Raw genomic sequence first — 144,179 nt, 5'->3', positions numbered from 1 at the left:
CAGTGTTCCCCTTTCGAAATAAGCTGAATTCCATTCCGTAGCAAACATGAAGAATAACATATTCTTTAATGTAGAATACATATATCGTAATGTAATGTCACTTTAACAAACCATATCCGGTCATATCCGGCGATATCCGTGTGGTAAAATAGTAAACATGATGCCTTCGACTTGTAACACGAAGTGAAATGTCCCGTAACAAATTTTGAAGGGACAACGATCATTCACTCAGCAATGGATACAAAACCAAAATTGCAATAGTGCATGTATGAGGACATTAAAAATAGTAAAATGGCTTAAACATTATCATTTAGACAATTCCCCATGACAGTGACTCATAGCAATAATAATGTAATTTAACTGTGAAAGTGTTGTCTTAACCGTGAGAAGAATAAATGATAATTATTTTACTTTAGTTTAGTCACACTGAGTATGAATGGGCGATCTGTACTTACTTTCTTAGAAGAAGAAAAACTTCTTATCCAAGATCGCAATGAAACTCTGTATCCTGGATAACCACTCCAGGTAAACTACGTTACCATCATCAGATCTTCGTACAGGTTACTGTAAAAATCTTGTACCAGATGCACAAAAAATCTTTCCATCAGTTCTCTAGATGCACAACAAATTAAGTTAATGTTGTGTTGGCACGTCAAATGTGAAAGTTGAAAGTACTGTTGTTGTTGTTGTGGTCTTCAGTCCTGAGACTGGTTTGATGCAGCTCTCCATGCTACCCTATCCTGTGCAAGTTTCTTCATCTCCCAGTACCTACTGCAACCTACATCCTTCTGAATCTGCTTAGTGTATTCATCTCTTGGTCTCCCTCTACGATTTTTACCCTCCACGCTGCCATCAAATGCTAAATTTGTGATCCCTTGATGCCTCCGAACATGCCCTACCAACCAGTCCCTTCTTCTAGTCAAGTTGTGCCAAGATCTCCTCTTGTCCCCAATTCTATTCAATACCTCCTCATTAGTTATGTGATCTACCCATCTAATCTTCAGCATTCTTCTGTAGTACCACATTTCGAAAGCTTCTATTCTATTCCTGTCCAAACTATTTATCGTCCATGTTTCACTTCCATACATGGCTACACTCCATACAAATACTTTCAGAAACGACTTCCTTACAATGAAATCTATACTCGATGTTAACAAATTTCTCTTCTTCAGAAACGCTTTCCTTGCCATTGCCAATCTACATTTTATATCCTCTCTACTTCGACCATCATCAGTTATTTTACTCCCTAAATAGCCAAACTCCTTTACTAATGTAAGTGACTCATTTCCTAATCTGATTCCCTCAGCATCACCCGATTTAATTCGACTACATTCCATTATCCTCGTTTTGCTTTTGTTGATGTTCATCTAATATCCTCTTTTCAAGACACTGTCCATTCCGTTCAAGTGCTCTTCCAAGTCCTATGCTGTCTCTGACAGAATTACAATGTCATTGGCGAACCTCAAAGTTTTTATATCTTCCCCATGGATTTTAATACCTACTCCGAATTTTTCTTTTGTTTCCTTTACTGCTTGCTCAATATACAGAGTGAATAACATTGGGGAGACGCTGCAAACCTGTCTCACTCCCTTCCCAACCACTGCTTCCCTTTCATGCCCCTCAACTCTTATAACTGCCATCTGGTTTCTGTACAAATTGTAAATAGCCTTTCGCTCCCTGTATTTTACCCCTGCCACCTTTAGAATTTGAAAGAGAGTGTTCCAGTCAACATTGTCAAAAGCTTTCTCTAAGTCTACAAATGCTAGAAACATAGGTTTGCCTTTCCTTAATCTTTCTTCTAAGATAAGTCGTAGTGTCAGTATTGCATCATGTGTTCCAATATTTCTACGGAATCCAAACTGATGTTCCCCTATGTCAGCTTCTACCAGATTTACCATTCGTCTGTAAAGAATTCACGTTAGTATTTTGCAGCTGTGATTTATTTAACTGTCAACACCTGCTTTCTTCGGGAATGGAATTATTATATTCTTCTTGAAGTCAGAGGGTACTTCGCCTGTCTCATACATCTTGCTCACCAGATGGTAGAGTTTTGTCAGGATTTGCTCTCGCAAGGCCGTCAGTAGTTCTAATGGAATGTTGTCTACTCCCGGGGCCTTGTTTCGTCTCAGGTCTTTCAGTGCTCTGTCAAACTATTCACGCAGTATCGTATCTCCCATTTCATCTTCGTCTACATTCTCTTCCCTTTCTATAATATTGCCCTCAAGAACATCGCCCTTATATAGAACCTCTATATACTCCTTCCACCTTTCTACTTTCCCTTCTTTTGTTAGGACTGGGTTTCCATCTGAGCTCTTGATATTCATACAAGTGGTTCACTATTTTCCAAAGGTCTCTTTAATTTTCCTGTAGGCAGTATCTATCATATCCCTAGTGAGATAAGCCTCTACATCCTTACATTTGTCCTCTAGCCATCCCTGTTTACCCATTTTTCACTTCCTATCGATCTCATCTTTGAGACGTTTGTATTCCTTTTTGCCTCCTTCATTTAGTGCATTTTTATGTTTCCTCCTTTCATGAATTAAATTCTATATTTCTTCTGTTACCCAAGGATTTCTACTAGCCCTCACCCTTTTACCTACTTGATCCTCTGCTGCCTTCACTACTTCATCCCTCACAGCTATCCATTCTTCTTCTACTGTACATCTTTCCAGCACTGCTGTCAATTGTTCCCTTATGCTCTCCCTGAAACTCTGTACAACCTCTGGTTTAGTCAGTTTATCAAGGTCCCATCTCCTTACATTCCCACCTTTCTGCAGTTTCTTCAATTTTAATCTGCAGTTCATAACCAATAGATTGTGGTCGGAGTCCACATCACTCCCTGGAAATGCCTTACAATTAAAAACCTGGTTCCTAAATCTCTGTCTTACCATTATATAATCTATCTGATACCTATTAGTATCTCCAGGATTCTTCCATGTATACAACCTTCTTTTATGATTCTTGAACCAAGTGTTAGCTATGATTAAGTTACGCTCTGTGCAAAATTCTACCAGACGGCTTCCTCTTTCATTTCTTACCCCCAATCCATATTCACGTACTATGTTTCCTTTTCTTCCTTTTCCTACACTCGAATTCCAGTTACCCATGACTATTAAATTTTCGTCTCCCTTCACTATCTGAATAATTTCTTTTATCTCATCATACATTTCATCAATTTATTCATCATCTGCAGAGCTAGTTGGCATATAAACTTGTACTACTGTAGTAGGCGGGGGCTTCGTGTCTATGTTGGCCTCAATAATGCGTTTACTATGCTGTTTGTAGTAGCTTACCCGCACTCCCATTTTTTATTCATTATTAAACCTACTCCTGCATTACCCCTATTTGATTTTGTATTTATAACCCTTTATTCAGCTGACCAAAAGTCTTGTTCCTCCTGCGACCGAACTTCACTAATTCCCACTATATCTAACTTTAACCTATCCATTTCCCTTTTTAAATTTTCTAACCTACCTGCTCGATTAATGGATCTGACATTCCACGCTCCGATCCGTAGAACGCCAGTTTTGTTTCTCTTGAAAGTACTAGTGTACATAGTACATTGAAAGTACTATGTACACAAATCGCCACAACATTGCATCCATTCGAGCACACGTCTTTCCTATTAGGGCGCCACAAGACTGACTTGAAGATATAATGATGTTGACATAGTTTACCGAAACCAGTTATCCACAATACAGTGTTTTATTGCGATCTGAGCTAAGAAGTTTTTGTTGTCCTAAGGAATTATATTACCATTAACCCGAGTGTGTACGAAATGATAGGAGTACATTTGGTAATATTTGTTAAACCATCTGTTACTTACTTAGTTACTTGTATGACATGGAGAATTTGGGAATGTAATAACTTGAACGGATCAACCAAAATATTTCGTTTTTGGTCTCATAAGACTTACTTCTCTTCAGAAGACTTGCGCGTTGACTTCCTTAAATGAACGCTCAACCTCATTTAGCAAAAAACAACTTAGCAACGTCTTATAACAATGGAGCACAGTGTGTGGGGGTACAGATAGAAGAGGTGGCCTAATGTGGGATTCTCGATAAACTTACTTTACGTACCTCTCATTAAGAATTATAATTTACGTACCTGTAATAAATCGTATGGTACGTCCAGTATCTGCACTGCACAATACAATTAGAACATCACTTTTTCTAAACCCTGTAGTTGTCTCCCACTGAAACATATGAAATTAAAATTTAGCTCAAGGGTGCTACCTTCCTACGTAGTGCAGCAGAAGCCTGGAGCTCTGTGACGTCACCCTCGAGGCCGGCGACGCTTTGGGCAGCAAGGTGTCCACACAAGGGGGAAACAAGTCCAGAGCTCAGTAGCTCATCTGAGGTGTACGGTGTGTTAATGATGTTGCACTAGCGTCAAATTCCACCACAGTTCTGCACAATGCCAACCCGGAGGTGCCGCAAGACGGGAAGGTCGCCACACCCCATGTTACCAACATTTCACACCTTCTTTAGACACCTCCGCTATACTGGTCAGAACGGTGACGTCAAGCACTTAAATCATGTGGTTTTCTTGTCGGTAGCTAAGAAAAAAGTTTCAGACACACGGCCGTTCGGAACTAACACGAAATGGGATTGGAGGGAAGCATTGAGGGAATCAGTGAAACCACTCATTTCTTGGGGCGTTGATTCCGACACATTTTGCGGTCGAAAACGACAGTTCTCAGTATGGTGAGAAATAGGAGACGTTCTGGACAACCTTTGGACATTGCTGACAATACTGGACGAGTCCTTTTCGAAGTCCCCCCCGTCGCAGATTCGAGTCCTCGCTCGGGCATGGGTGTGTGTGTTGTCCTTAGCATAAGTCAGTTTAAGTTGTATTAATTAGTGTGTAAGCCTAGGGACCGATGACCCCAGCATTTTGGTCCCATATAACCTTCCCAGAAACTTGCAAATATTTTTTTCCCTTTTCTACGGTAATAGCGTAATAATGAACCCCACGAACATGACTCTGTACGTGGCTGCGCCCCTTTCGAGAACCGTGCGACCGCAGTTTTCGCTCTGCTATACATTGTGGAACCAACAAGGACCGTTCAGAACCTTTTGATGCATTCTGAACGCGATCTGATTCACGAAAAGGTTGTTATACCTTTCCAGTCTTCCTGTTTCGCATCCCGGTGTGGCGTGGTCATAGGGGTTGGGAGGGGGATGGAGGGGTTGATAATGGCACAAGTGAATAAAAGAGCGAAGAGTCCCTCTAAGACCTGCCAGCTCGGTGAGACCCTTGGTGACACCTTTGATGATCACTTTGAAGGCGTATCTGTACAGAGGCAACCTGTGATGGAGTCCTAGGTGCTTGGAGACTGGCATCCCATTCCGAACGATCATGCCTATTAGCAGGCTGTAGAGTAGCACCTTCGTCCGCCTACAAGAGCCTGTGACTTCATCACAGGTTGTCTCTGTGCAGGCATTGCACTGAAGTGTTCAGCCAAGGTGGGTGGTTGGCGGGAGGGTGTTGCCACACGGGGTACTCTTAAAGGAATACATGTGCCAGAGTCGCACCCCTGTGATCACGCAGGGTGGTGCGAACCAGGGAGTTCGCATACGCACGCTTCCCTGCTTCACATGACGTTCAAATCTCGTTCGTAGGATTTTGAACGGTCCTCCACACCCTGTACACCAAAGCGGTGGGGGTTGCCTGCCCAAGATGTCCATAGCGGAGGGCTGAATAATCTTGTTCCTCGTCACACTGCGAACTGCGTTTTCCAACTCGAAATATGTGGTAATTAGCGACTCAAGGACGTGATGTCCTTAGGTTAGTTAGGTTTAAGTTGTTCTAAGTTCTAGGAGACTGATGACCTCAGAATTTAAGTCCCATAGTGGTCAGACTCGTTTGAACAATTTTTTTGTGTTTGAAATATTTTCCTCGGTCTCGCGTAAGAAAACCGTGTGATTTAGACACCGGCTGTCTCGGTTGTCACCTCCACCTCGGAGGCGTCGAAAGGTCGAATGAAACGTAGGTAAGAGTTAGTCATCCAAGACGGCGAAGGGCAGAATTGTGGTGAAATTTCATGGCAATGTGACTTCATTAACACACCTTATAGTCTTATACCTCACATGAACTTCTGAACTGTGGCCTTTCTTTAGTATCTGTTGACACCTTATTGTCTGAAGCGTCGCAGAGCCCGAGGATTAAGTCGCAGGCCTGTCCACCGATACGGGGGGAAGTTTTAACCATCACTTCACCGAATTTGAAGCTTGTACGTTGCAGTGAGACACAATTATGGAGCTTCGTAAAAGTATTCATTTAACTATGTTGCGGTGTGTAGCTACTGAGCCAACAACATGAAGAAATTACGCCACTTATTGTTAAAAAGATGAAGACACATTTTGCTGGATTGTCGAAGAGAACAAAAAGAGAATATTTGTTTTGTAGATAAAACTGCATTTTCTTGCTGCAACTTCATTTATTTCTCCCATAACAACTACACTGAATTATCTGAAAAAAGATGAAAGAAACCGCAAGATGGTACACAGTGACACACATAATCATCAAAATTTTCAAAGCACAGGGAATAAACATAGCATACACAGACAATTCTATACAAAAACAGAACCCACAACTGACAAAAAACAGACATATGCCAGAAAGCAGGTGCATATCAACTACATTGTAAGACTTGTGAAGGCAGATACATAGGACAAACAGGTAGAACATTTGATGCCAGATACAAATAACACATAAGAGCTGGGAAATATGGGGCAAACCTCTCCACATTTCAACAACACGTAATAGTACCTAACTACAAACTAACCACTAGAGAAGAAGACATGAAAATAATTAGAGTCAACAATAAAAAAACACCTCCTACCCCTGCACGAAAATTACCACATATTGCAAACCAAAGCAGAAAGGTAACCCCTGTTGAATCATCAAGAACACTCTCCTGCTCCAGCGCCAAGTTGAGTAGTTTATTGTCACTCATTTGGTATTGTGCGACGGTGGGGGTGTTCCCGGACTAGGACTAGTATTTAGTGATTCTGGGGAAGTAATTTACTAAGTGTTTCTATTATTGCAAGGTACTTGTGGGTGTGTGATGAAAGCTTTTGGGCAAACTGAGCATTTGGGTAAACTGAGCTTTGAGTTACCCGATTCTCTAAAAAAACAAGAGTTTAAGTGTCATTATCATTTTATTAGTGTTTTAGTTCCTAGTACTTTATTTACTGAACTTGATTTATGTGTAACAACCTTGCAGCTAATTAGTGAAGCATCACTGTTTGGTTCGAGTTTTACATGTGGGTAGCGTTTGACAAGCTTCGCCATGTCTTGTCTATGTGGTAGCAGAATAACATTGTCTTATGACACCAAAGTGTCGACATTTGCCTTTCTCGCCCTTGTTGTTAGTAAAAGGATAATTTGGCATGATTGTGTACCCCATATTGGTAGGTGGTTAATTGACTTTGGGTACCAGCGTTGTATGTACTTGTGCCTAATGTCTTGCCATGGAGTAGGCCTGGAGCTTACTGTTGTAGTGGAGATGTATGTGTTTTAATGTCTTTTATTTTGCATATGGAGAAATTATATTCAAGTCCTTGTGGGATTAGCCCAAAGTTATGATGCTAGTCACATAGGCAGAGCAGAGTGATGCCACAGGTTTATTTCATCAAATAACTGCTGTTAATCGGGCCACCATTGTATTGCATAGCTGATATGTTCTTCTAATACCAATTGTAATTTTAAGTATAATGCAAATGCCCTTATACACTGTCATATTAATTTAAAAATCTCAACAATTTGTATGTATGTGGTAAGAATCTTGGTAACCATTAGTGGCTTTTGATAGAACGGTTATTATCAAACAGAAATTTAGTTTAGGGTAGTAAATGACCCTCGAAATGTGCACCTTTCCATATGTTTTCCTTAAAGGAATACTGATTCTTGTCGTGAGTCTCAAGTAAATATTTGAACCGGTGTTATACCATTCGTAAAAGCAAAACATCAAAGGGTATTGACTATGTGGAACTCAGGTAGTTCTCTTCTTTCACATGACGTCGAATGTAGTAGGTATAGTGCCCTGCTCCTTCTGGCTAGTTTCAATTTAAGTCAGTGTTTCAGGGATGGTTGCTTAAACCAAGAGGAAGATTAACGAGATGCATAGAGTGAGGCCATATAGAGTTTTTCTCAGGGTCCTTAGCCTTTAGGTTCAATGAAGGGGTAGCTCATTTCGAAACAGAGCTCTGAAGCTCTGACTTCGTCCCACAAATGCGAGAATTATTTGTGCTTTCATCCACGTAGAGGGAGTTGACAAATCGTAATAAAATCTTACCAAGTTTTGGCTAAGGAAAGTAGTTTTTACATCTCCTCTCTGCCGATGGCTATTTCCTGCACCATGAATCAGTATTTGCGTTATGTGATTCAGGCTGTGTAACAGGGTTCGCAATATGTTCACATGCACATGGGCCTCCCAGAGTAACTGAGAAGATTGTTTAGCAATGATACAGAAATTGAAAGCCACGCTGCAATGTCATTGCCTGATAACATCACATGATCGACACGATATGACATTTTAAATGATTTGACACCTTGTCAAGAGCAGAGGTTGGGAACTTCAATAATGGAGCAAAATGCGTTGGTAAAACTATGAAAATTGGTGAAAAATGTGGAAAACTGATTAAAACACGACAAAAATTATGGATGGATAAAGAAGCTTACATGCTCGCCTGGGTGAATGAAACTTATTCCATTGTTCCGTCGGTAGCATTGACACCATACATTGACATGTATGGTGCACACTATACAAGTTCTATGGGTTTATGTCCAGCGGAATATCCATAGTTCCACATGTGTTTATGTACAGCTAGTAAACAAAACGAAGGACGCAGTGTCCAAATATATGGAGGTCCGGAGAACTACCTCCCATGACACCAAAACAGCGATCATATACCCGGGCGCAATATGCACCACCAATATGAGAAATCAATGCTCAGAGACTTTTCGACAATTGGAACACCAATACATCTGTTGCCCCATCACTGTGGAGGATGAGATTAAATGTGGAGATCATCATCTTGGACAGCTGTCAGGAAATGCTCCACATTGCCGCAGCCTCTTCCAGGTTCCATATGTTACGATGTCCTCCACATTTTTCCCAACAAGGAACACCACCTCTGTCTTTTGTCTCAACCATCCTGTGTGTTGTGGGAACAGCACACTTTTCAGTATGCGACGTCCAGCTTTCTTTGTGAGCCAAAGGATCTAAACATGTCGGTTTACCATCTGCCACAGACCTTGAAGCTATGATGGAAAAACAAAACTTACAGCTGTGTACAATGCTGTAGTCATACACTGCTTGTATCTCTTATGGCAGAGAAACAATCTATTAAACAGCTTATGAAAGAACAACATAGGAACTACCTCTTGATGGTGTGTGGGATATAATCCTCCTACACTATTGGCGACACTGATCTCTACAAGTGACTTCGAACACGGGCCACCTGCTCCAATGGACCATACCACTACATGTATTTAAGAGGATCACCGTGTGTGCTTGTTGTCAGCATGCAGTTGGTATATGTTTTTAATATATCGAAAGAGAGGGCCACATTAATATTTTACGAATCTCTTTACTGTCTGACTTTAGTGAAGATTTTATACATTATTAGATTTTTTTCTGTTGGGTGGTACAAAATAACGAGGAAGGGAATTGTTTGTGTGACAGACATGAATGCACCATGAAGATGCAGATCTCCTGCAGTTTGCAGTACCTCTATGTAGACTGGAAATGGAGCGCTATTCAGTTGCAAATTCCTTGGTCTTCTTCTAGGTCCTGAGTAGTGTGTAGTGTTCCTAATTTTCCTGATAAGAAATGCCACATAACTGTACATATTCTCTTTTCTCCTACCTAGTGTTGCAGAAGAGAGCTTCGTTTGGCACTGACCTTACCCAATGTACGTGGTTGGTGGAGATTTGACTCATGTTCCTATCTCCACCAAATGGTCAAAACACGGTCATGTCACACTAACTCGGTTCATCTTGTTTCTCCATGGAATGCAGAAGGCAGTACATATAGCGCTCTCTGACTTCCACTCAATTCCAACTTAAATTCTAATGATCAAATGGACAAAGCTGCAGGGAGATTGGGTCAGAGACTGAGGAACAGTCAGAAGATGCAGAGAAATGTCTGAAACTACACTGCAGTTTTGCTGTACGTGAACGTTTGCAAAGAATTCCGAAAAAGATGACTCTCTCCCAGACATGAGAGTGCCACAAATATCATTCACCTGTGGCGGTAAGCTTTGAAAGAGATCTCCATAGGATCCAACGCAAGTGTGTGGCTGAATTCAGAGACTTGTTACCAAATCTCAGACAGCATTTCTACCACAAACACTATAGTTCTGAAAAGCCAATGTACTGATCGTAGGATGTTGTACACTTCTTTTGACTTTAATCTGGCGTTTCTTTTTTCAAGTGATTCTCCACATAGCACACCATATACTGTATGTGATCATTCTTAACCAACCACCATCATCCCTTGCCTATAACCTGTGGATATGTGGCGGTATCTCTCTTACAATAACTACATGGTGACGAGATGAAATGTGTTATAAATACTGTTTGTTATCGTGAGAAATATCTAGCAGATGTTGGCCTCTTTGACCGAGCGGTTCTAGGCGCTTCAGTCCGGAAACGTGCTGCTGCTATGGTCGCAGGTTCGAGTCCTGCCTCCGGCATGGTTGTGTTTTTGTCCTTAGATTAGTTAGGTTTAAGTATAGGTTTAAGTAGTTCTACGTCTAGGGAACTAATGACCTCAGATGTTAAGTACATAGTCCTCAGAGCATTTGAACCATCTGCCAGCAGCTTGAGGAAGTTTTAGATATTGGCTTTACACGACGAATTACTTTATGAATATAGTGAGAAGGGTAATTTTACTTCAAGCTTACACCACTGGCGACATGCACCTTTACTTTCGGTCTGTTAATACACACTCCAGAAATCACTGTCTATATTCAGTTTCACTGCACTAGAGTGGAAGACCACTTGATTCGGAAGCAATACCATAACTCGATTTATAAAGTACGTCCTGTTTTTAGCAGGGATATCACCAGTGATACATCTGTGTACCTGTAGAATCATGACTGCTTCTTGTGCAAAGTGACAGTAACATTGTCGGTGAGGTTGTGTTTTTGAATCTGGTGGCTTGTAAGACGATTACATCTCTCTTCTTATGACAAACTAGTACCACTCATAAAAAAAGCAAATGGGGTATGTGCAACCATCATGGATTTTGTGCCATCAGCATTGAGTTAATGGTGAAGTATTATACTTAGTTGGGGATGTGTGATAGATTCGGTGTGATCAGCAGGCTTATAAAGTTTGTGTTGGACGGTAAGGTTACTGTGATCAGTGTTCTGACAAGTACAAAGAAAATTATTATTTCCGGTCAGAAGAGAAGTATGGATTTGACATGGAAAATTGCGATTTCAAACAACCAACAGACATAGTAAGGAAGAAAGATTTTACATAGGTTGTTATGGACAATCCTAAGACATATATTTACATCAGTAGTCGTCAGGATGAGGTATTTCTAATACTTTGCTTGTTGCCTAATGTCATCAGATTGGCTCTGGAATCGTATTATTTCATTGTAATTATACTGATAAATATGCAATGTATTTTCTAGGACTACTATTCATGCCATGTGGGTGTGTGGAAGAGGTAGACAGTGACCAGGACATTTCCAGCTTAGGACTGTCGTGAGTAGCAGGTACCAAAAAAAAAAAATTCCAACTGGCTGGCTAGTCAGCTATTTTCTGCAGCTTTGGGAACAAGTCCCTGTGGAAAGCTTGGGCTGTTGAATAGCAAACTAATAATCAGCCTTCGTGATTCTGTGTGTTGTGAGTATTCTCTGATTTTTATGTGGATAGTTGAGAGAATTCAATATGACAGGTCTTTGCACTGGATGAATTTTCGCTCCATGTAAATTGGTTGGTTGACTGCTTGGTGACAGTCGCCCTGGCCTCCAAGAATTTTGTATGGGATGAGTGGTGTTGATGCCAGGGGATGGGTGTGTAGCTGCCAGCATGGCCAATCCAGGTGCAGAGCTCTCCCAGCCGGTGCATGTGCATCTGCCTGGCAGTCAGTGGGTTATAACACTCCTGTCTGCTACTACTGTACCATAACGTCAATGCTAGAAACAGGTTGTGACATAAAACTATTTCGTAAAAGCAACTATGGCACAAAGCAACAGAGCAGTGCTACCCTCTGAGAGAAATTTTGTTAAGTTGACCGTGTTGTTCCTAACGGAGGTGGCTTATCGGAAAAGAAAGTCAGAATTAGGTAAATATTTGAATAGTAACAAACAAAATTTTGCCTAGCTATACTGTTTATAGAATAAGGGAAACGGTCGCCAGCCTAATTAGGCAAGAAAAAGATTAACGTTCTCGTTTATGAAAGTGGGTATAAATAACTATAGTGGACAAACGCAACCTAGACTTAGACACACGCGAGTGCATTGAACTCTGACACACATATGTTTTAAGATTGAAGCTAACAACTGGAGCAGCACAAAAACTATTTGCAAAATTATAACACGTACAGAAAAACACTATCACTTTCAGGGCTTACACAAACTGAGTGGTATTTATACTGTTAATATGCACACAAGAGAGACAAACACTTAGTAATCATGAACATATAATTTCCTACTTTTACTACCGTGAGACATAAAATTAACATTAATGTAAGATACTGACCCACTTTCTGAGATTAACAACAGGCAGTGATGTGATCATTTACCAAGCAAAACTCTATAAGCCTCAGTTTTGAGAGATTTTAATTTGGAGTTGGCAACAATACATTAATAAGCAGTTTTACTAGTAAAATTATTTCAGCAAGCATCATTAACTTTAACTCACTCTCTTGCCACATTAACTTTAACTTTCTCTTTACTATGTTCAAAGGCCATCAATTAGAAAACTGGGTATTAATGTACTTTCAATAAGGACACTCGGTAATCACTTTAGTTCAAACGGAGAGGACCCTGAGAGGTGTTATGATGAGGAGAAAAATCAAGGTTGGTACATTAATTCAGATATAAATTACCTTGTATTTGAGCACAATAACACATCCATTAAGCTGATCCTTCACTGTACATCATTATAGTGTTACGTTACAGTGTTTGCGCAATATGGTGGCAACTGCATGATGGTAGGTGGAATTGCAGGCAGAATTGCTCGACCCTCTCATTTCTTGGTGGCGATGATAGATACAAATTCCAGAATAGTTCCAACTATTTATCCATCCATCCGAGGCCTTAGAAAGAAGCAAGAAAAGCCTCTCTCGGAATCAGCACAATATGCATCCTTTACATAGCGGTACTTGGACTCGTAGCTCATCTCCGACTGCTGGCTCGTCCCCGACTGACTCTTGTTCCACCTTTTCTACCTAGGCCAACCACAATTTGCGCGCGCTACACAGTTGCGTTCCCGAGGGGAACCACTACACCTCTTATACACAGAATACTAAGAGCCCTAAGTGAGGATCAGCAGTTTACATAACAGTAAACAATCATTTTAAAGAAAACAGGACATCTGCACATATAGATATTTCTACCAAAAATTATTCACACAAAACTGCAATTATATACAGTAAGCTTTGTTCCCTCCAAATGGTACAAAGCACTTAAACGAGAGATATGCTACACAGCATACAATCAAATCATGACATCAAAGTTTGTATAAAGAAAGGAGTTTACAATTTTATGTTATCGATTCAAACAAACACATTTACAAAAGCTCAATGATGTAACATTAAATGAAACAAAGACAAAAGAGATCAGTAGAGCATTAGAGCCATGGTGTTACAGGGTGTCATGCCCTTTGCAAATCCTGATTGTGTGTGTGTGATCAGATGAAATGAACCAGTGATATATGATCTCTGGCCTGGGGCGCTACATGTTGGGACATGAGCATGCAGGATGTATGAGGGTTCCAGTGTCTCCAACATCTAACCTTGACAGGTACTACTACGGAATAGAATGTGGGTTAGGTGAGTGGTGCCTCCTACTTCTCAATACAGTCCAGTGGACTCAGTCTTGCAGTGATGTTTGTAGTTGTTACTATCCAATCACGTAATATAAACTTCCTCATCCTCCTATTCCTTCTCCTCCTCCTCATTCTGCATCCTAGGGTGAAGGTGATAACTAACTTAGAGATTACATAGTGCTTCAAAAACCCAATCACGTCACATTTCTGAATGATCAATTTATTGTTTCCAGTAGTGGTATTGTGACCACACTCTAGTCTACCCCCGGCCCCATCTCATGCAATCTGATGAAGGTCATAGTGCAGTTAATTTGAAATTTGAAATTTTTTTCCACGTCCTACATAAATGACATCCTGCCAAATGACATCACTGTGCCAGTATATACCAACAGGAGTCAAAGAAAAAAATGCTGAGAGGGGAAACAGTAAGGATTGGAAACTTGTCAGTTGCAGGATAGAATCGCTCTAAATATGTCCGTCTTCATATCAATTAATAGGATACAAGGAAAAGTGTCCTCACACAAAAGGTATCAATTTAATTTATTAGTCACAGAGTGAGCGAATATTTCCAAGACATCCACAGATGGATAATTACCAGGTATCCACTACTTTGCTCTTTACAAAGGATTGGTCAGTGTGGCACACAACATATGCTTCCTGGACAGGAAGTGCACACCTGCCAGAGAGAGAGACAGAGAGAGAGAGAGAGAGAGAGAGGGAGAGAGAGAGAGAGAAGTGGGGGAAAAGGTGTTTCACAGGAATTTCCCGGTTATCAATTTCAAAGAGTTGCCACCACCTGTATCAGTGTTGCTGTTACCCGATGCTTTGTCGGCCTGGAAGTAACCGGAGAGGTAAGTGAGCCATGTGGCTCAATGACTGATATTCCCACCACCGGTATTGGTCATATTTCCGGTGGTGTGCACAGAGCGTATGGTGGCGCCACCTGCCGGGCTGATCATGGAGCGAGGGCTAAGCTCTAGCCAGTAGCGAAGATTTTGCTGTGGGATGCCTAGCAGTAACGTTGTTTGGGAAGTCTGGCGGACAGTACAGGCGCCATGTGAGGCAGCAGGAAGAGCACATCTAAATGGGGCTGTTTACGGGGGTGACGGCGGCGTAGCAAATATCGCCGGCGTGGAAGCAGTCATGTTACGTTGGTGTATTTCGCTTCCTGCATGTCTCCTGGCTCCGGGATCTGTGGCGGCTGGCTTCGTCAAACAAGCAAGAGTGTAAGGGCCTTGCTTGTGCTGTAAATTGTTGCGTGGATCGACTACTGGTTCAATGCTGTTGATTTTATTTTTTTGGCTGGCCATTGCTACTCCTACAAAGTCTGTCCCCAAATGTGTTAACTTCAACTTGTTTAGTAAGCAAGGTTCTAGTGAGAGCTGTATGTGATGTGATTATTAACATTTACTAGTGCCTGGAGTGCTAATACATTCTGTTTGTAGATTGCTACTGTCAGTGTTAACCGCCACTGTCTAAGTGCCGCATACGTTATTGTATTTATATCACACGACAGAGTTAAGCTAGCCAATTGCTATAGATATACATGGATAAAATTTTCCCTGGATTTATTTTGCTGTGAATTGCAGTGACATTACTGTTACATTTCTATTTGAAGTAATAGTGTGTCTGAGAGACATGTTTCTAATTCAAAATGAATAGTTTCATAAATTCTTATGAGTTACTGAGAAGCCAGTTGTTATTGTGTGTATGAATAGTTTGAAACTGATTCTGTTAATGAAAGTACAAGAATCCCTTCAATGACAGTATGTGGATATTGTAATTAATTCTGATTTAATCACAAATTTAAGTGTAGCTATTTGCTGTAAGTCACTTTACGTTTTGTGTCGGGGGGACGAACTCGATATACCGTTAACCTACACACTAGTTACTTGCATTCTGATTTCGTTTTATCGGGACTTCAGCAGTTTGGCTTGGTAGTGGGTGCTAGGTCCTGGGTTGTGTCTTGCTTGTGCTGTTGTGTATTTTATGCCCGTTTCCCCGCCCATGCCGGCTGGCCATTTATCTAGTTGACTCACGGCTTAATGTACAATTGACCTTATGCACATAATATTATAGATTTGTACTTCTTAGCTGATGTTCATTAATAAGTTGATTAATTCTACAGATGATGAGCTGTAATGAATTATTGTGTTTCCAACTGCTTAAGGCAGATGTCAGTTTGTTGTAGATACCCATTAGTTCTGGGACTTTTTATGCCTATTCGTGACCATTGCTGCCCCGGTTTGTGAACATTTCAGGACCCAGTTACTTCTTCTGTGTGCTTTTTCAAGCGTATTTGCAACATCAGTGCTTATTTTAGGCTTTAGAGCCACGACCGATCTATATTTGGAGTAGACGTCAGCTATTGTTAATAAATATTTATACCTCGAACTTTATTTGGAATGTGCACTCACGTCAACAAAATCAGTCTGCTGAAATTTGTCACTTTCTTTCGTGATGCGTTTTCTTTTCGTATAAGTTCTGTGTGCTGCATATGCAGTTCTTCAACTATCTGATCTTGCATGCTGATTGCAATGAGTGAAACAGTTAGTGAAATCAGCAACAACAGCAAGGTCTGGTCGGAATGATGCATCAACAATAAAATATTTCTTTATGTAGTATGTTACAAGGTGAAAAAATCAACGAAATAAAAATGCTCTAGAAATAATTTTTATTATAAACGCATCACTACATATTGACAGTTCATTGTGTGTTTAGCAACAAGAGCATTTAATTCGTTGATGTTAAATGGGAAATCTTGCAAGCGACAATAGCGCCACTAGTGATCCAACAATTGTTCAGCTGATAATCAATAAAAATTTTCAGTCTTAGCCCAGGAAGAAAGGAGTAGCCCTTGTCAATATTGTACGTTCATATTCCAGCAACAAGTCCTTAGCCCACTTCACTTACTCCAAACCATTCATGACAACACTTAACCCTGATGCATGAACCATCGAGCGCAGTCGCCAATGACATATCAGCTGAGAAATACTGTCATGACAATGATTTTACATTAACCATTTTGCTGCCCATAGTAGGGCGTGCTGCAGTGTAGAATGAATGCACCAGAATCAACTACACTATGCGCAGCACCTGAGAACGAAACTGATTTCGAATAAACCTATTTTCTATAGTATGGAATCGTGGCCAATCAAAGAGCACAGTGTACATGTTCCTATATTTAAAAAAAAATCATAAGAATAAACAGTCTTACGGTACGAAAAAAATACAAAAATAGCCTATGAATTACGAGTATGTCGTCTTCTTCCTGCAATGTGCAAACAACTGCTTTGAGGACAGAACTGAGATGCAGATACTCCTGCGACAGAAAAATTGACGAGTAATGCGTCACCAGCACATATTACTATTGTTACTCACTTCTAGAAATCAGTGGTTTCTGATGAAGCTGCGATGGTTCCCCGAATGCTGACAACGCACTGCAACTTGAGTAAACAGTGAAGAAACCGCACCTTGGACGCCGACTGCTTCAAGAACATAGAAGTTTCTTTACTGCTACTAGTACTAACCCTTTTTTTTTAATTTGCTACCGGACTACACATAACTTTAAGAGATGCGGAATCGTTTTCTCTGAAATTAAATCATAGATCGTGGAGATAATGAAAGCCATTCGGGAGCTATGAAGTAGGCTCTAGAAAGAGACACATCAGAAACAACAGACTGCGCCAAATAACGATGCTCGGCTCAATAGTGGTACCTGATTTAGAGTTAGGTATGTCAATGTTCCTATCATCACGGTTCGCATCCATCAAAGAGGATGAACTGAAGTATCTGAACAATAGAAAAGTGGAAGGGTCAATGGTGCTGAAATCACCGGCTTGAGTGAAAGTGACTGTACAAAGTACTTGCACATGTAGGAAAAATGAAAATTAGAGAGATTCAGTTTATTAGAAAAAATGTATTGTTCCTCCACAACACCAACTTCAGTATATTTCCTGTTTCAAATAACAGCACTAAATCTCCCGTATATGTTGTGGCTTGTTAGTAAATTTCTTTAAGGTGACATTTGTGTAACAAATTTGTGCATAACCAGACAGTATGTTGTTGTATTTCTTGTGAACAGTGATGGTACTTGCATTTCAATTCTCGAATCAATGGCAGACGATTTCATTGTTTCTGTATCTTGACGTGAACAGTCGACTAAATGTACACTGCGCTTGTGGAACTCTGAACGACTAGTGAATGTATGTTTTCTTACTCCAGAACTTAGTTCTCTCTATTCATTATACAACTACTTGGAACTATGGTATACATTTCATACAGTTGCACACTAGTCTCCGAGGTAAAATCGACGAGTGTGAAGAAGCTGCCTTGTGGAATGAATCTTCAGAAATGTTACAGTCAACGCACAAGACTTTAATGTGCTGAATATTTACTCGATGCACAGTTGGCTTTAACGTTCCTTTTCCAGTTATATTCCTGTTGTTGTTGATGTGGTCTTCAGTCCTGAGACTGGTTTGATGCAGCTCTCCATGCTACTCTATCCTGTGCAAGCTTCTTCATCTCCCAGTACCTACTGCAACCTACAGCCTTCTGAATCTGTTTAGTGTATTCATCTCTTGGTCTCCCTCTACGATTTTTACCCTCCACGCTGCCCTCCAATGCTAAATTTGTGATCCCTTGATGCCTCAAAACATGTCCTACCAACCGATCCCTTCTTCTAGTCAAGTTGTACCACAAACTTCTCTGCTCCCCAAACCTATTTAATACCTCCTCATTAGTTACGTGATCAACCCACCTTATCTTCAGCATTATTCTGTAGCACCACATTTCGAAAGCTTCTATTCTCTTCTTGTCCAAACTAGTTATCGTCCATGTTTCACTTCCATACATGGCTACACTCCATACAAATACTTTCAGAAACGACTTCCTGACATTTAAATCTATACTCGACGTTAACAAATTTCTCTTCTTCAGAAACGATTTCCTTGCCATTGCCAGTCTACATTTTATATCCCCTCTACTTCGGCCATCATTAGTTATTTTACTCCCTAAATAGCAAAACTCCTTTACTACTTTTAGTGTCTCATTTCATAATTTAATTCCCTCACCATCACCCGATTTAATTTGACTACATTCCATTATCCTCGTTTTGCTTTTGTTGACGTTCATCTTATATCCTCCTTTCAAGACACTGTTAATTCCGTTCAACTGCTCTTCCAAGTCCTTTGCTGTCTCTGACAGAATTACAATGTCATCGGCGAACCTCAAAGTTTTTACTTCTTCTCCATGAATTCTAATACCTACTCCAAATTTTTCTTTTGTTTCCTTTACTGCTTGCTCAATATACAGATTGAATAACATCGGGGAGAGGCTACAACCCTGTCTCACTCCTTTCCCAACCACTGCTTCCCTTTCATGCCCTTCGACTCTTATAACTGCCACCTGGTTTCTGTACAAATTGTAAATAGCCTTTCGCTCCCTGTATTTTACCCCTGCCACCTTCAGAATTTGAAAGAGAGTATTCCAGTTAACATTGTCGAAAGCTTTCTCTAAGTCTACAAATGCTAGAAACGTAGGTTTACCTTTTCTTAATCTTTCTTCTAAGATAAGTCGTAAGGTTAGTATTGCCTCACGTGTTTCGACATTTCTACGGAATCCAAACTGATCTTCCCCGAGGTCCGCTTCTACCAGTTTTTCCATTCGTCTGTAAAGAATTCGCGTTAGTATTTTGCAGCCATGACTTATTAAACTGATAGTTCGGTATTTTCACATCTGTTAACACCTGCTTTCTTTGGGATTGTAATTATTATATTCTTCTTGAAGTCTGAGGGTATTTCGCCTGTCTCATACATCTTGCTCACCAGATGGTAGAGTTTTGTCATGACTGGCTCTCCCAATGCCATCAGTAGTTCTAATGGAATGCTGTCTACTCCCGGGGCCTTGTTTCGACTCAGGTCTTTCAGTGCTCTGTCAAACTCTTCACGCAGTATCTTATCTCCCATTTCGTCTTTATCTACATCAACTTCCATTTCCATAATATTGTCCTCAAGTACATCGCCCTTGTATAAACCCTCTATATACTCCTTCCACCTTTCTGCCTTCCCTTCTTTGCTTAGAACTGGGTTTCCATCTGAGCTCTTGATATTCATACAAGTGGTTCTCTTCTCTCCAAAGGTCTCTTTATTTTTCCTGTAGGCAGTATCTATCTTATCCCTAGTGAGACAAGCCTCTACATCCTTACATTTGTCCTCTAACCATCCCTGCTTAGCCATTTTGCACTTCCTGTCAATCTCATTTTTGAGACGTTTGTATTCCTTTTTGCCTGGTTCATTTACTGCATTTTTATATTTTCTCCTTTCATCAATTAAAATCAATATTTCTTCTGTTACCCAAGGATTTCTATTAGCCCTCGTCTTTTTACCTACTTGATCCTCTGCTGCCTTCACTACTTCATCCCTCAGAGCTACCCATTCTTCTTCTACTGTATTTCTTTCCCCCATTCCTGTCAATTCTTCCCTTATGCTCTCCCTGAAACTCTCTACAACCTCTTGTTCTTTCAGTTTATCCAGGACCCATCTCCTTAAATTCCCACCTTTTTGCAGATTTTTCAGTTTCAATCTGCAGTTCATAACCAATAGATTGTGGTCAGAGTCCACATCTGCCCCTGGAAATGTCTTACAATTTAAAACCTGGTTTCTAAATCTCTGTTTTACCAATATATAATCTATCTGATACCTTTTAGTATCTTCAGGATTCTTCCAGGTATACAACCTTCTTTTATGATTCTTGAACCGTTAGCTATGATTAAGTTATGCTCTGTGCAAAATTCTACAAGGCGGCTTCCTCTTTCATTTCTTCCCCCCAATCCATATTCTCCTACTATGTTTCCTTCTCTCCCTTTTCCTATTGACGAATTCCAGTCACCCATGACTATTAAATTTTCGTCTCCCTTCACTACCTGAATAATTTCTTTTATCTCGTCATATATTTCATCTATTCCTTCATCATCTGCAGAGCTAGTTGGCATATAAACTTGTACTACTGTAGTAGGCATGGGCTTTGTGTCTATCTTGGCCACAATAATGCGTTCACTATGCTGTTTGTAGTAGCTTACCCGCATTCCTATTTTTTTATTCATTATTAAACCTACTCCTGCATTACCCCTATTTGATTTTGTATTTATAACCCTATATTCACCTGACCAAAAGTCTTGTTCCTCCTGCCATCGAACTTCACTAATTCCGACTATATCTAACTTTAACCTGTCCATTTCCCTTTTTAAATTTTCTAACCTACCTGCCCGATTAAGGGATCTGACATTCCACGCTCCGGTCCGTAGAACGCCAGTTTTCTTTCTCCTGATAACGACGTCCTCTTTAGTAGTCCCCGCCTGGAGATCCGAATGGGGACTATTTTACCTCCGGAATATTTTACCCAAGAGGACACCATCATCATTTAATCGTACAGTAAAGCTGCATGTCCTCGGGAAAAATTACGGCTGTAGTTTCCCCTTGCTTTCAGCCGTTCGCAGTACCAGCACAGCAAGGCCGTTTTGGTTAATGTTACACGGCCAGATCAGTCAATCATCCAAACTGTTGCCCCTGCAACTACTGAAAACGGCTGCTGCCCCTCTTCAGGAACCACATGTTTGTCTGGCCTCTCAACAGATACCCCTCCGTTGTGGTTGCACCTACGGTACGGCCATCTGTATCGCTGAGGCACGCAAGCCTTCCCACCAACGGCAAGGTCCATGGTTCATAGAGGGTTATATTTCCTACGAGACCTAAAACTGACCCCATATTACTGTAAATCATAAAAATCAACGTTCACATTATTTCACATCTTTCACCGATTGACAGGAGTTAAGTTTTATAATGATTATTTTTCACAAAATTTTCGTACGCTTTCTTGATGTTGTATCACTCCATCCCTCACATCAACGCGGAAATAATTGTGACTCTGACCAGAATATCCTGGTAGCCTACCTTATTGTGGAAGATATAGTTATCATCACTCGATGCATTATTTGGCATGGACTATGGGTAAATAAGTTAAAAAAGTTGAGTAGGACAGTTTTGTACATCTGATGAGTGGTCAAAAAGAGCAACTGCAAACGAGTTTTGATCTGCTACGCTATACATTGAAATAGGTGCATATTATGAAAATTTTAAATTTTAACTTGTTATCCAAGAGCATAAACGATATATCGATTACAAAAATTTACATGTGAATGAACGCTACAAGGCAGCTATCGCTGAGGCAGAGTATGAGCAACAAAGAGCTTACTTAGGTCGGGCAGTGGCTGGCAGTCGTTGCTCAGGGGCAGCAGGGGTAGTGCACCAGAAGCTAGTAGTGTCTGTTGTGATGCTCCGGAGTTGGCAGTCGATTAGTATTAAAGATTCAGTGTAATAATTTCAGTCTTGTGTATTAATGATTTATGGAAGAAACAACATCTGAAGTAAAATTAATTAAGAAAACGCTACACATATTATTATGAAATTTTGGTGAAGAATCTTTCTACATATTGTCACATCGATCTACAATATGGTAACCAGTATTCATGAATTTATGTGCTTTGCTGGGGAATGAATTTAAATGCGAGCAGCTCGGTTGTAACCACAAGTTTTTTATTATATTTTTTGTAAAGATCATTTGTTTCTCTAAATTAAATTTTTGTGATATTCCTTAATAATTGCTGGTCAGTTTCACGATACCGTTATATTTTCAAGTAAGATATTACAGTCACTCTCGTCAGTTATGTTCCATCTCCCAGATGCAAGTCGTTTTTATTTAACCAAATTTTAAATGTGTCTCAGTCAAATATCTTGCATTTTGGCTTTTGCAACTATAGTTAGTTTATTAGTGCTTAGAGCAAACCAACGTGTTATCCAAGGCAACAACAATACGAGATAAAAAATTTATGTCACACAGTTTATGTATTTTCGTACAGGGACCACTTTTGTACTTACTCAGATTTACAGGCTGGTTGTAAGTTCGAGTAGATCTGAATGTACTTAATCCACATGTCATTATCGCACTCCAGTTTTAATCACTTTGGGTTTACTGGTATTGCTTTCTTGCTGGTAGACGAATTGTTTGAAACAGGGCCAGGTAAATATACTGATACACGTAATCTGATACGCAGTCAGCACACCACTTGATGTAACTGTCCTTTGTTAGACATAAACACCACACCTTACTTCAGACATAAACGTTATAATGTTACAACTGATCTAATGGCATCCATTGTCATACTGTCAGTATGTGTTCATGAATCTAATTCCTGTAACTATAAACAAGGATAGCTACACCCCTGAGTTTACGATAATTCCAACCAACTGTATTTATACTTTTTTGAACTCTTTTGAAACTGGTTGTTAACCCTGAGAAGATTTTAATGCATTCGTCAAAATGGATAAATGAGCATGGAGTGTGACGGCACATCAATGATGTAGCAATATACTATTACCATCTGGAAAACACAGGCTACGTCATTGGGTTTGTCAGCTGCCACATCCAAAATTTCCTCACCATTAATTTCCTTTCTAATATCCTCTTGACAGACTTGAAGTAGGTATTGGAAGAATTCATTCTGGGTTGTTTTGGAGGTGCCTATGAAAACTATTGCTTTTTCTAAATGCGATTTTAATGTAGATTCAAATTCTGCACTAAAATTAATCAAGGCATGAAAAGCGCCAACAATGGAGGGTGATTCAGTCTCATCGTATTCTTTAAACGCAAATTCCAACCCACCACAGAAACCCACATAGTTAATAGCTAGATTTAACATGAACTTATTATCGGTCACGTTTTAGTTGTCTAATGCCACCGACCTTCTGTACCAGTTATCTCAGCAATTAGCTGTATTTACATTGCCTACATTGCCTAGATTTGCCAGATTCAAAACGTTATTGACAGAAGCCAAATAAAGTTCGTGTTTCGTGCTTTTGTCAGGAAGATGTTGAATGTCACAGGCTCTACTACTACTCCAGAAAAGCTCTCCCCGAAATAATAAAGAAAGAAAACAAAATAAGACGTTATTCAAACCACAACCACACAGACACTCATGTTTGTTGTACAACTCATACTTAAATTTACTGTTGAATTGAGGGCTTTCCGTTTTAACCAACTACGAAATAGTTAAACTGAAAATCAGTTTACCTTGCCTCTTAATTTTTAATTTTTCTTCAAACTTGTGTAAACAGAAGTCTTCATGGAGCAAGGAAATTAGCCGATTCATTATTTCACGTATTCAGTTGTTACTTGAGCCTCAAGATTCAGGACGCGCGGTTAAAGACGCTATATCACGGATTGCGTGGTCCCTATGGTCGGAGGTCCAAGTCCTCTCTCGAGCATGTGTGTGTGTGTGTGTGTGTGTGTGTGTAGGTACTTACCACAAATTTCAGACAGAGACGACGCACAGAAGATAGTCATTTCGTTGGTAGGAAGGGCAAGAATCCCACTTCGTTCGAAAATATGACAGTTCTGGGTCTCTTCGGAAGGGTTCAGGCCCTTAACTGCAGATTGCAGAATGGCTCTGCCTTGAGAGACTGCAGTCCGTGTTTGCTAGGGCAGTGCAACCTGTCGGCACACTTCCGTCCCATTCTGCTGCATTTAGATCAAGGTATATCAGAAGATTTTAATGGAACACGACTACTCGACTTGCACAGAAGGCTGAGGAAGTTAACACCGTCTAACAAAATTTTTACGGTGGGTAGCGCAAACGTGCAAAGATACACAGGCGCCGTCCCTAGTAACGATTCTCCCTGCATGCTACTGTACTGTGCACAAGAGCCACAGACCTGTATAGTGCATTCAACATGTCGCGGCACTAGATGTGCAGTCTGCTGGGGAAGCGTAGGGGTCGCTCAGATTGACGGAGGGGATGTGCTGCTCTGCACTAGAGCCTACACTCAATTGTGTGGGAAGTATTAAGCGGAATCACTCCACCCCCACACTCACATGTTGACTGTTGAGAAAGATCTGTCACCTCTTCGTTGGTTAGCATCTGAAAAGAATTCCACCGAAAATGCAGCACTTTATTTTCGCCTCGTCTGTTCTCCACCTGTAACGCTCAGAGAAGAGTTACAGTTCTGTTGGTGCTACATTAAAATTTGCTTCTTTTCTAAGACTCAGCGAAGTTCACACAGTCCTACTCTCTAACATGTTGTGCAGGCACAATTGTGAGAGAATTCTGAAACAGTGGTTTATTAAGTGAGGAACCAAGTAAAAGAAAGGTCAATAGCTCATGAAAAAGAACATCCTCGGCACAAAATAAATGTGTAATACCTTCACTTATGTTGTTCCATAACCCACAGCATTTCTCATTTTACCAGCAATCGATGGCCCTTAAAAATTACATTCTTTCACCGAAAAAGTCTCTAATTATTGGAATAATATGGTAGATAATCAAGCTTTATATAATAATATGGTAAAATGCTCTCCTCTGAGTCCTATCATTTGCCACCATCTCATTTCGATATCTCAAACGGTTTCTGAAATATCAGGAAATGAGTGCACTATGTCAGAGCTATTTTCTCAAGACTGGTGAAAGACTCCACCCAGGTCTAAAGAAAAATTCAGTACGTTAGCTAAACTTCATATGCAGCAACATATAATGTAATAAGCACCAAACGCAAAATCATAGCGACCTCTATTTTTCTATGCCTATTTTTCGGAATTACGCGCAGTGTTTTACTTTCACGTAATTATCACGATAACTATGACCATTAACGAAATGATGGGGACGTCATCAATGCCTACTTCTCCGAATTACGCGCAGTGTTTTGCTTTCACGTAAATATCACGATAACTCTGACCATTAACGAAATGATGGGCACGTCATCAAGGACGTGACGTATAAAGCTATAACTGAAGCAAAACTGAAATTTATTTGCTGATTAGTTTCGGTAAAATCGTTTGAGAAAAATCGCAGGGTGCGGTCGCGGTTCTGTCAGCAGTAACTAAAGTTCGTGTCATATAAGGTTTTCAGCCGTTCTGCACATCCCCCTCCATTAGCCACCGGCGGCCAATGATATTCATTCTCTGTCGGAGCGACTAGCAGAGAGTTACAGCTAAAGAGCGACAATCTCGCTCCTACATGCTGCACTGTTGTCATACTTCGCGACAACCGAATTATTCATTCACCTACCAATTCGTTTGTTTCCTTTCTTTTCTTGCAGAAGTATAGCTGAGAACGTGTATCTTGTAAAGGTTTACGTGCGATTAAAAGAAAAGTGATGGCAATAAATGCGAAGTGCTATACAAGCAGGCGAGGCGAATTATTTATCACAATTATAACTTTTTTAAAACGTGAATTTACTCTTAAAAGTGGGTGTCCTACTGTTGACATTGGAAAACACATGAAAGAACTCCAGACCAATATGATGTCGGCAGGAGAACTGCAAAGAGAACTGTAAACGAAAGTGCCAGAGCTCTAGGAACCATAGAAACAGTTGGTTTTGTGTCGCCTGGAAACCATCGAAATCGCAAGGAACCTGCAACACAAATACATGGTTTTAACAAGGATGTTTTAAGGTGCTCCGTGTGAATGATTAATGCCCGACATAACAAAAACGTGTTACAGTTATGCAGGCTTCAATGGTAAGCGCTTCGTCAAGGTAAAGAATTTTAAAAGACGTTGGTCCCAAATATGTTAAGAAGAGAGTTATTAGTTCACAGAAGTGACATAGGTGTAGCACGAACTATATCCCAAGTAAAGATTCACGATACAAGAGAAGGAGGTAGGTCAACAGTGTATTACCTTGATCAAACATGGATCAATTAGAATCATTCCAAGATGATCTGTTGGAAAATGATTGACGGTTTTGAAGTTCTCATAGGGATAGGTTCTCGGATAATTATTCTGCACGCTGACTCTTTTATTTCTGAGAATAAACTTGTATTTACGTGTAAGAAAAACAGCAGTGATTACCAGTCGGCAATGAACGCTGTCAGTTTTGTGACGTGATTCACAATTCGTGTCATATTTACCTTGGAAGTCGGTCATTGCCAGTTTTAATTGAAATGTTATAGGGAAAACATCAAGTTCAAACACGAGAAAAGCGGATGTTTTTCCCCAGCTTAAAAATAAAAATATTAACAGCGTATAATCCAGACTCGAGCCGATCTCCTGCAGCTCTTTAATCAATACAAGTCGCGTGACAGAACATACAAATTTGACTTCCTTGCAAGTGAATGGGATCACACAGTTTTGCGTTTACCCACACGTCACTGTCATTGTAGCCCCATGGAATTAATTTGGACAAAGTGTTTTAAGGCTATGTGGGAGGGGAAAAAAAGCATTCAAGATAACATACAGCAAATCGCTTGTGCATGAGGCAATACACAATGAGGGAACAGACGACATCCCATATGGAGCGTGGATATAGTCTCTGTGGCATGCAGTAAAGCTTCAGAGAGAAGAAACTGTCAGGGAAGTGGTGATGGATATAAGCCTTGAACCTACCATTGTAAATTTACTATCAGATTGTTCAGAAACGGGCTCAAATAGAATTGACGATGGTGTTACGGTGTAGACTTTGGAACAAAGTAATAATACTTTATAGTTTTAAAGACTTATGGCTTAAAAAATGTTTTTGTGAACATATCAGTTGCATACATAATAATGAGAACTTCCTAGCCTTTACTATGCAGACTGTAATGTTCAACATATTGCCCAAGTGGAAGTTAAGCTTCTCCCACCATGTTGTAAACCCCTGTCATTTTCAGGGCACGAACTGGATACGGCCGTAAAATGATAGTAACTGTTACTTGTTGAGATATCGGTGGTTTTCTATGTTATCGGTCAGACTCCCTGGAGTTGTTCGCAGATGATGATTAATTGTTTGCTTCTTCCATGGAATAAATGCATTCTCTCACTTTATGATCCAAAGTGTTAGTTTACACTCATGGTGCACGTTAACAACGAAAAATATGAGAATTTGTTGACTATTTTTACGATATTGTTTTACATCAATCTTTTCTACCACAAATTCTTTTTTACATGCAGTGATTACACTTAACTATAGTCAGACAACACACACACACACACACACACACACAAACACACACACACACACACACACACCTTACACATTTGTAAAACTGCTATTGAGCAGTAGCAGTTGTCAAGCAAATATAATGATTTCGGTTTGTGATTGAAGTTCATTTTGTTGTGTATTAAATTTTTACTTATAATGCAGTTCAAATCGCAATAAATGGTAATTATTGCAAACAGTTTCAGTTACCTTGTCGTTACACAATTGTTGTTTTGAGAAAAATTGTACTTCACGTCTACACAAACCTGTGTCAACTGTTCTCGCCTCCTGACGTCACACAGAGTAAATTTGTGGAGCAGTGGACGCAACTTCATCATGATCTGAATTAATATTTTTCTCATAGCGGCTGATCGAAATTGGTTTTAATACAGGCAAACGAGACTGGCTATTGGCCGCAGCAACGCAGTTCGGCAGCGTGGACTTGGTTTGCTCGCTCTCTGCTGCCGTGCATGCGCAGTTCTCATCTCCCCAAGCTTCTTTTCCGCTCCGCATCTATGCGTGGAAGCGCCGTGCTAGGTGACGCAGTCTATATTCAAAAGATGCAAAACACTTATTGAACTCTCCTTCCGAACAAACAAATGAACTCGCCCAAGTCACACCGCACCGGTCAAGTATTCTCCGCGAGTTACACCTCCCAACAAACAAAAAGTAATTATTTCCTGAATGATAATTACAGTTGATATCTGCCGTCGTACTGGCGTACTTTCTGACAAACTCTAATAATACCAGATTAGATTAAATTAGATTAGATTAGTACTTGTTCAATAGATCATGAATACGACACTTCGTAATGATGTGGAACGTGTCAGGTTAATAAAAGGTGTCTATACAAGATATTTCATTACACAAAATATTACATGAAGCTTAATATTTTTTTCGTAGGGGTGGGGAAATTACCCACTTACTATATCCAAATATTCATCTAATGAGTAGAAGGAGTTACTATTCAGAAATTGTTTTAATTTCGTTTTAAATGCTATATGGACATCTGTCAGACTTTTGATGTTGTTAGGTAAGTAACCAAAGACTTTTGTGGCAGCATAATTTAGCCCCTTCTGAACCAAAGTTAGATTTAACCTTGAGTAGTGACAATCATCCTTTCTCCGAGTGATGTAGCCATGTACACTGCTATTGCTTTTGAATTCGTTGAGATTGTTAATAACAAATTTCATAAGTGTATATATATATATATATATTGAGAGGTTACAGTGAAGATCTCTAGTTCTTTAAATAAGTGTCTGCCTGATGATCTTGGATGAGCTCCAGCCATTGTTATGATTACACGCTTTTGTGCAATGAACACTCTTTTACTCAATGAGTTGCCCCAGTATATGATGCCATTCGAAACCAGAGAATGAAAATAGGCGTGGTAGGCTAATTTACTGAGGTGTATATCGCCAAAATTTGCAATGACCCTAATAGCATAAGTAGATGACTCAAACGTTTCAGCTGATCTTCAGTGTGTTTTTTCCCAATCAACCCCTCATCATTGCATATACCTAGAAATTTTGAATATTGTACCTCAGCTACCGATTTCTGACCGAAGTCTATATTTATTAATGGTGTCATTCCATTTACTGTGTGAAACTGTATATACTGTGTTTTGTCAAAGTTTAATGAGAGCCCATTTGCCGAGAACCACTTAACGATTTTCTGAAAAACGTTGTTTACAATTTCATCAGTTAACTCTTGTCTGTTGGGTGTGATAGCTATACTTCGTAAGCAAAAAGAACCATCTTTGCATCTTTGTGAATATAGAATGGCAAGTCATTAATATATATTAAGAACAGCAGAGGACCCAAGACCGAACCTTATGGCACCCCATTGTAGATGGTTCCCCAGTTTGAGAAATCCCCAATTTTTTTGCATATTATGTGAACTGGTTATTTCAACTTTCTGCACTCTTCCAGTTAGGTATGATTTAAATCATATGAGCGCCGTCCCATTCTGACCACAGTACTTGAGCTTATCTAGAAGTATTCCATGATTTACACAATCAAAAGCCTTTGAGAGATCACAAAAAATTCCAACAGGTGACTTCCGGTTACTCAGAGCATTTAATAGTTCATTAGTGAAAGTATATATAGCATTTTCCGTCGAAAAACCTTTCTGTAAAACAAACTGACAGTTTGTTAAAACTTCATTTTCACAAAGGTGTGAAGCTACTGTACAATACATTACTTTTTCAAGAATTTTGGATAAAGCAGTCAGAAGAGAGATTGGGCAGTAGTTGTTGACATCAGACATATCCCCTTTTTTATGTAGTGGTTTAACGATGGCATACTTCAGTCTATCTGGGAAAATACCCTGCTTCAGAGAACTATTACATATGTGGCTAAGAATCCCACTTTCTCTTGGGAACAAGCTTTTATTTCCTACTCGAAATGCCATCAATTCCAAGTGAGCTTTTATTCTTGAGAGAGTTCATTATCTTCCTAATTTCAGAAGGAGATGTGGGTGGAATTTCAATTGTATCACATTGTGTGGGTAAGGCCTCTTCCATTAACTGCCTTGCTTCTTCTAATGAACATTTAGGTCCTTTTTTCTCTACAATATTTAAAGAATGATTATTCAAAATGTTTTCGACTTACAGCTCGTTGTTGTCAAGTTTCACTATCTTTGATAGTAATGATATCATCATGTTCTCTTTTTTGCCCTGCCCCCCTTGTAATAATATTCCAAATCGCTTTGATTTTGTTATCAGAGGTATAAATCTGTCGTGATGCACATGCTTCTGGACTTTCCAATAACCTTTCTTAATGTAGCACAATAGTTTTTATATTTGGCTGTTTATGGGTCATTACTCTTTCATGTTGTTAGATGCAGTTCCCTTTCGTGGTTACAAGATATTTTTATTCCTTTAGAAAGCCATGGTTTTTTCCATGGTTTCTTATAATTAGATTTAACTACTTTCTTGGGGAAACAGTTTTCAAATTCCCTTACAAGTGTATCATGAAATAAGTTATATTTTAAATTAGCATTGGGTTCCTTGTACACCTCATCCTAGTGTAAGTGGTGTAGATTTTCCCTGAAATTTCTAATTGTTGAGTCATTAATTGAACTTACAACTTTGGAGGGTAGTTTTGAATTACTGAATGGAGCTATGTCATATACTGTAACTAGCTGTGCACCATGATCAAAAAGGCCATTCTCAACAGGACAAAAATTTATGTTTTTAAACTTACCTTGGTCTATAAAAGTGTTATCTGTCAATGCGCTGCCGTCCCTTACTACCCGAGTAGGAAAATTAATGACAGATGTCAAATCAAAAGAACCGAGTAAGACTTCCAGGTCATTCTACCTATTACACTCTTTCAGTGAATCAACATTGAAGTCCCCACAAATAATAATTTCCTTTCCCCTACCTGACAGACAGCACAATAAGGCATCCAAGTTTTCCAGGAATAAATGAATGGTTTCCTGAACGGTACCTATATACTGTTACAATTATAAAAGAGCCCTTCTCCATTTTAAGTCGACAGGCACAGGCTTCTATATGCTGCTCTAGACAAAACTTTTTTGTATCTAAGCTTTTTACACAGTGATAACTTTTGACATATACGGCAACACCTCGTCTCATCTTATTCACTCTACTCATATGTACAGCTAGTTTATAACCACTGATATTTACCTTTTCCATGTGAGACACAATGTGATGTTCAGACAGACAAAGTATATCTATTACATTATCAGATTCAATGTCATCTAAACAAACCAGGAGCTCATGTACTTCATTCTTCAATCGCTGAATATTTTGGTGAAATATGGTAACAATATTTTTTTACTTTACTTTTATAAGAATCTACTTTTTTCTTTAATCCACCAATACTTTGGTTGAGTATGGTAACATTACTATGTGCTTCACTGTTGTGAGAATCTTGTGAATTTTGGTCCTCTTTAGCGCCTGCCTGCCTGAACTTCTCATTGGAGACTGGAATTAGTCTAAAAAAGAGGTACATCTATAAGTACTAGTGCCCCCCCCCCCCCAACATAGTCTGTCAAAACATTATATGATCTCTTTTTATCTAAGAACTGCGTCGTTCATGGTAAACCTGAGACTCTTGCACTGTTCTTGCAAGTTTTTATCCTGCAGTCTCTGCTTAAAATGTCTTTTCCGTTTTTGGAAACAAGACATAAAGGACAGGGTAAATTTTTTGTGGATACCATTTCACCACAGATTTGTATGTAAAGTCGAGCTTTAGATGACTTCCTCTGTGGCCATCGTCTGGAGTTATCTGTAAGCATGTACTAAATTATTCAGTTGGCCAGGTTATGTCATGGAAATGTAACATCCGTGCATTACCAGAGATTTTGTCGCTGTCTGTAATGGGGAAACCTTAGCAGTGTGGCTGATTTTTTGGATGGTGGCTAACTCTGCTTCGTATCCTGCAGCATTTCATAATGTATCGCCTCTTGGTGTATTTTTCCCTGTGAATATAATTGAGAAAAAGACTTAATATTTTTCTGTGATACGTGGAAAACATTGACATGTTTTCATGTGAAAAGCATCTTGTGAAAAGGACAGAAAGAATAAGCACGATTTATTATCTATGTAAACAATGATTAAAGAAGACAATATATACTCAGTTAATTATCATTTCTCTGATAAAAGGGAAGACATTTTACCTTTTCAAGTAGTACCAATGACCTAGCAAGAGGCATTCCATATTAAGAGGTCTTAATAAGTCCAATAATTGCTAATTTATCTAAACCGATTTTAGAATACAATATGTTATATGTTACTAATGCAACAATCTACATCTACATCCATAATCCGTAAGCCACCTGACGGTGTATGGCGGAGGATACCTTGAATACCTCTATCGGTTCTCCCTTCTATTCCAGTCTCGTATTATTCGTGGAAAGAAAGATTGTCGGTATGCCTCTGTGTGGGCTCTGATGTCTCTGATTTTATCCTCACGGTCTCTTCGCGAGATATACGTAGGAAGGAGCAATATACTGCTTGACACCTCGGTGAAGACATGTTCTCGAGACTTTAACAAAAGCCCGTACCGAGCTACTGAGCGTCTCTCCCGCAGAATCTTCCACTGGAGTCTATCTATCATCTCCGTAACGCTTTCGCGATTTCTAAATGGTCCTGTAACGAAGCGCGCTGCTCTCCGTTGGATCTTCTCTATCTCTTCTATGAACCCTATCTGGTACGGATCCCACACCGGTGAGCAGTATTCAAGCAGTGGGCGAACAAGTATACCGTAACCTACTTCCTTTGTTTTCGGACTGCATTTCCTTAGGATTCTTCCAATAAATCTGTCTTGCATCTGCGTTACCGACGATTAATTTTATATGGTGATTCCCTTTTAAATCACACCTAATGCCTGCTCCCAGATAATTTATGGAATTAACTGCTTCCAGTTGCTGATCTGTTATATCGTAGCTAAATGATAGAAGATCTTTCTTTCTACAACTGGAGAATTGTGTCCTTTCCTGCAGTTATTGAAAGTATAATTTGCGATCTTACCCTATTGTTGTATGCCATTACGCTCGGTACAGCTGGTTTTGATAATTACGTCTCTTCTAGCCCAGATATTATTGAGAATACTTATTCATTTTATGCATCTATAAAAGTACTAAGGCATCTCCGTCATTATTTTTATTTGGTGAGGCAAATTTTGTCGTACAGGGCCACAAATGTCGTCTACGCTATCGATGATAAAAATAATTAACCCGCTCTTTCTCATTCGCCACTAAAATTATAGCCTGTCTTCTGTTTAAAGTTGTTGTTGCACATTGTGATTTCATCGGGTACATACACTGAATGAGATTTTCGTTCCAACAAATAAACTGAAACGCCAAATAAACTGGAATAGGCGTTCAAGTTCAAATACAGAAATGCGTTAACAGGCAGAATATGCCGCAGCGGTCGGCGACGCCTATGTAAGACAACAAGTGTCTGACGCAGTTGTTAGACCAGTTACTGCTGCTGCAATGGTAGGTTATCAAGATTTAAGTGACCTTGAACGTGGTGTTATAGTCGGCGCACGAGCGATGGGACACAGCATCTCCGAGGGTTCGTTGAACTGTGGATTTTCCCGTACGACCATTTCACAAGTGCACCGTGAATATCAGGAATCCGGTAAAACAGCAAATCTCCGACAACGCTGCCGCCGGAAAAAGATCCTGCAAGAACGGGACCAACGACGACCGAAGAGAAGCGGTGAACGTGACAGAAGTGCAACCCATCCGCAGATTGCAGCAGATTTCAAAGATGGGCCATCAACAGGTGTCAGCTACCGCACCATTCAACGGAACACCATCGATATTGGCTTTCGGAGCCGAAGGCCGGGTCGTGTACAATTGATGACTGCACGGCACAGCTCTACGCCTCGCCTGGGCCCGTCAACACCGACATTGAACTGTTGATGACTGGAAATATGTTGCCTGGTTGGACGAGTCTCATTTCATATTATATCGAGCTGATGGACGTGTACGTGTTTGGAGACAACCTCGAATCCATGGACCCTGCGTCTCAGCGAGGGACTGTTCAAGCTGGTGGAGGCCCTGTAATGGTTCAAATGGCTCTCAGCACTATAGAACTTAACATCTGAGGTCATCAGTCCCCTAGACAGAACTACTTAAACCTAACTAACCTAAGGACATCACACTCATCAATGCCCGAGGCAGGATTCGAAACTGTGACCGTAGCAGCAGCGCGGTTCCGGACTGGCGCCTAGAACCGCTCGGTGCCCTGTAATTGTGCGGGACGTGTCCAGTTGGAGTGATCTGGGACCCCTGATTCGTCCAGATGCATTTCTGACACCTGACACGTACTTAAGCATCCTATCTGGTGACTTGGAACCATCCATGTCCGTTGTGCATTCCGAAGGACTTGGACAATTCCAGCGGTACAGTGCGATACCCTCTACGCCCAGAATTGCTACAGAGTGCTTCCAGGAACACTCTTCTAAGTTTAAACATCTCCACTTGCCACCAAACTGTCCAGTAAAGGTCATTATTGAGCACATCTGGGATGCCTTGCAACGTGCTGTTCAGAAGGGATCTCCGCCCCTCGTACTCTCACGAATTTATGGACATCTCTGCAGGGTTCATGGAGTCAGCTCCTTCCAGCACTACTTCATATGTTAGTCGAATCCATGCCACGTCGTGTTGCGGCATTTCTGCGTGCTCGGTTGGAGGTGGTGGGGTGGTGGGGGGCATGAGTACCAGTTTCTTGGGCTCTTCAGTGTATATGGATTGTTAAGATGTGAATCTATCTTCGGCAACAACAGATTTGTCGAACCCGCGATACACTACAGGACATTAAAATTGCTACACCACGAAGATGACGTGCTACAGACGCGAAATTTAACCGACCGGAAGACGATGCTGTGATATGCAAATGATTAGCTTTCCAGAGCATTCACACAAGATTGTCGACGGTGGCGACGCCTACAAATTGCTGACATGAGGAAATTTTTCAGCGGAGTACTCACACACAAACAGCAGTTGACCGGTTTTGCCAGGTGAAACGTTGTTGTGATGCCTCGTATAAGGAGCAGAAATGCGTACCATCACGTTTCCGACTTTGATAAATGTCGGATTGTAGCCTATTGCGATTGCGGTTTTCGTATCGCGACATTGCTGCTCGCGTTGGTCGAGATCCAATGACTGTTAGCAGAATATGGAATCGGTGGGTTCAGCAGGGTAATACGGAACGCCGTGCTGGATCCCAACGGCCTCGTATCACTAGCAGTCGAGATGACAGGCATCTTATCCGCATGGCTGTAACGGCTCGTGCAGCCACGTCTCGATTTTTGAGTCAACAGATGTGGACGTTTGCAAGACAACAACCATCTGTACTAACAGTTCGACGACGTTTGAAGCAGCATGGACTATGAGCTCGGAGAGCATGGCTGCGGTTACCCTTGACGCTGCATCACAGACAGGAACGCTTGCGATGGTGTACTCAACGACAAACCTGGGTGCACGAATGGCAAAACGTCATTTTTTCTGATGAATCCGGGTTCTGTTTACAGCATCATGATGGTTGCATCCGTGTTTGGCGACATCGTGGTGAACTCACTTTGGAAGCGTGTATTCGTCATCGCCATACTAGCTCATCACCCGGCGTGATGGCATAGGGTGCCATTGGTTACGCATCTCGGTCATCTGTTGTTCGCGTTGACGGCACTTTGAACAGTGGACGTTACATTTCAGATGTGTTACGACCCGTGGCTCTACCCTTCATTCTATCCCTGCGAAACCTTACAATTCAGCAGGATAATGCACGACCGCACGTTGCAGATCAAGTACGGGCCTTTCTGGATACAGAAAATGTTCGACTGCTGCCCTGACCAGCACATTCTCCAGATCTCTTAGCAATTGAAATGTCTGGTGAATGGTGGCCGAGCAAATGGCTTGTCACAATACGCCAGTCACTACTCTTGATGAACTATGGTATCGTGTTGAAGCTGCATGGGCCACTGTACCTGTACACGCCATCCAAGCTCTATTTGACTCAATGCCCAAGCGTATCAAGTCCGTTATTACGGCCAGAGGTGGTTGTTCTGGGTACTGATTTCTCAGGATCTATGCACCGAAATTGCGTGAAAATGTAATCACATGTCAGTTCTAATATAACATATTGGTCCAACGAACACACGTTTATCATTTGCATTTGTCCTTGGTGAAGCAATTTTAATGGCCAGTAGTGTATTTATTGTGAAATCCTTGTTATAGACTGGCAAATGTAACTAATATCACACATTACAAGGAATATTATAAATTTCAGGAATATTGAGACCAAGACTGGCCTTTACGGGGCACAGCATCTCTTTCAGTTTCTGGTGTGGTCATAAAGTGAATGCAAAGGAGAACTGAGACTGACCTTCGTGACATGATTATCTTCGCGGTGTAGCTTTTCAGAGGTGGCTACCTTAATATGTTGTCCATTGCTGTCATGCTTACTGAATGGTCAGACATCGAAATCACCGACAAATTTGTCGTTGCTTATGCGAGACTTCCAAGAACAGATACTAGCTCGTACTGGGCTGTCTGAACCAACTCAGATGGGATAGATTGGTCCTCATTTCTACCTTCTAATGCCAACCGCGGTAAGATACAACGAGATGTCTGGGATAATATCCGCAGAGGATTTGTCTCTCCGGCACGGGAATGCCGGCGGAAGATGGAACGAGCGTCAGGACTGCCGGCGGCAGATGGAACGGGAGTTAGAAGCCCCTCCCCAGGGCGTGATACAGTCAGCTACTGCTGCCGCTGTTTTGTTGGGCCTCATTAAATATTGCACGCGCCCTGTGCTGTCTGACAAGAACGGTGGCTGACTGCAGCAGAGCAGTTGGTGCGCTGCGATACGTCGGACAGACGACTGGCTCAGCAAGAGATGAGGGGAGCGGTGGTACCAGAGGTACTTACGGGAATTAGGTGTCCGTCGAGAACAAGGAGCTCCCATCAGCCCTCCATCCCCCCTCACATGAACACTATGCTTTCCCTCGAGAAAAGCTGTATTTCCCTCGTAGGTGCTCTCCTCAGCCAGCAGCTTATGAATTCGCTTTTACCAGCGAGCTGCGTCTCTTATTTTAGATATTAATGCATCCGATGACCTTCATGACGTTTAGTGCTGTCTGAACAGAAACAACCAAAAAGAGAATGAAATTACATATGTGAGATCGAAACATCTTACAACTGAACATATGCACCTAACGCTTTATTAATTTTGGAACCGTATGATGTAGTTGTTGTGGTCTTCATTATGAAGACTCTTTTGATCTAGGGATGAGACATCGAAAGATTAATTGAGTTGTTCGGTGCAATCTAATATTATCGCTGTAAATATCGATAACAGCGATCCATCGAACGAGGATTATTTGCTTATACACTCCTGGAAATTGAAATAAGAACACCGTGAATTCATTGTCCCAGAAAGGGGAAACTTTATTGACACATTCCTGGGGTCAGATACATCACATGATCACACTGACAGAACCACAGGCACATAGACACAGGCAACAGAGCATGCACAATGTCGGCACTAGTACAGTGTATATCCACCTTTCGCAGCAATGCAGGCTGCTATTCTCCCATGGAGACGATCGTAGAGATGCTGGATGTAGTCCTGTGGAACGGCTTGCCATGCCATTTCCACCTGGCGCCTCAGTTGGACCAGCGTTCGTGCTGGACGTGCAGACCGCGTGAGACGACGCTTCATCCAGTCCCAAACATGCTCAATGGGGGACAGATCCGGAGAGCTTGCTGGCCAGGGTAGTTGACTTACACCTTCTAGAGCACGTTGGGTGGCACGGGATACATGCGGACGTGCATTGTCCTGTTGGAACAGCAAGTTCCCTTGCCGGTCTAGGAATGGTAGAACGAGGGGTTCGATGACGGTTTGGATGTACCGTGCACTATTCAGTGTCCCCTCGACGATCACCAGTGGTGTACGGCCAGTGTAGGAGATCGCTCCCCACACCATGATGCCGGGTGTTGGCTCTGTGCCTCGCTCGTATGCAGTCCTGATTGTGGCGCTCACCTGCACGGCGCCAAACACGCATACGACCATCATTGGCACCAAGGCAGAAGCGACTCTCATCGCTGAAGACGACACGTCTCCATTCGTCCCTCCATTCACGCCTGTCGCGACACCACTGGAGGCGGGCTGCACGATGTTGGGGCGTGAGCGGAAGACGGCCTAACGGTGTGCGGGACCGTAGCCCAGCTTCATGGAGACGGTTGCGAATGGTCCTCGCCGATACCCCAGGAGCAACAGTGTCCCTAATTTGCTGGGAAGTGGCGGTGCGGTCCCCTACGGCACTGCGTAGGATCCTACGGTCTTGGCGTGCATCCGTGCGTCGCTGCGGTACGGTCCCAGGTCGACGGACACGTGCACCTTCCGCCGACCACTGGCGACAACATCGATGTACTGTGGAGACCTCACGCCCCACGTGTTGAGCAATTCGGCGGTACGTCCACCCGGCCTCCCGCATGCCCACTATACGCCCTCGCTCAAAGTCCGTCAACTGCACATACGGTTCACGTCCACGCTGTCGCGGCATGCTACCAGTGTTAAAGACTGCGATGGAGCTCCGTATGCCACGGCAAACTGGCTGACACTGACGGCGGCGGTGCACAAATGCTGCGCAGGTAGCGCCATTCGACGGCCAACACCGCGGTTCCTGGTGTGTCCGCTGTGCCGTGCGTGTGATCATTGCTTGTACAGCCCTCTCGCAGTGTCCGGAGCAAGTATGGTGGGTCTGACACACCGGTGTCAATGTGTTCTTTTTTTCCATTTCCAGGAGTGTAGGTATCAAAAATTTGCTTTTAAAATGATGTTAATTTTGAAAGTATGTGTCACTTAAAAATGTGACGGGTGGCTTTTAAGAATTCATACAAAAATTAAAGAGAACCAGTTACATTTTGTTACATATAAATAGAAAAATCTTTGGAAAAAATAAAAAAAATTATACTGCAGTATATGAAAAAAATTGGAACAAACTTTTCAAAATACACACAATATAAAATGAATAAATTATGAGTTCGAAAACTTCTTTTCTAAAGACCTTCAAGAATTTATATGGCACTTTCTGCTTTAAGTCTGCTTCTTGGAGAAGGAATCACGTCATCAACTTTTGAGAACAGCATTCCTGCTGGGTAAATATTTCCCTACAGATTGTGATCCAGTTATGCTGACCTCCAGGGGTGGTATTAGTAAATGTACTGATAATTGTGAAGAAGTGTATACAAAGACCAGTTTCTTCACGGTAAATGACAGCCAAGACAGTTGCAGGATAAAGATTTATTAAAATTCTTGACCACGGTTTCGCTATACCTAAATATACCTTCATCAGAAGTAAAATACACCTGTTTTCAGGATTTTAAATGAGATGTCCACGTATTTAGAAATATGTACCTGCCCAGGTTTCAAAGGCTGTTTCGAAATACAAGGACATGTCATTTAAACTCCTGAAAAGAGGTGTATTTTACTTCTGATGAAGGTATATTTAGATATACCGAAACTGTGGTCAAGAATTTTAATAAATATTTATCCTGCAACTGTTTTGGCTGTCATCATTTACCATGAAGAATTTGAACATCTACTGTTTCAGCCATGTTTAAAGTCTTGGACTAGAGTTTCTCTCTTTTCTTTTAGATTGTACATTTTCAATATTTCTACCAACCTTAATATCGAGTGAGAGTGGGTTAAGAAAATACACGACTGACAAAAATCGGAATATCTCTAAGAACCTCAAAATAAAAAACGGTACGGTATCAATATTTCAGTATGAAAATGGAAGCAAGGTTCAGTTTTCTCTGTGACGAATTGTATGATGATGATAATATTATCCGATTACATCACTACAAAATATCGATGTTGCCGATGTATCGACTGGACAGTAACCGACTAAAAGTATTGTATATTTGGATCCGATATATCGACATTTAGGGATATGTCTACCCGATATCCCAACCAGTTTGATACAGCCTCCCTTAATACTTTCTCCTATGCAAGCCTTTTCGACATCAGACCAACAGCTATTACGCTGTTCGTAGAAATAAATGTCAAGTGCCATTTTATTACTCCGAACCAACCCAGTCTGGAATATTGTTACGCATTATCTCTGACATCGACAGAGTTCGTCCACTAATATCAATGCTTAGCTTCCCCTCGCCCTGGAGATTTACATTTACATTTACATTTACATTTATACTCCGCAAGCCACCCAACGGTGTGTGGCGGAGGGCACTTTACGTGCCACTGTCATTACCACCCTTTCCTGTTCCACCCGCGTATGGTTCGCGGGAAGAACGACTGCCGGAAAGCCTCCGTGCACGCTCAAATCTCTCTAATTTTACATTCGTGATCTCCTCGGGAGGTATAAGTAGGGGAAGCAATATATTCGATACCTTATCCAGAAACGCACCCTCTCGAAACCTGGCGAGCAAGCTACACCGCGATGCAGAGCGCCTCTCTTGCAGAGTCTGCCACTTGAGTTTATTAAACATCTCCGTAACGCTATCACGGTTACCAAATAACCCTGTGACGAAACGCGCCACTCTTCTTTGGATCTTCTCTATCTCCTTCGTCAACCCGATCTGGTACGGATCCCACACTGATGAGCAATACACAAGTATAGGTCGAACGAGTGTTTTGTAAGCCACCTCCTTTGTTGATGGGCTATGAGTATCACTTAGTGTGTCTTACATGTACGTACGTTCCTAAACTTTTCTAATCTACTGCTTAGGAGTGGACTATAGAACATATTTAACGTGTAATGACTCTCGTTACTAGAAAATGAACTAGTAGGTGAATTTTCCCTCTGACGGAACTAATTCCTCCGTCACCGGGCGGTAAAGTAACGGTAAGCTGTGCTTTGTGAGTTGCACTATATGTTGCTGTTCCGCTGTGAGGAATTTCTCAGCCTCCCATGGGGCACCCAGGGAATTTCCTGGAAGTAGAAGTGTAGGATTTAACTCCTCTTGTACTGCACGGTGTATTCTCTCCTTCAGTGCTCTTACTTGTACTCTAGCATCCTGCATATTATTTGCTAGTGACCGCAAGAGCCTTTCCACCGTGACTGTGGTATCCAATAGATCCATGTTTGACATAACCTGCAAGCTACCTAACTGTGTGTGGCGGAGGGGAATTCTGGTATCAGTAACTGTCCCCATCTTCCGTGTACCAGTCGCGAATGGAGCATGGGTTTAATGCATTGCCGGTAGTCCTCTGCGTTAGCTCTAATTTCTCGAATTTTCTGGTCATTTCGTGAGGTGTATGTCTGTGGAAGTGACACGTCGTCAGACTATTCCCGGAAAATGCTCTAGAAAATTGAGTAGTAAACGACTCCGTGATGCCCAACGCCACTCATTTAAGGGGCTCCGGAACGCCCTATACTTCCAATGTTAAAATAACGCTTATAAATTACATCTTTCCTCACAAAGTATTTGAGGTAGGAAGTTGAACTTTTTACAGATTATTTATTGGAATATGGGCCACAACTTAACACGGGGATTTTACAAAATTTTGGTTCAATTATTAAAGATGATTTTTTCAATTGTAATGAAAATTCACAACATTTTTTGCAATTTTTTATTTATATATTCAAAAATATACAGTTTCTTTGGAAAAAGGCTGTGTTAAATTATGCAGAAGGTACTGTGTAACATTTACTGAAAGTTTGAAAGAAATATGTTTGGAAGATACTTAGAAAACATGTAATTAGTATGAGAAAATAAAAGTTTTGGGAATCGAGCGACAAAGATTGGGTTAACTTTTTAGTGCATTCCAGGTCCATAGGATGGATTATCTTCATCCTCTGCAAACTCCTCCTCCAGCTTCCTCTTGTTCCTCCTCCTGTTTACTCTCGCTTGTATTTCTAGACTCTTTACAGCCCTGTCTGCAGCCCGAAAGCGTTCCTTGTCTAAAGCAAGCATCGCTCGTACCATGTTAGAACATATCTTCATTCCCATATTTCTAAATACCTTGCACCTTACAATGTTGCCATCATTTAAAGTCGCAACAGCATCATACACACCAAAGTGAAGTGTTTCTATTCCAACAAATACAGTCTTGGGGTTTCTCGACCATATAACACCATTTATACTTTCATTGGGGTTTTGAGTTTTTCCGTGAATACGCTTTTTCAACAGTTCAGGTGCTGCTAAGTCTCTGAAAATAGGTTTTATCACCTCCATTATTGCATGAGGCAGACTATGCTTATGAGTGTACACTTCACCAGTTAGCAATCCTTTGTTATATTTACACCAACTGTCTTCTTCTTTGGGACACAAGCTATGTTGGGGATTTTCATCGTCTTTATTGTTTACAGTAATAACACATACCTTTGGCTTTCCAACATTTCTCCTTTTCTTAAAAGCCTTCAGAGGATTTCTAATACCTTTACTTTTACTCATTATTATACTTCAACAAAACACAGACTCAAGAAACAGAATTAGTTACGAATATTTTCGAGATAACGACAGAGTAAATAAACATGATACAATCGACAATCACACCAGCGATATATATTGAACCATCACAGGTTAGCCACAACACATACTTTATCTCACATCACTAAAATGTACCTGATGAACACGGACGTTAATAATAACACCATTTGACAGCAGTTTAACAGCGCCACAGTGGGTCACGCCCATATAGAACACATTTCAAAAAAAATTTAAAAATAGTTGTAGTCTTCGGAATTGAATAAATTATATATCTATTAAACGCAAAAAAGTAAAAATTGAACTTTTCATGATTTTGAGCCTTTCCGGAGCCCCTTAACATCCGCCACAAGAGTTTGTTGACCATCTCTGTAACGCTCTGACGCAGATTAAAAGAACCCGTAACGAAACGCGCCGGTCTTCGTTGGATGTTGTCCATGTCACCTATGACTCTAACCTGTTAAAGATCCCGGACTGAAGAACAATAGTCATTAATCGGTCAAACAAGAGCCTTGTAAATCTTTCGCTTCGTTAATGAGTTACATTTACTTAAGGTCCTCCCTATGATTCACATTCTGGCGTGTAGTTTTTCTAATATTTGTTTTAGGTGGTTATTCCATTCAAGGTCGGTTTGGACAATGACTGCTACATGTTTTGTGATGGCTATTATCTTCAACAGTTTGTCATCAGTAGTGTGGTTGTTCAGTAGAGGCTTTCTTTTCTTGTGTATGTGCAATATATTAAATTTATTTGCTTTCAGGGTCAACTGCCAGCGCTTGCACCAACCACCAAACGCTGCCGGTCATTCTGGTGACCAGTATTGTTGTTCTGGCTTTGCTACTTTCTTACAGGTAACTGCGTTATCTGCGAACAGTCTTTAGGGGGGTAGGACGTCAAACGGGCCGACTTGGAGCAGGAGAGGCACCACAGAAGATTTTAATTTCCACTGTCTATACTTTTACAAATAAATTCATAAAACTTTGTCAACATGACCAGGAAGGATTCTGAATTCACACTCATGCCAGTGGAAGTTCGAAAACATAACGAAGTAATTTTTTTTACATGTGAAATTTCATCACTTTTTCTCTTACTAATGGCAGCATTTGTTGCTGTAGGTACACTTCTCTTCATAAGTGAGAGAGATGGTTCGATGAATTTTGCACAGCATACTTTGTTATGTTTTAGAACTTCCACTACAATGAGTGTGAATTCTAAATCCTTCCTCATGATGCTGACGAAGTTTTATGAATTTATTTGTAAAAGTATAGACACTGGAAATTAAAATGTCCTGAGATGCCTGTCCTGCTCCAAATTGGCCCGTTTGACGTCCTACCCACCTTAAAGTGCCTCCGAAGAAATCTGCTAAGTGGCTTATATAAATTGTAAACAGTAACGGTCCTATCACACTTCGTTTTGGTACTCTGGATATTACCTTCACAACTCTCGATTTCTTTCCGTTAAGAACGATGTGGTGACTTCTGTCTGGAGGCTAGTATTGAATTCACTCCGATGCAGGGTCAACTCGTATTTGTTTCACTCAGTGGCCATGTGCGACCGTGTAAGTTGCGTTTCTGAAGTCAAAGCACACAGCATGAACCTGAGCACCGTTGTCTACTCCGGTGTCGATCTCATGGATGATCGAACTGAGTTTCGCCAGATCTCTTATTTTTCAGAGTCCATGTTCTTTTTTATTGTATTTTTATAGTATGTTCAAGTCCCAACTCACCTTGTCATTTCCCTAGGCAATTCTCACACCGTCCCAGTATTATTTAATACCCTCCTCCAGGTCTGTTAACTGCGTGGTATCCCACTCAGTAGCAGCTCTATTCCTATTTGCTGCTTTCTTCAAACTTGTCTCAGAGTGTCATTAAATTCCTGGATATTTTCAGTATGGACAGTACCAAAGAATTTCTTCAACGGTATCGCAAATGCGTCAAATCATCGATTTTTTGACTCAGTGATGTATGTTGCACCAGAACTACTACTTGGCGTAACTTCCCACTGGTGTCCACATCAGAGAAGCAACTCTTGGTACTCTCCCCGTACTTCCTGCAATAGCCCTTTCCTCTTGGTCTCAAGAAGTAATTCGGCGAACGTCCCCTCCAGTTTCCGCACCTCAAGCCTTACTTCCCACAAGTTGTAAGTCAGTTACAGTGTCCAATGTTCCCTTAAAAGTACGCCGACCTCCTGCCCAGTGAAGAGTACTCCTTCGAGTTGCTGATTCCATAGCTAGTCCACATATTCAGGAGATATTCAGTAGAATTATGGCTCAGATTAATACCTGCGCTCTGGGATCGTAGCGCCCATATCGTTGGCCAGAGGATTTGCCTCGATGGTATACATCTGTCAGTCGGATCTTTGGTTTAGCGAGGTCTTACGAGCGAGGCATAGCAAAGTTGTAGAGACGGTTTGGAGATGGAGCTGGTGCACAGCCGGTGTTCGCGAGAGACACAGAGGGCAGCGCTGGATGCTGACGGAACAGCCGCGTGAGTGAAGGAGCAGTCGATCGTGGTGGGGAGTCGCGGGAAACGAGTTCGCCCGGGTGGGATTGGTGGCTTTGAAGCGGCTAGTTGCTCTCGAAGCGCTTCGCAGTAAAAGCGCGTCGTATAACGGAACTGCGTTGAGTGAGCAGTGTGTGCCGTCTCATGGAACTGCTTGCAGCACTGAGTCCGAGTGAACTGCTCTGCTGGCTTCTATCCTTTTTAGTGATCGTCACTGGTTTGCAAGTTGTTCCTCGATTCTCACCATTAGTGGTTCACTGCTGAAGGTCCCATGTCCTCAGTGTAATATGTTTTCCTGCACCCCGCTGGCGTAGTTCTTATTGGATTTCGCTTGGTAGTGCTGGCGTTCTCAGTCCGCTTCAGCGAGTCACTTACTGTTGAAGTTCCAGTTTCCTAATTATTTGTTGGAAAATGTAACTTTAAAACTTCTGCAACTGAACTGAGGGGGATCTGAAACAGCATCTGACAGTGGGTCAGTTTACCTTTAGTACTGTGAATTTTGTTTGTAGTTTGAAAAACGTTTACTTCCCTTTAAAGACGGCTCACTATAATCTCACCGTTTGTAATTGTGAACATTTAAACAAATGTTCCCCACTGAAAATTAGCTTAAACCTTTCAAAATTTTTTAGTTCATTTTTAAATGCGCCTCAGGATAATTTTTTTCTATTTTAGTCCATCCTTTAAAGCTGGTTCAGGGTAATGTTCCCCCTGAGATGAACATGCGTCTGATATTTAGAAAGAAAAGGTTTTATTCACCCAGTAATAGCGGCTCAGTTGAATTCTGCTCATTACAAGCGTTCCTTTAAACTAAAAAGTGTTTCTTGCGCATTAGTGTTTGTGTTAAGGTCTAGTCTTTATAAGTTGGTTCACATTAGCTTGTCGATTATCAGAGTATGACGTGTTAGTTACTTTATCGTGTGTCTTTATTATCTCATCCTCTATGCATAACGTTGCTGAAATTGTTCCACACGTGGGCCGGCACGTAGGACAATTAAGAGGACCATGTTTTATGTCGTTCTTAACACTGTAACAAAATTTCCTTCTATCTAAACCCTAATTAAAGGTATGGAGCTTGTGTGCAGGGTTATTTGCAGGTATCTGAGATCTCTGTTTTGTCGCATTGAGAAAAAGAAGTTGGTATTTCAGATTTTAGATCAAATTTTACTTTAGTTAAAGTCTGTCTAACGTTTGTTTTGAGTCTCTCGTTTACTATTTGGATTACTGAGCCTGTGAGTAAAATTATATTTTATTTAAATATTTCAGCTTAAATTATTTTTGGTGAATGTGTGTCTAGACATTTGTTCTGTGTCTCTTTTCTACTACTCAGATTGCTGAGTTTGTCTGTACAACCATAAGATAGTTAACTGTTCTGAGTATGCTACCAGTGTATGCTATCCAAAGTGTCTCAACAAACAAACAAGAATTTTTTTTTATTATTGACTTATCTTACAGTCGGCTTTTGTCTTCTAATCCAGCAGCCAGCGTCCTGCTTATCCACCGTATCACGCATGATCATCATACTCAATGGTAACGCCACGTGAGGACAAGGAACCCACATTCCTCTCCATCGCCGCTTGAAAGGCTAGACTACCACGGTGCACTGTGAAAAAACAAAACTGATTCGCTTGAGCTGACATACCTACGTTCTAGTGACACACTGTATTACCTAACAGGCTTTTTACTAGAAATATAGCTATGTGAAGACACACATCTCCCATATTAATAAAACACAATAACGCCAGCAAAATAAGAGAACAGTATGAACACATCATAATTTACTACAAACTATAACCATATATTCTGTTTCCGTTGCACAATTAATGAGAAACTATAAATATTCTCAAGCTATACAAGTGAACCGTGTCACTTAATTGCAACCTATGTGCGTCCTATGTGTGTCCTGCACAGAAGCTTCCAGTTCCTGTCTTCCTTTATGCTCCCTATGTTCTTACCAGGTAGTTGCAATGGAACATGTGATAAGGTGTCTGGAGAACCTATAAAAGCTCCTTGCACTTCATGTGGACAATTGGCGTCTGTGTCGGGAATTGTAACTTAACCTTTACCGGCGACATCATTTCAACCACTTGGTATAGCCCTTCCTATCGAGTAATAAATTTCTTCATTTTACCCTTCTACATCTACATCTACATCCATACTCCGCAAGCCACCCAACGGTGTGTGGCGGAGGGCACTTTACGTGCCACTGTCATTACCTCCCTTTCCTGTTCCAGTCGCGTATGGTTCGCGGGAAGAACGACTGTCTGAAAGCCTCCGTGCGCGCTCTAATCTCTCTAATTTTACATTCGTGATCTCCTCGGGAGGTATAAGTAGGGGGAAGCAATATACTCGATACCTCATCCAGAAACGCACCCTCTCGAAACCTGGCGAGCAAGCTACACCGCGATGCAGAGCGCCTCTCTTGCAGAGTCTGCCACTTGAGTTTATTAAACATCTCCGTAACGCTATCACGGTTACCAAATAACCCTGTGACGAAACGCGCCGCTCTTCTTTGGATCTTCTCTATCTCCTCCGTCAACCCCATCTGGTACGGATCCCACACTGATGAGCAATACTCAAGTATAGGTCGAACGAGTGTTTTGTAAGCCACCTCCTTTGTTGCTGGACTACATTTTCTAAGCACTCTCCCAATGAATCTCAACCTGGTACCCGCCTTACCAACAATTAATTTTATATGATCATTCCACTTCAAATCGTTCCGCACGCATACTCCCAGATATTTTACAGAAGTAACTGCTACCAGTGTTTGTTCCGCTATCATATAATCATACAATAAAGGATCCTTCTTTCTATGTATTCGCAATACATTACATTTGTCTATGTTAAGGGACAGTTGCCACTCCCTGCACCAAGTGCCTATCCGCTGCAGATCTTCCTGCATTTCGCTACAATTTTCTAATGCTGCAACTTCTCTGTATACTACAGCATCATCCGCGAAAAGCCGCATGGAACTTCCGACACTATCTACTAGGTCATTTATATATATTGTATATATATATACATAGCGTATAGGCGCTAGTGGGCGTTACCCTTCGCGTAATTTTATATTCTGGCAAATTAACGGTAAGCTATCCCGTTCTCTCTTGCTGCTCGAATGCAAAATATGGCCAATGACAGTAAAGACATAGCATTCTCCTGCCGCGTTTGACTAAATGTGCACAAGATGTCCATCCTAGTAAATATAAAATGTTTTTCATGTGTCTGGTAACCTTTTAAGTGATACTCCTTCGTGACTGAAATCAGCATATTGTGTACATGGCACGCCGTTTCTTACATACTGATCAACGTGCTGACTTTCGTTCCCCAACAGTACCATTCAGTTACCCTAAGATCAGTTACTTTGCATCCTACGTGTCCTCAAAACATGTGTGGTGAGCTTCGTTTAAAAGTTCCTGTCATAGTGCTGTAGGCACCATGATGCGAGGCTTAAGCTTCATCATCGTCTTACACAGCAATCCGTTGCGTATGGCGAACTTCAGCTGTGTTTTGAATAGCTCGCAGTCTGTCAGTTGTTTGTGCAGTCTGCCATTCTGCAACGCTTCGACCAAGTGTTCACATGAGAGCCACCCTTCTTCTTAGTCCTGCGTTACCATACTTCCTACCTGCTTTGTGAATCATCGCAAAGTCGAATTCGTTTAATTTCAGTGTACACTGATCCCCCCCCCCCCCCCCCTGCACAAAAGATCTTTTAATCCTAATGAACATTTTAATGCTGTGTGGTCAGTTAAGACTTAGAATTTCCTGGCATATAGAAAACCTCTAACTAATGTGGCACCATATATTAAGCTCTATGTTTCCTATCCCATGGTCCTATAATTACTTCTCATTTATTTAATTGTCTTGATATGTACGCTACCGGTGCTGTTTCCCATTAAATTTCCGGCTTACAATACATCCTATGACCTGACTGCATGTGTCGTAGGACGGGATAAATTATTCTTCATGACCTGGAAATACTGATACGGATGCATCATCCGATTTGTTCAAATGGTTCAAATAGCTCTGAGCACTATGGGACTTAACTTCTAAGGTCATCAGTCCCCTAGAACTTAGAACTACTTAAACCTAACTAACCGAAGTACATCACACACATTCATGCCCGAGGCAGGATACGAACCTGCGACCGTAGCGGTCGCGCGGTTCCAGACTGTATCGCCTAGAACCGCTCGGCCACTCCGGCTTGCCATCCGATTTGTTGAATGTGGTTTGACACTCATCAATCAGCTGCAATTTTACACCTACCTTTAATGTGTCTGGAGTTTGGCAGTGTCAGAAAATCCCCTCACAAATATTCCTTAAAAATTAGCTGATCCCAAAAGGTTTGTTGCTGTTTAGGAGTCTGCGATGGCGACAAATTGAGCAAGGCACATACAAATTTTAGTCAGTTTCAGTGCCATCTTGGCAAATGGCATGGCCTCATTAGGTGACTTCCGTTAACGCTAGGTGTAACTTCTCGAAACTCATACAACCTATTTTTAAATACTTTTAACATGGCTATTGGTGTTTCAACTAAATAAAAGCCAACACACAGCAAAAAAACACTCAAAACAACTTTCCTAAGAACACCCTATTTAGCACCAATACTACAGCTGCGAATCAAAGAACCAGTCCTACGAACCAACGGAAAGATTTTAAGACTGTAACAATATATTTCGAATCTCTATAAGCTGGAAAACTGAAATCATTAATTTATAAACAGCATCGGAAAATTTGAGGTCAGTTAAGATTGGTAAAACAAACGTAACACAGCCATTCGCGTACACTTACGAAAATGTTACGGTTATAATGGTACTAGAGTCGCACGTAATGTGCCATGTTTATAGAGGAAGCTTTAAGGAAATTCATTAGACAATAAAAGTATAATGGAGTTTTTAATCCAAATTACGACCTCGTATCCCATTAAGAAAGAAAACAAGAGTTTTAAGGCACTGTTTTTTGACATTCCCACGAAGTGATTTGAGGGGAACCTTAAAGACATTAAATTTAAATACCACTACTCAAGAATAATGAACCAGTAGTTCTATCTCGTTATCACCACATTAACACCTTATTTTTTTCGTCTGAGTGGTATGCTCCCTGCTCAATTTCACCCGGTTTAAATCGTCCATATCTTGCTTGAAATATTTTACTCTGAAAGTATCATTGATAAGATTGTTCTAAATTAATTATTCAGCAAACCTGCATCTGACTGCGTCTGTGAACTTGTTTCTTGCACTCCTCCATTTTGCCAGAAATGCAACATGTATTTGACTCAGCAATAACATTTTAGAGAATAGTGCAATGGCATTAAGATGGTACTGGAAAATTAACTTTTGGCCCTGATGTTTAGCTGTGCGGTTCTAGGCGCTTCAGTCTGGAACCGCGTGACCGCTACGGTCGCAGGTTCGAAACCTGCCTCGGGCATGGATGTGTGTGATGTCCTTAGGTTAGTTAGGTTTAATTAGTTCTAGGCGACTGATGACCTCAGAAATGAAGTCGCATAGTGCTCAGAGCCATTTTGAACCTGATTTTTACTTGGTTCTTTCATTGGTGGGTATCTTTACTCTACTACTCATTTTCATATTCAATTTACGCAAAGGATTTGGATTATGAATGAGGCTGTTAGAAACACCGTAGCACGAAACACTCTTATAAACATTTTACCTAACGCTTACTGTGTCAAACCTTGGCCATACAAATCCTAACTGTGAATATTATCTAACAAAACCAATTTGAAATCATTATACGTCTTCTCTCATTTGCGTGGTAAGGTTTGGTCTGGGGCAGCGAGCGCGGCCTAACTTACAGATGTCACCACACGTCTGCTTCCTCCGGGCACCTACCTGCGACTCCCCGGTTTTTAACTTCGTGCACCCGGCTCTCTTAACCATCAATGAACCTCTTACTCAAAGATATTATACTTGTTCCACCTTGCGGTTGGCCATTACCGACTACATTCTGGAGCTACCCTGATCAGACCTTAGCACATACCTTTCAACTCTCTATCCACTCTGATCATATATGGTACTTCCCGTGTCAAAATATAGATTCCTGAATGCCCAAACCGAGGGAGGTGGCGCAGTGGTTAGCACGCTGGATACGCATTCGGGAGGACGACGGTTCAATCCCGCGTCTGGCCATCCTGATTTAGGTTCAGGCAAACGGCGGGATGGTTCCTTTGAAAGGGCACAGCCGCCTTCCTTCCCCATTCTTCCCTAAACCTATGAGAACCATGACCTCGCTGTATGGTCTCTTCCACCTAATCAAACCAACAAAATTGAATGCCCAAGAAGACACCTCACGAATCCATTGTCCTGTTTCTTCTTCTCATTCGTTAACCTCCACGTATTTTCTTCAGTTGCTGTTCTAATAGTTTTACATATCGAAATTTGAAATTTGTTAAAAGCAGTTTTTGCCAGCCAATTTCTTTGACTTTGCATTTCTACTCTCGCTATCTTTGCTTCAAAAGCAAAGAAAAGCTCTGCCGTTCTCGCCACCGACGGGCCAGTCGGAACCGGCTGATCGCCATGCCACCCTCAACCGATGACATTATCTGGATGTGAAGGGACAGGGGATTTGCTTAATGTAACGCCGTTCATTAGCAGTCCTTGATTCCTGGTCACGGCACCATTAAAAACACAGCCGTTTGTGCTATGGCGTTAGTTCAAAATGGTTTAAATGGCTCTGAGCACTATGGGACTTTAAGCGAGCGAGGTGGCGCAGTGGTTCGACACTGGACTCGCATTCGGGAGGACGACGGTTCAATCCCGCGTCCGGCCATCCGGATTTAGGTTTTCCGTGATTTCCCTAAATCACTCCAGGCAAATGCCGGGATGGTTCCTCTGAAACGGCACGGCCGACTTCCTTCCCCATCCTTCCGTAATCCGATGAGACCGATGACCTCGCTGTCTGGTCTCCTTCCCAAAAACAACTCCCCCCCCCCCCCAACTAAACATCTGAGGTCATCAGTCCCCTAGAGCTTATACCTAGTTAAACCTAACTAACCTAAGGACATCACACACATCCATGCCCGAGGCAGGATTCGAACCTACGACCGTAGCGGTCGCGCGGTTCCAGACTGAAGCGCCTAGAAACGCTCTACCACAGCGGCCGGCTTGGCGTTAGTTACTGGCTATGGAAGAGGCTCTAATTCCCTATCAGGGCTGGTGTTAGTCTCCGGCAAGTGGTGTGGGATGCCACAGGATATTGCAGGGAGAGCACTACTTGTTTTGGAATTGGAGACGCAGATCTGGAAGGGGTTGAGATATGATTGGTGCATATCTGTGATTCTCCCTTGTGATGGGCAGGCATCATCGACCGGAACCTAGATGTACACCTGCCTTTACGTTGCCATGTAGTCCAGCGTGGGGCCACTGTCACGTCCGAACGCACGGCTAATCTTCTTACTGCACAATTCGCCCAAACCGCCAAATCGAGACCCACAATAACGCTCTTGACTGTCAGGTGCTGATAATTCCATCTCATACGAGCACTCGGCGTCTCCGTGTCCTTCATAGTGATACTGAAGGAATAACGCTGTCCACTCCCCTTACATACCGTATCAGGCCTGCTAACAACACTAAACACAAACAACACTAATGCACTCTGGCAGATTTTCTATCTGGCACAGTGAATTGAAACTTGAATCATTCACATGTCCCGTGGTTGGTGTGTACGTGAACGATGTTATATTGACATCCGACCGTGTCTTCTGAGTTTCACATTTTTGGGCAAGTGGTATACATAACGGTATCAATACGTGACATCGAATCAGCAAAATCAAATTCATTTATGTTTTGGAAAACGCTTGAAATACATATGCAGTCAACTTCTTACGATGCTTTCGGTAACAAATCTTTCCTTCTGATATTATGGAGGTATTGATAAACTATGTATTGGTGTCAATACCAAACGCATGAATTGGTTACTGTCGGTTAGAATGTACCGGGGGTGACAGCTGTCTGGTAGCCTAAACGGTTAACTGTCAGACTGTACAAACGTAATGTGTCTCTTAAAGATGCGAATGGATAAAACATATGACATGGATTCCAGCGTACTGAGCGTAATGTGAGTATCAAAAGTGATATCATAAGTTTTTAACCTCAAAGTACCTGTCCTCCCTGACGCAACTACGCAAGCACTGCGTCGGCAGGACAAACTCAGACGGCATGTGTTGTTTAACTGGGAACATACTTTGAAGAACGGTCCATGTTAACTCGACACCTCATTATTGAGCATGTCAGGGCAAAGACGAATGGCAATCTTTTCTTCACAGTCCTACAGCAACTTCTTTTCCAACTCGGAAAGAAAACAGAAGCGTCGGAAGGGAAGATATACATTCAGGCCTTCTTCAGTTGCATACCACAACGATCACAGGCCGCTGTTGAAGTACGTGTTGGCCTCACACTGTATTACGATTGTTGTTGTTGTTGTTGTTGTGGTCTTCAGTCCTGAGACTCGTTTGATGCAGCTGTCCATGCTACTCTATCCTCTGCAAGCTTCTTCATCTCCCAGTACTTACTGCAACCTACATCCTTCTGAATATGATTAGTGTATTCACGTCTTGTTCTCCCTCTACGATTTTTAAACTCCACGCTGCCCTCCAATGATAAATTTGTGATCCCTTGGTGCCTCAGAAGATGTCCTACCAACCGGTCCCTCCTTCTTGTCAAGTTGTGCCATAACTCCTCTTCTCCCCAATTCTGTTCAATACCTCCTCATTAGTTATGTGATCTACCCATCTAATCTTCAGCATTCCTCTCTAGCACCACATTTCGAAAGCTTCTATTCTCTTCTTGTCCAAACCATTTATCGTCCATGTTTCACTTCCATACATGGATACACTCCATACAAATACTTTCAGAAATGGCTTCCTGACACTTAAGTCTATACTCGATGTTAACAAATTTCTCTTCTTCAGAAACGCTTTCCTTGCCATTACCAGTCTACATTTTATATCCTCTCTACTTCGACCATCATCAGTTATTTAGCTCCCGGAATAGCAAAACTCCTTTACTACTTCAAGTGTCTCATTTCCTAATCTAATTCCCTCAGCATCACCCGACATAATTCGACTACATTCCATTATCCTTGTTTTGCTTTTGATGATGTTCATCTTATATCCTCCTTTCAAGACACTATCCATTCCGCTCAACTGCTCTTCCAAGTCCTTTGACAGAATTACAGTATCATCGGCGAACCTCAAAGTTTTTATTTCTTCTTCATTACGAAGATATGCAATTATCTAATTGTAGGCATTTCATCATAGTACTTTACCAACCTTGTGACTTCAAGATTGTTTCGGTTAGATGACTGCATTTACATGTTAAATATTTCACTAAGATGAATATTTCAATTCATAAAATGTCCTACATTTAAAGTGAATTTTGGACAGAGAGCAACGTAAGTTAATGTGTAGGCTAAACATATGTGTAAGTGCATATCAAAAGTAGCGTTAACACAGACGTTTAAAGATAAATTTATCGACAGCTTCACACGCTCTCATTCCATCAAAGAATGTAGGTGATTTTGTTGGTATCTTCAGCCAGAGGACATGAGATGGTAGAATACATATGGAATACGTATCGAAAGGGCGCCATTAAAATTCCAGAGTCTACTTCGTGCGGAGCACAAAGTCTTAGCATGACGACAGCTCGCATGAGACATAAGCTCCTTTGACTTTCAAACGGGATAAAAAAACGCTTCTACAGAGGACGAGTGTAATAATTTATAAATAACGATAGAATAAGATAAGCACTTCACGTACTTTCACTTAGTTGGATCTGGAATACTGAAGAGACTCTAAACAGTTACATTGATGTACTGTAAATATTAATGTTTGGTAAACATCTTGAATGTCTTCTAAGGCAAAGAATCATCTCAGATAAACTGAATACCAGCTATCCAGAACATGGTATTCAGCTCCACTTTGGGATCAGCGAACTTTTCAATGAGTTTACAATTCTCCCACAATTATAGCCGTAGCTTCTGCTAAGGATTTTAATAGGGTAAACAAAACAATGCCGTAAATCAAAGACGGTTGTAAGCTTCCTTAAACTTGTTCGAACAAGAACTAAATTATTGAGTAAAATGAGTGAAGCTACTGTCTTCCTGGAGTAAAAGTTTATTGCTTTTAGAACTGCAGTTACTTCCACGGATCAGATTATTGCCTCTGCAATGGAACACTGGCTTTGTTTCGACTTGTGTGGTTTTTTAAAATGTTTCTAGAGTAAGAGGTAAATTGTTCACGGAACAAGGCCGCACCACATTGACGACAGCAAAAGGACCATGAAAGGGTAAACAACTTAGGGTAAATGTATGGCAGAAAATTCTCCTGGTTCATCTCATTCCTTCAGTTGATTAAATAGCTGTTATCTTCATGTAAATGACTCATCAGGGCCAGAAGCTAACGTTGGAGAGCGGAAATATTTGGGTGCTACGGAATGATTAGAGGATAATGACAGTGGTAATCGGACATTGTAAAGAACATTAGATCTCATTCAAATGGTAACACTTTTCAGATTTAGAGATGTAATTCAGCACTTGATAGTGAAAATGGTTCAGAACCGATTACAGACACTAATTCTGTTGAGGATGGTTCTGGATAAATCAGTTCACCAAAGGGTAATGATCAAAAATGTTGTAATTCAACATCTATTTTAAAGTCTTTGTTTACACAGCTGAAAGTCGTCAGAAAAACTTTCACTGATGTAATTCACACACAAATGTTCATAAACTGTTAGTTAATGTTCTTACTGTCTATTTTCCTTTTTCATTGTATCTCACAGATAGCATCGTACCAACAAGGTATAATACACAGGACAGATGCAGTTGTGTGCTGTCCTTAGTTAGGTTTAAGTAGTTCTAAGTTCTAGGGGACTGATGACCATAGATGTTAAGTCCCATAGTGCTCAGAGCCATTTGAACCATTTTTTTTGACAGATGCAGTGATAAGACTGTTACAGTTTGTGTTTCATTACGGTGCGTCTTTGAAATCGAGAGATGATGGACGGTGGTGATGGTTGAGTGGTTTCCTGACGCTACAATGTATGAGGGACCCAGGGACCTGATGTAGGCGGTGTTGTCTGCCGTCTTGGGACCCATATATGTGGTCATCATGCGAACAGAAGTTGATTGTTCGGCAGCAGGAAAGTCACGTCTGTGTAAGACCTTAACTTTTCCCGGCGAATTGAATGTTCAAATAACTTAAGGGTTTGCTGCGGGTGACGTCGTCGACCACCACCGATATTTTGACAGGAGCACACCCTGCCATTAACAAGGCACAAATGCAAGGAGGAAGAAATGTGCAAGGAAATTTAATACCTCCGTTCACAGAGGAAAAACAAGGAAGATACCACACACAGAACAAGTGTCAACACAAACAAAGATAACCATCATCAGAAATATCGATAATGACTATTAATTAACAGGCGAGGTAGTACTGATTCTGTCCCTCTGTTTTTTGATGAGAGACAGAACCGGATTCCAAGAAGCATTTAAACAAAATCCACCACCTCTGTTTATAAGGTTGCTTGATAGTTTCATTTCATTAGCTTCCTTAATAACACTATCCCAATATCTGGACATGCAAGCCAGAATCTCCGTGTTGTTGTATTCCATAGGATGACCAATGTGAAGGTAATGTTCTGCAATAGCGGATTTGCTCGGCTGTTGTAAGCGTGTGTGACGCTTATGTTCAATACACCGGTCTTCCACAGTCCTGACTGTCTGACCAATATATGACATGCCACAACTGCAAGGAATGCGATAGACTCCAGCCTTACGCCAACAGGGCCTTAATCTTCGAAGGTGGTCGAAAAACACATTTCACATCATTATTTCCGCAAAATACGGCCAATCCTGTTGGAAATGCTTCCTGTGTAAGGCAAAAAGGCCGTAGACTTCGGTGCCAGTTCGTTGCTATCGTCACTCACCCGTTGCACAGAAGGCTGATAGCGCAACGTACGTTTGATATGCCTCTCACTATAACCATTCTGTCGAAAGGTGACTTCGAGATGTGATAGCTCAGCTGCCAAACTTTCAGGGTCTGAGATAACGTGGGCTCTGTGAACCAAGATACGAAGAACTCCTTCACGCTGAGCTGGATGGTGACAACTATCAGTTCGCAGATACAAGTCAGTGTGAGTAGGCTTCCTATAAACAGAATGTCCCAACGTACCATCAGTCTTCCATTTGACCAACACATCAAGGAAGAGAAGGCATACATTCTTTTCCACCTCCATAGTGAACTGAATATTCGGGTGGATTAAATTCAGGTGTTCAAAAAACCGATTTAAATTCTCACTACCATGAGGCCAAACAACAATAGTATCGTCTACATATCTGCAAAAACACGCAGATTTCAAAGTCCTCTTTGTGCCTTGAAAATGGCAAGGTGTGCTCCTGTCGAAATATCGGCGGTGGCCGACGACGTCACCCGGCAGCAAACCTGTAAGTTATTTGAACATTTCTGTGTAGTTCGAATTGTACCTCATGTTCCCATCAGATTTTCGTTCGTTATCAGGTTACATGCCCCGGCTTTACAACGAAATTACTTCTATGTAAGGTATCACCTAAAAGGACTGTGCCGGCCGGCGTGGCCGAGCGGTTCTAGGCGCTATAGTCTGGAACCGCGCGACCGCTACGGTCGCAGGTTCGAATCCTGCCTCGAGCATGGATGTGTGTGATGTCCTTAGGTTAGTTAGCTTCAAGTAGTTCGAAGTTCTAGGGGACTCATGACCTCAGCAGTTAAGTCCCATAGTGCTCAGAGCCATTTGAACCATTTGAACAAGGACTGTACTGAAAGAAAATCCTTTGTCAACGCACATCTGAAACTTTTACACATAAGGAATGACTAACGATAAATTTAATTAACTAAATAGATCCATGATTTCATGGTGGTGGGTTCCTGATTCTTATTTTATGTCTGTGGAGTAGAACTCAGTGTCAGCACAACGATTTACAGCACCGCGTTTTGTAATGAAGGAGACCATAGACCCGAAACCTATTTTGTAATTAGTGTCCACAATTCCCGCTGTATAAGTTCCTCTGTTGGACACTGTATCGTTATTCTGAATACACTGCTCAGATCAGTAACGACGGTGAAATCAGTATCCCACAACGACAGAGTGGTTAGACACGTGGCACAGAACGATTATCAGACCACTGGGTAGCTGTGCTACTTGTGCGTCAAGCAACTGAATTTCTTTGCAATTGTGAAAGCGCCCATAAAATCGCCCCACATCACACAAAGAAAACATAATGTCGCACTAAGCTAGAAATGGAATGCAGATTGCTGAGTTTATCTCCAGCGAGAGAAACATTCAGCATAGAGCTGCTGTCGGCGTTTTAGTTCTAGTTGCCCTTTTCAACACGTCCCAACACAGTGGTAGCTTGACTGTGCCTTAAGTTCTCACCATCTGTGTTCATTGCTGTTCAATATGTTCGTCAGGTACTCACTAACATAATAACCTTTTACAAAGTGAGCAGACTGTATCACAATTCATCGGCCCCCTTTTTTCCTTTTTCTGCAGTATGTATTTTGAAGTCGGGAATATCAGTTTGGATTCCGGAGAAATGTAGGAACACGCGAGGAATACTGACCCTAAGACTTCTCATATAAGATAGGTTAAAGAAAGGCAAACCTACGTTTATAGCATTTGTAATCCTATGGAAAGTTTTTGACAGTGTTAACTAGAATACTCTCTTTCAAATTCTAAACGTGGTAGGGGTAAGATACAGGGACTGAAACGCTATTTACAATTAGAGGCGAGGGGCACGAAATAGAAGAAGTGATTGAGAAGGGAGTAAGACAGGGTTGTAGCCTATTCCCAATATTATTCGGTCTGTATATTGCGCAAGCAGTAAAGAAAACAAAAGAAAAATTTGGAGTGGGAATTAAAATCCAGGGAGAAGAAATAAAAACTTGGATGTTTGCTAATGACATTGCAATTTTTCCAGAGACAGCGAAGAACTTGGAAGAGCACTTGAATGGAATGGACAGAATGTTGAAAGGAGGATAATAAGATGAATGTCAACAAAAGCAGAACGAGGAGTAATGTGTTTAAATTTTGCAGCATGCAGTTGCAGGTGTAGCGGTTATAAGGCTAAGTACTGACAAAGTTATTTGTACACTGTTAGACAGTTATTAAATTTAATAGTTTCCAGCGGTCTTTCATGCTGTTTATGGCGAAGTAACGATTTAATAAAATTTTGGAAACGTTCGCTCGCCTTGTTTTTTAGAGTTTTCTGTGCGTTGAAGTCGTTTGGTAAATTTCGTTCAGTAAATCTTCATCCAGTCATTAAACTTCGTTGAGTGTTCCAGTGGGCACTTGAAATTTGGATTTTAGCTAATAATTTTCTGAAGTATTGTTGGTATTGGTATTAGCTGCGGTGTAGTAGCATTATTACAAATAGTTGCTTTCTTAGTAGACAGACAATTTCAAGACGGCTATTGTTAGTTCTATAAATAGTTAGACTAGTGTAACTGAGCTTAGGTAATGCAGACGTGTAGTTTTTTTTCAGTAACTGTAAAATTTTACCATGAGTGTGAAGTGTGGGCTCTGTCGTAGGTTTGTGAGTAGTGGGTCACGGTGTGTGATTCGTTCAAAGTATTTTCATTGGGGGGGGGGAGGGGGGAGGTGATGCAGTGGGGAAGAGAGTGGGCATTTTAGCAAGACCCTAGCCTGGGAATGCAGAATCTATAGGAATAAGTTGACAGAGAAGCTGGAGCGTAGGATCTGTTCCCTTCAGGTGCAGTTACAACGCGCAAAGGAGGAACTAGGTAGGTTGAGGAGGGTGAAGGGTGGTGGGGAATGGGAACTGGCAGTTGGCAAGAAGGCAGCTAGGAGGAAGAGGTATTCAGACAGTTACACTTTGCGTATATGCAACAGACTTGACCCAACTGTCAGAGTTGAGTGGAGAACAGCCTCTTATAGCTGTAGATGTAGGGAACATGCAGTAGTCCTCTGCAGTTACGACGCCTAGGCCAGTTGGAAAGTCTAACAGAAAGAAAAAATGTTCTGCTGCTAGGTAGTTCGCACGGTAGAGGTGTGGGACAGCAGTCGCAAGAAGTGTTGGAGAGTGAGTACTAGGTCACCAGAACTGTGAAACATAGTGCATAGTTGGCTCAGGTGATTGACAGCATGGGGGAGTTATGTAGGAATTTTACGAAGGACAGTGGGTGGCGCATGGAAGAGTTTGATAGGGATGGGGAATATGATGTAGGTGGTGACCTGGTAAAGATAGCTACCCAAACTGGTGGAACTAATGTGCATTTCGTGTAAGTGTTTCGTCACGATTGGCCTCATCTTTATGTGGCTGTTAGGCCCGTTAACATGGGACTGGAGATGGCGCTGATGGCAGAGGGCATGGGTCACATTTCAGTGGTGCGAGCTGGGTCCATCAGTAGATCGGGTTTCCCTAGGCTTGGCTTGCACTTCAATAGGTATTTGAAGGGGAGGTTGGCAAAGCTTATACGTGACAGTGTAGTGAGTGGTGGGGTGATCACTCATAGAAAAATTCATGTAGTAGATGGAGTTAGAGCTACACCTTTTTTAGACTGAAATTAGCTGATAGGTGTACCTGCTTAAAGGAAATCCCAGTAACTAAGGGCTCACTTTCTGAGGATGTCATGTTTCCAAGTACAGAAGGAATTAGCATATATCATCAAAATATAAGAGGTATTAGAGATTAAGTTAGTGAAATTACGGGCTTTCTAAAATAAAAATGACGTGAGTGATGTTGCCCTCACCTATGCACCCTCTGACTCAGAGTTGAAATACTAAAAGTTTTGGCTGGTTTCGTTGTCTAGGGGCTGAGATACGTAGTTGCCGCATTACAAGCCCAATTCTACCGAGTCTACAATATACAATATGAATAAACCCATGAATCGAATGGTCGAAGGTTCTTATTATTCGACAGTTATGAATCGATATAGAAATTTATATATGAAAGATTGCAATTAAATAAAATCTGCAGGTACTATTTTAACGACTTTAAATGAAGAGTGCAATAGTAGAAGTACTTTTGAGAATGCAGTATATTTCTGCAAAACACTTATTTGTGTCGGTGTGCCAGCAATTAAATAAAATATAAGTTGAATATCAGGGTAACAACAGATTCTTACTCCACGTAATTAGTTATGAGCAACAACATAGCTCGCGAGATATTCACTTCTAAACGCACACTCGTGAGATTTCCGTGGCTTCTACAATGAAGACAAGTGCACAAGTTGGCACTCCGAAGTATTTCTATCTGCTGCGACCACACGCAAACCGCTTCACACTTCTCAAGTCCCTGTTGCGACTCGCCTCCGTCGTCGTACTCCTCAGAAGTCTCTGTGACCTCTGCGACACTCCCTCGCGCCGCACCATTCCAAACTGCCTCGTATCCTCTCCAGAAAACGATACTCCTCCACACCTACATACATTCTTCCAAGTGTCCTTTTTGGAACGATCGCTGTGACTGGCTAGAGTGCTCCCGCCCTATTTTCAAGCCAAAGCACACTCACAAACATAAAGAAACACATTCAGAATACTTTATTTACATTTATATAACATGAAATTAAATAAATATTCCTATAGCTGGACCATAAACACGTTCTAACACACATTATTAAATACATAAACAAATTAAATAAACATATATCAAAGGAATAGAACAAAAGGTAGGACAGTAGCCTAATGTCTCTGTGCTTTCTAAGACACAGTAAATATTTAACCAATTTCTTCATACATACTATATATATCGGATATAAACAAAGACTTGTGCACTTTATAACCATGAAGCTACCGTTTTTCGTGTCACTGTGGATTACTTACGGCCTGACGGGATCGATAGTAATAGGCCATTTTGACCTCGTATAACTCATGTACTATACAAATTACATGCCTCTAATTTATACCAATTTAGGTTTACACAAATAACTTTCTAAAGACACGTCGCTCGACAAAATCGGATGGACCATTTATAATTTGGAATTTCGTTGCTGGGTGTTACTTGTATAATTTAGTCAGATAGTAAATTTTAAACTAATAAAGCTATTGAAAATCTGATTACACCGTCAGAATCGTCGTGCAAATGATGGTAATGTACATGTATCTTTTCGAGGTATCATGATTCATCTGGCTGTTATTAATATCTATACGAACTATGAAATGCCGGCCGAAGTGGCCGTGCGGTTAAAGGCGCTGCAGTCTGGAACCGCAAGACCGCTACGGTCGCAGGTTCGAATCCTGCCTCGGGCATGGATGTTTGTGATGTCCTTAGGTTAGTTAGGTTTAATTAGTTCTAAGTTCTAGGGGACTAATGACCTCAGCAGTTGAGTCCCATAGTGCTCAGAGCCATTTGAACCATTTTAGAACTGTGAAATACCTGCCACGATGGTTTCACAAAATCCGCCATCTTTGGCACTCCCGGCATAGATAACTCCTTCATCGACACAAAGCAGTGTCCTCGTCACAGCGTCAACATGGAATTCCCTGCCACACGATGAGGCTGTACCCATCTTGCTTCGGCCAACGTCCGGCTCCATGTGGTCGGCCTGCCAAGCGGCCCACACCCTCCTAAGTGGCCTGTCCAGCCACTCCAACTTCGCCCATTACATCACAAACTGCTTATAGATGTTGACTATGAAATTATTGGTATATCGAAGCACCACTTAAATAACTTGACAATTCAGAGGCTTCCTTTACCCAGTTACAGATTAACTGCTTCTTTTTTATGGAGTTTCTTGTGGGGTGGGGGAGTGGCTATGTACTTAAAAAATAGTATTCCATTTGAGTCTATAGACGTATCACAGCACTGCACTGAACAGATATTTAAATATTGTGTGGAGGCAGTTGAATTTAGTGAAACTAAACTCCTAATTGTTCTTTTTTATAGGTCCCCTAGCTCTGACTTCAGAGCATTTCTGCTATAGCTAGAGGGGGTTATCGATTCATTTTATAGGAAGTATCAGAAATTATTTTTATGTGGTGACTTCAGTATAAATTTTGCATATAATGGTGGAAGAAAAAGGATGTTGGTAGATCTCCTAAACTCATATGATCTGATGCACATGGTGTTTTCTACGAGTACAACTGTGGTTCAGGGGAACAGTAGCACAGCCATAGGCAATATTTTTATTCATTCTTCGTTGCTAGATGGGTATTCTCTTAGTAAAAGGATATGGCCTTTCAGACCATGATGCACAAATTTTAACACTAGAAGGCTTTTGGACTCTAACAAATGTCACATATAATTACAAACTGATGGAAAGTCAATCCAACCGAGTGAGGTGGTGCAGTGGTTAGGCACTGGACTCGCATTCGGGAGGACGACGGTTCAATCCCGTATCCGGCCATCCTGATTTAGGTTTTCCGTGATTTCCCTAAATCGCTCCAGGCATATGTCGGGATGGTTCCTTTCAAAAGGGCATGGCCGACTTCCTTCCCCGTCCTTCCCTAAGCCGACGAGACGAGACGAAAGTCAATCGAACAGCAATCGAGAGTTTTTTAAACCTTGTCAAGGAACAAGAGCGGCAGGATGTTTATAGTGCCAATAACATGGATGACAAATATAATGCTTTCCTTAACATATTTCTCATGGTCTTTAAGAGCTGCTTCCCATTAGAACGTTCTAAACAGGATATTTGCAGTAATAGTCAGTCCATGTGGCTGGCTAGTGGGATAAGGATATCACATAGAACAAAGCAGAAATTATACCAAAAGTTAGAAGTAGGCACAATCAAGCTACAGTAGCCCATTACAGATAGTATTTTAAGGTGATTAAAGATGTTATTAGGAAGTCAAAGAGTATGTGGTATGCAAATTCAATAGAATAGCTAATTCCCAAGATAAAATGAGAACCATATGGTAAGTTGTGAAGGAAGCGTCTAGTCAGCAGCGCTAGGTTCACGATATGAAGTCAATTCCTAGTAAAAATATTTCTATTAATGATAAATCAGATATATGTACAATATGTATCAATCATTTTATGAGCATTGCTGGTGAATTGCCAAAAAAAAAGTAAGAAAATAAAATAAAAAATAAAATAAAATAGTTTCTACAAGGAATCACGTAACTTCCTTGGAAATGTCATTCAGATATTTATGTCTGAAATACTCCTCTGTGACAGAGACAAGGGGAAGATTGATTCAATAATTAAATCACTGAAGGACTATCATGAATATGATGGAGTGCCCATCAGAATATTAAAGTACTGTATTGTTCATGTTAGCCCTGTATTTAGTAATAGGGATGGTCAGTTTCCTGAAAGATTAAAGTACTCAATTGTAAAGCCGCTTTATAAAAAGGGAGAAAGGGACAACGTGGACAAGTGTAAATCTATTTCTATGCCATCAGAGCTTGCAAAAATTATTGAAATGGCTGTGTATGTGAGGATATTTGCTCATTTTATATCGGACGATTTGCTATCAAATGTACAGCTCAGCTTTAGCAGTCGTTTAACTACTGAAAATGCTACTTTCTTTTTTCCGTGAGGTACTGGATGGATTAAACAATGTGCACAGGTTGCCTGAACTCTTACGGGAATCGTCACCTAAGTGGGCGCGAGTAATGAGTGGGTGGCAAATATATCTATAAGGTACGTTACATATCTAGATTGTTGACAGTTGGGAATTTGGGTCTTACGGGAAGCGTGCATGGGATAAGTCCCTGCAGTCGCACTATTAATCTGTGTCCTCAGTGGCTCCGATGGATAGAGCGTTTGTCATGTAAGCAGGAGATCCCGGGTTCGAGACCCAGTTGGGGCCGGCCTCGGTCACCGAGCGGTTGTAGGCGCTTCAGTCCGGAACCGCGCGACTGCTACGGTCGCAGGTTCGAATCCTGCCTCGGGCATGGATGTGTGTGATGTCCTTAGGTTAGTTAGGTTTAAGTAGTTCTAAGTTCTAGGGGACTGATGACATCCGATGTTAAGTCCCACAGTGCTCAGAGCCATTTGAACCATTTTGAACCCAGCTGAGGCACACATTTTTAACTGTCCCAATCGAGGTATATCAAAACCTGTCGGCAGCTGAGGGTTTCAATTAATTATCATTTAATTAAACAAAAGGTTTCGAATACTAGGAATATTTTTTTAAAATTTAACTAAGGCATTTGATTGTGTTGATCACAAAATATTGCTCCAGAAGTTTGACCGTTACGGAATGCAGGGAGTAGCTCACAATTGGTTCACCTCTCTTACCTTAGCAACAGACAGCAAAAGGGCATTATTCACAATGATAAGAGTGCCTGTGATGTAGGGTGTGGGTGGGGTACAGTCAAATGGGGGGTGACTCAGGGATCAGTGTTGGGGCCACTCCTGTTCCTTATTTATATAAATGATATGCCTTCTAGTATTATGGATCACTCTAAACTATTTCTGTTTGCTGATGACACTAGCATGGTAGTAAAGGATATTGTGTGCAACACTGGCTCAGTTTCAAATAGTGCAGCTCATGAACTAAGTTCATGGCTCATAAAAAATAAACTAATGCTACATCACAGTAAGACTCAGCTTTTTCAGTTTCTAACACACAATTCAACAAAACATAACGTTTTAATTTCACAGAATGGGAATATGATTAGTGAAACTGAACAATTAAAATTTCTAGGCAATCAGATAGAATACAAACCGTAATAGAAACCCCACGTTCAGGATCACGTTCAGAGACTTAATGCTGCCATTTTTACTATCCGAAAGGTATCTCAAGTGAGTGAACGTACGACACGAGAATTAGTCTACTTTGTTTATTTTCATTCCCTTATGTCGTATGGTATTATATTTTGGGGTAACTCTTCCCATTCTAAAAAGGATATTTTTGGCTCAGAAACGAGCGGTTGTGGCAGTAAGTGGTGTAAGTTCATGAGCCTCTTGTCTACCCCTGTTCATGAGTCTGGGTATTTCGACATTGGCCTCTCTCTCTCTCTCTCTCTCTCTCTCTCTCTCTATATATATATATATATATATATATATATATATATATATATATATATATATATATATATATATATAGGGTGAGTCACCTAACGTTACCGCTTCATATGCTTCGTAAACCACATCAAATACTGACGAACCGATTCCACAGACCGAACGTGAGGAGAGGGGCTACTGTAATTGTTTAATACAAACCATACAAAAATTCACGGAAGTATGTTTTTTAACGCAAACCTACGTTTTTTAGATAGAACCACGTTAGTTTTGTTAGCACATCTGAACATATAAACAAATACGTAATCAGTGCCGTTTGTTGCATTGTAAAATGTTAATCACATCCGGAGATATTGTAACCTAAAGTTGACGCTTGAAACCTCCGACGTCCAGTTGCGTCTTGTAACAAACACGGGCCACGGTCGGCGAGCAGCATCTGCAGGGACATGTTTACGATGACGACCGTGTTTACGAGTGTGGTTGTTGTGCACTGTTGTGGTTTGGTCTAGCTGTCGCAGTGTCCGCGTGTAGCGCTTGCTGCTATTGTTATTCTGCATTCGTCTCCGCACGCAGACCAACTGTAGTACACCGTGTTACCAGATGTCTGTGATAGTGTAGTGTTGTAGGAACTGTGACCATGGTGTATTTGAACTATGAAAAGGCGGAGGTGATACTCATCTATGGCGAGTGTTGACGAAATGCAGCTGAAGCCTGCAGGGTGTATGCAGAACGGTACCCGGACAGAGAGCATACGACGTGCCGCACATTGCAAAATATCTACCGGCAACTGTATGCAACAGGTATGGTCGTAGCACGCAAACGGGTCCGTAACGGGCCCGTCACAGGAGAAGCGGGTGCAGTTGGTGTATTAGCTGGTGTTGCCATGAACCCACAAATGGGTACACGTGACATTGCGAGAGCCGGTGGACTGAGTCAAAGTAGTGTCATGCACATACTGCATCGTCACCGCTTTCACCCGTTTCATGTGTCGCTACATCAGCAATTACATGGTGATGACTTTAATCATCGAGTGCAATTCTGTAAATGGGCATTAACAGAGAATGCGTTGCAGTTCTACCCGTTTACCGATGAAGCGGGTTTCACAAACCACGGGGCAGTGAATCTACGGAACATGCATTACTGGTCCGTGGACAATCCTCGCTGGCTCAGACAGGTAGAGCGACAGCGACCGTGGACTGTAAATGTATGGTGCGGAATCATTGGCGACCACCTCATTGGTCCTCACTTCATTGCAGGGGCCCAAACAGCTGCAACATACATCGCGTTTCTACAGAATGATCTGCCATCGTTGCTCGAAAATGTCCCACTGGAAACGCGTCGACGTATGTGGTATCAGCATGATGGTGCACCTGCACATTCCGCAATTAACACTAGGCTGACCCTTGACAGGATGTTCGACGGGCTTTTCATAGGACGTGGAGGACGCATAAATTGGCCAGCCCGTTCTCCTGATCGTACACCTCAGGACTTCTTTCTGTGGGGTACGTTAAAGGAGAATGTGTACCGTGATGTGCCTACGACCCCAGAGGATATGAAACAACGTATTGTGGCAGCCTGCGGCGACATTACACCAGATGTACTGCGGCGTGTACGACATTCATTACGCCAGAGACTGCAATTGTGTGTAGCAAATGATGGCCACCACATTGAACATCTGTTGGCCTGACATGTCGGGACACACTCTATTCCACTCCGTAATTGAAAACGGCAACCACGTGTGTACGTGTACCTCACCCCTCATGGTAATGTACATGTGCGTCGGTGAAAAAGACGAATAAGAAGGTGTTAGCATGTGGACGTAATGTGCTGTTCCAGTCTCTTCTGTACCTAAGGTCCATCACCGTTTCCTTTGGATCCCTACGTAATTCGGTGCTCTCCGATACACACGATCGCACAGCGGAGGAGTGGTACTCAAGCGTCAACTTTAGGTTACAATATCTCCGGATGTAATCAACATTTTACAATGCAACAAACGGCACTGATTACGTATTTGTTTATATATTCAGATGTGCTAACAAAACAAACGGGGTTCCATTTAAAAAAAACGTAGGTTTGTGTTAAAAACATACTTCCGTGCATTTTTTTATGGTTTGTATTAACCATTATAGTCCCAACTATCTTGTCCACCCAAAATATCTTGTTAACAATATTAGCTTATTCCCAAGAATAAACAACTTTCACTCAGTTAATAACTGGCAGAAATCAAACCTTCATTAGGACTGGACTCCTTAACTCTTGCGCAGAAAGGTGTGCAGCGCACTGATGCATCCATTTTCAATAAGCTACCACTCGAATTCAAAAATCTTTGCAGTAATCTGATGTGTCGACAGAAGTGCCGACACCGTGTGGTTTGAGGAGACCGAAATGCACGCTATAAGCTCACGCAGGATGGCGTGAGGTCTGAAACAGGATACGTAATGAATGCTATAAAGAAAAGTACGTAGCTTCTGGAATACTTAACTTTAATCCATCATTTGTATACATCGTTCTTGATGAGACATGCTTCATACGATAACTATCAATTGCTATGGCGCCTTGCTAGGTCGTAGCCATTGACTTAGCTGAAGGCTATTCTAACTATCTGCTCTGGAAATGAGCGAGGCTTCGTCAGTGTGCATCGCTAGCTAAGTCGTCCGTACAACTGGGGCGAGTGCTAGTAAGTCTCTCGAGACCTGCCGTGTGGTGGCGCTCTGTCTGCGATCACTGACAGTGGCGACACGCGGATCCGACATGTACTAATGGACCGCGGCCGATTTAAAGCTACCACCTAGCAAGTATGGTGTCTGGCGGTGACACCACATAATCCATTCGCATTCAAATCGAAACTGAAGAGTTTCCTCGAGGGTCACTCCTCCTATTGTGTCTAGGACTTCCTTGAAAAATTAAGATGACTCTTGTTGCATCGTTCAATGCGTTTACTTAAACTTATGGATTGACTTTTTTCGGGTTTATAAACATTTTATTTTTATCTGTTATTACTTTTATCTTGTAATTTCATGTACTGACACGTTCGATTATCTTGGAGATTTGTTCCTCAATTTGGTTCCATGGAACTTGACGTGTAAATAAGTAAAAATAAAATAGGATAATGGAATGCAGTCGGATTAAATCAGGTGATGCTGAGGGAACTAGATTAGGAAATGTACCATTTAAAATAGTAAATGAGTTTTGCTATTTGGGAAGAAAAATATCTGATGATGGTCGAAGTACGGAGGAAATAAAATGCAGATTGGCAATGGCAAGAAAAGAGTTTCTGAAGAATAGAAAAAGCCGAGTATAGATTTAAGTTTAAGGAAATCGTTTCGGGAACTATTTGTTTGGAGATTAGCCATGTATGGAAGTGAAACATGGACGATAAACAGTTTAGACAAGAAGAGAACAGAAGTTTTAGAAATGTGGTGCTACAGAAGAATGCTGAAGATTAGATGGGTATATCACGTAACTAATGAGGAGGTACTGAATGACATTGTGGAGAATAGAAACTTGTGGTACAACCTGACCAAAGGAAGGGATCCGTCGGTAGGACGCGTTCTGAGACATCAGGTTATCACAAATTTAGCAATGGAGGGAAGTGTATGGGGTTAAATCGTAGACAGAAACCAAGAGATGAGTACAGAGGGATGTAGGTTGCAGTAGTCACTCGGAGATGAAGAGGCTTGCACAGTATAGACTAGCATGACGAGCTGCTTCAAATCAGTCTTCGGACTGAAGACCACAACAACAACATTTTCATGTCACCCTCACGGATCTCATTTGTCTTTAGTGAAATAAAACACAGGCGAAACGTTTATAGAACCAACTGCATTCATCGTTGTATGGGAATTATACTCCATTATAGAAATAAGTTTCCAATCAATAGTTAATAATGCCGGCCGGGGTGGCCGAGCGGTTCTATGCACTACAGTCTGGAACCGAGCGATCGCTACGGTCGCAGATTCGAATACTGCCTCGGGCATGGATGTGTGTGATGTCCTTAGGTTAGTTAGGTTTAAGTAGTTCTAAGTTCTAGGGGACTGACGACCTTAGAAGTTAAGTCCCATAGTGCTCAGAGGCAATAGCTTATAATTTCCTTTCATGACTCTTGTATGATTTCATAAAACAGAGTTCTCAACCAGCCAACATTTATATAGGCTAGGACAACATCATCTGTTCTTACGACAAAATTAACCTTCTGATGTGTGGAACAAGTCAAAATCTCTTATCTGAGCAGATCTCGCAAGATGATAAAACAAATGTTGTTATTCAAGGCCGACTTGCAGTGTTAATGTTGTTATTCACATGGAGCTGAATACTATTAATACTAAGTCAGGTTTACGTCCTGAACATAAAGCAGTATGACACGTTTCGAATCTACAAACAGGTGGCAATGATCGATTTCATTTGTACTGCTGGCACTGTTAAAATTCGTGTATAAATATAAATATCGTCCTATTCTTTACAAAATACTAGAACACTTATCTCAAGTAGGATAACGTCACAACATGTAATTTCAGTTAATCATAGTGTACTGCCCATACAGTACACAAACTAACACTAAGATGTCCTTTGTGTTTGTATTTCCAACAAGTTCTATGTAAATTTACATTTCAATTTGTTTAAATTATACAGTTAATGAAGGGCTTAGTAATGAGTCGATTTGATAAAACTAAATACTAAGGGTCGTAGTGCTTCCTCGGTAACAAATATCTAAATGTCAACAGAACTAATAACATGACTTTGTTTCAGCCCATACAGATTCAATACCTTCCTATGGCTGCAAAATCTGTACAAAAACCATTTATTAAGATAGTTGTTAAACCACGTTAAATAATTCATGCATGCACGAGTACTTAGTCAGTCACCCTTGTAGACATCTTTTAAGATCTTTTTGGGCATGCAATCGCTTAATTTTGTTGGTTTTACGATAAAGTACCAATTAGCTTCCCGCTTGTGGAGTACAAGCTGTTTTATAAGGACCCAACTAAAATAACCCTCACTTACGTTTTCTTTTGCATAGAGTGGCGAGTATTCAAAAGAACTGTGGTAAGTGAAGAAACTAGTGAGGAAACGTGAGAGGGAATTTGTTTCTAATTTCTAACATCCAGCGTTAGTCAGCTATGAGGAAGAGTCGCCAGCCACCAGCCGGGAAACATGGAAGTTTCAACGACGTTATTGGGTCAGGCAAAGCAGCCAACCTGCCTTTTAAGAGAGACTACGAGCAGCCCAGGGGAAAATGGTTAGAACAGGGCTCACCAAACGATCTTCGTTTGTTTCGTAACCCGCACAAGGAGCACTAGGTACGACATTACAACCATTGGTGAGCAGTAAAGACCCTGTAAAACATTCGTTAGGCGGGTGTAGTGGAATTGAATACTGCTGACAACTCGTGATGAGCACAATCAATTCGGTCATTGTGAATGACGTCGTAGAGCAGAGCCTATCGTCAGGACGCAAATACTCCATCCCCGCCAGCTTTTGGCTCTGTCAGTAACATCAATGTTGTTCATGTCGTTCGCACTCAATTCTTCTATGTTTATGGTACAGTAACATCTTGTGTGTGAGAGTGGTTCTGCTGTTAGTCTCGCACTTTCTGCCGTATAGGGCGATGAGCGGTCCAAATCCCTATCTGGTGGAATCCAGCATCCAGCTCTGAGATCAGTGTAGCAACAAGTGCTGATGAGTAGACCGACGGCGTATCAACATGACTCCGTTCCAGGACGAAAAGTGGCCTGAACTCCAGCGTTGAACTTGCAGGCCAGGTCCACCAATCAGCAAGACTACACGTCATCCGACATCGCAGACCACCTGTGGGGACAACGCGGGTTGTAACCAGGGAGGGGTCGAGAACTTCCGTAACGACGTGTGACCAAGTAACACACACGTCGTGGTCAGCGCCATCTCCTAAAGCAGAGCTACCGACGTGGCGTGCCTACCGCGCAAGCGGGTGGCAAAATCGTCACACGAGGGAGTCATCAGCTTCCACTCCAGGCTTATTCAGCACTCTTGGTAGCCATAAGTCCGCCGTTGGATTCACGTATTCCTCTCCGGATCACATAGCCTCTAGCCATCCGAGAGGGAGCAGTAACCACTTGCATTTTCAGTATTAGATCAAATAATTTTGAATGTTTTTTTTCTTTTTTTTGCGTCTATCGATGATGCACAGTTTCTCGGCCGGCATCCTGACGAATCAGCAGGGATTTCCAACCCCACACAGGCTGGCCCTTACAAGTTGGTCCACTATGAATTGGTTTACAGAAGTTCTCCAACCCATTGCTCTCCAGCCATCCGGCACACCAACAACAGAAAAAGTCGCAGAGGCTGAGTCAAAAGAAAATCTGTATTCTTTGCTGTATACAGGTTAAGACCTACAGACTTTCATATCACCTTACATGGGCCGAAGGACGGTCGTATTTATTGCAATTCAAGGGTGATAGCCGGCAAGAGTACCTCGTTCCGACACTTCGCCAAATGTCTAATTTAACTGGAGATAGTGCACCATGTGATAGATTTGCATCAGCAATGTGTACCGCTTGTAGAAAAAAAGACGGTCAAATGGTGGACAATTGTTCAGGGTGTCATTGGTTAATGAATAGTTCATTTTTGCTGCTACGACAATTCAGTTATCGTAGAAAGTAATACTACTTAATTCGTGCGGAAAAGTGAAATGTAAATCGCACAAACATAACACAAACGCGGACAGATAGAACTGACGATGCCATAGACACCTAAGTTTATAAATTGTTGTAGCATAATCAACAGCGGAAAACACTTAGCGAACAACTGACACAAGTACAATCTTTGCTGGCAGAACAACAGTCTCAGTCGGTTTTGCGTGAGACTAAAATAGTAGTAAGCGCTACTTCGTTAGTCACTGATCCTTCAGCAGTAAATCTAATAACTCCTTCTGCGGGAAACTCCAGATGTAGTAGCCACGGCCACGCTAAGTAGCTGGTTAGATGAAACATTCACAGGGTGATAACCTATGTCTCTGATTGTGAAGTGATTAATACAGAATCAACATTCCGTGAGTTAGCGGAGGATTTGCGTCAGAGGTATAGAGAACAAATCAGTACTCGATTTTTTAGGGAGAAACTCAATAGCTTATGACAAAAGGCGAATGAAACAACGGAATCATTTTCTGACACAATAGGCAAAATTCATGCGGAAACGTACGAGTTGCTCAGAGAAGCGGAAAATAGAGAGCTGGATGTGTTTCTCGGATGTATCCACAGATATTTTTCGCAATGGGTGCGCGTGGAAAACCGTGATAAATCAGCTACATAACTTCACGTTGCCGAACCTTTACAGCAGGCTGTTCCACCTCGTCGGCTCCGTTGTGAGCCGTGGAGCGCTCCCTGCTCCAGGGAGCCGCGTCGCTCGCTGTGACCAGTCAAGTGGGCCGGCACGTGGCACGGCTGGCTCAGGCAGGCGGCAAGGCAAGCGTTTTGATGTGCCAGCTGCGTCTTACAAGATCGACAACCTCGTACTCTTAGCTGCTAAGACGTGGTGACATGCCAGGAAATACGATGTTCAAGAAATAAATAAGAAACAACTGTTTTACAAGAAATTGCATACTAAATTTATTGCGCCTCAGTAGCTTGACAGTTTCTTTTCATTACAAGATCGGAAATATCAGGCTTCAGAGTGTTCGCAGCGTTAATGCGGAGGATGGCCTTCATTGTTGCATCCTGAAAAAACGATCGTTCCTTACTTTTTACTCTTTTTATTGCTGAGAAAAGCTGCTCACAATACGTAGATCCAAACATACACATGATCTGAGCGACATTGTTGTGAAGCTTGGGAAATGTTTTTGCTGTAATGAACGATACCATCGTGACAAATCCAACGTGTTGTAGTACCTCTCTTTCAAAAAAGTTGAATTTTGCAAATCAATAATCATCAATTAAAGTGACGATGACATCAGGGGGAATTCATCGGGGGAAACTGAAAAAGGAGTGCTGAACCCCTTAAGTTCCATTTCCAAACTAGTGAGGTCTCGAAATAGTGTTTCAAACGACGTGATAAGCTGCTTTAACTTTGCTTGGTAATCGCCGAAAGTAGTACCTTCAGGTAGTTTTGAGGAAGCATGACGATTGAAGAACGTCCATTACTCATCTGCCTCTCAAATAAACGTAACTTTTCCATAAACGCTTTGATCTGGTCGTGCATGTCAACGATTAGTTGCCCTTTGTCCTGCAATGATAGATTTAAATTATTCAGACGCATAGGTATGTCACCTAGGAACGCCAGGTCTGATATTCATTTTATATCTTTCAGACAACGCATTTCTTCCCCTTTCACTTCGAGAAAAAGGGATATTTCCTCACGAATGGCAAAGAACACATCAAGAACTTTCCCCCGACTCAGCCAACGAACTGTACTGTGGTAAGTTATATCCCCATACTCCGCTTCGATATCTTTCAGGAATCCTTTGAATTGGCAATGATTCATACCGTGATGCCGCACAAAATTCACACACTTCACGACATCTTTCATTACGCCACCTAGCTCTACTGTTTCAGCACACAGTGCCTCTTGGTGAATAAAACAATGAAGAGTCCAAATGTCTTTCCCGAATTCGTCCCTATTTTTCAAACGAGAAGCAAAACCTTGCTGACGACCGATCATTTGTGGTGCACCGTCTGTCGCTACAAGAATGGAGGTTATGCTACGGCAAATTCATATTATCCACTGATTCCCAAACAGCTTCAAAAATGTCACGCCGTGTTGCGGTGTAATCGAGTAGTACCACATCCAAGAGTTCTTCAGTTACTTGCAGCTCCATGTCGACACCACGCACAAAGACTGCAAGCTGAGCACAGTCCGATATGTCGGTGCTTTCGTCAAGCGCTAGCGAAAATGCAACAAAGCTCTCCGCCTTTTTCCTGAGCTGTGTCTCTAAATCCGCTGCCATGTCCAGGATTCGACGAGACATTGCTTCGACAGGCAAACCCCTTCAATTGCCTGCACCTCCCATGGAAGCAACATTCTGCAACTGCTACCGTGCATGATATTTCGAGTGGTCCCACCGAAAACGACTTGCCACTTAATCGCAATGATGTGACCGACCCTGTAGCTTGCTCGAATTACAGATTCAGTAGTGTTTTCTCCGCTCTCATTCACCTGAAAATTATAAACGCATTACAGAACACGATCTATGTTGCATGTTTTGATACCCTCCGTATTACGAAACCGTTTTTAAACTTACGTCTCCTAGTATGTCGTTCTTTAGCCTGGCTACCAGTTCTCTGCGTGCAACGCCTTCTACATGATCGTAGTGCGCTGCGTGAAGACGTGTATAACGTCAAAAAAGTGTGTGTGAAATCTTATGGGACTTAACTGCTCAGGTCATCAGTCCCTAAGCTTACACACTGTTGTTGTTGTTGTGGTCTTCAGTCGTGAGACTGGTTTGATGCAGCTCTCCATGCTACTCTATCCTGTGCAATCTTCTTCATCTCCCAGTACCTACTGCAGCCTACATCCTTCTGAATCTGCTTAGTGTATTCATCTCTTGGTCTACCTCTACGATTTTTACCCTCCACACTGCCCTCCAATGCTAAATTTGTGATCCCTTGATGCCTCAAAACATGTCCTACCAACCGATCCCTTCTTCTAGTCAAGTTGTGCCACAAACTTCTCTTCTCCCCAATCCTATTCAATACCTCCTCATTAGTTACATGATCTACCCACCTTATCTTCAGCATTCTTCTGTAGCACCACATTTCGAAAGCTTCTATTCTCTTCTTGTCCAAACTAGTTATCGTCCATGTTTCACTTGCATACATGGCTACACTCCATACAAATACTTTCAGAAACGACTTCCTGACACTTAAATCTATACCCGATGTTAACAAATTTCTCTTCTTCAGAAACGATTTCCTTGCCATTGCCAGTCTACATTTTATATCCTCTCTACTTCGACCATCATCAGTTATTTTACTCCCTAAATAGCAAAACTCCTTTATTACTTTAAGTGTCTCATTTCCTAATCTAATTCCCTCAGCATCACCCGATTTAATTTGACTACATTCCATTATCCTCGTTTTGCTTTTGTTGATGTTCATCTTATATCCTTCTTTCAAGACACTGTCCATTCCGTTCAACTGCTCTTCCAAGTCCTTTGCTGTCTCTGACAGAATTACAATGTCATCGGCAAACCTCAAAGTTTTTACTTCTTCTCCATGAATTTTAATACCTACTCCGAATTTTTCTTTTGTTTACTTTACTGCTTGCTCAATATACAGATTGAATAACGTCGGGGAGAGGCTACAACCCTGTCTCACTCCTTTCCCAACCACTGCTTCCCTTTCATGCCCCTCGACTCTTATAACTGCCATCTGGTTTCTGTACAAATTGTAAATAGCCTTTCGCTCCCTGTATTTTACCCCTGCCACCTTCAGAATTTGAAAGAGAGTATTCCAGTTAACACACTACTTAACCTAAATTGACCTAACGACAAACACAGACACCCATGCCCGAGGGAGGACTCGAACCTCCGCTAGGACCAGCCGCACAGTCCATGACTGCAGCGCATTAGACCACTCGTGTATAATGTCGTTGTATATTGTACCTCTTCGCAGAATTAAATACAAGACACTGCGGACGACCATCCCCCTCAACGAGCAGAAAGGTATCCTCCAATAGAGGTACAGGGCTCCCGCGGCTAGTAGCTGCCATTGAACACGGATTATCGCGTCAGTTGTGGCTGCATGCGGCCTGGGGGCAGTGAGTTCGCTTTCCCCCTCCACGCGGGCTCCGAGCTGTCGCAGTGAGCGCTCCGGAGCGCTTCGGCTCCCTGTTGCTCGGTTGGAACAGCCTGCTTTACAGGAAGCGGATAGTGCGACTAGTGTGTTCACAGAACGAGTAATTTTCAGATATGATGAAGAATCATTGTGGTGAGAAGGGACATTCAAAGGCATAGTGTCGCCAACCACAATGCTATAAATGGCAACAGTATGGCTCAGGACTGTGAACCTAGTAAGCAAGGCAAGTACAATGAGATGAAGGAACAAGTAACCTCCAACAGGAATATTCCTTCTGCCGGGATGCGTTCCCAGCAAATAGCAGTACTGTAAAAACAAACTCATAGACGGATTGTTGCTTTATTTCTTTGGTAAATAAGAAGTGTGTTTCTCTTAGTTGCTGGAGCACACGTATCAGTTGTAAGTCTTGACCTTGTTGACTGAAAATACGGAGATAAAGACTGCGCGCAATAGAACATAACAAAATAGATCCAGTGAGGACAGGTTAAGTTTAGAGTGGGAAAGTCATGGTTTCAGGCTGTTAAGCGATATAGGTTACGCAAATAGCTACAGTTTAGTAGAACAGTTACAGTTTAGCAGAACAGTTCATAGATCAACAGCTTTATGAAGTCATTTTTGAACACAGTGATAGTCCTTGGTCAGAAAATATAATAATGGTACCAAAAAGTCACCTCATAGAACAAGACAATATAGATTCTCTTGTGATTCTAGGTTTTTAAACAAACATACAGTAACTGAAGCGTATCCAATTGCAAATATAACTGAAAATTTGGATAACGTAGGTCAACGTAAAGTCTTTTCTACGATAGATTTCAGATGTGGATAACACTAGATTGAAGTTGGTCCAGACGATAAGACGAAATTAGCTTTTACAGTATCATGTAGTCATTACCAGTACCACAGAATGCCTTAGAGGTTAAAAAAATGCACATACAATATTACAACGCTTGTCAGAGTCCTTTGAAATTTCGAACCGAAAAAAGTTAATGGACTGTTTGGATGACACCATAGCGTTTTTAACAGATCTAGATGAACCTGCAGAACATCTAGGTGAAGTATTGCACAATCTGAAAACAGCATATCTCAGATTAAATGTTGATAAATGCCATTGTGCACAGCCACGAGTTACTTACCTGGGGCATATTATTAGCCAGTATTAAGTGAGGAGACATCCTCATCTCACTTCACCTGTACCTTATTTTTCAATACCACAAAAAGTTAAGCAGCTACAGCAACTTTTTGAAGTAGAAAATTATTACCGAAAATTCGTCAAGGAATTTGCAAAACTTGCATAACCATAGACTGGATTCAGAATGAGATTTTCACTCTGCAACGGAGTGTGCGCTGATATGAAACTTCCTGGCAGATTAAAACTGTGTGCCGGACCAAGCCTCGAATTCGGGATCTTTGCCTTTCGCAGGCACTCCTGAAAGGTACTGGCAGAAGTAAGGCTGTGAGGACGGGGCATCAGTCGTGCTTGCGTAGCTCAGATGGTAGAGCATTTGACCGCGAAAGGCAAGGGTCCCGAGTTCGAGTCTCGGTCCGGCACACAGTTTTAATCTGCCAGGAAGTTTCATATCAGCGCACACTCCGCTGCAGAGTGAAAATCTCATTCTGGAAACATCCCCCAGGCTGTGGCTAAGTCATGTCTCCGCAATATCCTTTCTTTCAGGAGTGCTAGTTGTGGAAGGTTCGCCGGAGAACTTCTTTAAAGGTAGGAGACAAGATAATGACAGAACTAAGGCTGTGAGGACTGGGCGTGAGTCGTGCTTGGTTAGCTCAGATGGTAGAGCACTTGCTCGAGAAAGGCAAAGGTCCCGGATTCGAGTCTCGGTCGAGCACATAGTTTTAATCCTCCAGGAAATTTCATAGACTGGATTATTGGAGAAAGTATTTTATCAGTTGTCACAAATGTACTCACCATTTGTCCAGTGGAGGTAGTTCGAACTGACAAGCGATCATTTAGAATTCGGTTGTTCCTACAGAATATGGAAGCACCAGAATTTAAAAAAGGAGTATCAGTGCCACCGCCACATTTTCAGAGCACTAGCTGTCACTGGTTATACTCTGCGTTTTCGCAAGAAACAATAATCGTAAATCGCCACAACGTTAATATATTTACAGCTACAACCAAATTATAGTAAAAACAAGTTGGACTATTAGTAAATGGAAGCAAGTGTGACTTGTTCAGAGCTAAGTTATACCATCCTGTTATGGGTACAGGTACCATAGCAAGTGCAGGAACTCGACCAATGCTGTACTGGCCAGAAAAATCTTTTAGCAGGTTACCCACGGAAGAAATAACCTTCCTAAACAATAACGTAGATCCCACTTTACTACAGATAACTGACGAATTATTTGAAGGAAGAAACAAATTTAGGTAGATTCAAATGTTACAGCATGTTCGAAGATACGGAGAGAAGCACAAAGAAAATATGACAGTCAACGTATTAACCTCCAGTGTTGTTCTGACACTAGTTTTTATCTGTGCAGCCTACTTTTGCCTCAGAAAGAGAATAAATCATGCAATGGGAACAACCTGCGGCGAAACAAGCGCTGTATCTTTTGAGAGTTACTGAGGCGAACGAGTGTGCCGAGACTTGCCCCATTTCACTGCCACTAGCGCCACGTCACCATAATCAACTGTGCATGGCAAGCCAGCCGCTGTGGTCTCGCGGTTCTAGGCGCGCAGTCCGGAACCGTGCGACTGCTGCGGTCGCAGGTTCGAATCCTGCTTCGGGCATGGATGTGTGTGATGTCCTTAGGTTAGTTAGGTTTAAGTAGTTCTAAGTTCTAGGGGACTTATGACCGCAGCAGTTGAGTCCCATAGTGCTCAGAGCCATTTGAACCATTTTCTTGTGCATGGCATACACAGTATTATGCCATAATCTAAGAGTAAAATTAAAAGTTAAAATAACTTTTCTAGAGTTTGTCAACATATGCTTCAATATATTAACGTTAAAATTGTTAAATCACCGAATGATCAGATGAATATGTCTCGCTAATTACATTGTTTTAAGAAAAAATACTTCACGCTACATAATGAAACTAGAAGTCTAAAAATTGTTCAGTGAGAGCAAATGTATCTCCGAAACAACCGTTACAAGTCTCAGCTTGGCCAGAGCAATATTTTGGTCAAAATCGACGTTTTTACGAATAACTGAAGATGCTAGATGCTAGACTCAGAAAGGTGATAATACGTATGTAGCTTTAGTTTGATTAAAAACCTTAACTATATGACTCCATTACTCTACCTCTAATAGTTTTCAGGTTATTTTCTAAAATTAAAATTGGAACATAAGCATCCTTATTCGTAATAGATTAAGTACCATTTATACTAATGGTAGAAAGTTATAATCACCGTACTTGATTGCAGTCGTTAAATAATCAAAGTATACCAAGTTTCAAGACTTGAATATAAACGAAAAACCAATACAAGGACTCTTAAAGAAGTAGTTCAGAGGTCATGTTCTACTGCCAGTTCCGTTCTAAAATCTTTAGCCGCCAGCAAAGTTTAAATGCAGTCGAGCTGAACCTTTTTCTGAAACTTAAGCAAACTTAACTCTATTATATAAAAATTACGGAGATTGTCAATAAAAACACAACAGCGTTGTTAAATAAATTGTGTCTGCGAAAGTGGCCATTTAGTTGCTACTACCAGGGTATAGAGCGATTGACAGCAGATGTTATGTTCGGACGTCCGCTGCGCACGTATATAAATACGGTCAAAGAGCCAGTGAGAGAACACACTTCGCGCCGAGCTGTCAACCTGTCAGCGTCAGTCAAACTCCGGCTTACGCTCATCCTTGGATTACGTCACAGCCAAGTGCTACTAAACGGGCGTTTCGTACAAATTGGAAGTAAACTCGCGAGGACCGTACACCGTCCTGCATCGCTTAGATTTCACAGAAGTAACTGTTTTGTGTGCCGCCCGTAATGTTGACAAAACCGCGTGGCAAGTGGTTAGATTATTTTCCACTTTTGTCATGACCAATTATCTTTGATGATTAGAAGACAGGGTGAAAGACCATATTAATTGTAACTTACCGTAACGTCGCCTCTGAACTGCTCATAGTTCTGTTTACGATAGGGATATTATTATTATCAGGAATATTACTACATTAGTGCGTGTCAACGTTTACAGTATATATTTATCAGTTAGAGCTCAAAACATTTATTTATAATCGTAGTTCCTAATCCCGCTGAGTAAATAGGTAGTAGAAACATTTTCTTTCACTGAGCACAGGAAGAATGGTCGCTTACCGATTGGAAATTATGGCCAGTATGTAGTCCATCGGTTTCTGGCTGACGCAAAAGATAGTTTTTAGGCTCTTGTACAAGATGGCGACGAATATTTATGTAATACATAATTTAATTCCGCAAACCGTTCATCAAATTCCATTGAAATTTATTGGTACAAGTACGTAATAGATTTTTGGAGTAAAACACAAAGAGAAGCAAGCTAGAAAAATAGTGTTAACATAGAAGATTTTTCGTGATCGAAGAATAAAGGTTTAAGGTAAATGTAAATATATAAGATACTTAACGACACAGATAGAGAAGGGTAAAATTTCAGAAGAATTTTAGTAATGTGGAGGGGAATGTTAGGCAACAAAACTAGTAAGACAATGTGAGTAAACTTTTTTCCAAGTTCTCGCAGCTAGTGTTACGCACCCATGTGGAAGTGTCGCTAGCCACAAGCGAGGATGCATACACATTTCCACATCGTTTTGCGGAAAGTGATTAGAACTGTGCAGACCAAACCACCTTCGTTATTCTTGTAACATTACACAAGAGACGCTAGATAGACCCAACAACGACTAGCCAGATTCTGGCTAAAAATAAAGACCCTGTAACAAATTCGTCAAGCAAATGTAGCGGAACTGAAGATCTCTGGCAAATCGCGAAGAGGGGACTCCATTAGGTTGTTACAAATGATATTGTATATTAGAGCCTCTCCTCAGCGACATACATTATTGACCCCGAAGATCCTTAGGCACCAGGTAGGATTGATGGCGTTCATATTGTGTGCACACCATTATATGCCTACGGTATGGAAACATCTTGTGTCTGAGATTGTTCTAGTGTTGGTCTTTTTCTTTCTGCCCTACGAGACGATCCTAAACCACGTCTGATGGGGTCTATCATCTAGTCCTGATGTCAGCACGCCATCTAGCCCTGATGCATAGACTGAAGGCCTACCACCGTGATTCCAGTCCAGGGTAGAAGCTGCCCCAAACTCCAGCATCGCACTGGTCTTACGTTCTATAGTACTGGTGGGCCAGGCTAAACATTCACCCTGACTACATGGTATCTAACTTTGTGGTCCTCTTGACAGGACTAAGTGGACTGTGATCAGGGCAGGATCAAAAACTCTCTGAAACGGAGTGTGAATCAACACACGCATTACGTGGACACTGACACCTCCATGAGCAGAGCTACCAATGTGGTGTGCCTGCCTCACTAGTGGGTGGCAAAACTGCAACATCAGGGACATCAGGTCCCACTCCCAGTCGAGGCAGTTCCCATGGCAGCTGTGTGTCCCCTATTGGATTCAGCAGATGGTTCTCTAGATTACGTAGCTGCCATAATTTCTTGTAAAAGTAGGCTACAATGTGTGCTTGTTTGGTGAGTGCGACTAACGTGCGTCTGTTGATTGTATGCATAAGTTCGTACATATCTATCCAGTTCACAGCACGTTCTTACTCTGGTATCTTCTGGGTGAAATCGTGATATTAGTATCTGTTAAGTTTGGTGTACATGTAGAAATGTTTTCCTTACTCGACAAGTGATGCTTAATGCATTGTGTAGCAACAAGTTGTCAGACTTTACAACTGTAGCCACGTAATTGTCAGAAATATTTTGATGATTGGACTTGTGATAGTAGACTTAATAGCATTTCATTTAACATTTCCACATCAGCGGGCATTCCACTGTAGACCGAAAACTTCGTTCTGGTAATTTAACAACTACGAAAATATCACGAAGGGCTCCTACATTTTTATCTCTGCCTGCTGCAAAGGGCAAAGGTTCTTCAATAACGATTGAAACGATTTGTAGCAGTTTTGTTGGTACTATAGGATTTAAGTCTGTGCAATACCTGTTACTGACAGATTTTGTTTACTGACATATGATACCTGTTTTAAGCAATTGTCGGAGGTACCCCCTTATGATGGGAAAACAGCAGTACAAGTTGATATTTCCCTTTTATATATTTAGTTGCACTGCAAAGACCCAAAGCATCATGCATGTACCAGATGAGGCATCCTCACAATTAACTGGAATGCATATGCAGCATGTGTCTGATCATCTTTGAACTCTATAGAATAGTACCTCATTATGTGAAGTTTTAATTTCCGCTAGAATTTAGTGAAAGCAGTGTGTCAACGTAACACCAATGCTGATCAGCATTTTGGAAATCAGCCATATTTTTGAAAGAATTCAAAATAATTGTAATTACCGTCTTTCATGAACAATATGTATGATCAGTGGTTTGTTCCATAAGTTCACTGTACTCAAGTCTAACCTAGTGGTTGAGAAGAAATAAGTCTGATTTCAAAATTGTATTCTCGTAAAAATTGTGGCCAATGGTGCAAGTGTGTACGGAGTACTTTACGTGACATAAGTGGGCTTAATGCTTGATTTTCGGAGAGGACTTTCAGTTTTTGTCCATGCATATGATAACTGAAGTTCTTAAATTCTCAAACAATGGCTATAGGAATGAGATTCTGGAAACATCCCCCAGAATGTGGCTAAGCCATGTCTCCACAATATCCTTTCTTTCAGGAGTGCTAGTTCTGCAAGGTACGCAGGAGAGCTTCTGTAAAGTTTGGAAGGTCGTAGGCGACGTACTGGCAGAAGCGAAGCTGTGAGGACGGGGCGTGAATGGTGCTTGGGTAGCTCAGTTGGTAGAGCACTTGTCCGCGAAAGGCAAAGGTCCCGAGTTCGAGTCTCGGTCCAGCACACAGTTTTAATCTGCCAGGGAGTTTCATATGGCTTGAGGTTTCAACTCGGTAGCTGAGCGTGCTTGCTCACGTCCTGATAATGTGTGGTTAGGAAAACGTATAACACAAATATCTTGCTTGCCCTCCTCTTCATTAACTTGTGTTGAAATCCATCTATTTTATGGGCGATGTAACATATCAGAGTTAACTAAGAATGTTTTATTGAATCAATATCTTTCTGGCAGTCACTTGCCCAAACTGATGGTGAAGCTGTGCTATTCGAAACAGGATTAGGTGTGAATCACCTGAAAAATGGGCATTGCTTATAAATGTTTTAAGTCGCTATTTATGTCTTCAGTAAGGGAAAAATCTTTACAGCACTTTTTTGTTCGGATTTGGAATTATTCCTGTGGAAATAATTATATGATCTAGAAATTTAATCTTGTTTCTTACAGACTCTGAATTCTGTAGATTTCCTGAAACTCCTGCTTCTAAAAATTTGTCTAATGTTTTTTTTCAGCAAATCTAGATCCTCGCCCCATGTATACGTGGCTATTAGTACATCATAAATGTATAAAGTTACTTAATTTAATACGTCAGGCCCTAATACTGCCTCCCAGGCCGTAATTAATACATCTGAAATTGTAATCAATCCAAATGACAGGAATTGATAACTCCTTTCTGAAAATATCAAATCAATATACTTTCCGCATTCTTCTGACAGACGTATCTGCCAAAACAAAGAGCTAAAATCGAGTGAAGGTACTTAACGCCAAGAAACTGGACAGCTGGTTGGAGCTGACATTAATGACATAACAAACAATACCTTGTGAACCAAACGTATTTCATGTGACTCTTTTGTGAGAGTTTGTCACAAATATGGTTGTATTATGTTATATATGATTTTGCATTAGTGCGTATTCTTCAGTGAATTGCTTACAAATATGTTTATGATTAGATGGCTCTGCAGTACATTGAGTGCCACAAATGCAGATGCAAGCTGATAATCCGAATTTACATTGCCAGAACTGGTTTATATATGTATGTATGTATTAAGCTCAGTGCAAATAAAACTTCTGTTTTAAGAGGATTATATTTACCTTTAAGCCCCTTCACTATTTATCTCGCTTTGTCTTTGTTGTTAGTAGATCAACTACAGTATATTAGTCACTGGTGTTTCGAAAGCATTTGCCTGAGGAGAAGTCGATCACTGCATCCTTCGCCATTAAGAATTCAACGCCGAAGTTGTGTTCATTACTCATCTGAGTTACAATTAGTACTGTGAATGTTACAGTTCCATTTCCTGTTACAACGTCCACCTGCATTTGCATTTTGACATTTCGTGATCTGGGAGTAGTAGCCCCAAATAACATTACAATTCTCTATAGGAAATGTGGATACTCTTCTGGCCCCAAAAATCTTACTAAAAAAATTGGCTGACATACCATGCACTGTAGCTGTCATGTCCATAACAGCTTTAGTCAATATTTTTCCCTTTGATAGCACATAAAGTCGCTTGAAAAATTTCTTCACGTTAGTCTCTTGTTCTCCAGTGTAAGTGTGGTGGCGCCATTTTCAGTAGAGAGGTCTGAGCTGCACCATTATTGTTGTTGGTATTCAACAATTTTGGAATGCTCATGTACCAGACGAAGTGAATCTAACACAGGCACTATGTGTTCAAGACTGGTTGCTGGAACGTGGACTCATTTGTCCCTTAGGTCCAGTGGGAGTTTTGCTTTTAACACTCGCAGAAAATCCCTATGTGAAATGTGCTAGTCGTAATCTAGTAATTCTCGAAATACTTGGGTTGACTTACTCACCTACTGTTAGGCAGTTCAGGATGAAATACCTCCTCAAGGTGTATTTCACGATCACAACAGAACCAGCATTTTGATAAAAATTCCATCTTGAACCATTTGTAAATTTGACAGCCTTCGGCTGTGTCAGTTACCCAGAGCGTGGCTTCTCCCTCAATACAGCCTGTAGTGGCGAGAATCCTTAGCTCATCTGTTCTGTCCACGACATTAGTAACGCTCCTTTAAACTACTTGATAAATACTTCAGAATCAATACATTTTTCGTCAGGGGTAAAAACTTGAAACTATCTGTGCTTTAATGACCTCTCGTCCATGTAGAATAGATGCCAATGGAGGAGCTGCTTCCATCCCATATCATTACTGTAACTTCCCCTATAATCGTTTAACACAGGACTAATATTTTCATCACCTAGTACAGCAACAGAGGGCAGTGTGCCATTTACTCTCTATTTAAATTATGACAATTCTAATTTTATGCTGCTAATATTTGATGTGACACTATTTCACAACTCCAGTAAATCTATAGTTATTGCCATTTTAAGTCAGTTTAATCCTGTGTTAATTACTTCAACCAAAGTACTCCATGAGACAATCCATCAGAAACTGTTTGCTGAAAAATACACATTAGTTGTGCATACAATCTTTCATTTATATTTTTTTCCTTACTTGAAATCCACTCAGAAGAACTCCAGAAAAACTTTCTATTTTTGCGTCAAACTGAACTTTTATCTTAGCTGATTTCTCTCTGGTCCTTATGCAAGCAGTTATTCGCGTTAGAAATAATTGATAGAGTTGCTGGATGGACTTCTGATGGATATCATGCCAAATCCTGTCCAATTGTTGCAGAAGATTGTTGAACTTCCGAGGGGCTTAGAGGACCCAGCCCATATTGCTCCAAACGCTCTTAACTGGGGAGAGATTCAGTGACCTTGGTAGTCAATTAGGGTTTCGCAGGCACGGAAACAAGCAACAGAAACTCTCGCTGTGTGCGGGCGGACATTCTCTTGCTGAAATGTATCCCCAGGATGGCTTGGCATGAATGGCAACAAAGTGTGGCGTAGAATACCGTTGACGTACCGCTGTGCTGTAAGAATGCCGCGGATAACAATCAAGAGGACCTGAAATGTAATGAACTGGCATACCAGGCCAACACACCTTGGTTTAGAGCCATATAGCGGGCGATGGGAGTCAGGTTGATATCCCACCTGTGTCGGTGGGCACCTCTTGAGTCGTCTTTCCCACTCATGAGTGCTCAGTTCAAAGTATAACTCGTCACTGAAGCGAGTTCTATTCAAGACAGTGAGATTCGTAAACGAGTGACAGAAACCTGTAAAACAAGCCAACACCATTCAGTCAATGAGAATCACTGGTTGCCAGTCCGGTTACTAGTCGCACTGAGGTTGACCCCTCACCTTTGGCCGAATGCGAGGTCGCCTCAGGGCATAGCAGGCGGCGACTTCTTAGGGGGCCGCAAGTAAGGCCTTCCCTGTTAGTCTGATAAACAGGTTCCAGGTGCTGCCTGTCACTCAGCCAGGTGCAGTCACCAGTCCTGGTTCAAGAGGAAACCTCTCAGCTTGCAAGATCCGGGCAGTAAGAGAGGGTGTTAGTGGTGATATTGGGGAGCTCCAGTGTTACGCACTTTGTGGGGTCCCTTAGGGACATTGCTGCCGAGGAGGGGAAGAAAGCCAATGTGCACTCAGCGTGCATACCGGGTGGAGGCATACCAAACGTGGATCAGGTCTTTCCAGATGCCATGAAGAGCACAGGGTGCAGCCAACTGCAGGTGGTGGCTCACGTCTGTAGCAATGGTGTGTGTCGCTTTAGATTGTTTGAGTAGGCTGTTTGCTATGTAAGTAGGCTGTTTCGGTTTTTATGTTGTTAACGCCACGTATTCCTCTGTATGAAAATCACTGACTGTGCTGTGTGCAGTCTCTGGTTGGTTTGCATTGTTGGAATATTAGCTATTGTAGTGGTGGGCAGTTGGATGTGAAAAGCGCGTAGCGTTGCGCGGTTGGACGTGAGCCGCCAGCAGTGGTGGATGTGGGGAGAGAGATGGCAGAATTTTGAGAGCGGACGATCTGGACGTGTGTCCATCAGAAAGAGTATGTTTGTAATACTGTATAGCATGAACTGATATATATGTATATATATATATATATATATGATGACTTTTGAATATTATTAAGGTAAATACATTATTTGTTCTCTATCAAAATCTTTCATTTGCTAACTATGCCTATCAGTATTTAGTGCCTAGAGCCGTTAGAATCTTTTATTTAGCTGGCAGTATTGGCGCTCGCTGTATTGCAGTAGTTCGAGTAACGAAGATGTTTGTGAGGTAAGTGATTCATGAAAGGTATAGGTTATTGTTAGTCAGGGCCATTCATTTGTAGGGATTATAGAAAGTCAGATTGCGTTGCGCTAAAAATATTGTGTACCACTTTAGTGATGATCAGAATAAGTAAAGAGAGAAATGCCTGAGTACGTTCAGTTTTGCTCAGCTGTTTGAAAATCAAATGACGTAAGGGGTTTACCAACACAGTAATTCAGAGCAAAGTAGAGGGTCTGACTCTGAGGATGAGACTGTTCTGGGACAGTGTAGGCTGCAGATTTTTCGACTTGCGGCAAAGGGTGGTGGGGATTCAGGTTCTGTTGAACAGGTCTGCAGTCCACTAAACGAAGGAGGTGGCTATACGGGTAGCAGGGGCTGTGTGGCGTGGACTAGGTGGTTTTTTAGGTGGGAGGTTCTCGAAAAAAAAAAACTAAAAACGATATCAGTCTCAATGGGTGCAGGCCGAACACAGATACAGGAACCATCGTTGTAACAGTTGTAAATTGTCGTACCTGTGCTGCGAAAGTAACAGAGATCCAAACGTTAATAGAAAGCATTGATGCTCAAATCGTTATAGTTCTGAAGGCTGGCTAAAGCCAAAGATAAGTTCAACCGAACTTTTTGCGAACGGTGTTCCGAAAGGATTGGCTAAACGCAGTTGGCGGGGGCGTTTTTGTTGCTGTTGGAAGAAACTGATCTTGCAGCGAATTTGAAGTAAGTAGATAGTTCCTGTAAGTTAGTATGGGCAGAAAAAGGAATAAAATAATAATTGGATCCTTTTATCGACATCATACCTAAAATGATTAAATGTTGAAAGTTTCAAAGGTAAATTGAGTTTAATTTGAAACACGTACGCGATTCATAGTAGTTGCTGGTGACCTTAATTTACCGTCGACATGCTGTCAAAAATTCAAGTTTAAATCCGGAGGTACGCATAAAACATCATCCGAAAGTGTGCTAAACGCATTCTCTGAAAATTACTTCGAGCAGTTGTTTCATGATCCCACGCGAGTAGTAAACGTTTGTAAAAACACACTTGACCTCTTATTACCGGGCTAACAGCGAGCTAACAATGAGCTTATAACGAGCATAAAAACGTATACAGGGATTTGTGAACACAGGGTTGTCGTACCGAGATTAAATATCCTCCAAAAATAAACTAAAAATATATCTACACAAAAAAACAGATAAAAATTCACTTGACGCCTTCGTGAGAGACAATCTGCGCTCCTTCCAAATTAACAATATATGTGTAGGCGAAATGTGGCTTGAATTCAAAGAATTTGTATCGTTAGTAATTGAGAGATTTATACCAAATAAATAAAAAACGACCCAGATGATCCTCCTTGCTACACAAAACGGGTCAGAGCTCTGTTGCAGAAGCAGCGAAAACAGCATCCCAAATTTAAATGATCGCGAAATCTCCAAGACTGGTGATCTTTTCCTTACACTAGACAGTTACCGCGGACGTCAGAGAAATGCTTATAATAATTTACACAACGTAACTATCTCTCGAAACCCGGCAGAAAATCCAAAGAGATTTTGGTCGTATGTAAAGTATGCTAGCTGCAATACACAATCAGTGTGCTTCTCTGCTCGATAGCAATGGAAATACTATCGATGACAGTGCTGTGAAAACAGAGCTACTGAACACAGACTTCCGAAATTTCTTCACCAAAGAGGACGAAGTAAATATTCGAGAATTCGAATCAAGAACAGCTGCCTACATGACTATTAAAAGCAGATATCTTCGGAGTAGTAAAGCAACTTAAATCAATAACAGCAGGTCTTCTGGTTCAGAGAGTATACCAGTTAGGTTAGTTTCACGGCATGCTGATGCAATAGCTCCATACTTATCATATGCAACCGCTCGTACGACGAAACATCCATACCAAAAGACTGGAAAGTTCCACAGGTTACACCAATATTCAAGAAAAGTAAATTACAGACCTTATCATTAACGTCAGTATGCAGCAGGATTTTGGAACATATATTGTGTTCAAACATTATGAATCACCTCGAACAGAACGGCCTATTGACGCAAAGTCAACATGGGTTTAGAAAACATCGTTTTTGTGAAACACAACTAGCTCTATACATACGCGAAGTGTTGAGTGCTATTGACGAGGGACCTCAAATGGATTCCGCATTTCTAGATTTCCTAAAGGCTTTTGACACTGTATCCTACAAGCGGATTGTAGTGAAATTCCATGCTTATGGAATATCGTCTCAGTTGTGTGACTGGATTCGTGATTTTCTGTCAGAGATGTCACAGTTCGTAGTAACTGACAGAAAGTCATCGAGTAAAACAGAAGTGATTTCTGGCTTTCCCCAACGTAATTTAATTGGCCCTCTGCTGTTTTGTATCTATATAAACGATTTAGAAGATAATCTGAGCAGCCGTCTTAGGTTGTCTGCAGATGATGCTGTCGTTTATCTTTCAGTAATGGACATCAGAATCAAAACAAACTGCAAACTGTTTTAGAACGGTGTGTTGCCAAAATTATCAATTGGCCCTAAACAAAGAAAAGTGCGAGGTCATCCGTATGAGTGCTATAAGGAGTCCTTTAAATTTCGGTCACGATTACCATTACGAACAACTTAAATCGGAAAGAGCAAATAGAAAACGTTGTGGGAAAGGCAATTAAGACTGCGTTTTACTGGCAGGACACTCAGAAAATGTAACAGACCTACTAAGGAGACAGAGTACTCTATGCTTCTCCGTCCTCTTTCAGAGAACTGCTGTGAATTATGGGATCCTTACCAGATGGGATTCACGAAATACATCGAGATAGTTCAAAGAAGAGCAACACGTTTTATACTATCGGAAATAGGGGAGAAAGTGTCACTGACATGGTACAGTATTTGTGGTGGACGTAATTTGAACAAAAACTTTTTTCGTTGCCGCCGAATCTTCTCACGAAATTTCAATCACCAACTTTCGCCTCCGAATGCGAAAATATTTTGTTGGCGTCGACATATATAAGGAGGAACGGTCAGCACAATAATGGAAGGGAAACCAGAGCTCGCAAGAAAGCGTATACGTGTTCGTTTTTTCCACGCGCTCTTCGAGATTTAAATAATACAAAATTATTCTGAAGTTGGTTCGATGTACCCTGTGCCAGGCATTTGATTTGCAGAGTATCCTTGTAGATGCGGTTGTACATGTAGACGTGTGACACAAGTCTTTGAAGCAAGCTAACACGGTCCAGAGGTGTTGACAGAGGTATGACTGCTCATCTTTATGAGTATCTGATTTGAAGAGTTTGCACAATGATTAGGAATTTAGGGGCATACATTTAAATATACTTTCGTGCTCCATTTGGTACGAGGCACTGCTTCAAAACCTGTAAAAATGTTCCTGGTACACAATGTGCAATACAACGGACGCGTATTTTTTATTTCACTTAGTTTTAATTCATTGGTCATTTGTTTGCTGTTAACCAGCTGTATATAACCATGCCGTTTGAATCATATTTCATGGCATTTAGAGTTTCTATTAAATTCAGTGATTATAGGAAAGTTACGAGTCTACAAAGATTGTCAAATGTATGCTTTGTACAAGACGCTAAACGTCTGTCACGTCATGTGTACTATTTTACGGGCTGTGAGTAGCAGCGTATTTCAGCACATCTCTCATGCGACTGCTGAAGTTTTCTGCCTATTACGGTGGTATCAGTACAGTGAAATATCAGCAGGTTCAGTTTAATAATCAATTGTGCAACTGAACACACGAAAACTTCGAAGGACGGAGAGATCAGCGGTGCCTTGTCGATCTAAATGGAGAACATTCTCTTTTATTTTCACCCTACCTGATGTTGAAATTCAAACTGCAGTCTTTTATGCCTTCGGACTGTGTTTAAGTCTTTTGTCGGCATACGGAGAGAGGCTTTAAATCTTCTGTGTAGGCAGTTCGGCCAATCCACCACAAAGAACGTAAATTTTAGATGTTGCACAAAAATTACCGAGTTAATCCGCAGTTCGGACATTGTGAATGGAAAGTTTAATGCTAGCGGGTAAGGTGAAATCCTGACGCGCACCAAACTTGCTTCAAACTCCATGTAAGGTTACGTCTTTGGACAACTGTATTCCACTTGTGGAGTGCTTCTGCATTTCATTAGGATTTTCGAGAAGAATTTTTTCAGTTTAGCCCTCTCAAAATTTTTGTTGTGTTTTAGTATAAATATGGGAATAATCGTTTTAGGTTATACCTCACAGCTGGGATGGTAAGATAATCAGGATTCGCTCAATGACAGGCAGATGTTTCACCATGAATTCTAATAAAGTTGGAAGAAGAAATAACTCCACAGACGTACTAGCGTCAGGAGAAACAACGGTAATAATTTCCTAAGAGCGCAGAATCAAGAATTGCGCTTGCGGAAGGATTGAAATCTATACCGCAGGTAAACGGAAACACATGAAAAGCTAAAATTACAGAACTACATATTAGATCTGATTCAATTTAGTATGGCTTCAAGGCCACGTGTATTGTGTGACGGTACAAATCCCCGTTACTAGATGAATATTTCTAGTATGCAAGGAGGGCTTTGCGGAGAGCGAGCGCGCAACTGGTGCACGATTCGCGGAAGAGCGTGGCGCGCCCACGCGAGATTGCAACGGTCGGTGGGATGGTCTCCGGCGGCCACGTGGCCCATAGCTTGGGGCATTGTTTGGTTTCTCGTGCATTACGCGAAAACTATGGAACTTACGGTGAAGAGCGATGCGGCAGTGGATTGTGGTCAGCAACATGCACCTTCTGAAAGATCGATCTTTATTTCAAGTCACGGGACGCAGAAGTTATAGTAACCCCAAAATCGCTTAATATCACAAGACTATATAAAAATAGTAAATAACAACCTACAGGGATGAGCGAGCACTCATTAAAAACGTTTCGTCATAGCGGATCGAGTGCCATCGTCATATGTTAAGTTTCATAAATAATCAAGCCCATAAAGAGCAATAAACAAAGTTTGAAAGCAAATTGTTTATAAAATTCAATAGAAAATTCATGACGTAAAGAAGGGCACTATACAATATTTTTGGGTGGCATCACACGTATTTTAAACTAGTTAAGTTATGCTATACACTTAACATGCAATAGTTTTTTTTTGTTTGCAAATTATTATTAAGATTTATCGCCCATAATTAATTATTATAGATAGGAAGATTTTCAGCCGCGCAATGTCTAGGTCGCACTTCTAAAAACGGTGCTATATGCAGTTCTATGTTAAAACTTTGCAGCACAGATGTCAACGAACAAATTTGCGCTAAGTGGCGAAATTTTTCAAAAACTAAAATTTGATTTACGGGTGATAGAATAATGCCAGAAATTAATGTAACATGGTAAATAAGAAATACTTTTCAGCAAGGTTCCGATGGTGAACTTATTTCTGTTGAGGGATGTATGTATCAAAATTTGTAACCTTAACTGGTGAGACTGGTAGTTAAATAACACGGGGGTTGACGTCCGAGCCTATATAAGGGAGCGGCCAACTTGGCCGTGGTCAGTCGTTGGTCAATCGTTTTGGATGGTGGGTGGCGAGCAAGCCCCACTTCAGGGTGGCCCATGTGGTCGTTTGAGAATTCTTTTTAGCGCCGATTTATTTCGACAAAGAGTATGGTTTAATAGTGCAAGTGTACAAGCATATATTTGGTGAACTGGAAGTGGTACGATTATTTGTGTGAGTGCGATTAACGAGGTATACATCGTCGTAAGTGAACATGTGGCGCACTGTGATTTCACGTCAAAACTTTTAGAACAAAGAGCACAGTGGGTCTTGTGGATCTGTTCGAATTGAATGAATAACTTTCGATTATAGCAGCCGACGTTACTGCTATTGGGGGCTCGGAGTCAAATTATTATTAAAGAAAAACTGTAAACCGTCTCACCAGTGATAAATTTCATTGTGTAAATGAAAAGGACAACGCCAATAAATAGAGATTGAACTGTGTCGTGAAAATCTGATTTTAATATAATAATCGCCTAATTCTTGTTCCCTAGCCTAAACTGTCCTTATGTCTGAGTGAATAATTAATTCAAAACTTTAACAAATGCGTGGGTGTGGAAGTGTACTAATGCATCAAATGTGGAAATCATCACCTGAGACTCACGTGAGAGCGAAAATTTGCAATAACATTCTTTTAACCATTTGTATACGCACATTCGTGTGAAAACGTTGCGACAGCACTTCTTCTTTATTTACCGCCCCGTCGCAATTGCAAACTCACTAGCTGACCACTGTAGTCGGGAATAGGAAAGAACATTATCAAAACTTCATCTTAGGTAGGGGTGGTTCGATCGTTTTCTTTGGTGACATTGATATCTACGAGAACCTCTTGTTGCATATTTTATGTTTGCAGTCTGATTTGTTGTAAATATGAAATATGACTCGTTTTGGCTGTGACTGCCAACTTCGACCATGTGAATCACTGGTCCAGCAGGTCAAGGTCTTTGAATAGATAACGTGCAGTAGTGGAGAGCTTCGTATCTGGAGGGTAGTGTACCTAGGGACACCTGGTGTTTCCTGATGTTGTTTCAATGTGGCGATCGATTTTAGAAACACGTGGAATAACGTGCACAAGAAACCTCCATAAGCAGTTTCCAGTATTTTCTACTGTTTTTGTAGTTTGTTTTTTGTGCAGATTTTGTAAATACTACAAGTTCTCCGTATTTCAGTGATATACAATATATTAAAGCTGTTTAGAGGATATTTTCTATTCTTCAGTCACAGCTTTTTTAGTGAGTAAGATTCTGTATGTTTTTAATACCAGCTACGTGACGTGTGGACGGTTAAGCCAGCCTTTGTTAGCCCTGTACCATCTTGTACCTGGAAACACTAGGTCTTCTATCGTGTAACAAGTGATATTTACAAATGAAATGGGTCTCTTTAATGCCCTAACAATTTTCCCTGAACATTTATGTTAGCTGCCAGTAGCCCGTTTTTCGAAACCGCTTTGATGGTAAAGCATCCTCTTACTCTGATTTCTCTTACTGTAGCAAAGCAGTACTTCAACATGTACACTATTAAATACAACATTGACAAGATTTTCTCGATTACAACTCTTTCAAATATAAATAGATGTTTGTTATCAGGTACATGGTCATGCTGACCACAGAACCGTTGTTCAGCGTGGGAAATGTTTTACTTTTCTTGAGTAGTTTTAAAGTGACTAGAAGCGAATGCTTCAGGGTACAACACACCCATTATTAATGAATCTAAAAAGCGCAGCAGTTTGACCGTAAATGTGTCTTTCTAGCTGTAAAGCTATAGCCTGACGATATCTACATGTATCGCATTATTCAAAGATTCCAAACTAAACTGCTAAAATAAGGTTCTGCAGTAACCTCATGACGTACATACTTTTCTCCTCTTTTTATAGTCAATATTTCTTTGACAACAGGGAATCGCTAACACTAACCTGTATAAATGAAGTAAAATGCGGCTTGTCTGACATATTAAGCCTTTATACGTGCCTCAAAGGGTCATTTCAACTTTAGGCAATGTTTGCATTGCCACTTTGAGGGAAGAAGTTTTATCAACATGAAAAGAGGCCTGTTGAATTAGCGTGCGCCTTAGCGCCGTCATTCGGAGAGTCAGCCATTGTGTTGAGACAACAAATATTAAACGTCTGCATCATACTGGTCACTAGTGGTTATTAAAACCAGCTAGTGACGACTACCTACCAATGATAGCTATGTGGAGACCGAGGGTGGCCGGCCTATTCTTTGGATGGTGCAACAGGATTTTCAGAGGTCAGGAAAAAAAATTGGAAATTTGTGGTAATATCTTATGGGATCAAACTGCTAAGGTCATCGGTCCTTAAGCTTACGCACTACTTAATCTAACGTAAACTAATTTACGCTAAGGACAACACACATACTAAAGCCTGAGGGAGGACTCGAATCTCTGACGCGGGTAGCAGCGCGGGCCGTGACAAAACGACCCTGACCGCGCGGCTTCCTCGCGCGGCACAGAGGTCAGGAAGCCAGTAGTTCATTACCCTGAGCGGGGCAGCGGTGGAACGGTGCCTGGACGCCTGTTTCTCGTCCGACCTATTGTCACGAAACAGCTTTGTCAACGCCATTCATTCATCGCTCAGCAAACAACTGCCACGAGGTTGTCGCAGTTGCCGACGCCTCCAAAGTGTAAGCTGTACACTGTAGGCGAGAAGTTGTGCCAGTCGGAAAGTGACTTGTGGCCTCTGACGACTCGCTGCGTCGCCCGGCGCGCAGGCGCACTGAATACCGCGCTGGATCCAGCGTGGAAGAGGCGGCTGTCAACAGCAGTGGCAGCCCACGCAAGTACCGGCAGACAGCAAGTAGTTTGCACGGGTGGTGGCAGTTGAGCGGCTGCTCTGTTCAGAATGTACCGGGTGGTTGTAATTAAAGCGCACCTACTGATGGAAGACGAATGTGGGATGCAAGACTTTGTATAAATTCCAATGCGTTAATGCAAAATCGGTATACGCTGGAAGAAATTAGCTCAACTTCCGGCCATCGGGTGCAAATCTGGAGCTGTAGACTTTTTACCTGAAGGTATGGCATCCACGCTGTCATTTGGCAAGCCATAACTTGAGTGAACAGTACTGCTGTCGAGAAGGGACACCGTGTGCCGTGTACAGCAAGTCTCTAGAGGAACGGAAGGATCCAAATGATTGGAAAAATCACAGGTAGTTCCAGTTTTCACGAAGGGTCGTAGAGCAGATGCGCAAAACTATAGGCCTATATCTCTGACATCGATCTGTTGTAGAATTTTAGAACATGTTTTTTGCTGGCGTATCATGTCATTTCTGCAAACCCAGAATCTACTCTGTAGGAATCAACATGGATTCCGGAAACAGCGATCGTGAGGGACCCAACTCGCTTTATTCGTACATGAGACCCCTTATTAGATGCAGGCTCCCAGGTAGATGCCATTTTCATTGACTTCTGGAAGGCGTAAGATACAGTTCCACACTGTCGCCTGATAAACAGAGTAAGTGCCTACGGAATATCAGACCAGCTGTGTGGCTGGATTGAAGAGTTTTTAGCAAATAGAACACAGCATGTTGTTCTCAATGGAGAGACGTCTACAAACGTTAAAGTAACATCTGGCGTGCCACTGGGAAGTGTTATGGGACCATTGCTTTTCAAAATATATATAAATGACCTAGTAGATATTGTCGGAAGTTCCATGCGGCTTTTCGCGGGTGATGCTGTAGTATACAGAGAAGTTGCAGCATTAGAAAATTGCAGCGAAATGCAGGAATATCTACAGCGGATAGGCACTTGGTGCAGGGAGTGGCAACTGACCCTTAACATATACAAATGTAATGTATTGCGAATACACAGAAAGAAGGATCCTTTATTGTATGATTATATGATAGCGGAACAAACACTGGTAGCAGTTCCTTCTGTAAAATATCTGGGAGTATGCTTACGGAACAATTTGAGGTGGAATGATCATATAAAGTTAATTGTTGGTAAGGCTGGTGCCAGGTTGAGATTCATTGGGAGAGTCCTCAAAAAATTTTGTCCATCAAAGGAGGTGGCTTACAAAACACTCATTCGACCTATACTTGAGTACTGTTCATCAGTGTGGTATCGGTACCAGGTCGGGTTGGCAGAGGAGATAGAGATGATCCAAAGAAGAGCGGCACGTTTCGTCACAGGGTCATTTGGTAAGCGTGATAGCGTTACGGAGATGTTTAGCAAACTCAAGTGGCAGACTCTGCAAGAGAGGCACTCTGCATCGCGGTGTAGCTTGCTGTCCACGTTTCGGGAGGGTGCGTTTCTGGATGATGTATCGAATATATTGCTTCCCCCTTCTTATAGCTCCCGAGGAGACCACGAGTGTAAAATTAGAGAGATTAGAGTGCGCACGGAGGCTTTGCGGCAGTCGTTCTTCCCGCGAACCATACACGACTGGAACAGGAAAGGCAAGTAATGACAGTGGCACGTAAAGTGCCCTCCGCCACACACCGTTGGGTGGCTTGCGGAGTATAAATGTAGATGTAGATGTAGCGGAACTGTTTTATGTGAACGGCAGCAAGTACATTGCTGCACTGAAAGCGCCTGAGGCGAGGCTCGATATCATCAAATGGTTTAAAGAAGATGAAAATAAAATTCTAAGACACGCCTTAGTTTGGTGTGGTACCTGGAAGAGGGTGGCGTCGTATCCTTATGGAAGTTACAGACAAGGTTGCCGTTGCTGTAAGTGACCATGCAGCACGTGCCCAGATTGTGCTAGTACTCGCGCAGTGTCACGAGGATTGTCCATCGTCGGCCGGAGTGGCCGAGCGGTTCTAGGCGCTACAGTCTGGAACCGCGCGACCGCTACGGTCGCAGGTTCGAATCCTGACGCGGGTATGGATGTGTGTGATGTAGTTAGGTTTAAGTAGTTCTAAGTTCTAGGGGACTGATGACCTCAGAAGTTAAGTCCCATAGTGCCCATTTGAACCATTTGATTGTCCATCCAACGATTAATGGTACGGAACGTTTTGCAGTGTGTTTTGTACTGGTACCTGTACAAGATCTAGATGGCGCTGCAGCTAATACCTCATGAACCTCAACAACGTTCCTTTTCGTTTCCTGGCAAGCATCGTAGTTGGGCATGTGACTGGCTATATTCTATGGACTGAGGGGGAACATTTTACATTGCAAGGGCCGAGGTAGCCTCGCGGTCTTAGGGTCATTGGCACGGTTTGCCCGGCTCCCCCTACCCTCCCCCCCCCCACCCCCGTAGGAGGTTATAGTCCTGTCTCTGGCTTGAGTGTGTTTGTTGTCCGTAGCGTAGGTTACTTTACGTTAGATTAAGCAGTGAGTAAGCGCATGGAACGATGACCACAGTAGTTTTGTTCCGTAGGAACTTACCGCCTACACTACAAGATCCAGTAAACAAGCAGAACTGTCTGATTTGGGGTACTGCCAAACTCATGTTGTGCACAAAGGCACTGCGCTCACCGTATGTAAGACTGTGGTGTGGATTCACGAGCACCTTCGCTCTCGATCCGTTCTTCTTTGAAGAGATACACCCAGAATGCCTGTCAGGTGTACCGTATCATTTTTTACATTATAGAGACCTCACTGTACAGCCTGGTGCAACTGTGTGGACACCACTGTGTCCGTGCAACATCGGCCAACACCTCATGACGCTCGGCCACTGAAAGACATGCTTGATGCAACTTTCCCGTACTTGTTATATACACAGAGATTTTCCAGATAAATGGCCTGCAAAATTACCTTATTTGGATCGACGTGACATTTTACTACGGGACATCTAAAGGAAGGTGTTTACCAGGGACGCGTTTGGCCTCTACCTAATCTGAAGGTGAGACCTAGAGTAAGACATTGCTCAGAGTCCACCGGATCTGATAGAAGTAACCGTAGACAATGTCATTTTATGGATTCAACATGTCGTCAGTGTCCCTGGTGCTCATATTGAACAAAGTGTGTAAGTGGAGATTAATAATAAAATCAACATTATCCGTTTCTCACTTTTTAGATCTCATCCGCCCACGTCCCGTCTCTAATTGTTATATCTGGAAAGGTTTCTACACGTCCTTCTTGTATTATCGGCGCCAGATCTATCAAGTTTCGCTGCCATACGACAACCACAGCCCACTAGGACCCCTGTGAATAGCTGCACTCTAACTGTAACCACCCAGTAGAACACCGGGCTAGGAGGCTGGCAATGGCTGAAGTAGCTCAGCAGGCTGGAGGCTGCATTGTGCTCATCATGAACTGCAGCGCCGCAACTAGCAGTGGCATAGTACAGGGATGGCAGCTAGTTGATTAATGCAGACTCGAAAGCCGACGTAAGTCCCACCTCAGAGTTGGTGGCTGTCAGACTATATATTTCTGCTCAGAAATGGTTATTGTTTATACCAGCTTGGTACGTCCTTGATTTGACGAGACATTGATTCCCATTACGTAAACCACAATAGAGCCATGGCTTTGACTAAAAAAATCAGATCACTCACGCCACAGCAGTTCAGTCTTTCTGCTGCGTCGATGATATTAAATCCCTGGACTCTCTGCTGGCCGGGCTGTGACGTCACTACATGACACCGTAGGGACAGTACTTGTTGTATCAGGTCGCTCCTGTGTAAGCACCTAGCCAGCCCTGGTCCAACCTTCTTCCACGAGGCTCTTGCTCTACTTGTGGTGGCGTCTTTATTCTATTCAGCTGTACGAAGGAGCGACGCAACATTTCATACCAGGTCTGTGGCGAATGAAACAAAAGTGTATGCGAACATTTAAGTGGTTGTGGGGAGGGTGCGTCGAACCAGACAGCGCAAATCTTTCTCAAATCAATAAATCTCTCCTCTAGATGTTCATTACGAACGGCATTACAAACCTCCTGCTCTGAAATGTAGTAAGAAGGTGAGAAAGTGATGATTTGCATTACAGGGTGTTCGTGATACTGGTGCACAAAGAGATTTGTTTATATTGCAGTACCTATTAGGATTTCAAGTTTGTTCGTCCAAAACTGTTATCGATGTTGGAAAACTTCAATGTGGACACAGTTTGTAGCTTGACAGCTATCGAAACGGCACTCTATTTCTCGCCACATGTTCATGAGCATGAGATGTGCTATCTCGTAGAGCCGTAGCCTCATATGTAAGAGATCTCGAATCTTCGTTCTGTAAATTATGCCATCCATGTATTGACATCCAGGGGAGTGAGATCGGGGGATATAGGGGGCAGGCAATGGCAGCCCCCCTTGAGATTAAACGCTCAGGAAACTTCTCATGGAGAAAGTTGGTATGTAATCCATGGTAAGGGATGAGGTGGGGGTGGGGGTGGAGGGGTCGACCGTGCTGCGGGAAAATTACGTCAGGAGGCATCTGTGCAATTTCTCACTTTGCCAACATGTTGAGATCTCGTCCCCTGTTACTGGCAAGCATGCACCATGCGACCCAGAGCTGTTCATGAGTGTCACACCCTAGAAAGCGTCTCTCTCGATTGCGTATTTATCCAAGTACATAAAACGCTTAGTTCTTTCGTTATAATGAGTTGTTTGTGTATACCTGTAGCCCGGACTTCCTGTATATTTGCTTCCGTATCTGTAACGGGCGAAATAAATGTTTCCGTTCTAATGTTGTATTGTCTGAAATAGATATGCCGAACAGATAAATTTTCCGTGAGCGTTGAAGCAATCATCCCACCGACATACCAGGTCGAAGATACCCGTTTGGTAAAACACCGTTACCTGCTGGTTGAATGATTCCGTAACAGCCTGCCGCACATCCTCGTCCGAATGTAATCATAAACTCTTGAACGCCTTTTTTTAAGAGACCGAAGTCATGATTAACACATGTGGAAAGATCGGGACTGTTGGGCGGTTGCTAAGTGTCATCCACTTGAGTTGGCGTATGGGTTCAAATGGCTCTGAGCACTATGGGACTTAACTGCTGAGGGCATCAGCCCCGTTGAACTTAGAACTACTTAAATCTAACTAACCTAAGGACATCACACACATCCATGCCCGAGTGCAGGATTCGAACCTGCGACCGTGAGTTGACGTAACTTCTACGTTACGAAACTTACGATACGAGAACGTGCGTTGTCTTGAATCAACAGCACATAGTCACAGTATTCTAGGACGTTTCCCTTAGTTAGAAACCGTGTTTACTCCAACGTTGCGCAGTACCGTTCCGCTGCGATAGAGACAACAGCTTTCTTGAACTCAATAAGCAATGGGTCGTGGTAATCAGTCGATCAGCGACTTTTGTCAAATCGCAACCAGCACGGGACTTGTCGCACTACTTCATAGCAGCGTTTTTTGACAGGCATGTTGCCCTATACACATTCTTCATTCTGGATGGATGTCTAACGGTTATTGTCATTCGCTGGCCGAGAAAAGAACAACAGCACGTTGGTCCTATATGGATTTAGACGGCCCACTGACATTAATTTGACCGCCTCCTATATTCGACGTCGACGTGCAATAACCAATCACAGACTTCTGGTGGCACCAATAGGAGGGTGTATACAGGAGGATGGGGATGCAGAGAAACAGTGCAATCATAATGAGTAAACGGAGTGATTTATCTGCCGAGAAGAGAAAGATCATTGATTTTCTGGCCAAATTTGGAAGCATTTTTTTTCTAAATCTGTACTCATCAAAGCTAATATTATACTAAGTTAACCACAACCTAAGACATTAGTGCGTCGAAGTAACATACAAAATTCATAATTGTCAAGCAGCATTTACCAAAACTTTATCTACTTATTTATAGTATTAACTACGGGATGGAAGGTTAGCTACTCTATGGGCATGCCTACTATCTGACCTGTTATACTATCTACTCTACCCTACTCTACCAAGCTACATCCTGCAGCGTTACGTGTGTGCCAGCAAAATACAAACCCACTGTCTCTTGGCCGTGCCCACCGAGCTAATCCCACTGGGAGTGCACCTGGGACTGGGCTGGCCTTAGTGGAAAATCGCTAAATGTCTTTTAAGGGTAACCTAGAATCAATTTCCTACTAATAATTTTAACTACTGAGTCATAATTGGTGTGCTGTGTCTATAATCTGTAAGTTTACACCCTCCCCCTAGTCCTGGAGGCGACGGATCCCGATCGTCCCGGCGGTCGGCCAGTACGCGTCCTGGCGGAATGAGATAGGTGCGTAATGTCACTTTTATTGCTCTTACGTTACTCTATCTCCCTTCGGTATTCTCTCAGGACCTTGGCGGATACCTCGTTGGCTAGTGTGTCGATGATAGTGAAGGTAACCGGGTTCCTGATTAGATGGAAAATATCTGTGATTGGCAGTGCGTAAGGTGTCAGGCAAATCCAACACCTTCCATGAAAACCCTGACATGACAGCAAATCCGGCAGTATGTCACATAGCTCCAAATAAATCCTCACATTAAATTAACCAAAGTAGTACGATCAACGAGTGAGCAAATGGAATACCACAGACTAACACAAGAACGCCTAAATGCATGTCATACCTTCCCACCGTGAAATAGACGCAGTTCCGAGGGGAGTAAGGAGAACAGAAGCCGAGAGCCGAGCCGTGTAAGGTAGAAGGCCCTACGATAAGGGACGGACACCCACATCGCCTGCCGATCGCCAAGAGCAGCCTCTAGCCTGTGTTAAATGATAGAGCCTTCCAGAAGAACAGTATAGATCTTACGATAACACTAAAAGGACACCAGCTGCAAGTTTTATCGTGAGACTATACGCGTCTCTGGGGCGTTGCAAACATTAAAAACATTGCACCACCACGAAAAGTATAACGTTTCTCATTGGATAGACAGAATTTTTGTAGGTGGAGCTTAAGGTTAACATTGAGACCCTGATTGGTTAGTTGAAAACACAGCCATATATCTTTTTCTTAAACCAACTTCGGTATAGTAGTAAAGAGAAGTTAGAGAGAGTTGCTACCGAGACGACGAAGTGTGTGGAGCTGCGCTTCCCGCCGCCCCCTGACGCTGACTAACCACCGACAAGGTAATGAACGCACACGATGCCGCATAAGAGCGCATAAGGCTTCACTCAGAACTGCAAAAGTCTCATCTGTTACATCCCCTTTTTACGTAATACTAGTGTCGATCGTCAATTAAACTCCGTGGTATTCACATTTGCTACTGGAAATTAAAATATGAAACGCTATGATTTTTCTCTTATACAGGGTGAGTCACCCAACATTACCGCTGGATATATTTCGTAAACCACATCAAATACTGACGAATCGATTCCACAGACCGAACGTGAGGAGAGGGGCTAGTGTAATTGGTTAATACAAACCATACAAAAATGCACGGAAGTATGTTTTTTAACACAAACCTACGTTTTTTTAAATGGAACCCCGTTAGTTTTGTTTGCACATCTGAACATATAAACAAATACGTAATCAGTGCCGTTTGTTGCATTGTAAAATGTTAACTACATCCGGAGATATTGTAACCTAAAGTTGACGCTTGAGTACCACTCCTCCGCTGTTTGATCGTGTATATCGGAGAGCACCGAATTACGTTGGGATCCAAAGGGAACGCTGATGGACCTTAGGTACAGAAGAGCACATTACATCCACATGCTAACACTTTTTTATTGGTCTTTTTCACTGACGCACATGTACATTACCATGAGGGGTGAGGTACACGTTCGACGGGCGTTTCATAGGACGTGGAGGACGCATAAATTGGCCAGCCCGTTCTCCTGATCTTACACCTCTGGACTTCTTTCTGTGGGGTACGTTAAAGGAGAATGTGTACCGTGATGTGTCTACAACCCCAGAAGATATGAAACATCGTATTGTGGCAGCCTTCGGCGACATAACACCAGATGTACTGCGGCGTGTACGACATTCATTACGCCAGAGGTTGCAATTGTGTGCAGCAAATGATGGCCACCACATTGAACATCTATTGGCCTGACATGTCGGGACACACTCTATTCCACTTCGTAATTGAAAACGGAAACCACGTGTGTACGTGTACCTCACCCTTCATGGTAATGTACATGTGCGTCAGTGAAAAAGACCAATAAAAAGATGTTAGCATGTGGACGTAATGTGCTGTTCCAGTCTCTTCTGTGCCTAAGGTCCATCACCGTTCCCTTTGGATCCCTACGTAATTCGGTGCTCTCTGATACACACGATCGAACAGCGGAGGAGTGGTACACAAGCGTCAACTTTAGGTTACAATATCTCCGGATGTCATTAACATTTTACAATGCAACAAACGGCACTGATTACGTATTTGTTTATATGTTCAGATGTGCTAACAAAACTAACGGGCTTCCATTTAAAAAAACGTAGGTTTGTGTTAAAAAACATACTTCCGTGCATTTTTGTATGGTTTGTATTAACCAATTACGCTAGCCCCTCTCCTCACGTTCGGTCTGTCGAATCGATTCGTCAGTATTTGATGTGGTTTACGAAATATATCCAGCGGTAACGTTAAGTGATTCACCCTGTATAATTATTGAGAAGCCACATCAGCCACTGTGATTTATGACAAGTTAAATAAGTAATTAAAGATAATTGAGGGTCACTGTAGACCATTTTGATACTTTTCACTTTTATGAAATTTAAATTAAACCTGTATTATAGATGTGTTATGGCATAGGTCATCCTTCGATCCATTGCAGAACTGGGAAACCCATTCAGGGAATACTCGTTCACATTTTTGTTGAACGCAGTTGGTTTTTATCATCCTGTATTAAAATATTTCCTTTTATCAGTAGAGCAATTTATAAACAATGTTTGATGAGTAAAATAAAAATTTCAATGGTAAACTTAACTGCTTTTTCGACGTTATTTTACCAGCTAACTAAAAATAGAAAAGCCTTGAACCCCTTCCACTAAATTTCGTTAGTATTAAGATTCTTTTACTGGGAGTGCAGTGGAGCTGATACTGAAATCATTAAGTATTTGACTATATCATCGCTAGTCTCACTGAACTCTTCTGAACTCTACATGTCATGTGTGGTCTGGCGTCTCCTTACCAACAACAGGTCCCAGGTTCAAAGTAGTCAATTCCCTAAAAAAACACGCTCAGAGCGTCGTCGCGCGAAAGTGGTAGGGAGACACGACTCAGAACAAACAGACACCAAGCAGAATGTTAGAAGTGAATTCCTTAATAAGTCTGAGGCAACGTCATCGAAAGTGGGACACTCGTAGACCACGTGGTCCGGTGTACCTATTCCGGCATCACAGTCACACGAGGGAGACGTTATTTTCCCGAAACGGCAAAGATATGCCGGGTAGGAGCTCCGTGAGGAAGTGCAGCAGACCCTTACTGGGTTGGAAATGCTTCATGCTTAATCGTTCCTGGATGTTTCGTAATAATTGGTATGTGGAAGCATTTACTAAATAACTAAACTGTAAACTGTTCGTGTGCCCCCTTGCTTAAAGTACACTTCTTGGCGAAATGGCGCTATCCAAAATCGGCGCCGAAGCAAGTAAGGTGCACCATGACCCATAGGTGACAGGGGTTAATGACTGCTACGCAGTTGTGTACAGGAGAATAGATGCGCAACTGGTGAGGACTGTCCACCCTGGTGAACCAAGGGGCTACTAACAGTATCTCCCCAACAGCCCTTCAGCAGACACAGCTGCATGTGGACCACCGCATTAAGCGCTTGGTTCATTTGACGAAGGCTGGAAGTGTCGTAACTGAACAACCACTGAGAGTCGGCAGGTTGCCTTTTCAGGTGGCACACGTTTTATGATTCATCGAATAGATTTCGGTTGGCGTGTACGGTGTGACACTTCTGAAAGCAAACTCCAGCAAATGTCATCGGAAGGGTCCAGACCGGAGGAAGAAGTGTTACGGCCTAGGGAATGGTGTCGTGACATTCTCTGGGTGGTATCGTCATTTTGGGTGGTACAACGGATCGTTGCAAGTACCCATCGATCGTAAGGAACCATACCCACCCCTACATTCAGGATCCTTTCCTCACCACCATGGCGTCTGCCAGCAGGATAATATAACGAGTCACACAGCTCACAGAGCACGTGCGAGATTCTAAGAGCACCAGGATGAGTTTACTGTACTCCCTCTGTGAAGCCACCTCCATCGGGCCATTCCCGCCGTGGACACTCATATGAGAAACTAAGAGCTGCTGACCTTGACACTCCTCATCCCTGTTGGTACCTTCCAGAATGTCACTGACTGATTTCCTGCACGTCTCGCAGCGGTCCAAAAGCTGCAAAAGCCGGTTATTCTGACTTCCGAAAGGTAAGCAATCATATTGATGTGACTGGCCCGAGCATTTGTTTATAACGTTGCCATGGATACTATTTTTGCAGCTGCCGCATGCACTTCAAGAAGACACGAATGCAGCACTAAACTCTTGCCTCATGTTGGTGCTTATACACTGGCGTCGAAGTGGCGCTACGTTGCATGTACACCGCAGCAACGCCATCAAAGATAAATATCTTGTTCGTTCCTTAAACGTTGAAGCAATTCTATGGGCTGAATGCTGATATCATTCAAATATGGTCTGGTCTTTGGAAAATAAACTTCTCAAAGCTTTGACAGAAAACAGCGCCTTACAGCAAAAACTGCGAGCCGAAGGTTAGAGTCCTCCCTCGGGCATGGCTGTGTGTGTTGCTCTTAGCATATATAAGCTGGTTTAAGTAGTGTGTGGCCGACCGTGGTGGCCACGCGGTTCTAGACGCTGCAGTCCGGAACCGCGCGACTGCTACGGTCGCAGGTTCGAATCCTGCCTCGGGCATGGATGTGTGTGATGTCCTTACATTAGTTAGGTTTATGTAGTTCTAAGTTCTAGGGGACTGATGACCTCAGATGTTAAGTCCCGTAGTGCTCAGAGCCATTTTTTTTAAGTAGTATGTAAGTCTAGGAACCGATGACCTCAGCAGTTTGGTCCCTTAGAAATTCACAGACATTTTAACATTTTTTGAACAGGTTATGCTCATCTGAAGTGCACACATTGTGCATTGGAAACTGACTGGCAGAAAGATCTGTGTGGTAAAATGAATTCGGGGAGTGATTCGGCACCTCACGACATCGAGAGTCAGCTAGTAGTCCTCATGAGAGGAGTACGGGAGTCATGGGCTCTCTGGGACGGGGTTCAACTGCTGAAGGCGGCGGTTTGCGACGTTAAATGATCATTGAATTTCTTTGGAGTTTATATGAAGGTAGTATCTGTTTCCGAAAGAACAGATACCATTGATGACCGCGCAGCTTCTCTAGAATGAAGTGATAATTAAATCGAAACCCTAGCTACAAACAAGCATTGATATACATCATTGGGGACATATTAAAAATGTGTGCCCCGACAGGGAATCGAACCCGGGATCTCCTACTTATATGGCAGACGCTCTATCCATCTCAGCCACCGAGGGCACAGCGGAAAATGCGCCTCCAGGGACTTATCCGTTACACGTTCCCCGTGAGACCCACATTCCCAACACGTCCACAACACTACATTCGTAGTGCGCCTAATAGATGTTTTCCCATCACACTCATTACTCCCGTACGAGTTGGGGCATAGCGTGTGCGTTCGCACAAGGAGGTCAATACCCAGGTAGCCATATTTTAACTATATATGAAGGTAGTATCTGTTCCCGAAAGAAAAGATACCATTGATGACCTAGCACCTTCTCTAGAATGAAATGATAATTAAATCGACACCCTAACTGCAAACAGGCGTTGATATACATCATTGTGGATATGTTGAAAATGTGTGCCCCGACCGGGGCTTCGAACCCGGAATCTCCTGCTTACATCGCAAACATCTATTAGGTGTGGACATGTTGGGAGTGTGGGTCTCGCGGGAAGGGATAAGTCCCTGCAGGCGCACTATCCTCTGTGCCCTCGGTTCCTCACATGGATAGAACGTCTATCATGTAAGCAGAAAATCATTGGTTCGAGTCCCCGTCGGGGCACACATTTTCAACATGCTCGAATGATGTATATAGACGCCTGTTTTTGCAGCTAGGGTGTCGATTTAATTACCATACCGTTCTTTTGAGTTTTTTCTGCAGAAAGGCAGTGTGTTCATGACTGAAAATTTGCTACGTGGCGACAGGTCTCACCTTAGTGCGTGGAGACATCAGCTAACTGGAAGTTGTGTTTCATAACAACGGTAGGACTTGACAGGGTCTTAGATAAGACAATACATTCTACTTATTCTGGTAAATACTTCTGATGTTTTGGTAGTGCTTTGCTTCCTTATAAATTTAAAATTTTACCAAGTTTTAGAGACTGAAGAGATACGGTTTATGAAGCCAATGGCCGGAACTGAGACTCTTCGTAATGTAGCTACACTAATAAAAGATCGGTAGACATAAACGATACTGGAACACAAAGAAACGTTTAGAATGAAGTCTAGGGAACAATATATCGTTTGAGCAAATTGTGTGGTGCACCTACTCCTTAGGGGAAGGAATTTTGCACCGAGCGAACAGCATCAAGCGTTTCTCTTAGACAGGGAGTTAAATACTTTAAGCAACTGTATTTTCCAAGAAAATTACACCGCAAGCGCATTAACTGTTCACTTCACACTTGATGTGTAGGAAGAGCATTCACAGCGTTGTTACGTTAGCCAAAGAGATAATCCACTGTACAGTATTGATAGAACGCGTGAGAGAAAAAGAAAGGAAACACTTTCGTTTCCTGATAGCTGAACATATAGCGAACTGCAAAAAGGAGGAATGTTCCCTCTCTAACTACGCAAGCTCAGAGAAACAGTTAGCAATATGTTTTTGACACTGCGTTAATTAGCAGTTTATCTTCCTCGGCACTGAAACGCACTGTAGCTTTCTAGCACACATTGCTGCCATTTTGCAGATGAAATTTACCTGACTTACAGAAATTTCTGCAGCAAAACGCAGCATACAACGAATCAGACTCACATAGAACCATCTGGTGTTTCATGCCTGACGTAAAGTGCTGGCGGACTATGCACTACGTTCTGTCGGAAAACGCCTTCACTATTTTGTCGATGTGGACATAGTACTCGGTGCCAAATTCGTGTTCCTGGGAAAACCCAGTGTACGTGTGCGTGGACACGGATAGTACTTCGTTTGACGTTGCGGAATCTGCAAGACGGAATTTCCAGGAGGACAGGCTGGAAATACGTTTCGCATTGTGCTGGTATATGTTGCTGATTTTCAATATTAGTTACTTCTTGTATGTAATATGCAAATAAATATTATTGTGCTAAGGGATCATGTGAATCTTTCGTTGCAAATTTTAAACTAAAAGTAGTTCATTATTGCACAGTTTCATAATTCGATGACGGACCGGAAGGCTGGTGTTTACTTTTCTTGAAGTTTCGGTAAAGAATAATAATGATAGATGCACAAAATTATTCACTGACATTAACCAGACTGCTAATGTTTTATTTCTCAATTTATCTTTCACAAACGAAGATGAAAAGTTAGGTAAATAGTTTGATGTATCGAGCCAAGGTCTCTCAGCCTTTATGTTTTCATAAAAGATGTACAAGTTTGTTTAAAATGTCACAACGATAGACTGATTTCTGTAGCAAAATGTTGCTGTTACGCGTCAATGTCTGTAGCAGCCTTACACACTACTTTAAAGTTTACCTCGAACAGCAACTATGTTGGGCCCTTTCAGACTTGTCGCGGTAATGACTGCTTTAACGATTCGCAAACTGCTGCGGAAGGTGCACAATATCAGTTTCAGAGAGCTGTTTGTCGTTTTCAGGTGTTTACTGACGTGTTGATGCCACGCCCATGAACCACTGATTCAGTATACGCTGGTTCGCTAGAAATGCAAGGATGCCCAGGGGTGGAGTTAAAATATCAGCGTAGACCAACTACACTCCTGGAAATAGAAAAAAGAACACATTGACACCGGTGTGTCAGACCCACCATACTTGCTCCGGACACTGCGAGAGGGCTGTACAAGCAATGATCACACGCACGGCACAGCGGACACATCAGGAACCGCGGTGTTGGCCGTCGAATGGCGCTAGCTGCGCAGCATTTGTGCACCGCCGCCGTCAGTGTCAGCCAGTTTGCCGTGGCATACGGAGCTCCATCGCAGTCTTTAACACTGGTAGCATGCCGCGACAGCGTGGACGTGAACCGTATGTGCAGTTGACGGACTTTGAGCGAAGGCGTATAGTGGGCATGCGGGAGGCCGGGTGGACGTACCGCCGAATTGCTCAACACGTGGGGCGTGAGGTCTCCACAGTACATCGATGTTGTCGCCAGTGGTCGGCGGAAGGTGCACGTGCCCGTCGACCTGGGGCCGGACCGCAGCGACGCACGGATGCACGCCAAGACCGTAGGATCCTACGCAGTGCCGTAGGGGACCGCACCGCCACTTCCCAGCAAATTAGGGACACTGTTGCTCCTGGGGTATCGGCGAGGACCATTCGCAACCGTCTCCATGAAGCTGGGCTACGGTCCCGCACACCGTTAGGCCGTCTTCCGCTCACGCCCCAACATCGTGCAGCCCGCCTCCAGTGGTGTCGCGACAGGCGTGAATGGAGGGACGAATGGAGACGTGTCGTCTTCAGCGATGAGAGTCGCTTCTGCCTTGGTGCCAATGATGGTCGTATGCGTGTTTGGCGCCGTGCAGGTGAGCGCCACAATCAGGACTGCATACGACCGAGGCACACAGGGCCAACACCCGGCATCATGGTGTGGGGAGCGATCTCCTACACTGGCCGTACACCACTGGTGATCGTCGAGGGGACACTGAATAGTGCACGGTACATCCAAACCGTCATCGAACCCATCGTTCTACCATTCCTAGACCGGCAAGGGAACTTGCTGTTCCAACAGGACAATGCACGTCCGCATGTGTCCCGTGCCACCCAACGTGCTCTAGAAGGTGTAAGTCAACTACCCTGGGCAGCAAGATCTCCGGATCTGTCCCCCATTGAGCATGTTTGGGACTGGATGAAGCGTCGTCTCACGCGGTCTGCACGTCCAGCACGAACGCTGGTCCTACTGAGGCGCCAGGTGGAAATGGCATGGCAAGCCGTTCGACAGGACTACATCCAGCATCTCTACGATCGTCTCCATGGGAGAATAGCAGCCTGCATTGCTGCGAAAGGTGGATATACACTGTACTAGTGCCGACATTGTGCATGCTCTGTTGCCTGTGTCTATGTGCCTGTGGTTCTGTCAGTGTGATCATGTGATGTATCTGACCCCAGGAATGTGTCAATAAAGTTTCCCCTTCCTGGGACAATGAATTCACGGTGTTCTTATTTCAATTTCCAGGAGTGTATATGGCATGGCGACGTGCAGTGTCCCCACCAGAGAAATGGGCCACGGTCTTCGTATGCGCGACGCGAGAAAAGCGCGGACGAAAATCGCAGACCAGCAAGAGCTAGGGCAGCGTTTCCGCGCCTAGTTTAGCGTCTGTGTTGACTCGGATACGGAGATACAGAGATAATTTCGTCCGCCTCCACTTACTGAGACTCTTTCTTTAAAGAAGTAGTCGAAATACCTATGAGTAGCGACCTCACACGGGATTGCAACTCAGTAAAGCATGGGGACCAGCACTGGCGGTACTAAGCCATCGTGGGTCGCAGACGAACGAATCCAACGATCCCACACAGACGGGGAATCGGAGTCAGGACACTTAAATTAGGAATCAACACACTGCCCAATTGTGCATTGGGCCGAGATTTGGATCTGCGCTTTCGCAGCGTCACGCATACGAAGACCGTGGCCCGTTTCTCCGGCAGGGGGCCGTGGATGACGCCGTACTCAATGAATCGACTACGATGACGTTATAGCTGCCTGCGGTTTTACAGCGACCCGGCGCATATATTGGAGAGCCACTGCAGCATGACGACTATAAGCACATAAAGATGATGAACATGGCTGAAACATTGTGCAGCTTTCACAGTATTACCCGATGCCACGCCCATGAACCACTGAAGCAGTAATTACACTACGTGATCAAAAGTATCCAGACACCCACAGAAACCTACCTTTTTTCATATTAGGTGCATTCTGCTGCCACCTACTGCCACCTACTGCCAGGTACTCCATATCAACGACCTCAGTACTCATTAGACATCGTAAGAGAGCAGAATGGAGCTCTCCGCGGAACTCACGGACTTCGAACGTGGTCAAGTGATTGGGTGTCACTTGTGTCATACGTCTGTGCGCGAGATTTCCACACTCCTAAACATCTCTTGATTCACTGTTTCCGATGTGATAGTGAAGTGGAAACGTGAAGGGACAAGAAAGCACAAAAGCGTACAGGCCGACCTCGTCTATTGACAGAGACCGCCGACAGTTGAAGAGGGTCGCAATGTGTAATAGGCAGACATGTCCGCCCAGATAGTTGAGTGGTCAGCGTGACGGACTGCCGTCCTAAGGGCCCGGGTTCGACTCCCAGCTGGGTCGGAGATTTTCTCCGATCAGAGACTGGGTGTTGTGTTCCCTTCATCACAATTTCATCCCCATCCGGCGCGCCGGTCGCCCAATGTGGCGTCGAATGTAATAAGACCTGCACCAAGGCGGCTGGAACTGTCCTGCAAGGGGCATCCCTGCCAATGACGTCAAACGCTCATTTCCATAGGCAGACATCTATCCATATCGTCACACAGGAATTCCAAACTGCATCAGGATCCACTGTAAGTACTATGACAGGCGAGAGGGGAGAAAACTTGGATTTCATGGTCGAGCGACTGCTCATAAGCCGCACATCACGCCGGTAAATGCCAAACGACGACTCGCTTGGTGTAAGGAGCGGAAACATAGGACGATTGAACGGTGCAAAAACGTTGTGTGAAGCGACGAATCACTGTACTCAATTTGGCGATCCGATGGCAGGGTATGGCGAATGCCCGGTGAATCTGTCAGCGTGTGTAGTGCCAACAGTAAAATTCGGGGGTCGTTGTGTTATGGTGTTGTCGTGTTTTTCATGGAGTGGGCTTGCACCCCATGTCGGTTTGCGTGGCACTATCGCAGCACAGGCCTACATCGATGTTTTAAGTACCTTGTTGCGACTGAATCCTTCAACACGATCGAGCACCTGTTCATAATCCACAGCCTGTGTCGGAGTGATTACACGACAATAACATCTCTGTAAAGGACTGGACTGCACAGAGTCCTGGCCCGACTCCTATAGAACACCTTTGGGATGTTTTGGAACGCCGACTTCGTGCCAGGCCTCACCGACCGACATCGATACCTCTCCTCAATGCGGCACTCCGTGATTAATGGGCTGTCATTCCCCAAGAAACCTTCCAGTACCTAACTGAACGTATGCCTGCGAGAGTGGAAGCTTTCATCAAGGGTAAGGGTGGGCCAACACAATATTCAATTCCAGCATTACCGATGGAGGGTGCCACTAACTTGTAAGTCATTTTCAGCCAGGTGTCCGGATACTTTTGATCACATAGTCTATGTTAAGTGTTCAGAAAGTTCTGGATGTGTTTTAGACTTAAAGAATTTTCATTTAATTATTTGCGTCTTAATGCCATTGAATGCTGTTAATTTACTCCACAACTGCAAATACATTTGACGAAAAAGTGCTGTGTGAAATGACTCCTGCTCGTGAGTACTTTGTTAAATACAGTAGCGGAAGTTATGCGGTGAGTACAAAGCGACATTTTAGCTGACCACAGACAGCAGAGTTATCGTAGGTGAATATTATTTACACTGCAGGACTGACGCTCAGATCATTTTTCTTTCATAACGCGTGGGTAGCAATGCTTGGTAATAAAGTAACGGGAAACCTTCCGAAAAGACATACAGTAACGACATATTGAACGTTATCAAAATTTTCGACATCTCGTGTTTTCGTAAGAAAGAGTTTCGTATGCCGCTTTCCTGTTTGTGGAGATCGAAACAGGCGGTTTACATTTATTAAATGGTACGGTATGTTACTGCAACTTTACTTACGCTTGGTCAAGCAATTTGTGTAATTTTAATAAAAAACGAGGCCTCTATAACTTTTATATTATAAAAATTGTATAATTATTTTTGGTTACACTTTTCGTCTCGATATAGCTCTTTATTGTATTAATACAGAGATATCATAGGGAAAACCTTTAGCAAAACTTGACAGGAAGAGAGGGAAAGGTTGTCACAACGTATTCTGAGGCATCAAGGAATAGCGAATTTCGTAGTGGAGGCAGTGTTTCTGACCGGAGAGGAATTGGGTACAAATCGTAGAGAGAGAAAAAGTCTTGACTAAAGAAAGAAATGTACAGATGACTGTACTTTGCGGTAGTTACGAAAAGATAAGCAAACCTGTGCGGCTATAGAAGCATGGAGAGCAGCATCAACGCTGTCTTAGAACTGAAAACCACTGAAAGGCCGACAACCAAATTTGACAGAACATGTGAAAATCAGCGTTTACCAGAACTACACAGTATAAGTGCATTGAAGATGGCATTATGAAAACCTGATAGAGCGGGAAATTGTCGATATAAGGGTTGCATAACAAATATCAACGTTATCTCTACAGAATACTGATGTTTCCCGCATATATCGTCACAGTTTGTAATCCTCATGCTTATTGTGCGCAGTGTTATATGAAACTACATGGAGAACAGCAGTTTTTCCGTTGAATAAGACCGATGCGTCCCTCCTTCGTCTAATTACTGCACAGGACCTACATTAATTAGTAGCGAAAATTGGGAATATCTGTTTACAGCCCACCGCTGACTTCGTTCGAAGTATACTTCAAGTCTGTACGAATCCATCTTAATTGCAAACCCTTCTATTACACGCCACATAATTTGTCTCGCAAATAGGTCCATGGCGATGACCGGAAGATGCGAGATGGAGCACATTTTAATGCTGATTTTAGACGCCATCTAGCGCGCCAGTGTAGCGGAAGGTAGATATTTCGAGATGAGATCACCTGTATGCGGTATTCGTCAAGAACGAACTGAAGGGCTCTAGTCACTAAATTTTATCACTGACGCACCAACCATAGCGTTACATGCCCATTGAACTCAGCGACATTCATTATTTGCAGCACTGCAAGACGACGCAGTAGCATGTGTGTCAACAGGCCATATGCAAGGGGTTCAAACCGTGGACGCATTCCGGTCTGCATCAACTGGATCTTTCCAGTGTGCAACTATAACTGCCCACGAAACAGTGCGACACGTTATAGTGTCACGGAGAACATGTTGGCGACCCAGTGTAGTGATCGAATTACTTCTTACAGAAGCACCCATTCGTCGGTATGTAGGACATCTGCTACCACTGGTATAATGTACCCGCCTTTCCCATAGGGGCGTAGCCCGCACCTGCCGAAATGTCAAGGTATACCCAACTTATTTTCCAGGCTCAGATTATTCTGCCCCATTTCTACACAGTTAGATGTTGTTACACCCTTTCAATTTGACAAAGGGATATTAGTAGTGACTCTGACGTTTGTATTTCGTTTTAATGCCGCTGGCGTCCTGAGATAGGCTAGTCAGTCGCCTAACGGATCCCACAAAAAAAAAAAAAAAGTTTAGAAGACAATGCAAGTGATGTCTTTGCAAAGATGACCAAATGGTACTCTGTTCTGTACATCATTACCTTATGGTTTTATTTTCGTCACTTACGTGACTGCGTTGATCCGACCAACAACGATTTCTCTTCTTCTGTCTAACTCTTCATGTCAACTTAGAACTCACATCAGTCCTTCTTGTTTATCAGTCGTTTACATCGCAGTTTCTGTCTCCATTATAATTTTTGCCACTACTGCTCACTCTAGTTCAATAGAAACTATTCCCTTCCTACATTTAATGTTTTCTACGCATTCCCTCAGCCTCCAGTTCACATGAAGACGTACTTGTTTCCAGTCGTTTGAGCCTACTTAATTTTACCGAAATCATCCGTAAGACCACAAGTCAAGCGGCTCGTTTCTGTTCTATTCCGGTGGCCTCACATTTCGCAGTTCAGTACCACAAAATATTTTATTGTAACCGCACATTCTTAGAAGTATGCAATATGCTAAAAAAAGCAACGGGAATTTTTTAATTTTGTGGGCTTTTTACATCCGATTTTGTTTTTATTTAATTTATTAAATTTATTTATTTTCGTGATCTTGTTAGTACACATATTCTTGATGTGTGTTTGGATTATCAGGTTTTTTGAATATTTACTTTATTGTTGGTAATCGAAAAGGTGATTTCGAGTGTTCGACGAATTTTTACTTCGGACAAAGATGGATTAAATAATGTGAATCAAATTTGGGTTGAAAAATCGAATGAGATGTAGCACAGCATTCCAGGTATAGACTATGGCTTTGGTGAATATACTTTGAGTAAGACAACAGTTTACTGGAGGTATAAGCGTTTTAAAGAGGGTGGACAAGACTTTAAAGACAACGACTGGCGTGGCTCCCACAGCACATAAATTATTGATGACAATGTGGAAGCAGTAAAAAAAGAAAATCATAAGATGTCGCCAAATCCTGTACCTTATTCCAAGCAATTTTTCTTATATTTTTGGCTTGAAAGCGTAGCAGCAACCTTTGTTCCTAAACTGTTGAATTTTGACCAGAAACGACGTCGCATAAGCGTTGCTCAGGAATTGCTGAATGCAGTCGACAACGATCGAGAATTTCAAAAGAACGTTGTAACAGGTGGCCAAACATATGTATACTGGTCTGTCGTCGTAATCAAAGCCCAATCCTCCCAACGGAAACTGCTTGAAGAACCAAGACCTAAAAGATTTCAACAATCCGGTCACATGTGAAGGTCATTCTCACCGTATTCTTCGATTACAGAGGGATAGGGCACCCTGTGTTTCTCCCTTACGGCTGTAATGTCAATAAGGAATGCTACCTGAATGTTATGCACCATTTGCCTGAAGCATTCCGAAGAAAACGACAAGAATTGTGTCCGAACCACTCGTGGCTTGGTTCAAATGGCTCTGAGCACTATGGGACTCAACTGCTGTTGTCATAAGTCCCCTAGAACTTAGAACTACGTAAACCTAACTAACCTAAGGACATCACACACATCCATGCCCGAGGCAGGATTCGAACCTGCGACTGTAGCGGTCGTGCGGTTCCAGACTGTAGCGCCTTTAACCGCTCGGCCACTCGGCCAACCACTCGTGGAAACCATCATGCTTCCGCTCACACATCAATGCTTGTTCGTAATTTTTTGGTAAAAAAAAAAGACCTTTAAGTTGCCTCAGCCACCATATCCGTCGGACATGGCCCCTTGCATCTTCTTTCTACTACCGAGGCTACTGTGAAAAGACGTCGTTTTCCACCACTGACGGGACAAAAGCACAATCGCTAAAGGCTGATGAACACCTTAACTAAGTGTAAATTCTAGAAGTACTTCCAAGACTGGAAAACACTCTGGCACAAGTGTATAATGTATCAGGGGGATTACTTTGAAGGGGACAAGGTTGACATTGATGAATAAATAAAGATTCTTTAAGATAAACCAAATTTCCTGTTACTCTCTGATCACACCTCTCTGATACTAACGACATTACAAAACGGAATAATAATCGTACGAGCTGACTGCGATCTCGTTTTATGAACAAACCAGTCGTTAAAAAGGAGGCGAACCATTGGCGCTAAGGAACGGCCTGGGCTATAGCAGTACCCCTGTGTTGCGGAGAGGTCCGTCATGTCGTGGTTTCTCGTTTACGCTTGCAGGACATTCGGGAAACAGTCACCCCACAATTACGGCAACTATTCAACGATAACAAAGCGTAAAGTAGATGATATGAAGCAGTGCTTACGTATCTGCAATCACCATTACGTGTTCCACTCTACGTTTAGGTGTCACGAAAGGTAAGTGTTCTTTTCCGTTAAAAATACAGAGTATTTGGGATTAGAGTATAATAATACTAATAAATCTGGAAATGCTATTGCTAAATATCTAAGGAAACGGGGTATGTATTCTAATCTCTTTCTCCCCTTTCTCTGTCCATCTCCTCTTCCCCCTCTCTTGGTACATCTCCTCCTATATTTCCATCTATCTGTCCATCACCTCCTACGCCATCTACCTCCTCCTTCTCCAAACTCTCTTTGTATATCTCTTCTTTCCCCATCTCTATGTCCATTTCCTCTTCATCCTCTCTGCCCGTCAGCTCCTCTCTCCTTTCGTTTGTTGTTTCTGCTTATTCGCATTCTGTCAATCTGGTATAATTAAATTCTTCCTGAGACATACGAGTCTCAACTTTATCTACAATAATGATGAAGGCTGAAGAAATGAATTAAAATTTGTACCACAACCGGAACTTGAACACGGCTTCCTTGTTTACTCGGTATGTGTGCTAGCCTTTATACCACCGCAACAGTACAGATAACACACCTGCATGGACTACGCTAGTCCAATGCACTCCTTAACCCAAACGTCAATTCACTTTTTCAGCTTATTTTCCCTTTGTTAAATGGTCTGCACAGCAGAATGTGTTCCGTGTGCTTTATCCGGTGGAGCTAATGTCTGTTAAACTGGCACAACACTTAAGAAATGGTACAAGTGGTTTCGGGAAACTAGGAGTCTACTTTCGATGTCACACCACCACGCCAAGCACACAGCTCCACAGGCTACTGCTGAATTAACCCGCACGTCTTTCCAGAGAAGTCCTCGTAAGTAGGCAGTAGGCAGTTACAGTTACGTCACATGACGGTACACGATGTAGTCCAGGCATACACACTGCAGCTTCGTCACAAAATCAGTGCTGAGCACATAGCGTGACGGAAGACATCCGTGGAGACAATGCTGCCCACAATAAATGAAAATGAGGCGTTCGTCGATTTCGTCTGTTTCTCGGACAAGACTTCATTCCATACCTCCTGTGCGGTAAGCGTACACAACTGCCACATGTGGGGAACACAACCTTTCCACGTAGGGATAGAGTGTGAATGTGACTTCCCTAAAGTGAATGTATGGTGAGGGTTTTTGGAGAGCATGGTTATAAGCCCATTTCTCTACGAAGAGTCGACAGTTAATGAAACAAAGTACGAAGACATTTAGGAGCTGTGTGGTGCGCCACAACTTCCTCACAACGTGATCTTTGAACAAGATGGCACAGGATACCATTCTGTACGTTTGTGTAGAGTTTTCTTGGAGCATGAGTTGCCAGAGCGCTAAATAGGGAGAGTTTGCTTGACCTCCAGGATGCCCAGACATTGCGCTAATAGATTTTTTTCTGTGACGGTTTATCAAGATTCATGTGTACCAGACACAGTTCGTAATCTACCAGATCAGCACCGTCGCATTCATGCAACTATCGCAAATATATGTTGCTAGACACTTGACTATAAGTGAAATATAGATTAGATGTTTCTCACGCCGATAATGGTTGAGGGATGAATTAGGTGTGTAAAAAACATTTTGGAGTAACATACTTGTAGAAAGATACTGTCAATAAATATCTAAATTACTTCAAGTTATTACGTTTCATATCATTGTAATTTTGCCGGCCGGAGTGGCCAAGCGGTCCTAGGCGCCACAGTCTGGAACCGCGCGACCGCTACCGTCGCAGGTTCGAATCCTGCCTCGGGCATGGATGTGTGTGATATCCTTAGGTTAGTTAGGTATAAGTAGTTCTAAGTTCCAGGGGACTGATGACCTCAGAAGTTAAGTCCCATAGTGCTCAGAGCCATTTGAACCATTATATGTTTAAACCGGAGTCCCTGTCTTAAGAAAAACAACTTTCTGGTGCTTCGATTTCACAGTCAGATATTTATTGTAACGATTTACTTTTTAATACAGTCAACGGGAGGAAGATGTCCTTAAAAACACTTAAAACTGCTTACGTTCTGTACTGAGTAAATAATCGTTAAATGAAAAGCAGGAGGACAAGTTCGGAGAGCGCAAGTTCCCTGAACACAGAATAAATGTACTGCTTCCTCGAACGTATATCAAGATAAAGGAGAGTGAGGATGAAATCAGAGAGATTACAGCCCACACGGGGGCTTACCGGCATATCGTTCTTCCCGCGAACCATTCGCAATTCAAAGAGGAAGAAGAGGAATTGACGGTGGAACAACACTGAAAAAGATGTTACTCATTGGAGATGTTAGGAATTTTGGGTAATCACTTTGATGTAACGGAGTTTAGCCGTGATGAAATCAATCGTCAGGTCTGCGGTGACTAGAAATGAATCGTGATAAACGACAAAAATGGTTCAAATGGCTCTGAACGCTATGGAACTTAACATCTGTAGTCATCAGTCCCCTAGAACTTAGAACTACTTAAACCTAACTAACCTAAGGACATCACACACATCCATGCGCGAGGCAGGATTCGAACCTGCGACCGTAGCGGTCACGCGGTTCCAGACTGAAGCGCCTAGAACCGCACGGACAAACCGGCCGGCCGACAAACGACATCAGACCGTGTCCCTGAAATACCGCACGACAGTCACTCACCTGTTTACAAACTGCCTGCTGACCGTGTAGGTTGTCGGATTCTTCTCCTAACGTTTCTAGATATTTTTGAATCAATAGAAAGAGGACATGGGAAAGCGACAGTTGGCGAGAGACCTTGTGAGAAGTTAATCTGAAATTTATTGTAATCAAAAGATCACAAAAGTGATTTAGACCTGTTAGAAAAGCAGTGGCAGTAACAACACGAATATTGCCGTAAATAGTGAACTAACACCCTGCTGTAGTCCAATAAATATTCGAAATAATATGTGAAATTCAAGGAAACAATATAAATAAAAACTAATCAATAGTGAACAACAGCAGAAACAGAGGTGGCACGGCATTCACTGATCAGTAAGAACATTATGACCACTGATGTGAAATCTACAGAGCCCCGACCAGGTGATAGCAGCGTCATCTAGCGAGGAATGCCTGCTGGTCAGACACACGCATGGTTCCTGTGGTATCAGTGAGAGTGCTGTCCGTGTGTAGAACGGGAAATGCGATCGATCTATCTGAATTTGACCGAGGGAAATAGTACGGAGGTTTGGCACGAGCAGTTCGGGAACTGCACTGCTTGTCGAGTGTTGGAAGGGTGCAGTGGTGAATTTCTTCAAGTGGCGGAACCAATGTGAAAACACGTCCACACGCCGTTAGGTTGAACGGCCACCCGTCATTGCAGATGTCGGACGTCGTAGGCTGGGCAGTGGGCGGACTGGTAAAACAGGACAGGCGGAGATCTGTGGCAGAACTACACTCCTGGAAATGGAAAACAGAACACATTGACACCGGTGTGTCAGACCCACCATACTTGCTCCGGACACTGCGAGAGGGCTGTACAAGCAATGATCACACGCACGGCACAGCGGACACACCAGGAACCGCGGTGTTGGCCGTCGAATGGCGCTAGCTGCGCAGCATTTGTGCACCGCCGCCGTCAGTGTCAGCCAGTTTGCCGTGGCATACGGAGATCCATCGCAAACACTGGTAGCACGCCGCGACAGCGTGGACGTGAACCGTATGTCCAGTTGACGGACTATGAGCGAGGGCGTATAGTGGGCATGCGGGAGGCCGGGTGGACGTACCGCCGAATTGCTCAACACGTGGGGCGTGAGGTCTCCACAGTACATCGATGTTGTCGCCAGTGGTCGGCGGAAGGTGCACGTGCCCGTCGACCTGGGACCGGACCGCAGCGACGTACGGATGCACGCCAAGACCGTAGGATCCTACGCAGTGCCGTAGGGGACCGCACCGCCACATCCCAGCAAATTGGGGACACTGTTGCTCCTGGGGTATCGGCGAGGACCATTCGCAACCGTCTCCATGAAGCTGGGCTACGGTCCCGCACACCGTTAGGCCGTCTTCCGCTCACGCCCCAACATCGTGCAGCCCGCCTCCAGTGGTGTCGCGACAAGCGTGAATGGAGGGACGAATGGAGACGTGTCGTCTTCAGCGATGAGAGTCGCTTCTGCCTTGGTGCCAATGATGGTCGTATGCGTGTTTGGCGCTGTGCAGGTGAGCGCCACAATCAGGACTGCATACGACCGCGGCACAGAGGGCCAACACCCGGCATCATGGTGTGGGGAGCGATGTCATACACTGGCCGTACACCACTGGTGATCGTCGAGGGGACACTGAATAGTGCACGGTACATCCAAACCGTCATCGAACCCATCATTCTACCATTCCTAGACCGGCAAGGGAACTTGCTGTTCCAACAGGACAATGCACGTCCGCATGTATCCCGTGCCACCCAACGTGCTCTAGAAGGTGTAAGTCAACTACCCTGGACAGCAAGATCTCCGGATCTGTCCCCCATTGAGCATGTTTGGGACTGGATGAAGCGTCGTCTCACGCGGTCTGCACGTCCAGCACGAACGCTGGTCCAACTGAGGCGCCAGGTGGAAATGGCATGGCAAGCCGTTCCACAGGACTACATCCAGCATCTCTACGATCGTCTCCATGGGAGAATAGCAGCCTGCATTGCTGCGAAAGGTGGATATACACTGTACTAGTGCCGACATTGTGCATGCTCTGTTGCCTGTGTCTATGTGCCTGTGGTTCTGTCCGTGTGATCATGTGATGTAAATGGCCAAATGGCTCTGAGCACTATGGGACTCAACTGCTGTGGTCATAAGTCCCCTAGAACTTAGAACTACTTAAACCTAACTAACCTAAGGACATCACACACATCCATGCCCGAGGCAGGATTCGAACCTGCGACCGTAGCGGTCGTGCGGTTCCAGACTGTAGCGCCTTTAACCGCTCGGCCACTCCGGCCGACGCTGATGTATCTGACCCCAGGAATGTGTCAATAAAGTTTCCCCTTCCTGGGACAATGAATTCACGGTGTTCTTATTTCAATTTCCAGGAGTGTACATCAGACTTTAATGCTGGGCAGAGTACAAGTGTGTGTGAACACTCCTAACGATGGGCCTCCGCAACCGACAATCCATGCAAGTCCCAGTGGTAACACGGCGAAATCGCTAACTTCGAGCGAAATGAGCACGGGAACATCAGCACTGCACGTTGGCGCAATGCCAGAGCGTTGCATGGTTAGTTGAATCCCGATACCTTATTCACAGTGCTGTTGAGAGGGCGCGAATCCGTCGTCTTCAAGGGGAACCGCTCCTAGATGTCTGTACTGCGGGATGAAGAGAAGCCGGTGGCAGCTCCATTATATTCTGGGGAAAATTCACGTAGACGTCCGAGAGTGCAGTGGAGTTCGTGCAAGGTTCAAATGGCTCAAATGGCTCTGAGCACTATAGGACCTAACATCTGAGCTCATCAGTCCCCTAGAACTTCGAACTACTTAAACCTAGATAACCTAAGGACATCACACACATCCATGCCCGAGGCAGGATTCGAACCGGCGACCGCAGCAGTCGCGCGGTTCCGGACTGAAGCGCCTAGAACCGCTCGGCCACCGCGGCCGGCTAATGCAAGCTACCATGACGGCCAGGGAGTATCGGACACCGGTTTCAGGCCACGTACACTCCTTAATATCTGTTATGTTTACCGGTGACAACGGAGTTTTCTCCGAGATAGTGTGCCATGCTACAAGGCTATGACTGTGATGAGTGTTCACTTAAAACTTCCGGGCTGATACACCGTGGTCGATGTATAAAACTCTGCCCTGACGTCTCGTCTCCGACTGCGGGAGACATCGTCCGAGGTACAGTGGCGTACTGCGAAGAGAACTCAAGGAAGCGCTGATTATACAGTGTGTTACAAATAGGTACGGCCAAACTTTCAGGAAACATTCCTCACACACAAAGAAAGAAAATATGTTATGTACACATGTGTCCGGAAACGCTTACTTTCCATGTTAGAGCTCATTTTATTACTTCTCTTCAAATCACATTAATCATGGAATGGAAACACACAGCAACAGAACGTACCAGCGTGACTTCGAACACTTTGTTACAGGAAATGCTCAAAATGTCCTCCGTTAGCGAGGATACATGCATCCACCCTCCGTCGCATGGAATCGCTGATGCGCTGATGCAGCCATGGAGAATGGCGTACTGTATCACAGCCGTCCACAATACGAGCACGAAGAGAGTCTACATTTGGTACCGGGGTTGCGTAGACAAGAGCTTTCAAATGCCCTCATAAATGAAAGTCAAGAGGGTTGATGTCAGGAGAGCGTGGAGGCCATGGAATTTGGTCCGCCTCTACCAATCCATCGGTCACCGAATCTGTTGTTGAGAAGCGTACGAACACTTCGACTGAAATGTGCAGGAGCTCCATCGTGCATGAACCACATGTGTCGTACTTGTAAAGGCACATGTTCTAGAAGCACAGATAGAGTATCCCTTATGAAATCATGATAACGTGCTCCATTGAGCGTAGGTGGACGAAACCAAAATGAGCTCTAACATGGAAAGTAAGCGTTTCCGGACACATGTCTACATAACATCTTTTTTTTATTTGTGTGTGAGGAATGTTTCCTGAAAGTTTGGCCGTACCTTTTTCTAACGCGCTGTACAGGCAGTACAGAGGGCGCCACTGTCCATCAAGTAACGTCCCCTATGGGACTGTCCCTGGTAATGCCAACATTCTCGATTGAAAAGTAATCGATCGTCACGCTTGCGGTGGAACGCTGACATCGAAATTTTATCCAGTTTAACACCTTCGTCTTTCCTGTTAAAATTGTTACGGCCTTTATCAATATCGATACCCTCTCTGTACATTAAAGTGAGTACGCTCCTCTCGCTGAATTTTATTTCATGATCACCTTCCTGGTAAACATGTTCCGCTACGTCCGATTTATCCATGTGACCCAGGCGGCAATTCCTCTTGTGTTCAACAGGACGGGTGTTCACACTTCTCTTTGTGGTACCGATGTAAACCTGTCCACAACTACAAGGAATTTTACGAGGGCAGTTCAATAAGTAATGCAACACATTTTTTTTCTGAAACAGGGGTTGTTTTATTCAGCATTGAAATACACCAGGTTATTCCCCAATCTTTTAGCTACACAACACTATTTTTCAACGTAATCTCCATTCAATGCTACGGCCTTACGCCACCTTGAAATGAGGGCCTGTATGCCTGCACGGTACCATTCCACTGGTCGATGTCGGAGCCAACGTCGTACTGCATCAATAACTTCTTCATCATCCGCGTAGTGCCTCCCACAGATTGCGTCCTTCATTGGGCCAAACATATGGAAATCCGACGGTGCGAGATCGGGGCTGTAGGGTGCATGAAGAAGAACAGTCCACTGAAGTTTTGTGAGCTCCTCTCGGGTGCGAAGACTTGTGTGAGGACTTGCGTTGTCATGAAGAAGGAGAAGTTCGTTCAGATTTTTGTGCCTACGAACACGCTGAAGTCGTTTCTTCAATTTCTGAAGAGTAGCACAATACAATTCAGAGTTGATCGTTTGACCATGGGGAAGGACATCGAACAGAATAACCCGTTCGGCGTCCCAGAAGACTGTAACCATGACTTTATCGGCTGAGGGTATGGCTTTAAACTTTTCCTTGGTAGGGGAGTGGGTGTGGCGCCACTCCATTGATTGCCGGTTTGTTTCAGGTTCGAAGTGATGAACCCATGTTTCATCGCCTGTAACAATCTTTGACAAGAAATTGTCACCCTCAGCCACATGACGAGCAAGCAATTCCGCACAGATGGTTCTCCTTTGCTCTTTATGGTGTTCGGTTAGACAACGAGGGACCCAGTGGGAACAAACCTTTGAATATCCCAACTGGTGAACAATTGTGACAGCACTACCAACAGAGATGTCAAGTTGAGCACTGAGTTGTTTGATGGTGATCCGTCGATCATGTCGAACGAGTGTGTTCGCACGCTCCGCCATTGCAGGAGTCACAGCTGTGCACGGCCGGCCCGCACGCGGGAGATCAGACAGTCTTGCTTGACCTTGCGGCGATGATGACACACGCTTTGCCCAACGACTCACCGTGCTTTTGTCCACTGCCAGATCACCGTAGACATTCTGCAAGCGCCTATGAATATCTGAGATGCCCTGGTTTTCCGCCAAAAGAAACTCGATCACTGCCCGTTGTTTGCAACGCACATCCGTTACAGACGCCATTTTGACAGCTCCGTACAGCGCTGCCACCAGTCGGAAGTCAATGAAACTATACGAGACGAAGCGGGAATGTTTGAAAATATTCCACAAGAAATTTCCGCTTTTTTCAACCAAAATTGGCCGAGAAAAAAATGTGTTGCTTTAGTTATTGAACTGCCCTCGTATATGCCCCGGTGTAGCCAAAGTGTGTCGTGTATCTTTTACCGATCTTAAATATTCTTTTAATTTCCTGGTGGGTTGGGAAATAGAGACGCAACGTCAGCGGAGAGTTTTGTACATCGACCACGGCCTATCAGTCCGGAAGGTTTAAGTGAAGGCAGTACCGGCTGTGAAAGCCTACATTGTACGTATGATCAGTGTGATGAGTGATGCAACAACACAGTGGCGAGTTTGGATTGATGTTGTGGCTTCCCAGTGCTGTAGATCTGAGCCGGATCTAACACATCTGGTATTTGGCTGAGCTTGACATCAGAGCTCATCGCCCCCTTCCCCTGAATTTACGGGAGTTAGATGACTTGTGTATCCAGATGAGGTGCCAGCTGCCTCCAGCCCCTACCAACGTGTCTTTGCTTCCATGCCATGAAATGTCGTCGCCGTTATCTGTGCCAAAGGTGGACATACCTGCTATTAGCTAGGTGGTCATAATGTTCTGGCTGATCAGTGTAAATTATTACATTACTGCCAAATGAGTTGCGGTACTAGACGCTGGTGTTGCACGTCGCTTAAGGGCGCGTGAGCAACCTATGGTCTTGATGCGAGATCCCCGTCTGTATTTACGATACCCGACAGTGATGTAACACGAGACAACATCCCAAGTGATGAGGAAGGCAGTCTTGGATGATGACCACTTCCACGTTACTACTACTTACGAAGCTGCACTTCTTGCATCTTCGAACAGCTACGTAAACACGGGTGAGAGACGCTCAACCAGCACATTTTTTACCACATGTACCTTTCTTCTGTGCCCTTCGGCGGTACTCGAAAAGGTGCAAGATGCCAACATAATTGGCGGGGGAAGAGCTAACGGCTCCTGCGCCCCGGACTGTAACGTAACTCAAAGTTTGAAGCTTAGTTTCCAGAGCCTGTTTGGGTACCAGTCCTGCAAATGGACAACAAATTAATATCGCTAATCTACTGATTCCCCTCTGTTCATACTTGACGATAACAGCTACAAATTTTAAGACAATCACCATCTTGACTGATTTCAATGTTTAATTAAATGGTGAAAGTGAAAAAAAGTTAGCTGACTCAACCTGACAGTCTGCTATGAAAGCATGACATCGGTGCATTGCGATTGTCGGAGAAAATTAGCGTTATTGGTTAGATATAATGATTAATTTATTAGCTTTTAAATTGATCAAGTGATACGTTCATGTTTGGTATCAATCGTATCTTTTTGTCCCCAGCAATGTCAGTCAGGAATCAGATTACCTAAATTAATTGTATATCACTTTTCCTCACTGTTTCTGGCACTGGAAATGGCGGTTTCTGTAGAAACACCATTGTGTCTCTGCATCATGTCAAAAAGAGTAAAGCGTGATCACAGTATAAATGTCAACTTTGATAGTGCAGTGCTGCTGTAATTAAAATTTTGAATATTAAACAGTAAAAAAGTATAAAGGAAGCCTATTTAACAATCTAAATTGAATTAACCTTTTCAATAAAGTAAAATTTGTACTTGGCAAGTTTACTTACGAATAACTTCAACGGATACTACATATGCTATGCGATCCATAAACACAACGAGAGATACCACTGAGAACTGTAACAACGGAATACATGAAGTACATAGAGAACCACAGAAAAACAAATAATTAAAAGTTATTAGCATGGTTGAATTCACAAACTGAAAAGGAAGACTGAAGTATCAATGTTTTTATATCCTCAGACAAGCAGAAATTTTGAAGTTGTGCTATGGGAAAATGGTTCCTTGATGACACCGAAAAATGTAAGAGACACAAAAGGTCTACTATATTTCCCAAAATTCATAAATTGCAGTTACTTTCCGTATATATGAGCGTAGTTACGTCTTATCTGAAAAGAGGACAGGTTACTTGAGAAACTACCTATGAATAGATTATTAGTCGTTTCCAATACCATTCCATGGCTGCATCTCTGCGCTCGTCCTGTGGATATAGTCTACAAAAGGACCTGTAACCAAGGACAGGAAATTGCTTCCAACCTTAAGACAATGGGCAATCTTCGGAAATTGGCTTTAGCTGACATTGACGCTAGCCCAAAGGGCCCTCACTTCCCATGACAGGCAATGTTGCCCAACACCTGTTGGAATGAAACTTATGGAAGTCGTGGAAGGAAGCACCATTTTATAGGAACTGCTTACTAGCGTTAACAGAAAATGATAAACTGAAGTTCTTACACTGTACCCTCGAGGCTGATTCAAACACCTGAGTGGCAAAGTATTTTTGGGGAGCATTTCTGGAACTCACAAAATCGTGGAGCCAATCAGCAGCCCTCATGGCGTTGAAGAGGCCAGCAGGAGTGGAGCTTAGACATTTCTGGTGAAGGCAGCATTGTTGCCAAATGTACTGAAGATGGTGGATCCAAGATGACGTTCAAAAAAAAATGGTTCAAATGGCTCTGAGCACTATGGGACTTAGAACTACTTAAACCTAACTAACCTAAGGACATCACACATATCCATGCCCGAGGCAGGATTCGACCTGCGACCGTAGCGGTCGCACGGTTCCGGACTGCACGCCTAGAACCGCGAGACCACCGCGGCCGGCAAGATGACGTTCATAGATGTAGTGATGTTGCACTTTATATAATGGCAGTAAATGCAACATCTAGTTAGAAAATAGGTACATTGCATTACCTCAACTAACCTAACTCCTCCCGCCCTTCCACCCACTCCTATGACGTCACCCACCCGGCACCATCACCCCACCCTTGGAGTGGTGGACGGATGCAGTCTGTTCTGAGCTGTAGGAGAGAAACGACATAAGTTATTCATTTATTTTGTCGAGAAATGTGTTCTTGGTTGTGTTACCTGCTATTGGGTTGTCCACCACACTCTGCTGCCCCTACTTTTCCCTATTGCATGTGTGTATGTTCACCTCACTGTTTGAAGACCAACTGTCCTAATCCACAATAGAACCGGCAAAGGATGCTCAAAACTACCCTACATCGACGCCTCCCATTCCATTCACCCCATCACACAATCGCCCCTTCCCCCGCCCCTCTCGATTTTCGAGTTTCTGCTGCTTGCTTGGAGGCACTGTAAGAGAGAAAAAAATTTCGGAGTCCTACAGACACTGGACAGTGTGGTGTTTGTCACTTTTATGAAACGATGAGTGGTCTTAGTTCCTTTTCACTGCTGGAGCCAGGTATGTAAAGCTACTTATTTTTTACTTTCCTCACATTTCGAAACACAGTTCAACAGTGTGAAACCCTCACTGGTGTCTAAGCACAGATTCGAAAATCGGAAAAACGCCATATCTAGAAGTTTACGACACATTTCGGAACCCACAACAGATCGCGAAACACAGACATGAGAAAAGCACAGACAGCAGATCAGATACCTAGAAGATTCTCCCAGAATTTGAAGCACTGTCGTACAGGAAAGAAAATGGCTGCAATTTTCGGTGACTTTTCGATGTCATACAACTGCCGCTCTGGAGATTACAGGTGGGAGACAATATCTCACCCTTTCAAACCAGGCGAGGTTGGTTTACCTGGACTTGTCTCTGAACACTCGAACATCACGTCACTCTCTTACATCATGGAACTTTCGGTACAAGCCTTGTTCTCTGGCTGTCCTGTTCGAACTAGTTTGTAGAGACTCCCGTGCCCCCCACAAAGGATGTCTTGTGACCCTCTGACGTCACTTAACTTAATGTGAATGGAGATTTCTGATTAATTCTTACGGAACTGACCCGTCAAAATGCTGCTGCTAGTGGCGAGGCACTCTCTGCTCCTTTTTACATACCTAAAAAATACGATAGTTTCAGGTGAAAACTATTCTATACAGATCGAAAAACAACATACAGCTGTCATATTGCAATGACAGTTAAACACTGCAAAAGTTGTCTCCAGATCATGATATATGGAAAACATCACTGAAGACACATGATCATTTACACTACTTTGCCATTGTCGAGGAAAGCTTGAATATTTCGGTGCAAACCCGACCTCCAACTAGACTACACCATCAAAAACGATTGTACCACCATACCGTATCACTACGTCACTGTAGTAAGCATAATTTGCATCCTTAACCGTACAAATTCATCACTTCTGCATCCTGCATATAGCTGTCGACCATCTGACACTCCCACATATACTACAAAGACACACAAATCCCAAGATGCAAGTGCTACATATATAGTCACATGGTGAGACTTCCTCCCGAGATTGGTTTGACATCCACCGCGGCCGTTGATGATGAGGCAACTGCCGCCGCATGCGCTGGCCTGATGAACGGGGATTCCTCCTCAGACAGCGGCCACTCTCCAAACTGGTGTACAGCGGCTGGGCTGGTTCCTCCTGCACAAGGACTTCCGCTGTCGGTATTGTTTCCGACCAGGCCTGCTTCCTGCCGTGGTTTCTGCTACTGCTACGATCTTCTCCAGACTGTGGCATTACACTGAAACCAATGTCTACTGCAATATTCGATTTTACATGCCAAGATACGACGATATACGTGACACTTTCATGCTAAAATCTTCGCGTACCGTACGAAACTTTCCAGTATGTCATCTATTTTCACATGTTTTCTCGGAATATCATACCATTTATGCCGCTGTCCTCGATATCAACCACTTAACAGTATGCTGCCGATGGAAATTTTACCTCCACAGAGCCCAAACCTTACCGAGGTCATTATGTGAGATACACTGCAAACGACGGAGTGACTAGAAACTTACCTAATCTGTGGAAATCTTTGCGCCAAAACTCGAAAACAGAGGAACGTCGTAGTTCCAATGTTACTTTTTTACGAGCACTGATGTCAATAGTATAACAGACTCCACGTCATCCTTATACTCATAATCGTAGGTATTCCTCATGTCTACAGATCCAGCGGTGTTTCACCATTTCGATGCAAACAACCCATCACAATCACAATCAGTGAAGCTCCACTGTACCGAATAACAGCTCATTCGATGCATCTGTGTGTTCTTGTGTACTGTGGAAGGATGCGATATTCCACACGCCTAACAGAATGTCGCCTTTAGGAACACCAAACCAAGTAATATGATTGTTGACAACGCTCTAGGTACATCCATGGGTCGTTGGAACCTGCTATTGAAAGAGTATGCCGACTGAGCGAGGCTCGGCAGTGGTTAGCACGCTGAACTCGCATTCTGGATGACGACGGTTCAAACCGGCGTCTGGCCATCCTAATTTAGAAACTTCCTGGCAGATTAAAACTGTGTGCCGGCCGAGACTCGAACTCGGGACCTTAGGCTTTCGCGGGCAAGTGCTCTACCAACTGAGCTACCCAAGTACGACTTACGCCCCGTCCTCACAGCTTTACTTCTGCCAGTACCTCGCTCCTACCTTCCAAACTTTACAGCAGCTCTCCTGCGAACCTTGCAGAGCTAGCACTCCTGAATGAGAGGTAGAGCACTTTCCCGCGAAAGGCAAACGTCCCGAGTTCGAGTCTCGGTCCGGCACACAGTTTTATTCTGCCAAGAAGTTTCATATCAGCGCACACTCCGCTGCAGAGTGAAAATCTCATTCTGAAAACATCCCCCAGGCTGTGGCTAAGCCATGTCTCCGCAATATCCTTTCTTCCAGGAGTGCTAGTTCTGCAAGGCTTACAGGAGAACTTCTGTAGAGTTTGGAATGTAAGAGACGAGGTACTGGGAGAAGTAAAGGTGTGAGGACGAGGCGTGAGTTCTGCTTGGGTAGCTCAGTTGGTAGAGCACTTGCCTGCGAAAGGCGAAGGTCCCGAGTCCGAGTCTCGGTCCGGCACACAGTTTTAATCTGCAAGGAAGTTTCGTATCAGTGCACACTCCGCTGCAGAGTGAAAATCATATTCTGCACACTGATTTAGGTTTTCCTCGATTTCCTAAATCGCTTCAAGCAAATTTCGTGATAATTTCTTTGACAGGGCATGGCCGACTTCCTTCCCCATCCTTCCCTAATCCTATAGGACAGATGACCTCGTTGTTTGGTGCTTTCCCCCAAATCACCCACCCAACCAAAGAATATGCACGCACAGTTATTGATGGATGTAGGTGTTGGAAGAGCGGCCTTCCTTCTCTACAGACGATGGATGAGTGGACGGTGGAAGAATTTTACACAGATAACTTGCTATTCGTGGAGTAACACACTGCGTGTCTGCCTTGTTACCATTCTCAACAGCTCAACTGCAGTAATTTCAGCTTATGTACTTAATAAAAAAGTGAATGAATAAACACGAAAACTGATTATCTGCATGAAGTATTACCATCATGTACCGACAGACTTCAACTCACATCGTGTAAAGGGTGTAGTCTTGAGCTTTTAAAACGAATGCTGTGATGGTAACAGAGCAAACATCTGATATAGTTCTGGAGTCGATGACATCTCCAGCTAAATAACTACAAACTCACTCTCGCAGAATGAAGTAATGCTTGCTTCAATGAATATTGAACCAATGACATTGAATCTTTGCATTGAATATACTACAAAATAACAGCTAACACCCTCCAACAGTCCTTAAACATACATTCAACTAGTCGTCCCTGACCCTGTGGTGAGTAAATGTTGTGTACATAGTTCCGCGTAGTCAGCGTGTACACAACTTTCCCACTTAGAGCGCGGCCCGCTAAGCACAACATCGCAGGCGCAGCGCTCGTCCGTCTCTGCACTATGAGATGGCGCTGCCATAGAGACAGACCAAATTCTGCTTCCGCCGATCCGCGTATTAATATGTAACGCAGGCAATGAGATTGCGGCTAATGTAGAACCTTTTCTCCTCGCGGATCACAATCTCGCAGTGATACATGAACGCGCGAGGTATTATAACAAGTGTACAGACCTCCGATTAGTTCCCCACCGTCATGGAACGTGCCAATACCTCAGTCGCTCCAATTGCTCCTAGTCTCCAGTACTTGGGGCAGTTGCTCCCATCCGACGTCAACACTCCCGTCACAGCACAAGACATTAAACTTATCCTCCAGTCCAAACGCAACACGGCCCCTGGTCATGACTGTGTCACCTACCGTCACCTTCGAGAAAGCCCCTATTCCTTCCTAACTGTCCTCGCCCATCTCTATAATGTCGTCCTCTCTACTGGCTTCTACCCTGACCTGTGGAAGACCTCCCGTGTCCTCTTATTCCTCAAACCCAACAAACCCTCTTCTGCCGCCTCTTCCTATCGTCCCATCTGCCTCACCTCCATCTTCAGTAAGGTCTTTGAATCCATCCTCTCCCACCGTATCCATCAGCACCTTGCTTAACACCACCTCCTCCCCCTTACCCAGTGTGGCTTCTGACCCTCCTTCTCTGCTGAAGACCAACTCCTCAACCTTGTTCACCTTCTGTCCCTCCAGCTCAACTCCCGTCGCTCCGCCATTTTTGTTTCCCTTGACCTCCAAAATGCCTGTGACCATGTACGGCATCCCGGTCTCCTCTTTAAACTCCAAACCTACGCCCTGCCTATCAATTTTGTCCGTCTGGTCGCTTCCTTCCTCTCACACCGTCCTTCCTATGTCACCCTCCACAACACCACCTCCCATATCTTTTATTCCACTACTGGCGTCCCCCAGGGTTCTGTCCTCTCCCCTCTCCTTTATCTCTTGTATACTGCTGATATGCCCAAGCCACCCCCACCAGTCCACCTTCTCCAGTATGCTGATGACACCGCCTTCCTGGCTCTCTATCCTACCCTTCAACGGTTTCAACGTACCCTCCAAACCCACCTTAACCAGTGCACCACTTGGTGTAACCAGTGGTTCCTCCGTCTCAACCCCTCCAAAACCCAGGCAATCATCATAGGCCGCACCACTCGCTCCTTTCGCCTCCATGATTTCTACCTCACCCTTTATGGTCGTCCTATCCAGCTCACCTCCACCCTGATATACCTGGCCTCACCCTCGACCGACGCCTCACCTGGACCCCTCATCTCCAGACCATCCAGCAGAAGGCCCATTCCCGCCTCCGTCTTCTGAAACTCCTGTCTGGCCGGACATGGGGATTGCATCCTTCTACCATCCTCCACACCTACAAACCCCTCATCTGTCCAATCCTCTGTTATGCCAGCGTTGCCTGGATCTCCGCCCCCACCCACTTTTACAAGGCCCTCCAAATCCTTGAACGCCATGCGCTATGCCTTGCCTTCTGTATCCACCTTCCTTCCCCACACGGCTGATCCCCTTCCCCTGCCTCCTCCTGTTCCTCCAACATCTCCGCATCCTTTACATTGATCGCAGGCTTGATCCCCCCCCCCGCCCTCTGGTTTCCTCCTTCCTCTCCACCCCCCGCCCGTTGCCGCGCCTCTATCGCTGTATCCCTCCCTCTCTCCACCTCCACACCCTCCATCTCCTTCATCAGGGCAATTTCCAACGCCTCCCCCTCCCGGATGACGAACTTCGCCGTGACATCTACCCTTCCTTCCAACTGTAACCTGGCCTTGTTCCTCCCCCCCTCCCCAGGGCCCCCTTTTTCCTCTTCCCTCCTTCTCCCAGAGCGGATTTTCCTCCTTCCCCCCCCTTCCCCTGAGACCCTGTACCCCATACTTGCCTCTTTCCTTCCCACATCCCTCCCTACCTGGCCCTCTTCAGCGCGCTCCCCCACTCATCTCCCCCATCTCTTCCCCTCTCTCCCTTCTTCCAGCCTCCCTCATCTCCTTGCGCCTGGCGGATCCTCTGTTTTGATCATCGTCAGTGTGCCACATCAGTGTTGTGTTTAGTGCTGTTTCTCCTGTGCGTCAAGAGGTGTGATTTTAATTGTGTACTGCCTTGAGGTTCGCCGTCAGTGTTACGTTATGTGCTATGCCATCCGTCGATACCTTTATGCTCCAGTCATACTGTGCCTTGTGTTCTTTTAATCGTCATAGTGTGTGACTTTTTGTGTGTGCTCCTTTTAAACAGTTTTTTATCTCCATTTTACAGTCACCCAGTTTTTTGTCTATTGCCTTCCATGATGTTCCCCCTTTTTTTATCTATGTTCACCTTATTCTCTCCTATGCTGTTTTAAAATGTCTTCTATTGTTTTGTTCTACAGTATATCTTTCGGCTGAAGAGCAGCGCATATGCTGCTGCCAGCCAGCCCCGATGGGGAATTGAAATACAATAAAGAAAAAAAAACTCCGATTATTCAGTCTGCATTTGTCTGCCCCAGTCTGTACCAGTCTGCATTTGTCTGTACCTGTCTATAGTCAAGTTTCAGTCTGCGCCTGATAAGATTATCATATTCCTGTACATAGCCATGAAGAAAAATGTATAGACACTTTTGTCAAGTATCAGAGATATATGTGAGAATAAGATTAACGTACCAATGCCAAAGGAACTTCATATTGTCAATTGTAAATAGCATCCAGAACCAAGTTAAGTAATTTTATGCTTGTTATTATTTTAATAAATGTGTGTGAAAATTAATGAAGTTCTGATTAAAGTTGGTCACCGTCAATCTGCTACTCTAAGCGTGCAAGTGGCATTTCTATCGTCTGACCTAACGGCAGAAGATAAACACGGCACGATAAGATCACGAGACATATTGCTGACAGTCGCCTACTTCGTTAGAGCGACAAGTCAAATAATCTGATGGTGTGTGTACCGAAGGTCTTACAGTACGCTCATCACAGTAAAGGACTTCGCCAGTAACGTAATGCTGGTACAACCAAACAATAACATGATAACCAAGACTTAGCGAACATTCCGGGATGGATAGACGTGTTTTTCTTGTGAGTGGTACCAGTGGATCTTAGGAGGTGAGAAACGAAATACTCATAAAAACACGACAGCCACTTCTATGTTTTCTATGTTACGCTACATGTGCACACCAGCCCTAGTTCAACAGGGAGACGAAACAAAAAAAGCAGATGCGAGTATCGATGTGTCGCTTTTCACCCTAAAACTGTATGTGGCTTTATAAATTGTGGTTGTATGATTTGTATAGAGGTTTGGTACTGATTTCAGTGGTTCTTTAAAAAACTACCAGCTGCAAATGCCACACTGCACATTGACTGTGATTACATTAATCTCATATTAACTGCTCGGTGGGAAGTGCAAGATCGTGCCGGCAGAAAGCAGGACGCCACATGGTGTAAGGTCGTAATAAAGTCATCCATCTCACCGAATTTATAACGTGATGACATGACCACAGGATTGTAGGTGATGGAGAATGATACTCGATGGAGGATGATCATGTGCAGCAGATGCTGTGTCATGTAAAGAATCGCTCAAAATGCAGCGTTAGTTTCGGGAATTTATTGAGATCGTAAGAAATGCACAAAATACTACGACTAGTACTATGGCTTTCTACCAGTAAAAGTGTTATCAGCAACTTGGAATCATGGCTATCCATTCAACCATACACTGCTGTTGGGGAGTCTTTTTAATTAATCATATTCATTGCACACTCGTCCCTATTTGGAAGCGAGCTGCACTTCTTTGAACTCTTTTTCGAGCCTATCTGCTAAAGATATCAGCAGTCTGTCTGCATCTTGTACCTGTTCCTCAGTCTTCGACCTGTAACATTGTGATAATACCAACTTAATTTATACACTGACGAGAAGTCCTGGTGCCCTAGAACTACCACCTTCTGCATCTCGCACAGGAATAGAGCGAGCTGAGTTAATGTGACTGGACTGTGTGTAAACTCTCCATGAAAATGAGAGCATGTTGTCATAGATCGGCCGATCGTGTACATGGTATAAGGCCACCGCATTATGCTGAATCCGATACAAGGTGGAAGAGTTCACAGCATTGTAGAGCGTTTACAAACTACATTGTGCAAAAGTCCGACATGAAACTGCTTCCACATTTAATAGGACGCAATTTCACATGACAGCTACGGGGGGAGGGGGGTGAGAGGAGTGGAGGGGGGGGGGGGCGAGTTCTGATCACATGAATGTATTGTCCTGCCGGCATCTAAACAGCTTGCGAAGAGGTCAAAATCAGAGGGACTAGGATTGCAAGCGCTTCTCAAATGAGAGCGAAGTAGTGATGACAGGGGTTGGAAACGTATTATGCAATCAGGTACATTGTCTTTTTCTAGAGGAACTCTTGTTACGGTAGGATATTTGGCAGAGTTTAAATTTCATGAAACTTATGCAGTTCACAGTGCGCCATCGGTTAACAATCGAGTTGATGGAGGAATGGAATGATTTACCAGAGGAATTTCCTACCATCAGCAAATTGCAGAGCGTGCATCACCGTACCACTCTGCCTTTGGTCATCACTTCTAAGCTTATAAGTAGCGATGTAAACATTTTAGTAACGTAACGGCATCACCGTAATGCACTGAAATATGCACTTGTCTAACACCTACACCATGATATAGACACCGAACGAAACATGCGTCGTATTCTCATTCCATTGCCGTAACTACGGTTCTGCGAAAATTAGCACCCTACAAAAGTATCACACCCCCCCCCCCCCACCACAGACACTTAAATGTGTAACGAGTGTGTGTGTGTGTGTGTGTGTGTGTGTGTGTGTGTGTGTGTGTAGGTCTGACCCTTTTTGTTACAGCAACATAGCGCTGAACTCCTAGTGAAACAGAAAGAACGCACTTTTTCAGACTAAGGATGATGTCATCTCCTGCGCTGGAGAGTGACGAAGCGCCTTGAAACTAAATGAAGGACGAGTCTGTAGAAGTGCGATCCGATGGTTGGTACACTTCGAGCTATCTACTTGCAGATACTTTTGAGAGAGTAAATACGCTGTTAAATCCTCTCTTTGACTACAATGCAGATCAGTTAGTGAAGTGAACTTGCTGTCACCGTGAAAGCTCTATTACAACCCAAATGCAGAGTATTGCAGAGAGGGAGATATTGCTGTTGTTATATCAAGCGACCAGTAGACTCAGGGAGTAATAGATGCATTTCATGTTTTTGTAGGCGGCCGCCGCCGGGGCCAGCATCGCCCTCCATCGGTCTCTGGGCGGCCAACGAAACGACGACTGTTCGTTCTGGCCAGATCTGGAGACTTGCAGGTGGTTGTCTCTACCATGACCTGACACCACACAAAGGCTCCTTTATTCGAGCGAGGTAGTGGCTTCGTTGGCGGCGGACTCGGGCAGCGGTGAGCTGTCTGTTCTGTATTTGTCATCCAAAACTATAATCAGGTAGGCCTCTAACACTTGGAGACAACAAATTAAATGCGGTCTGTGAGCCATCTGCTTTGGAAGTGCGTCGGAATATTTCTCCTGTAGTAACAGCTGTACTCTAGTGGTCTGCAGTTGACAGGGAGCTGTGTGTGTGTGTGTGTGTGTGTGTGTGTGTGTGTGTGTGTGTGTGTGCGTGCACGCGCGTGCTTAACATTGGATTATTTCCCAAAGCACGGAAACGCGCACACACACACACACACACACACACACACAAAAGATGAGTCTGCCAGTTGTAAGCATCTTGAACCTCTCCACTTATATACACTACTGGCCATTAAAATTGCTACACCACGAAGAGACTTGCTACTCGTACAGACGCGAAATTTAACCGACGGGAAGAAGATATGCAAATGATTAGCTTTTCAGAGAATTCACACAAGGTTGGCGCCGGTGGCGACACCTACAACGTGACGACATGAGGAAAGCTTCCAACCGATTTTCACACACAAACCGCAGTTAACTGGCGTTGCCTGGTGAAACGCTGTTGTGAAGCGTACCATCACGTTTCCGTCATTGATAAAGGTCGGAGTCTAGGCTGTCGCGATTGCGGTTTATCGTATCGCGACATTGCTGCTCGCTTTGGTCGAGATCCAATGACTGTTAGCAGAATATGGAATCGGTGGGTTCAGGAGGGTAATACGGAACGCCGTGCTGGATCGCAACGGCCTCGTATCACTAGCAGTCGAGATCACAGGCATCTTATCCGCATGGCTGTAACGGATCGTGCAGTCTCGTCTCGATCCCTTAGTCAACAGATGGGGACGTTTGCAAGACAACAACCATCTGCACGAACAGTCCGACGAAGTTTGCAGCAGCATGGACTATCAGCTCGGAGTCCATGGCTGCGGTTACCCTTGACGCTGCATCACAGACAGGAGCACCTGCGATGGTGTACTCGACGACGAACCTGGGTGCACCAATGACAAAACGTCATTTTTTCGGATGAATACAGGTTCTGATTACAGCATGATGATAGTCGCATCCGTGTTTGGCGACATCGTGGTGAACGCACATTGGAAGCGTGTATTCGTCATTGACATACTGGCGTATCACCAAGCATGATGGTATGGGGTGCCATTGGTTACACGTCTCGGTCACCTCTTGTTCGCATTGACGGCACTTTGGACAGTGGACGTTACATTTCAGATGTGTTGTGACCCGTGGCTCTACCCTTCATTCGATCCCTGCGAAACCCTACACTTCAGCAGGATATGTAATCACATGTCAGTACTAGTATAATATATTTGTCCCATGAATACATGTTTATCATCTGCATTTCTTATTGGTGTAGCAATTTTAATGGCCAGTTGTGTACATATTTTCAACAATGGCGGAACTATTTACTAAATGTAATTCACCACAGAAAATCTTGCAGAACTACACAAGAAGGCAGACTACACTGTTGGTGATTTATACACCGAAGAGCTACAGAAATTGGTACACCTGCCTAATATGGTGCAGGGCCCTGCCAGCACGCAGAAGTGCCACAACACGACGTGGCATGGACACAACTGATGGGTGAAGTAGTGCTGGAGGGAACTGATACCATGAGCGCTGCAGGGCTGTCCTTAAATCCGTAGGAGCACAAGGGGGTAGAAATCTCTTTTGAATAGTACGTTGCAAGGCATCCCAGATATGCTCAATAATGTTCATACCTGCTGCGTTTGGTGGCCAGAGGAAGCGTTCAAATTCACAAGAGTGTTCCCAGAGCCACTGTGTAGTAAATCTGGACGTGTGGGGTGTCGCCTTGTCCTGCTGGAATTGGCGAAGTTCGTAAGAATGCACATTGGACAAGAATGGATGCAGGTGATCAGACAGGATGCTTATGTACATGTCACCCGTCACAATCGTATCTAGAAGTATCAGTGGTCCCATATCAGTCCAACTGCAAACGCCTCACACCGTTGCAGAGCCTCCACCAGCTTCAAAAGTCCCTTAGTGACATGAAGGGGCCATGGATTCATGAGGTTATCTCCATACTCATACACGTCCACCAGCCAGATACAATTTGAAACGAGACACGTCAGACCAGGCAACATGTTTCCAGTCATCAACTGTCCAATGTCGGTGCTGACAGGCCCAGGCGAGGCGTAAAGCTTTGCGTCGTGCAGTCATTCAGGGTAGCCCATATCGTTGATGTTCCGTTGAATGGTTAGCTCGCTGACACTTATTAAGGGCCCAGCACTGAAATCTGCAAGATTTTGCGGAAGCGTTGCACTTCTGTTATGCCGAACGTTTCCCTTCAGTCGTTGTTGATCCCGTTGTTGCAGGATCTTTTCCGGCCGCAGCAATATCGGGGATTTTACGTTTTATCGGATTCCTGATACTCACGGTACGTTCGTGAAATCGACGTATTGGAAATCCCCACTTCATCGCTACCTCGTGCGCCAACTATAACACCACGTTCAAAACTCAGTTAAATCTTGGTAACCTGCCATTGTAGCGGTAGTGACCGATGTAACAAATGAGCCAGACTCTTGTAGTCTTATATGGGCTTTGTACACCGCAGCAGCGTATTCTGTCTGTTTAAATATCTCTGTATTTTAATACGCATGCGTATACCAGTTTCTTTGGCATTTCAGTCAAAAATTTCCTTTTTGATCAACATTATTCTCACTGCTTGTGTTAATTACCGACATTCTGATGAACTGAATTAAATGCTTAAGGAGCCCTCCTCACTTATAAGTATCTCTCACGCTAAGTAAGTGGGATTGCAGCATTTCCTAATTGCAGATTCTCGTTCTACACGTTAGCAACCCGATCGCGCGCTTTTCTTTGCATTGAATTCAGCGTCTGCGTTGTCTATATAAGAATCCATTCTGCAAATACTTCTTTGAAACCTCCTTGCTGTAATATACAGATCGTCCCATTTACCTTGACCACCCTAAATAACTCTTGACTTAAATCCGCTGGAATTTTTTCTTTGGGGATACACGAAAGACGTTGTCTATCGCGATATTCCAACAACTCCAGAGGACATGCAGGAACGTATAGTGCTTGCCTGTAATTCTCTTCTACAGGCAACACTGGACGCAGTAAGTGATGCTTTCATTCAAGCGCATCAGTGTATCGGCCTCAAGGGTAACCACTTGGAGCACCTTTGAATGTTCTACTCCTGGGCAATTGTAAAGGAGAGTCAAAGTCAGATTCGTATTTGTGTTTTTACCTGGTTTTCATTTGTTTTCTGACAAATCCAGCTTTTGAACGAGTTCATGATCCCAAGCTCAAAGTCACTGTTGCCTTATGTAATTAATAACATTGTGTTTCAGTGAATGATACACTGTGATACATTTTTGAATAGGTCTTTAGGAGAGAAAATGAATTACCGAATAAAAAATACAGGGTTCCTTTTAAAAAAGTCATGTCTTTGTAAAGAAACAAAGATACAACGAAGGCAATCATGCTGATTGATGTCCCCCTGATGGCTAAAGAACATTTTCTTGAAACTTTTCGTAATTTGCATCTGGACAAGCAGTTATTTAGGGTGGTCAAGATAAATGGGACATCCTGTATATTATCACTCCAGGACCAGTAGAAGGTATTGAAATGGCAGAAATGGGGAAACACGTTTAATGTGGATAGAAGCAATAGTATAAGGACAATTTGTAGACAAGATGCTGCAAATGACATTAGATATGGCCAAAATCTAGCATATGATTATTTAGACGAAGAAGTTGTGGAATTTGAATTGTAGCCAATGCCAACAGAAGAAGTAAATACTGGATTGCGGCAGCGCCGTCCATATCAGTACGGCTAGGAAGGTCATACAGCAATAGAAATAGATACAGCTGAAAATACCTCACTTTTATCGGAAGCAGCCGGAACAGCAGTTGATAGCGCGTCCTTAAGCACTTCTTTATCCGCAGCTGGTGCAACCTTAGGCACTTCTTTATCTACAGCAGAAATAGCCTGCGCAGTAACTAGTTTAGCGGGCGCTGGAATTGCATATGGAACAAAAAATTAGTCGAAAGAATAAACAATAAAGGATTAACATTTCCAGGTAGCGATTATGTTGGGCCTGGAAACCATATAAGTATAGACGCACCACGCAGTGGCGCAGATGCCATTGCTAAGGAACGCGACATAGGATATGATAATCTTTTGAAAGAAGTCGAGAGCTTCCATTTACTGAAGAAGAATTTAGACAACGAGTACAAAAATTGAATGCTGAAGCTATTATAGACTTTGCCATTGGTTGGAGTTGTTGTGGCGTAACAAGCTAGCTACGCCACACTGAGAAGCAGCCGAAAGGGGCACGCGTCAACTCACGCCGTCTTGCGTTAAGTCTGAAACAGGATACGTGATGAAAGCTATAAAGAAAAGAACGGAGCTTCTCGTATACTTAACTTTAATTTCTTGTTGTACATTTCTCTTGATAATACAAGTGAGATTCTCTCCAGATATGGTTAATGGCGCCTTGCTAGGTCGTAGCCATGGACTTAGCTGAAGGCTATTCTAACTGTCTCTCGGCAATTGAGAGAAAGGCTTCGTACGTGTAGTCGCTAGCAATGTTGTCCGTACAACTGGGGCGAGTGCTAGTCCGTCTCTCTAGACCTGCCGTGTGGTGGCGCTCGGTCTGCGATCCTGACAGTGGCGACACGCGGGTCCGACATGTACTAATGGACCGCGGCCGATTTAAAGCTACCACCTAGCAAGTGTGGTGTCTAGCGGTGACACCACAGGAGTCATACACGAAATTGGCATTCCTTTGCAGGAAAGTACGGATTGAAATTGAAAACATTTGTTGAATTGAAACTGGAAAAAGTGTTATATCCTAAAAAACCTGATGCCAAACAACAAGGTATGTATATTTATGTGTAACTTTATGTCTTATAAACATTTACATATAATATTTATATAATATTAATGACGTTTATTGCCTTCAGAATTACGATTCGCCTCCTTGGGAACGTCCAAATTGGAATGAAATGCATGAAGGCCAGAAACATTACGCATATGAACAATGGCTAATGTCGCGTGTACGTAGTGATTTGCCTATAGATCACGATCGCCCATCGACTTCTGGCAGTAAATCACTAGCATCAAGTGCAGAAACTGTGCCTCGAGACGAAGACAGCCCCTCTGAAGACGACATCGAGGTTTTCATTGTTCTGTTAAAGTTATTGCACGGAACCCTAGAATTGCTTTTCCAATCAGTTCAAGTGAATCAGAACTTGCAACTTTAAATCAAAATAATATTATCATTACTAGTGTTGGTATTAATTTAAAAATACCAGGTGTTAATGTAAAGCCCACTGCATTTGGTGCCTCAGATCCTATGGAAACAACTAGTATAGACCATAAAAGTGATTTTTCTCTAATTTGGAAATCATGGTACAGATATCAAAACGATGAAG

Source organism: Schistocerca nitens, chromosome 9 (genome assembly GCF_023898315.1).
Source record: "Schistocerca nitens isolate TAMUIC-IGC-003100 chromosome 9, iqSchNite1.1, whole genome shotgun sequence".
NCBI lineage: Eukaryota > Metazoa > Arthropoda > Insecta > Orthoptera > Acrididae > Schistocerca > Schistocerca nitens.
The sequence above is the reverse complement of the archived record's forward strand: the minus strand, read 5'-3'. Positions refer to the sequence as shown.